Source organism: Schistocerca cancellata, chromosome 4 (genome assembly GCF_023864275.1).
Source record: "Schistocerca cancellata isolate TAMUIC-IGC-003103 chromosome 4, iqSchCanc2.1, whole genome shotgun sequence".
In the NCBI taxonomy this organism is placed as follows: Eukaryota; Metazoa; Arthropoda; class Insecta; order Orthoptera; family Acrididae; genus Schistocerca; species Schistocerca cancellata.
The window spans coordinates 149,521,657-149,665,835 of NC_064629.1; the positions used below are offsets into that span (position 1 = coordinate 149,521,657).

The 144,179-nt window shown below is 40.0% G+C and overlaps 1 protein-coding gene across 1 annotated transcript; it reads right to left on the reverse strand.

The window, feature by feature from the left end:
• Positions 1-608: 608 nt before the first annotated feature.
• LOC126183936 (DNA-binding protein RFX7) lies at positions 609-109,310 on the reverse strand. Its single transcript, XM_049926284.1, has 8 exons — positions 108,876-109,310; positions 90,108-90,233; positions 83,158-83,277; positions 45,106-45,298; positions 29,997-30,204; positions 27,310-27,431; positions 2,072-4,439; positions 609-1,804 (listed from the first exon to the last, which is right to left on the reverse strand). The coding sequence occupies exons 1-8, from the start codon at positions 109,214-109,216 to the stop codon at positions 609-611; spliced, it is 4,674 nt and encodes a 1,557-aa protein (XP_049782241.1). The 5' UTR covers positions 109,217-109,310.
• Between the last annotated feature and the right edge of the window lie 34,869 nt (positions 109,311-144,179).

Consider the following 144,179-nt stretch of genomic DNA (forward strand, 5'->3'; position numbering starts at 1 on the left):
GCTAACAGCTCTTTCATTAATCATGTATACAGAAATAGGTAATAATATTTCTCATTGATTGGCGACTCCATGTTGTCTTGTGCACTACGACCAGATAACAGGTATACTTGAAAAAAGAGACAGCATTGGTCGTATATTTTTTACTATCGCAAAATCGATTTTCTGTCACTGAGTGACCATCTTCAGTGCTATATTGTATAACTTAAATTAGGATGCACTGTTGTCACTAAGCTTACGGCAATCACATAGACTGAGTCTATGTGATTGCCGTAAGCTTAGTGACAACAGTGCATCCTAATTTAAGTTATACAATATAGCACTGAAGATGGTCACTCAGTGACAGAAAATCGATTTTGCGATAGTAAAAAATATACGACCAATGCTGTCTCTTTTTTCAAATATTTCTCAGTTCACTGGGATTCATTATGGCTGCTCTGCTGTGTGTGTGCGCGCGCGCGCGCGCGCTCGCTCGCTCTCTCTCTCTCTCTCTCTCTCTCTCTCCCCCTCCCCTCCCCTCCCCTCCATCCCCCAATAGTACATGATGCTGAAGTCACACAACAAAAAGAAACTAAGTAGTGCTAAACATTAATTATTTAACAAAATTGCCCTTATATATCACATGATGATGATGACGATGCATTAACATTGCTTACATCCTGAACAAGCTGTGTAATTGAGTCACAGTCTGCTAAAACCTCCAGGGTATCCAACTCCAAATCATTTCCTACAGTAAATGTGCTCTGGTCTAACAAAGGACTCATATTCCTTCTTTCTGCAAAACAAGTTGCTGTGCTTTGTTCTTGACACAAGCTTAATGTAAACTGATTGACAGAATCTTCACCACTGTTTACATTTTGGAGACGTGCGTCATCTGAAGTACCAAAGACCGGCATACCTATCAGCGGAGTTGACGGGTATGACCTCGAAGTTAAGTTTGAGTGTGATTCAAAAGCACTGGCAGTGGTACTGAAAGATGTCACAACAGGGTCCCTTATTCCTGCAGTTTTGTAAGGTACTGGTGTATTGGGGTAAGAACGTGATGGTTTTTGCAGAGCTCTCTGACAAGCTGATTCTAGATCACATTCACTTATTTCATTACTGATGGATATTCCCATTGCTGAATGTCTATTTTCATGATCATTTTGAGCATCATCCAACATATTAAAGATGCGGTTCAAATTTTCACTGTTCAAATCTCCTGTAACGGTATCAGAATTGTGCTCATCATCAACTATTAAAAGGCTCGAAGACTGTGCTGAACTTTCTGTAACAGCAAAATCAGTAAACTCACTTGGGACAGGTGTGGGAGTGACGGAACTTGTAGCTGATGATCCAAAATTACTAAAGGAGAATGTATTATGCTGTCCTAGATACAATGGTGAAGGCTGTGCTGATATTGAAGAAATGGCAGTATTGTCAGAATTTGGGCAATGCAGAGGTACAGACTGTGATCTGGACTGAACTTGAGAATTTCCTAGCATCCGAACAAAATGCTGCTCATCTGAAAAGAACTGACTGACTTCATGTGCCAGTGGATCAACCACATTGCCATTTGTCAACAGAGGTGTTCCAGAAGGCCCTTCACCACTAATAGTGCTCAAAGATCTAACATCAGACCTCCTACTAGCTCTTACACTCCGTGTCTTCTCACATTTTAGAGTGTTACTGGGTTCAAAGTCTAGAATATCTTTATTTTTTCTCACAGAATTTGTACCAATATCTATGGTGCTTACTGTGTTCCTGACACCACATTCTACACGTTTTGCAGCTGGAATGTTCAACATCGGTGAATGGGGAGCAGAAACTGAAACAGGAGACAAAGGAAGTACAACATTTGAATGTGCCTCTTTCTGCAATGCTTCCCCTGGCATAGCAAATAATGCAGCAGGGTCATTACAAGTCTTCATTTGTGTATCACAGAAATTATTCAGTTCAAGATCTTCACCACTACGTATTCCACTACTATCAAGTTCACTATTATTATTATTATTATTATTATTATTATTATTATTATTATTACCACTACTACTATTACTACTGCTACAGCTAATACTAGTAATATTGTTACTACAATTCAGAATTATCCTTTCATTTTCACTGGTCCCAGCACTGCTGCCAGCATTGAAATGGCTATTGGTTTCACTGTGCTTATCTCCTGTTGCAGGTGCATCACACTGTACAGTTGCATGAAGGAAAGAAGTAGTTGTGGAAAGGGCTCGTGGTCTTGGAGCTGGGTAATGAACTTGGGTTGAAGGAGAACTGCTATTAACAGAATTCGAACGCACTATTCTTGCAGCGTTTGCTGATTGCTTAGGATGACTAGATGATGATGGATAGAGATTATTTTGATTTGACATGTTCAGAATATTACTGTTCAAACACAACTGTGCACTTACATGGCTAATGTTTTGCCTTGAACGTGGAATAGGGGTGTTTCGTGGGGACACAAATGGGCTAGCATTTGCACTGGATGGCTTTGATGACTTCTGTTGTGTGTTGTTTGGGGAATGGGGACCAGGAGATATTGGTGTGAAACTAAAAATACGTCGCCTTGTATTGGGACTAGGAGGTACAGCAATATGACGTGTGCTTTCATGACTGTCTTCCACTGCTGGTGTTTCAAAACTGACTCTCCTTCTAGCACTGAGACCAGACACGCAGTTATTCAGAAGAGAAGGCAAAAGGGCAGAAGGCTTCTTAGGACTATTTAACTGTTGGCTTCGTTGTGATAAAAGTACAAGACTTTCTGATGCTGAAGAACTGCCTCCAAAAGGGAATGCAGATTTCCTCATAAAACATTCTTCATCACAAGTGTTCCTGCTGCTCGCTATACTATCTGCTGACAGGCGTGATGACTGCATTACAGAGGAATCTGACACACTATCAGATATCTGCACTTGATCTTCTGATTTTAAGAACTTTGACCTACTACAGGAAGTTGCAGGATTTAGATTACGCTCTAGGAGCAGCCGTAGCTGTGAAAGTTTATCCGATTTACTTCCAGCTGATTCAGAAAATAATGTATTGCTCTGAACTTCTGCAGATGAATGCCTTCGAATAGGAGCATGTGTTGTGGCTTCTTCATTGGCAGGTGAGCTGTCTTGGTTTTGGAAATACTTCATTAGTTCTTCCTCCTGCTCTTGTGAATTATTTCCATCATGATAATATTCTCTGAATGCATCTTTCTCTAGATGTTCTATACTTACTTCGCGCACATTTACATTCTCTGACGTGTCACTTTTATTGCTTTCTGAGGCAGCTGGGACATTTTTTATTGTTGTAAAATGAGAGTTTTTCAATGAACTGCAGTCAAACTTGGCCCTTTCACCAGAAATCACACCTAAGCTGACACCAGAATTTATGAATTCTTGATTGTCTTCTTGACTAGATTCAATTTCCGATTTCAATTTGCCAGTGCCTCCTATTTCTGGTTTTGGTTGTATGTGTTTATACCTTTTTGCTGTCTGCCGATATGAAGACACTGATGAGGGAAATATTATCAGATTAGTTGCCTTTTTAACCTTCATGTTATTTATCCTAGGAATTGGAAGCTTTTGCATTTTGCTACTCAATGTATCCTGCTGAGAAGCATCATGACAAACTATTTCAGAAGTTTTAGTTTTGACATCATTAATAATCGTTCCAGGAGTTAAGTCCTGGACAGGAGAGAAGGCAGATAAACATTTATTTGTACTCAAGTTATTTAGATTATTTACATTATGTTTATTAGTACTGTCAAGAGGAGTTCCTAAGTTAAGCTGCATATTTATGTCTAAGCCACACTCACTCACAGGCTTAACTGCCATACCCTCTGCTGTAGACAATGCATCATCTGAAGAGTTGGCAATACTGAAGTCAACACTTCTGGCTCTAGTTTGAAAGTTCGCATTATAGTTTGTCTGGTCAGACTTACCAGCTACAGCAGCAGCATTCTCGCTCTCATACATTACTGTGTCCTTAACTGGAACAGTACTATCACTCATACCTTCAATATCACTTTTTCTGCTTATTACACTCAACAAATGCACCTTTTCACTTGGCACACAGTTTCCAGCATTAGTGGAGTCTTCCTTCAGACTAAGAAAAGCACTGGTAGAGTTGACTTCATTGGAGAGACCCCTACTGTTATCTGTTGTGTCACTTTTGAACACCATGGAAGATGATGTACAATTACCAAGTGAGCTAGGCACGGAAGTAAGAGTTTTATCACAGACAGAATGAACAACTTCCGACGAAATAGGTGTTTCTATTGCCATCGGTGGTGAACGCTTTCCCTGAGTATATGTATTCGTAAGTGTAGTATTTAAATCCTTAATGTGCACAAGGCCTTTCGAACTATGCAGATTGTTCATGCTGTTGTGCTGAGATATTTTAGCTCTTTTCGACTTCAGTCTTTCAGATGAGAGGTTCTTCAGGACAGCTGTTGTCTGCTGATGATCCTGAAAGAGGGATAGCAAGTAAGAAAACATATCTACAAGAAAAGACACTTATAATAAATGCATATGTGCAGTGTTATGAAAATATATGTACAGAACAGGGGCACGATCTTTATGTTGTCACCTCCACAAACTGTCCTCCCACTACGTTTAATTTCATCAAGACGGAGCGTGGGACAAATTTAGGATATCTATTATCTCAAAATGTTGAGTGCACAATGACACCAAAATTCTGCCTTACTATATACACTGATGGGCCTAAACATTATGAAAACTCCCCATCAAGAGACTGAATATCACTCAGTGGCATTGTAGGCATGTGACATGGTAAGGAAAGTATGTATGTGGAGCATAGGCACATAGACAATCAGCAAATCGGGACATAAGCAACTTTGACAAAGGGCACACTTTCAGGCCCAGTAGATAGGAACAAGCATCTCAGAAACAGCAGATCTGGTCAACTGTTCACATGCTACTGTTATAAGCATCCATGAGCAGGCACCAAGTTCTTGGACATCCCATCACAGAACATGGAGGTCATAACCTTATCCACCCTGTAAAGCAGGATAGTTGGTAATCTATGGAAAATTACACTGTTGGTGCCTGCACAGGTGTTTCAGAACATACTGCTGAACACAGGGTTTCACAGCAGATGATTTCTACATATTCCCATTTTGACCAAATGACACTGTTAATTATGACTGCACTGTGCACAGGATCATCAAGGTTGGACCACAAAGCGATGGAATGTGTCACCTAATTTGATGAATCACTTTTCTTGTTACACCAGGTTGATACTCTTGTCTGGGTACAGCATCGTCCATGCAAGCAGATGCTTGAGACTTGCACCGCACCACGTATGCTGGCTGGTGGAGGTGGTATTATACTACAAGGGAATATTGATTTCGGTTTCCATGGGACTTGTATCAGTAACCTAATACACTATGACAGCTATGGACTAAATGAACATAATTGTGGACGACCTGCATCCCTTCATGCTCAATTTCTTTCCTGACGGTGATGGCAACTTCTTGCAGGATAACTGTCCATGTCATAAGTTCACAATTGTGATACAGTGGTTTGAGAAGCACAATAGTGAACTCGCAATGTCTTTGTCACCAAGTTTGCCTGATATGAACTCAATGGAACACATCTGGGATGCTATCAGGCACTAATTACACATCCACAAACCACCAACCCATAATCTACAGGTATTGCATCACGTGGGGTATTTTTTTTTTTTTTTTTCTATTATCTAGTGTCACATTTCAGTTGTTGAATGTATGCCATTCAGAATTGCTGCAGCACTGCTTTCCAAAAGTGGACCAGCATGCTAATGAACAGTTTATTATAATATTTTGGCTCATCAGTATACGTCAACATTATACTACTCACAAATGACACAAACAAAGTAAAATTCAACAGACAAGAAAGATTTAGGAACAAAACAGAAAAAAATGTGACAGTAGTAATGACAGTACTGTAATAGATTACAAAATTTAAAGACAATATAAATAGTTTAAACTTAAACATACCACTGCTGCCCATATTATTAGCATTGCAATGCAGATCTCACAGTTAGTTTGTGGGTGGCTGCTTAATTATGCTTCATCATATACTGTCTATATTTCTTTGGCACATTTTTTTCTCTATAGTAAGTTTTGTATGATAAGTGATAATCAGATTTGAATATTTATTCACTGCACTAATGTGAAAAGGCATTCAATGACCACATACAAAATGTTATAACTGAGGTAAGAATGAAGAGAATGTCAGTCACTACTCACCCATTACTTGACAAACAAGAGATTATATTTACTGCATGCACTTCATATTCACTAAACACACACAAAATACATTTCATGTGTGTGATACTGTCTGCTTTTCCTCCTTCTGTCATCATGCTATATCTGTCAGAGACAATTTTGTTTATATATGTCCATGTTTCCTTACAATAATTTGAGAATTTATTCCCTATACAAATCTTACATAAAATGTCAACTTCAGATTCTTACAGAATGTTCACTGAGCCATAATGAAACAATATTTCCTAATATGAAATTTGGAACAAATTCCTGATGAACTGCCAGAACTTTAACACAGTGCCCTTTCCGAGTTCACTGCCAATGAGTGACAATTCCGTAAACATGCTGTCATACATCCAAGCCTATGTGGATCCCGCAACTCTATCAACCTCCAAGAAAAGGTCATAAAAGCTATGTATAAGCTTCTATTGACCCACACCAGCTTCACATCAGTAGCACCTAGCGCCTACAGACCGGGGACTTGCCTGGCACAGAAGTAATAAATTATATACATAAACCTTCCTTGTGAATTAGTCTATCAATTAATGAAAACCATATCAAAATCCTTACAGTAGTTCTTGATATTAGCCTTCATGTACAGACAGAAAAAATCAGTGGGATGTAGGGCGGGGACTTTAAATTATATAACTGTATAGATCTCTCTTGCACACAAACTGAAGTTTCTCAGTGTGAAAAAATTACCGTATTTACTCGAATCTAAGCCGCACTCGAATCTAAGCCGCACCTGAAAAATGAGACTCAAAATAAAGGAAAAAAAAAATTCCCAAATCTAAGCCGCACCTGAAATTTGAGACTCAACATTCAAGGGGAGAGAAAAGTTTTAGGCTGCACCTCCAAATCGAAACAAAGTTGGTCCATAGTAATATGAGACACAATTTAGGTCGAATGGGAATGACGATACAGCTACAGTAGTTTGGTTCGAGTCATAGGCTTAGCAGTTAAGCTTTACCACGTAGCCATTGCTATGCGTCAGGCACTCCATCCGTATTTATACGGGTACCCTTCCTTTTTCACGTGCTTTGTCTGGTTTGAATCAATTGCTTATTTTCCTTTGATCTGATAAGTGCTGTTTTCTTGTTATAGGTGTTTGCGTCACTCTTAAGCTGAAAATGCATTACTGCACTGTGTCATGCATCGTTTGTCGCATTCTGATAGTGCGTGTCTACGGCCTGCCGCGGCTCGCGGCATGGCTTGCTTTTGTGCACGCTACCGCCGTGTACAATTAAAACAAAAAAAGAGGAATCGTCTCATTAGCGAAACAGTGGCAAGAGACTGCTATTTGTTGTTACTTACACTGCTGCTTTCTTTGATAATGATCAACAAGAATCGAATAATAGACTGCGTATGATAGAACATGTTCTGAACGAGAGTTAGGCGAAAATTTTCTCCGTTTGAAAATCTTTGCGGCCGCTTCTTTATTACATCAAATTCTGCACTGAAATTAGAGTCATCTTAGATTTAAAAATCTAGTCACTTGCCGTGCTTCATTTCTGACTATCACTATTAGGCATAAGAATAATACGAATATAAATATGACACGATACGTATACTCTTCCGCGTTTGCTGTTGTCTCACTCTAGTTTCGTAGTTTATTAGGCAGACAGGATTTAAATGAGACAGCAGCAAACACGAAAGAGTACATGGCAAAATGTTTATATTCGTATTATTCTTATGTTGAAGAGAATACTATATGTGATTCAAATTTCATCAGGTTCCTATTAGCAACCATCTCTTCTCACAGATAGGAAAAAATTCAGAACGTAGAGTTGGCCATATTGACAAACATCCCAAACAGTCTTGCCAGTCAGATTTTCGTAGTACACTGAAATTGTGCTACATTCGAAGATGAACAATACGGAATTTGTATTTACTTTGTTGGATAATGTATGAAAATGCAGTGGTCGCAACTCGCGGCGGAGAAAAAAAGATAGTCTTCCACTTTTTTTTTTTTTTTTAAATTTATTTACTGGCGCAGAGGTTTTGGCGCCAGTATTTATCTTTGTGCCTACACAGCATGCCTGCGTAGCGCTACATATATTCGATGGCAGAAGTTAGTTGTGGCGGCACGTACCAACATTTTTCATAACTTCCGCTTGCTTTGCACTCGATTCTAAGCCACAGGCGGTTTTTTGGATTACGAAAACCGGAAAAAAAGTGCGGCTTAGATCCGAGTAAATACGGTAAATCAAAGCTCAACACATACTTCATCATAATTGAACCTATGTCTTCACTGGCATGTTTCAGGGATTTTTACATGATTAGCTATGACTGAGCCTTGTTGACCCTGTAGCACATGGGTACCATTTTTCCCACACTTTGAAGTACAAAATTTCACATCTCTTTACATTAAGAGGCAGTTGCCAACCCTCACAATAGATCAAAAACTCAGCTACATAACCAATTAAAACAGTTTTTTTTCAAAAAATATCCAGTAACAAGTAAAGTGTAATCACTATTTACATCTTTATCAGCATAAATATTTTTATTAGAGCCTCGCAAGTGGTGATAAATTGTTAAATTTTTCACAGTGCAGTACAAGAGTAACTATGAATGTTGTAAAATTGAAGCAAAACTAGCACTTCCATTGACATACTGATCTAGTCAAGAAAAATAAATTAGATCATTGCAACAGTTTCTGGCTACTTTTTTTTCAGATTTTTAATCTAAAAGAGATGACCAGCTGTAATCAATAACATGTGAATACATCCACATGTGTGTGTGTGTGTGTGTGTGTGTGTGTGTGTGTGTTTCTGGAAGGTTAACCAATAAGTTGAAAGCATATTGGTACACTTGGCACACAAAACTTGATATGGAATCTCACACAAAAACAGTCCTGTACACCTAATTTATTAACCTGATTATGAGAGTAACAATAAGGTTTTAAACTTCAACCATTACTATTGTGATGTAGATTCTGCCTTCTCAACACTGAGCTGATTATGAGTTTAAGTGTTATGATGAAAATGGACAGAGTCTTCTCCATCGGAATTGATCTATTCTGAGATTCAGACTGAAAACCTAACTCTGGATGGATGGAGGGGAATTTGAACTATTGTTCTCCTGAATGCAAGTCCAGTGCACTAACCACTGCGCCACCTTGTTCAGTGAATCTTGAGAGCAATAACAGGCATTGATCATCCTTCAACCTGTCGCAGTTTGAATTCAAATTAAATTAAAGCACATGGTATCATGTGCTAAGATTTCTTTGCATTCCAATCACATACAGACTGGGAGGGAAAATGACTGCTTAAATCCATACTGTGTAATTTTCTTCTTTACAGTCCCTACAGGATGATACAGAGGGATCTGAAGAATATCCCTGGATTCTTCAATTAAAACCAGTCCTTAAAATTTTGGAAGTAAGCTTTCATGGGATAATGTATGTCAGTCCTCAACAGTCTGCCAATTTAGGTTTTCCAACATTTCTGTGGCACTCTCCTATCAGTCAAACAAACCTGTGACCATTCATGCTTTCCTCCGTCATATATGTTCAACATACAGTGTTAGTCCTCTCTGATACAGGTCTGATAAACTTGAGCAATGTTCTAAGATTAGATGCACAAGTGACTTATTTCCTTTGTAGAGCGACTACATCTTTCGAGTATTTGACCAATGAATGTAAGTTTACCACCTGACTTACCTATTCGAACATTCCATTTCATACCTCCACAAATTGTTACACAAAGGTATTTGTATGAGTTGGCTGATTCTAAGTGTTATTAATTGAGATTGTAATCATTGGACACTGTTTTTGAATTTTGAAAAACCCATAATTTAATGTCTGTACATCTGAAGCAAGTTGTCAATCTTTGCACCATTTTCAAATCTTAACAAGATCTGATTTAATGTATTTGCAGCTTTTTTCAGACAGTTCTTTCATCACAGTTAACTGAATTATGTGCAGAAAGTCTGAGGTTTCTGCTAATATTGTCTACCAGGTCACTAATACACAACATGAACAACAAGGGCCTCTATACACTTTCCTGGGGCATACATGAAGTTATTTCAACTTTTACTGATAACTCTCCAGCCAAGATAACATTCTGCATCCTGCTAACCAAAAAAATCTCAATCTAGTCAGAAATTTTGTTTGATAATCCATATAATCACACTTGTGTTATTAAACATTGGTATGGTATGAAGTCAAATACTTTTCAAAGTCAAGAAGTAATGGATCTACACGATTTCCTTGACCCGTGACTTCCAGGACATCATGTGAGAAAACTGCAAGTAGGGTTTTGCATGATCAATGTCTTCAGAATCCATGCTAGTTGGCAAGGAGGAGGTCATTCTGTTTGAGATACCTCATTATGTTTGAGCCCAGAATATGTTCTACGATTCTACACCAGATGGAAGTCAGTGAGATTGGATGCTACATTTGTGGTTCACTTCCATTACCCTTCTTGTAGACTGATGTGATGTGCTTTTTTCCAGTCACTGGACAAAACTTTTTGTTCAATGAATTTATGATGTATTATGATTAATGTAAGAGCTGACTAAGATGTAAATTCTATATAGAATCTGACAGGAATATCATCAGGTCCTGGAGTCTTGCATAATTTTAGCTATTGTAGTTACTTCTCAATGCCACTGACATTATCATCTATATCACTCATCTCTCTAGTGGTGTGAAAAGTAAAGCAGGGCAGAGCATCTGTACATTCCTCAGTAAAGGAATATTTGAAAAAGTTCAGTATGTCTGCTTTCGTTTTGATACCCAGAATTTCAGTTCCTGTACCACCTATGATTGTCCGGATACTAACTTTGGTGCATTTGAAAACTTTTAGTCATGACCATAATTCCTTTGCATTTGTAAAGGATCTTTCCATAAGATTATGCTATGGTGTTCACTGACAGACAAATTAATTTCATTTACAATCTCTCTATTTATGGCCCTACACTTTTACATACATTATGCAAAAGTTGCTGTTTCTTTAGAGGTATCTCTACAATGACTGTACACCATGGAGAGTCCCTTCCATTACAAACTGTTCAACTATGTACATATCTATCTAGTGTATGATCAACTATTCTTTTGAGCTTGGGCCATGTGCTCCTGCCCAGAGGTAAATGTTTTGACTTCCTCTTTGAGATGTGACACTACTACCACTTTATCTAACTTACTAAATGTGTAAATTTTCTAACCACTTTAGCTGGTCTTCGTACTGTAGTAACCAACTGCCTCATTGTCACTAATAACAAATTCCATATGAATACCCCAAATAACTGAGGTCTATTTATTGCCATTAAATTTTATATATTTCCATCATGAGTGGGCTCCTGAACTATCTGTTATGGGTAGTTTTCAGAGAAGGGATTTAGTAATGTATTGCAGGAAGTTTTGTCATGCTCTCCACTTATATAACTATAATTTCCTAACTGATGGTTGGGGAAGATTTGTACTAGTGAACTGTGTTTCCTCTTACGCTTTCAGTTACATCTGGGGGTGAGTTCAGTGGTTGACAGAAGGACTTAATTACAAGTTTATGCTCAACCTTGATATTGAATCTTGTGCAAACATTCTTGCACACAGCTTGAATTTCTATCTTGGTAGATTTAAGTTTCTTGTCTACTACAACAAATGCACCATTTTTATTTCCTGTTTCCATATCCTTTCCATATACATTTAGATTTTCTCTGAAAATCTCAATGCTGTCAATTTCTGTACTTATTGTTGTACACGTTTCACTCCTATTTAGGACTGCTTCAAACTCTCGGACTTTGTTGCAAATGCTTCAGCAGGATTTCACTAGGAATTTTTATCGTTTCACGTGTGGGGACCATTTCTCATACTGATACAGTAGTACTTCTCGGTCTCTTACAGCTATCATTATCTTGAATGGACGGAGCGTCGCCTAACTTAAAATAAACCTTGTGTGCACTTCACACACAGCCAGCCATCTAGGTAGCAGCCTCTGACGTGTAGTACACCCCTCGCACATTTAGGAGGCTCCTTAAAACTCTCCATCCTATTGCGCAAGTCCATGAAGTCACAGCCTAGCTTTTCAGAGAAACTTTTAAGTCTCTGATTCAAGTGTTTCACTCGATCAGCTCTGAGGATAACGCTACACATACACACGGTGATCTCTCCCACCTTTTCCAGCCATTCCTCTAAGGGGTACAATTATTGAATGCACATTTGAACTCCCAATGATTAACTGATCCCTCCACTTTTGTGTTTGCCTCTTCTTGTTGTAAGACACACCAGGTTTCTCAACATGTGATCTCTCTCACTGGCTAAGGTTGGTTTTAGAGGAAGAACAGCACATCAGACTTGTTGGTTGGGGGATGGGTGTAATACTGTGAGTTGCCCTCAGTCCCGGCCTCCCCTGTACAAGGCCTTCTGAATTACTACTTCCACACCACTCACACTCAAGTGGGCAGGCAGCACTGTGCTTCCTGTATAGCAGACAGTATCCATTGAAGAGTACAGTACTCAAGATATACCTTTGGTATCTCTGGTGTGAGTCTCTTGGCATTTCATTGGCACCCAGAATAATTTCCAGGTGCTCGTGAACAACAACTATCACATTAGTAAGAAGATACAGATTATGAAAATTTAATTGTAATAGTAGACCTTAATGCACAGATTTGTTGCCAACACTGGACATGAATTCAAACAATAATCTTCTCATGGGATGTGAAGAAGAGATGCAGAGGAATATATTTAGTAAATCTGCGTATAGGAAACAATCTGATACCAATCATTGGTTCCAGAGTAGGCAAGCCCCTAACACTTTGTACTGCTGGGCTTTTAACAGTGCCTTAGAAATAATTATATAATGACAGATCATAAGATTTATGAAAATGTTAATTACATCAAAATAATTCCAAGCAAATTTCTGGATAGAGATGAAGGAGCAAGAATGATATAGCCCAAAGCCACACTTTTCTCAAAATATGTTTTTTGTGTTAGTTCAACTTCTACTCAACAGAGGAAGCTACTGCGTAAATATTTTAACTTTCCGTCACTAGATGGCAGAGCAGTTCACACTTGTTGTTCTCATACTGTGAGGAAGTAGTCTTTTTTGCGTCTGAAACAACCCAAAGCCACAGTACAATGGTGTTTCCAAAGAAGAGGCTACTTCCATGCATAAGCGAAAAAGAAGATTCAGATACAGAAATGGCTAGTTCTGAAGACGATTTTTCATCCAATGGCAGCAGTTATTGTCCCTCTGATTAATTTTCGTCTGAAAACGACATGGTTAGTCTAACATACTTACTTTTTTAAACATTTAAAACATTGAGGCTTAGGTCTGTATCACAGTGAAATATTATTGCGTGATTATAACTGTTATAAACTCACTAATTAAAATATGTACACGTGAATCATGAACAAATTTTACTTCTCCTACTAATTACTGCATTATTGGTAATAATTTAAATATTATAAGGCTATTTGTATAATATATTAAAGTTTGGTATATGGTTTAAGTGGCTTTGGTCTTTCTCATTCTGAATACTTTATTTGGCTTAGGATGCTGATGAATGTGAAAGGTCTCCTGAAGTATCACCTGCTAAAGAACCTAAAGGCAGAAAAATAGGAGAAATATGAGCAATTGGAAAAGGGAAAAATCTAAACGTCGTAGAAATTATGGCAGAGAGTACATATCTGATAAAACAGGACAAATTGTTGGTGCTAAAATTCTTGGTCCTGGATGTAAATGTAAAAACAAGTGTTGGAGCAAAATTCATGAATTTGTAGAGCAGATATTCAATTCTTTTTGGAATATGGTGATTTCAATTGCCAAAATAATTACCTTCTGAGCAATATTAAGATGCAACAAGTGCAAAGGAGGTAACTATGATTAATGATAATTTGAAATTGATTTTTATGTCACGTACTTTTTATAAATAAAATATTATTATTTTGATTAATATATTTCACTTTTTAAGGTACCCAAAGAAAAGCAAAAGCAAAATTTCATGGCAAATGGTCACTTTTTTGTACCAGGTTAAGGTTAATGCCTGTAATATTTTGGTATGCATTTTTAAGTGTGCATGGGCTTCAGAACAATCAAGGTCATCTTAAAAACTCACAAAAATACTTGTGTGATGGACACTCCACTTCTCCAAAAGACAGAAGAGGTATTTAACGATTAAATTAATGTTGCTTCCAAGAAAAACCATAATTTTGTTCTGTTGTGCTTATTTATCCAGTGTTTTCCTTTACATATCATATTCAGACACAAATTCACTAAATTTGTCTGACCTGGGCATTTACCTTTAAAATCACTTTTTCTTTTTCTTTGTTTCCAGGGAAAAAAGGGAACCCATCAAGGAAAATTTCACAAGAAGCAGTTCAGACAGTTCACAATTTCATAAATAATATACCTAAGTATGCCAGTCATTACAGCCGTTCACAGAGCCCCAATAAAGTGTACTTTGACCATGACATGTCAATTTATTCATGACATCAAGAACATTATTTGAAATGTTGTGAAGAAAATAATGCATCACAAGTAAAAGTTTAAATTTAAAGATATATTTAATGAAGATTTTAATACTGGTTTTAAATTGCCTCGTTCAGACACGTCATGTACGTGACGAATTTCAAATTCAAATAAAAAATGCACAGTTGACCAACTCTGAAGATATTATTAGAAGATTAAAAATTGAAAGGGACGTACATCATGCCAAAGCATCTGCAGGACAAAATATGATTACACAGCTTTCCAAATTAGCTAGGGAAAATCCTGAGGAATATCTTACAATAGCCTTTGATCTACAACAAACCTTTCCAACTCCAAGGCTTACATCTGGGCCTGCATTCTATAAGAGGACTTACAATTTTGGTATTCATGATTGCGGGTCTGAAAAGGAACATATGTTCGTGTGGAATGAAGATGAAGCAAAGCATGGATCTGATGAGATAGGAAGCTGTCTGATAAAATTCTCAGAAATACAAAAGTCTCAGGCAAACATTCTTCACATTATTAGTGATAATTGCAGACGCCAAGGCAAAAACTGGGCAATTGTTGCACTAGAGAGATCACTAGTGTGTTCAGGAAAATGTAAGGCCACTGAACATTGGTTTCCACAAGTTGGACACACACGACTGCCCTGTGACTGAGATTTCAGTTGAATTGAGAAGCACGTTAAGAACAGATACCCCACTGTGTACACCCCTCGTGATTGGGTTACAGTCATTAAAAAATCGTGCAAGAATAAGCCATTTTCAGTCGTTAAAATGAAGCAAGCACTTTATAGATCTGACACCCCTGCAGATATATATTTCAAAAAAGGACAAACATGATGATGGATCTCAATTCCGATTTTCTGAAGCAACAGCTTTTCGTTTTGATGAAGGAATGCCATCACATTTTAAAGTGAAGTATCAGTACACTGAATTTGAAGAATTGAGAACTGTAAATATCACTAAAAAATGATGAGCACATCAGGAGAGTAATCCGTTCCAGCTCTCAAGGAAATACTTAAAAGCCCATTCCAATTTGTGACAAAAAACTCAAAGATGTTACGGTATGTCATTAATGCCATACATACCAGATGTTTCGAAGGGATACTTCAACAGTGAGTGAATCACAGGAACAAAGTGATGAAAATGAAACAGAGGTGATAGATATTGGCTATATTGTGTGAAACACTGTAGTGGCTATCATTGTAAGTTATGTTGTATATTGATGTACAAATTTTTGTAAACCTTATGTAAAGTTAGTATGAGACAGGCCAAAGCCCAATGTTGTGTCACCCAGGAATAAAATATTTTTTTATTAATAATGTTTAACTTTGTTCACAATATTACTATGCAAACATGTATATTAACACATTAGAGAAATAAACTAGTTTTGTTAAAAAACCTGAAAAGTTGAAATACGATTTATGGATTTATTTGAAGTTTTAAAATGCTCCCCTGAAAAATTTACATTTTGTGGCTTTGGATTATGTCATTCTCACCCCTTCAGATCATAAACTATTGGTTCTAGATTTAGATGAGAAAAGACCCCTGAGAATCAGTAACAAATAATCCTAAAAACAAAAATTGGGTGATTGACTGAACTACCCATCACAGAAAAATTTTGAAAGATGCAGCTGAGAGAAGATTTGAAATTGATATGTTGAGAATGAGATGCAATAAAAATGGCTATAGTAGGATATATATAAAACTGTCAGTGATAGAAAACATGCAAAAAGAAACTTGTATCGAGTAAGAATTTACAGAAATAGAACTAAAACTGATGAAAAAATATTTTTTACAGACAGAGGAAATTACTGGTTCAGTAGTTGCAGTTGCAAAGCATAAACATGAATAAGAGCCAACTTTAAGAATAAAGCAAGACAAGAATAAAAAATTAGTATACAGTATCATAAAAATAGAAGGATTGGTAACAAATCTATACCATTAGTTCATTATCCCAATAATGAAGCAAAATGAAACGAAATCCAAGGGTTACAGGAGTTTCAAGGACACTGACACACTATTGAACTAGAGAGGCTAAAACACCACTACAGCACATGAGCCGCATTACTTTGGTAATCTACAGGCAGATAGTTTGACTGGATATTGACACAGCAGTATATAAACTGAAGAAACTATAAAACAACTGCAAACATATACAGTAGAAACAACTTCAATACAATTTGAGGGATTGATCAGCAATGTCCATATAGTGCTCAACAGATCTTGCAAAGAAAAGTGTTGATACACAGAGATTGCAAACAAAATTGTCACTGACTTATTTCAGAAGGGCAGCATGAAGAACAGAAAAAGTACAAGACTGATACTGTCACATGATCTTAAATACACTGTCCCTTTCATGTTAAAACCACAAATTTGCAAAAATGGCAATTTTGACATGTGTGTATTGGTATGTCTAATTTTCTCTTTTCTTTGTTAAGGCAGGATACAGAACATGTCTCTATGATAGTGTGGGAGAAAATTCAAGATATATTATTATGAAAGTTCGAATGATGCACACTGAAATACAGCACAATGATGCTTTTGGGATACTCTTGATTATCTACAGATCATTGTATGAGCATGGATGTGTTACATACATTGATTAAATTTCTGACAAATTTTCTGATGTACAATCACAAGCAATCATGTATTTTTGTATGATTTAAATCACTTCACAAGCACCAGTCATTTGTCTGGTCAGTTAATTATTGATAGCACTATTGCTCGACAACAGTCTAGTCAGAGAAAAGGCTGCATGTTATTTGCTATGCTTCAGTGGTGAGCACTGTCACTGTACATCATGAGTAAAGGCACAAGAAATATTGCATTCAACATGATTTTTAAAAAATGCCTAATGAGAACCAATTAAAAAAAAAACCACATGAATCATAATGAACAAAACGACATACGAGGAAAAAATATTAAGCACTTTGCACAGCTGAAATGAAAAAGCATGAGAAGAATTCCTAGGATGGGTCAGGATGTATGTTTGCAACATTTTAAGAAGAAGAAGCAGCAGCAGCACTAAACTCAAGAAATGGCTCTTTATCTGATGAACCGTATGGTAAGTTTTAATTTATTTTCTCTATTAGGCATAAAAAACAACTTTGATAGCTAAACATTACACCAACATACTTAGCACCCCCCTCCCTCCTTCCCCCCCTCCCCCCCCCCCCCCCTCTCTCTCTCTCTCTCTCTCTCTCTCAGAACAACAATGGAATGCTAACTTCTGTATTAACACACCTGAGCTACATCATTATGATTTTCATCACAAAATCTAAATGTGGTGTTCACAGTTGCAAATTATTTACACACTGTCAAACATATTTCCTGTTTTTTACTGAAAGAATGAAAATAATGGACAAAAACCTTGATGAAACTAAATTCACTATGGAGGACTGTACATTGAGTTTAGAGGAAGACAGCAACTGGTACAAACATATTTCATGTTAGTTGCTATTGGCCACCAAATCAAGATTTCTTATGTTAGTAGTTGTGAGTCAACAAATCAAGAGTGTGGAAAACTCAGACCAGCAACACCAGTTAACTGTATATCACACCTAATGAACAAACTGCCTATTGGCTTCTGTCTCGGGTTCTTCGGCTGACGTTCATCTAATGATTTTTCTGACGTTTCGCCAGCACGAGTGGCTGGCATTGTCAAAGCTTCACCCTCCATTGCCGGTGGTGAAGGTTTGACAATGCCAGCCACTCGTGCTGGCGAAACGTCAGAAAAATCATTAGATGAACGTCGGCCGAAGAACCCGAGACAGAAGCCAATAGGCAGTTTGTCAACAAGTGGCCACGAAAGCCTTAACAATTTTGTATACCCAATGAAGCTGAAAGATGAACTACAAGGAATATACACAACACCTAAAGGCATTTCAATTCTATTTCCTCACAAGAGAAGGAGAAAAAAATATTTCCACATTTTTTTCTAGTCAACTTAAACTGGGGTAGGCTATGGTGAAAAGTGCTCTCTCAGAATGCTGTGACAGCACTGTTGAGCACGGCAAACATACCAAACATTGATCTTAAAATCATACTACATAAAAAAGGTACCTGGATTCAAATCTGAATATTACACTAATGTCTAACGATGCCTAAGCCATATGTGAGCTCAACTGCAAGCTGGCGTCTCTCCCAAAATACAAGTAAATATTACACAAGTTCAATTTATGATCCTTTTACTACTCAGAGGTCTCTGTCATGAATGTTCTGGATTTAATTCACAAACAGGAGGAGGAGAGGCTGATGAGGCATGAAGATAATGGCAGACATTTACAGAGAAGACAAAATGTTAGCATGTATATGGATTCAAGCGCTGTGGCTGGCAATTTTGATCTATAGGCTCTGGGGAACTGAATACTTCTTACTTGTGGAATGAGACAGATGGTAAAAGAGAGTCAATGAAAGGGCAAAATGTGTCTACAAACTATGTCATGGTACTGGAATATATTAAACAAGTGTGGATACTGTCAAATAGATGTGTGTCTAAGCAGAAGCACAACATTTGTTTCTGCAAATATTGCCCAGTGCAAGGATATCCGAGTTGCGCAATACTGATCATGCAGTTTTCGTAAACAGGTCATGCAGAATGCAGTGTGAGTCAGTTAATTCCCAGATAAAGGAAAATACATATATACTGCTGTACTTGCCTAAAGGATGGTCGAAAGTCACTCAATGACTTTGATGATCATTTCATGACACTCAAAACACACAGTTACCAGTGCCTTTTCTGAGTATGAAAGTATGCATTTAGTGAGAGAAAGATTTTCCTTGTAAGCTATCTTCCCGAAACAATGGATCATGGGCACATATCAGAGACTTGAATGACTACGTAACAATGACAACACAGACAAATATTGCATACGAATCTATTAAAATTGGGCGTGACATTCACACGTGTGCGCCCGACTTAACACTTGTAATACACAATGAAGAATCTATCACTTTTGAGAACAAGTGACAGTAAAGTAATAGTTCTGTCCATAGGGACCACAAAGACATGATTAGGTTTAGTCACTTTGAGCACAGATGTATTTAAGCAACAATTCTCCTCAGGCTAAATTCGCAAAAGGAATGGGAAATGAACATAATATGTTGCACTTCACACTGGTTTGCAGAGTATGGATGTAGAGATGATGCAACACAAAACCTTAAGGCCTTTTCCACAATTGCTCTATTGTTATTTAAAATGCCATGTAATTCATTATCAAGAGAAACCGCTGCTCAAAATGGCTCTGAGCACTATGGGACTTAACAGCTGAGGTCATCAGTCCCCTAGAACTTAGAACTACTTAAACCGAAGGACATCACACACATCCATGCCCGAGGCAGGATTCAAACCTGCGACCATAGCAGTTGGGCGGTTCCGGACTGAAGTGACTAGAACCGCTTGGCCACTGCGACCGGCAGAGACTGCTGCCATCTTATCAGAATATAAAATGCAATATAGATTGAAGCACCAAAGAAACTGGTACAGGCATGCATATTCAAATACAGAGATGTGTAAACAGGGAGAATACGGCGCTGCGGCCAACAACGCCTATATAAGACAACAAGTGTCTGGCGCAGTTGTTATAGTGGTTACTGCTGCTACAATGGCAGGGTATCAAGATTTAAGTGAGTTTGAATGTAGTGTTATAGTTGGCGCAAGAGCAATGGGCACTGCATCTCTGATGAAATGGGGATTTTCCCGTACGACCATTTCATTAGTGTACTGTGAATATCAGGAATCCGGTGCAAAACACCAAATCTCTGACGTCGCTGTGGCCGGTAGAAGACCCTCCAAGACAAGGACCAATGACGACTGAAGAGAATCGTTCAATGCGACAGAAGTGCAACCCTTCTGCAAATTGCTGTAGATTTCAATGCTGGGCCAGCAACAAGTGTCAGCATGCGAACCATTCAACAAAACATCATTGGTATGGTCTTTCAGAGCCGAAGGCCCACTTGTGTACCCTCGATGACTGCACGACACACAGCCTTACGCCTCACCTGGGCCTGTCAACACCAACATTGGACTGTTGATGACTGGAAACATGATGCCTGGTTGGAAAAATCTCATTTCAAACTGTACTGAGTAGAGGGACTCGTACGGAAATGGAGGCAACCTCATAAATCCATGGACCCTGCATGTCAGCAGGGGACTGTTCAAGCTGATGGAGGCTGTGTAATGGTGGGGGGTGTGTGCAGCTGAAGTGATCTGGTACCCCTGATACATCTCGACACTACTCTGACAGGTGGCATGTACATAAGCATCCTGTCTGATCACCTGAACCATTTATGTCCATTGTGCATTCCGGTGGACTTGGGCAATTCCAGCAGGACAATATGACACCCCCATACATCAAGAATTGGTACAGAGTGGCTCCAGGAACACTCTTCTGAGTTTAACACTTTCACTGGCCACCGGAATCCCCATACATGAACATTATTGAGCATATCTGTGATGCCTCGAATGTGCTGTTCAGAAGAGATCTCCACCCTGTTGTACTCTTACAGATATATGGACAGTCCTACAGGATTCATGGTATCAATTCCCTCCAGCACTACTTCAGACATTAGTCGTGTCCATACCACGTCGTGTTGTGGCACCTCCACATGCTTGCGAGGGCCCTACATGATATTAGGTTGGTGTACCAGTTTCTTTGGCTCTTCAGTGTAGTAAGATGTGACACATGTACTAGTATGGCACAAGCACTGACCACTAGCAGTTCCTCTCACCTGAGGTGGTGTCTGTGTGTCAGTGCCCTATTATCCATCATGTTGAAGTCAATTCTATCTGTGTGAGTAAAGGAATTTTTGCCATGGCAAGAATGTTGGTTTCACAAGTCTTAATTTTGTTATTTTGTACTTATAGACTCCCACTGCCCCACTGAGAAATACTTCTCCCCCTCAACAATGAAGTAAAGCACCTGAGAGTACAGCATGGAGTAGTAAATTGTTTGTGTTGCAAGTGTCCCCTGCTGCTGTGCCAGCTTGTTCATTTCCTTGGATTCCCAACTGGCTTGACCACTTGCAGAATGATACTTACTTCCTTTGCCACTGAAGCAGGTGAAGGATATCTTCTCCATTTCTAACCACTTTGTAAAATGATTGTTTAAAAATAAAATCTGTTGAACAATATTTCTTGTATTTTCTCAGATTTTAAAAAACAGCTTAGGCCTCATTAATAATAAAGGAGGATATTAGCTCCACAGCTGCATTAAAACATTTGAGCCCACCATAGCAAGCTCTTCAGGTTACTCCTTTGCTCTAATCCCAAATAGTTTTGTTGCTGTTTTGAAATTCATGAGTGCGTGCTCTGCTGATGGTCAAACAAGAAGACTTAAATGCTGGTGACCGCGGGATTGACTGGACCCTATATGCATGTCACACCATGAAGAACTTCCTTCATACTGTTTAAGGCCATTCCCCATCCTAAGCAGAGAGGTTAGGTGTTGGGATTGTACAGTTGTCAGGTGATATTGCATTGCCACATGGTGTAAAGGGCCTTTTCAATATCGAAAAACATTCCTGCAAAACTGCTGTCTCAAAAAAGGCTCTTGTATTGCTGCCTCCAGGAGTATTAGATTGCTGAGTGTAGAGTGGTACCTAAGGAAGGTGAAAGATGTTTTTCAGATTCTAGAGTCCATATTAAACAGCTCCCGATCTTTCAATCCAACCCTATATAACTGGTAAGTGCTAGTTGGATTGGTGTGATCCTTCTCACAATTCATGAGAAGGATGACGATTGGTTGCCTCCAAAAATAATGGTACAGTCCTGCAGATGACATTCTGTTAAATTATACAAGGAAGTAGTTCTTGAACTTAATATTCAAATTTCACTATGCACTTTGGCCATGGTGTCATAATGAGAGTCATAGATAGTTTGTATTTTAACTCCTTCTGTGTGAGCCACTAACATCGATTTTACCACGGCATCAGTATGGAGAAGCAGTATTTAAGAACTGTGTGAACCAGCTCGTGATCATCAAACAGCAGGGCGGCAATGTGACTTCAAGTCTGCACTATTCTGCACCATGCCAATGGTGCAGACCCTTCTGTCTCAACTGCAACACGAACCCCTGCCTGCCACATCTGGACACCAGGGGCAGCCTCATACTTGGCTGCTGTCCCGAGAGTATGACGGGAAGATCCATTGTAACTATCATTGGTCTTTCTTCAGCTGCACAATGTCCATCCTCGATATAGAATCCTAGTCCACACCTAGCCATCAGAGCTGTCACGTCATAACTGGTGTCTTCAGACCTCCTCCAACTACATCTGTGATATATATGCTCTAACTTGCTGTAACTCTGCTTTATAAATTTTATAAAGTAATGTTACTTCCTTACTTTACAAGTTATGATTACTGTGGAACCACTGGGTGGTTAGGAGAGTTTACTACTAACAGACACACAAAAGTGGGCGGTAGGTAAAAAAGGTTGACTATCCATGCTGTAAAGCATCCAGCTGGTTTAGTTAAAAATTTATTTAAATGGCTTGATGCTGATGTATCTGGCAGGTGGATCCATACAGGCAAGTGGTCACTAGTCTGAAAGTCTCCTGTCACTTTTTGAAGGATAGCATCAGCTAGTGTAGGAGAGAAAAGTGACAGTTAAATTATATAAATTACTGAGGAAAACCTGTTTGCAGTAAAGAGGTGTGTCACTTTCCTTGAACGTAGGAGGCACACATCATTCGACAAGAGGAACCTCTCCAATACTTGCCCCTCTCCTGGGACAAGTGTACGTAAAGCCCCACTGAATATGAGGCACACTGAAGTCTCTGAGAAGGAGAAAGGGATCAGACAGTTGATAGATGAGATTTTGTAGGATCTCTTTTCCCATAGGTTTATGGCATGTGAAATCTGGGGAGCACACAGTTATTCCTAAGAGAGCTGAAATCTCAAGCTCTATTGCTTGAAGGTGAGCGGTGAGGGTAACAGGCACAGAACAACATGTATCTTAGACAAACTACACCCTTAGCCCTCTCACCATGTGTATTACGTGGATGGTGTACCCTTCAAACACATAGTTAGAAATGTGTATCTTATATACAGAAGCACAAAGACCTATCCTGTGTTAAAAGCTTTACTTTTTCCACACGTTCTTCGACTGTTCACGTTTCATTACAGTATTAATAAGAAAGGATTTTCTTTCATCCTGTTTTTGGCAATGTGTCTGACAGTGAATGGAAAAATCGGATCTAGTTCTATTTCAGAGCAATCTTCATCAGTTAGTACTGGCCATTCCTATCAGATGGTTTTGTATGTTGATGTGAATTTTGCCTTTCGCTTATGTAATACAAATATTTTGCACTAGATTGTACATTTAGCTTCGTCTCTGGAATGTCTTAACAATCTCTGCTGGAAGTGGTTTAGAAGTCGTCTTAATATTTCAACATTTGGTCACAAGTAACATCATTACCAGGTTTGACTTTCTATGAAGTCATTAACAGATGGTTTGTTAAAAAAGAAAGTGAAGGATGATAGTGAAACACTAGGAAAATAAATTACAGATCAAATTAACCTCTATAAACAACCATATGTACTTGCAGCACACGTGTCACACAAAATCGTCAACTTAAGATGCCTGGAGGTGTGCTTGAAATGTACACACATCTGTACTCCGACTGCTGCAACTGAAGACTACAGTTGACTGTGTAATAACAAAGTTAGTGACACTCAAATATATGATTAAGAAGATTCAAAATGTAAAATTGATTGAGAGGGAAAGCCTTTTCAAGGTGAAAATGAGTAAAATTCTTAACTACCTGGAAGCCTAATACTGAAAGGAGGATGGATGGCACCCACACGCAGACACAAACTGAGAGTAGTAAACTATTATCCGGTGGTCAAAGGTGTATACTGAACAGGCAGTGTGAAAGAAAAAGTGGCAGATATTAAGATAAGTCACCATACAACAGAAAATCAACTAATTCACCTGGAACAGATATGATCCCTGTGAGATTCTACAGAGTTTATGCAAAAAAACTTGCCTCGCTTCAAACAGTGGTTTATTGTATGTCACTAGAGCAATGGAGAGTACATCATGATTGGAAAAAAGTGAATGTCATTCCCCTTTTCAAGAAGAGCTATCAGACAATGCATACAAACACAGGCTGATATCGCTGTCATCAATCTGTCATATAACTGTGGTACACGTTTTATGGCCACGCATTATGAAGTTTTTTATTTTAAGAGTGCAAAAATCTCCCACAAACAGAGAATTCTTGCCATTCAGCTCACTCTGTTTGTCCTTGTGACCTAGAGTACCATAGGCAAAGGCACCCAGGCTGAAGCCATGTTCTTTGAGTTCAGGAAGGTATGTGAAACCATTCCACATTGTCAGTTATTGAACAATATACCAGTTTGTGGAGTATCAGATCACATTTGTGATTGGATTCAGGGCTTCCTTGCAGACAGGAATCAACACATTGCCTGTATGGGAAGGAAATTGATATACGTGAAGGCAATTTCAGGAATACTCCAAGAAAGTGTGACAGTCATTATTGTTTACAATATATAATAATATTAATCATCAAGTGGATAAAGGTGGGACCTCTGTGAAGCTATTCGAGGACAATCCTGTTATCTATAGGAGAGGTTCAATGTTTGCCACATGTACTGGCACTTGAACCTAAATGTAAATAAATGTAATGTATTGAGCATAAATAGGCAAAGCGGTGCACTACTGTTCGACTGGACTACTGGTGAAAAATCAGTGGAAACAGTAAAAACCATAAGTACCTAGGAGTAACCATCCAGATGCCAGACTAAGATACAATGGGTAATTCTTATGGAAATGTAATTCATCCAAAAAAGAAACGGCGTACAAAAGACTTTTTTTGGTCGATTCTCAAGTACTGCTCACCAGTCTGGGAAGTCTACCGTGTTTCATTAATAAAAGAGAGCCAATAAAAAATGATGTATTTTGTCATGACATCGTTGAGTAGGCCCGGAGGCATTATGGAGACGTTTACTATTGAAATTTAGAGTCTGTACATTTAGGAACAGCCTGGCAACATATTACTATCTCCCATATAAAAACTGTGAAATGACCATGGCAAGGAAGACAGAGTAATTACAGCCCATTCTTCCCATGTGCCATTTGCAAATGGAACCGGGAAGACAATGTTATCAAAAGCACCCTTCATCACACACTGTAGGGCTTGAAAAGCAAGTATGTACATATACGAGGGTAAGTCAATTATTATCTGCAAATTAGTTATATTTTTGTTTACTTTGGTAGTACTGTCGTTTTATGTTGATGACACATGCTTTTGTTTATTTGTTGTTATATCTTTGAAATTTTCAAGCTGCTAGGTTAGTTTCGTCATCGCTGCCGTGCTGTTAATCATGGCTGCTCTGCTGTTTATTTACACCAAAGAAGAGCAACATTCAGTGATCCATTTTTTGTGGTTGGAAGGCGTATCAGGGGCCGAAATTCATCGAAGACTTTTGGTACAGTACGGGACCAGTGTTTTGCCACAACAGGGTGTCTAAGAATGGATTGAAAAATTCTGAAATGGTTGCACAAGTGTTACGCACGACGAAGGAGCTGGATGACTGTTTATCGCAACAAATGAAGAAATCATTGCGTGTTCACATGAAATGATTCTCTTAGACAAACGACTAATTATTGATGAAGTGGCACATCATCTGCAAATTGGTCATAATCCACAACAGACTTAGGTTTCATAAAGTTTGTGCAAGATGGGTCCCAAAACAACTTGCACAGTTGCATAAACAAACACGCTTGGACATCTGCAAAAAACATTTGGATCGCTATGGTAACGAAGGGGACAACTTCTTAGACAGTATCATTACTGGTGACAAAACATGGATCCATCATTATGAGCCAGATATTCAATATCCAACTGTCCGCAGGAAAACTGATGCTCATGGTTTTTTGGGAGGCACAAGGTCCAGTACTGGAACATTATCAGGAAAGGGGCACAAAAATAAACAGTGTATGTTGCAGTGAGATGCTTACTGACAGGCTAAGGCCTGCAATTCGAAGCAAACACCAAGGATTGCTATCAAAAGGTGTTGTGTTGTTGCACAACAATGCCTGTCTACATACTGCTGCCCATACTGCTGAAACACTCCAGAAACTCAAATTTAATGTACTGGATCATCCACAATATAGTCCCAATCTTGCCCCTTCTGACTATCACTTGTTTGGACCACTCAAACAGGCATTAAGGGGTCATCGATTTGCCTCGGACAAAGCAGTGAAAGAAGCAGTGCATTCCTGGCTTGCAGCTCAACCAAGAACATTCTTTTATGAGGTCATCAGGAAGCCTGTGCAACGACGGATCAAGTGCATTGAAACGCAAGGAGACTATGTCAAAAAATGATGTTCTTGCAAGTTTCAGGTTCCTATTTGATTACAATATTTTATAACTATTTTGCGGATAATAATTGACTTACCCTCGCATATTCTCTTCTATGGCTTGGTTACTGAATTACATCTTGTAATAAGTAAAATAAAGAAGACACCTGCTGAGGCTTAAGGAAGCTGATCAACAAAATGCAACTTTTATAAGTTACTCAGTCAGATCAACCTGTAAGGTTCACACGCTGACCTGAATGACAGAAAAGAAGAACACGCAAGTAAAACAGTCATTCACTAACCTGTAGTTTCCTTTTCTGTTCTCGGATGACCTCCCGCTCCTGAAGCTTTCTTTGTAGCTGCAGCTGAGCTTCTTTGTGTTTGCTGGTGTACTGTACTGCCAGCCCCAGTGGTGGTGTTGTCTCTGTTCAAGATAAAAAAATTAAAACTTGCTAAAGAGAATCGTATCTGACAATTTAGGAATCACTCATAGTTTCATGCCTCGCATACGTTTAGTTATGGGGAGGGGGATTGCTACACTGAGTCAATAGCTTTAGAACGGATCTTGATATAGCAATTACATGAAGTTTTATAAAAAAACTTAACAAAAATTGAAAAAAGCAGTTCCAGTAAAAAAAGGCTAAACAAAAATAAAAGAATTTATAAATGAGAAGTAATTGACTGTTAGTAGGATAAGTTCATAGAATAATAAAATAGCAATAATGATAGTTATCAGTGGCTACAGAAGTAAAACCATCAATAATGGGGGATGTGAGTCAATAATGGGGAAGTGAACAAAAGTATACATGAATTTTAAAATACACAAATTAATGTATGGAATCTCAAAATCCTATGAGTAAGATTAAGACTACCCCATTGAAACTAAAGATAATGACAGTAAAAGCAGATACAGCTAAGCAACTTCAAACACCTTCAGAGACAGATCACATTACTGGATATTAAAACTGCATTTTATACTGCATTCAGTCTTCTACAGCAGATTGTATTCTGAACCTTAAGTACCTTTGCAATGAAGATACATGACAAACATGTATGCCACTAAATTATTCAAGCAGGGCAGACAAGGACTTTATTCGGAGAAAAGCTGTTAACTCCTGTTTGAAAATCTGCTGTTTGGCTCTAACACTTTGTTGAAGTCTGCTACAAATTTATGCTGTAGAGTGGGTGGTAAGAATGAGTCACATGCCATGGATCATGTTCTTTGTTTGAACAGTATCTAAGGATGGACTAAAAACACAAAGGGGAACACTGTCCTGTGTTCACTGAACACCCTTCCCAAATAAGGAGCTTCAACAATTAACATTGATATTCCCAATAGCTATCTTCAGGGCTGAAAATATGAAAATGCTGTTAGTTAGAAAGAAAAAGGAAGAAAGATTATGATTTAACATTCTGTCAACTATGGTCACTGGAGATGGAGCACAAGCTCGGATTATGAAACGATGGAGAAGGAAACTGGCTGTGCCCTTTTCAAAGGGACCACTGTGGACATTTTCTGGAGCAAATCTAGGGAAATCACAGAAAATCTAAATCTGGATGGCTGGACAGTGATTTGAACTGTCATTGTCCCAAATGCGAGTCCACTGTGCTAACCACTGCGGCACCTTGCCCGATTGTTGGAAAGAAAGGAAGGCTGGAGTTTAGCATGTAGTCAACATAAAGGTCATTATATGACTAAGATTAAGGCAAGTCACTACTAGAAAAGCTGTTAACTCTATTTGAAAACCTGTTGTTCCTAAATGGGAATTATTTTATGGGCATCGACCAATTCTTAGGAAAGGACATCGAGTGTTCATCAGAGACGAGGGATCATCAAAATCTGGGTGTAACGTTGCAAAGAGATACAAAATGGAACAAGCATGTGAGGATTGTGGTAGGGAAGGCGAATGACCAGCTTTGGTTTATTGGGAGGATTTTAGGAAAGTTTATCTCATCTGTAAAGGAGACCGCATATAGGATGCTAGTGCAACTTATTCTTGAGTACTACTGGAGTGTCTGGGATTTGCATCAGGTCAGATTTGTACCAGTAGGTTCGAACATCATGCAAGTTTTACAGAGATGCTTCGGGAACTCAAACAGTAATCCCTGGAGGGAAGGCAACCTTCTTTTTGAGGATCACTATTGAGAAAATTCAGAGAACCAGAATTTGAAGCGGACTGCAGAATGATTCTACTGCTTCCAACATACATGCTGCATAGGGACCAAAATGATAAAATACAAGAAATCAGGGTTCCTACAGAAGCATACAGATAGTTGTTTTTTCCCTTGCTCTATTTGCAAGTGGGACAGGAAAAGAAATTACTAGTGCTGATGCAAGGTCGCCTCCGCCACACACCATACGGTGGCTTGTGGATAATGTATGTAGATGCAATGTAGATTTAGATTCAAAGAGACACCCAGCAGAACACATCAGTACTATCCCTCTGTGTACAAAGATGGAGTCCTATTTTTGGGTTCCCTTCATATTTGTCAGAACTTTACAGTAGTTTTGATGCTGTATCATTATGAAATGCGTGTCTTCAGCAAATCTAGTTTTATTTATTAGGCCAGCTTAGTGTCTTTGTAACTGGCGATTCATGAACTATAATTTATCTTTCTTATAAATCATGGTTAAATAAGAACATAACTACGCAAATAAAGAGTTATAAAATGATAATAAGGAAAGTTTACCATCTTTAGAAAAAATGAGAATTTGTATCCGATGCAAAAAATATACATATACTTTAATATTAAATAGAATATTAAAATAACACATAATATATAATACAGCTACAATAATATACCTTAATATAATTTCAAAATGCAAATATTTTTAATTAGCTAAGTGAGAATCTCTTTTATCTTGTGAGCATATGTATAGAAAACACTAAAATTATACTTTCAGATGACAGGATCTGAATTTTATCATATATTGTTCAGAATTTAAAAGCAATAACTACACACAGGAAGTTCTGGATAAGTATATCACCTTTGTTGTCACGCTTTTGCAGATGACCAGATGTTGAAAGAAGAGTGAATGCAGCTACAGATCGCGAGTCCACACACATCTTTTCCACCAAATGACAGGCAAGATCTCGCAGATTATCAAAACGGACGCCAAGAAGTTTTTCGGCCCACTCACGAATTAAGCATGATGCAGCTGACATAACTTCACCTTCAGAGCAATGGACTGGAGTCTGCAACAGAAGGAAAGTTAACAATTACTAGCTGCTCTAAACTCACATTTCCAATTCCTATCAAACTTGACACTACACTGGTGGAAGTTTGAGGATGTTTGTAAACATTAGTGTCTCTTGACTTACTGTTATTTTCCTGCCTATTTGACTTTCAGTCTTCAGTTGTCTGCTCATTCATGTTGATTTCTATCAGAATTGATTCACATAAAATCTTCAGCATTATAATGAAGTTAAAACATTTTCAATACCTGCAACACAATTCAAACCTCAATTCTTTTAGAATTCACTGTTGCTGTCTTCGAAAAAAGGGATATTTTTCATGTAGATTATTTGTTACTGTATACAGATGTTGACGTATGTAAAAAGGGACATTTCAGAATTTAAAAAAAAAAATAGTTTTTCTTGCAGGCATGATATATAGGGTAAAAACATACTTTTTCAGGTCTCTGGACAGGTAATCATTACACAATAACCACCAACATAAGCATAACAATTATGAGTCTTTATTAAATCACACCATAAATGAAGGAATGTAAAATGTAAGGTTAGTACCTTCTCTATTAAATCAAATGATGCTGTAACTAGTAATTTATAATTTTCCAACAACTGTTCATTGCTGTAAATGTTACATAAACAGTTTTTTTTATATTCTTGGGCCTTGCAACATCCTTTATTGGTAATATGGTCTGGCAGGAGGAGAACATATCATGTCAGTGGAAGTATACATGCTGCCCAGTAGGGGAGTAGGAGTCAGAGTGGGGCTAGGAGATGAAGGCTTGCTATTTAGAAATTGGGGTTGTACAACTGAGTATTCCCTGCAACCAAACATCAGATGTTAAACTTTCTTTGACTGATACAGTCAGAAACCTGTAGTAAATTTCAGTGGATAACTACGAGGCATCAGAGTCTTTAGAAATTAGGCGACGGCGGGGGGGGGGGGGGGAGAGGCGACGGCGGGGGGGGGGGAGAGAGGCGACGGCAATGGGGGGGGGGAGAGAGGCGACGGCAATGGGGGGGGGGAGAGGCGACGGCAATGGGGGGGGGAGTGGCGACGGCAATGGGGGGGGGGAGAGGCGACGGCAATGGGGGGGGGGAGAGGCGACGGTGGGGGGGGAGAGGGAAGGGGGGAGGTTAAAGCACGAACACAGGTGTATTTAATTTACAAAAACCATGTTTGAAATAAATGTGATAGTAAATTTCTGAGAGAAACATTTATTTTATTTATCAGCCATATGCTGTAACACACACACACACACACACACACACACACACACACACACACACACACACATTTGTTGTTGCAGTCACACATCTTCACCAACACAAATCTACAATCATATGGCATATGTTACTGTTCTAAATTCTCTCTCTGTAGAAAGGGGGGAGGGGGAGGGGGAGAGGTGTGGGGAGGGGGGGGAGGTGTGGGGAGGGGGAGGGAGGGAGGTGTGGGGAGGGGGGAGGGGGGGAGAGAGAGAGAGAGACAGAGAGAGAGAGAGAGAGAGAGAGAGAGAGAGAGAGAGACTTGGCATCATATTAGCATATGCTGCACAGTTCTGTATTGGTGAAGATGAATGAATGCAACAAATATATGTTACAACATATGACCGCATCATGTATGATAGAAGTTATGGGGAAAGTTCAGAAACACAAAACTGTGGTAATACTGTGTAAACTCTGACTGTTTAATATTTTTACAAGATATTAACAAAGATAAAATTCGTATATAAACACAAGCTCATACAACAAAATACACTGCTCACTGCTCAAAGGAATTAGAGGAACGTGTGTATCTATGTGCAATACGTTAAATCTATTTCAATATAAGTGATCTATGGGCTTAATGCAAAGCCTGGGATCTTCAGTTTCAATGTACACAACAACTAAAGTCAATTGCCATCTATCAGCTATGTTATGCATTACAGTACCACCTGGGACTTCAGAGGGAAGTGAGCACTGATGTCCCAATATTCTCTAGTGAGGTACATAGATAGCAGCTGTCATTTGTGGATATTGAATTCAACCAAGCACATGCAATGTGACAATCTAATGCAATGCAGGTTGCAAGAGCTGTCTGTCTTATCCAGAAGAATGGACCTTCTGTTCTGTTGCTGCAAATGCCAATCTCTCTCCATATGTCATACACAGATTGTAGACACACTACAGTGAGAAAAGTCAGTACACAAGGAAAGTTTGAGAAGGTCACCAATGCATTGAAACCCCACCTGGAGACGAGATCTGCCCATCTCTGCATTGCGGAATCATGCGGCTAGAGCCAGAGCACTGCAAGATGATCTCATAAGTCAGTGGAGCAACTATATCTGTTCAAACTAAGGAACAGCTTACAAGAAAGGATCTTTGCCCCAGATGTTGTGTTAGAGTATCCCTCTTCACATTACAACATCTCGCAGCTGACCTTAGGTTCAGTTTCCATGTCAACTGGCAACTTCGTCATTAGCAAAATGTGTTATTCACAGACGAGTCTAGATTTCCATGGCACAAGATGATGGCCCTGTTCGCTTGTGCAGAAACTGTGGTGAGCAGTACCTGCCACATGTTGTCCAGGAAAGCTACAGATTCGGTCAAGGTTCTGTGATGGTTTGGAGAGGCATCAGTGGTACCAGCCGTACAGATCTTGTCAATGTCCATGGTTGCCTTACCACCAGGTAGTACAGTGAACAGATCCTGTTGGACCATGTAGTGGCAACTACATACAGTGGTGGCCCTGAATTCCTTTGCACACCCAATAATGCTCGGTCCCATGTGGCGGGCATCACCAGGGATGTATTGCGAAGTCTGGACACTGAAGCAATGGAATGGTCTATGGTGAATCTCAAGTTAAACTCCACTGGGTATGTGTGGGACATGCTTGATAGATGCATTTGTAGTCATCCAGTTCCAGCACAGTCTCTCCAGAACTCCTAAGGACTCTCACTGAAGAATGGGAATAGTTACCACAGGGTGACCTCCTTAGATTTATATAGAGCATGCCACATAGGTGTCATTCAAAACAATGGCGAGCAGAAACCAGTTGTCATTTCCTTCCTAGCTTAAAGCTAGAAAGGAAACAACGATTGATTGCTGCTCGCCATCATTTTCAAAGTCACATCACAGTGGTTGAGCCATTCCACTTTCCTAAGGGAAGGTAATTTGACGTAGATGTCAGACGCTGATAAATGCTCATGGAGGGCATACTCATTAATGAAGCTCTTGAAGTCCAATGAGAAGCATCCCATAAGATGGGATGAAAGATTGTTTGCACTTCTTTTTCAACACCTGTCGGCCATTCCAGTTCTTGTTATGTCCTTAATTTGTGAAAGATAAAGCTATAATTTGATAACATATCTAGACCTCAATTATTACTCAGTGGAGTATGAAAAACACACAATGTGATGTTCTCCCAATTCTTTTGAATAGTATATATTCTCAACTACTGATGCCTCACACAATTATCCGATGCACATATTTCCATTTATTGGCTTTCAGGAGGAGCCATATCAAAAATAGAATGTCAGTTATGACAATATGAACATAAGGACAACACAAAATCCACTCCCCAAGTGAAGAAAATCTTCGACCTGGCCCAATGTAGGTATCTGTAGTATTTATGATGAATTTGCACATAAGTAGTCAGGCAGAGTTATCTTGTAGTCCTGCTGCAAAGAAGAGTGTATAATCCAAATATAAACATAATAATAGTGATGTCTGCAAGGTCCATCCTGTTCAGGTCTTATCTCATGTAAGCCTAGATTAGTTGTCGACTGTTGGTTAGCAGGTTTTAAATTGCCCCAACTTCTAATGTGTCCTTTTAGGGCTATTGCTGCTAGCTATTAATTGGCATATTACTTTTTGACAGTATAGACTGTAAGGTTTCGCTACTTTCCCTGTTGATCAGTAACTGACGACTGGCGCGTTGTTCCATGTTGCCACTTATATATCCCCACTAAATTAAAAACTTGTTTGCCATTCATGTAAAGGAAAGTTTCATTGCACTTTACGGTTTATATAATAATTTTATATTGCAGCTTCTACTCAGTTTCACCACAGTTGTGTATTGACTTGTTCAATATGCTCCTTTACTATGCATAATGCACTTTTAACTTATTTTGTTCATTTTTTGTGTAATTTTGTTTGTTTTTTCTTCATTATAAGTGTAAACCACTAATTCAAATTGTGAACAGCTGGGTTAGTGGCCCCACATTCTTCTCTCTGTCAACAGATGGCAGTACTTTTGCCACTCTGGTTTACCACTTTGCTTCCTCATTCGCATCCACTACTTCCTGTTCTGTGCTCATAGGTAGCACATCACGCCTAGTACACGTCCACCGCGGTGCTCGGGGGCCACACCACCAAATGTAAGTGTCCTGGTATTATTTGTATATTTCCCTACCCAGACAGCTGTCCGTAGTACTGTCTGGCGTCACTTTTGCATTGACATAGGTTTCACAGCACCTAGTTCGACTGGTGGTTTTTAAACGTTTTTGAAAACTTTTTTATGAAAAAAAAACCCATTGCTGTTTTTTGTGTGTGTTGTCACGTGTGAAAATTATCTCCTGTCTTTTGCTATTTCCAGTATGACACCTGAAAATGGGCTTATAACAGCCCGAAACCGGTCGCGTGATAATAAAAGAACTTTACAACTGAATCGGTATTTTCAAGCTCTGATATAATAAATAAGGTAAAAAACAATTAAATTAAGTACATGGTGTGGTCGTTACACTGGAGGTCTCAAGAATGATCAGCTTCTGGGCTGTTGTCACATTTCCAAGACAAATCAGCAGACAGCAACAGCCAATATAATCTTTCAGTGGAAATAGGAACTTTTAGTATGAAACACTTTATCATTTCAAAGTGAACTTGAGTGCTATGAACAACTACAGATGGGATTGAAAGATTCTCCTCCTCCAATGCTTCATGTATTTCATGTTCAGAAATTCATGTATTTCATGTTCAGAAAATGACTGAAGGCACTCATATACATTAGCTCTTCCAGTGTACTACTGCAATTAATAAAGTAGTTTTCTTTAAGTCCTTACATGAGAGTCATCATGTCAGATACAGTTACCCAGCAAGTCAAAACCAATGTTTGCTATTGTAGCGGAGAACAACATGCATTTGTATCAATTTGACAGAAACACAACTCACAAATTACACTTGTCAATCTTACCATGAACTGTTGACAAGCGAATGATGTATCTTTCATTACCACAAGTTTACACAGTGTCACAGACACACTCAGGGTTAGAATGATAGTTACTATGGACAGGTATGTTAAGGTATGCCTTCTCTTTTACCAAAAAATGCGGAAGTGACCAAAAGCTGGACTGCATGAGATCTTGCTCCAGTGACTTTGTTGGTAACAACGTGGCCAGTTCTGTTCAGCAATTCATGTTGTTATGTCGTCATTCCTATCAAGTCCAAATCTAAGAGCAGTGTTATCAGTGAAGTACAGAAATTATTACTCAAAGTCCATTTATTACGGACGTCAATGCAGACATAACAGAACTGCCTCCTAGAAAGAGGGTGCTGCTTTTTATAAAAATATCAAACATTACAAAATATGTAAACTTTACAAACTTAAGACATTTCAAGAATCTTCTAGAAATAATAAATAACAAAGATTTGCCGGTGACTGGATTTGAATTGGCGACCCGAAGCACACCAACCATCAACTATCTGGTACCACACACTGCATGCAGCACAGCTTGCGACATTGCTCCCTCTCCTGGAGAAACAGCGAACATGTGTTTCAGTTCTCATTGGAGCTGACTACATCATTCTCAATCTATAGATCTAGATCTTGACAGTGGTCCTTTGCATGGCTGTATTGGAGGATCCTCGCATTCAGGTTGTCTTGTCACACCCTCTTCACTATGATGATCAATGAAGATAGTGCTTCCCATTGAAGCATGACGATCAATGAAGATAGTGCTTCCCATTGAAGCATGACGATCAATGAAGATAGTGCTTCCCATTGAAGCTTCACAATCACAAAGTGGACCTTTGGTTTCTTTGAATAAAAATTCCCCACCATCGATCTCCATCTCAGGACTGTAGTAGGGCTTCACATACAAGACATGGAAAACATCTTCAGAGCTTTTGTCTTTGTGATGAAGGGGCATAATACTTGAATTTGTATTTGATGTCCAGCAAGCAACAAAGGATACGATATCGCCAAAAGTAGCATTTTAGCAACTCCTCTGATAGTCCTACTTCCTAAACTGGCATAAATATCCATACCAAGTCTACTAGGCTGTATCTCACTTGCTAGTGCTTAGAATTATAGTGCTCTCTCTACTTCTCCTGAGCATCCACGAACCATATGTGACCCAGTTGTCTTCAATCCTGGTGAAAAGGTGCTTCATGCAGTCATCCTGAATATCATCCAATTGAAATGGGAATAGTGTATCCCTTGTTGTTTTGCCCACATGACCGTGGAACAAAAAGAATGGTGTGAAGTATGTAGTGTCTTGCTTCACTGTATTACGTGTGAATGTCATGAAAGACATCAATGTGCATTAAGATAATATCTGCCAGGCATTCTGTGAGGTCACTCATCTGTGAATACAAGGCAATTGTCATCCTGCGAGTAATGTGGCAACATGAAATTACCTCATACTAGTCTCAACTGGAAAACTTTTCCATGACAAGAGGCCATTACACAGGGTGCTCTGTATTTCAGAAGGATCTCTTCTACAAGGGACCTTGCAATTTCCAGAGCTTCAACAGTCAGCACAGCATTGGTGACAATATAGTAAGTGAGACAGTAAATGCCAACTATTATCCACCGAGTCTCATTTGTTGACTTCAATAACCTCTCCAGGATGTCAATTCCAATCTGGTGCAATGGTTCTGCGCCAGGTGGAATGGGTATCAGATGCCCGGAGGTAACTATGGCACATGCTTCCATTGTTGGTGTTTCTTAATGAGGCTCACAAACAGATCGATGTTGAAGCATCATGGAAATATTTCATGACAGTTGGCTGTAGATGAGCTGGGATGATGAGCAGCCATTTCAACCCCACTGGATTACAATTTATCTTCTACAGTGTTCTGTCTAAGTGAAATTCTCCTTTGGTCAGTTTCTCCTACTTTAAGGTCTCTATTGTTCTCAGCAGTGTTGGATCTTCCCTCTGTTGAGCAGAAATATCATTTAATGCAATGCTGCTGGAGATATCATCCACAATGCTGTCTTCCATCAAAGAATTCCTCAAATGACAGTGTCCTTGTGTTTGGATCTGCTTTAGTGTACCACTGTGACATCGCACTCCTGAAATCTCAGCGCCCACCTTGCTAGTCGACTCAATTGATTCTTCGAGTTCATCAACCAGCACAGAGGGTGGTTGTCACAAGGGTGAATGGTTTGTCAACTAAATATGGCCATAAACTGTTAATGGACCAAACAACTTCAAGACATTCTTTTTTTTTTTGTTGTAGACTAGTTCATCTTGGAGTTAGAGAGTACTCTGAACACATAAGCTATCACCTTATCAGCACTTTTCTGAATTTGCACTAGAACTGCATCTATCCTGTAACGACTACCATCAGTGAAGAAGCGGCTTGTGCTCATTTCTGTTGTTGGAACAGAGATAAAAAGTCAATAAACTTCATAATGGAATTGTTCCGAACTGTTTGTTATATACCCTTCATTTATGTCATACTGCTTAAAAAGCACTAGAAACATCGTAAATATAGTAATTATACAATTACAAACATAAATCTAATCCATGAAATACTGTAGCTAATAAAGTACATACAGAAGTGAATCCAACAATTTTTTTTTGAGTTCTGTGTGTAACATTGTAGTTGGTTGCAGTGTGTTTAAGCACTTGATTTATAGTTTCTCTTCCATATTTAATAAATCAAATGGTGGTTTGTAAGAATGCTCAAGTTTCAACAACACTACTGAGACGAAATTTGAAATATATATTAATACCGTCAGCTGCTGACGGGCATTGATATATATCAACGGGGACAGGTGAAAATGTGTGCCCTGACCAGGACTCGAACCCGGGATCTCGTGCTTACATGGCAGATGCTCTATCCATCTGAGCCACCGAGGGCACAGAGGGTAGTTCAACTGCAGGGACTACCTCATGCAAGCCTCCCGCAAGACCCATATTCTCACCTTATATGTCCACACACTACACTCGTAGTGTCCCTACCCAACACACTCATAACATGTCCAAAAGAACAGACACCATATCCATATAAGTATATAGTTCTGGCAATACCGGCCATGACCTTCCTCTTTTGTGCAGATGCACACATAATACCCAAACTCTTACGGGACTTGGTAAGAATGTCTTCCACCAGTAATGAGTGTGTTGGGTAGGGACACTATGAATGTAGTGCATGGACCTGAAAGTTGAGAATGTGGGTCTCGCAGGAGGTGTGGGCAAGGTAGTCCCTGCAGTCGAACTGTCCTCTGTGCCCTCGGTGGCTCAGATGGATAGAGCATCTGCCATGTAAGCACGAGATCCCGGGTTCGAGTCGTAGTCGGGGCACACATTTTCACCTGTCCCTGTTGATATATATCAACGCCTGTCAGCAGCTGAAGGAATTAATATATAATTCTAATTTAGTTCTAGACGGCTGCAGGTCATAAATGGTGTCTGTTCTTTCAGACATGTCCTAAAGAACAGACACCATATCCATATAAGTATACACTACTGAGAGGTGGCCCCATTTGCTATTAGTGACATTTCCCATTGATGAATGGCAGTAAGGGGTGGGGGAGGGGGAGGGGAGGGTCACAGGGGTGGCAGATGCAGTAAGGCACTCAATAATGAAAATCTGAGCTATAGGCATGGCCGTACTGAGGCCACAATGAGTTAGGCCCCAGCCAAGGGCACAGGCACAGACAGGTCACAAAGACAATTAAGACGATGAGAAAGAAAATTTAAGAACCAACCAGTTGGAGCACTCGAGTTCTCCTGCCCCACTTTTTCCTATCCTCTGCTTGTGAGAAGAAGACTTTCCTTTGGCATGCACACTGTTCTCACAGTGCCATTTTGTTCAAGTATCACATAAAGAAATGACTACTACCAAACATGTGTCACTTGGGTTATGTATCAACAGTGCACTTGGTTCATATGGCTGCCACCTCCACAGATAGTTCATAGCTAAGAATGGCATTTTAGTTACAACTTCATTACAGTTTTGTAGGAACTCAAAGATTGGCCGCAAGTCTTGAAGCGATTTACATTCTATTTAACTGAAAGCTTCCAATTTTTGCTGATTTCTGTCAACTGAGGACTGGAGTGAAACTGTTTATGCCAAACTGCTTCAAAATATTCGACAGAAGAATAAGTAAAATGGGAAATAAATCTCACATATAACATATCATTTCATCTCACTTTAATTTCCTGCTAGGAAAGCATTAAATGAGATGTTTGTGCCTTATTTTGAAAACTATGCAGCAGATTATGGTGTTAAATATAACAGATATTGATACAACAGAATAGTTAACAAAATAGTTGCAATCAAATTCCAGTAGAAAGAGCTGATGAAGATCACTGACCGAGATTCCCATTTATATATTCTGAATCTCTTACTTTTTTTTTTTTTCCCTTCTGAAGTAGGGGTTACGAGGTGCTTAGCCAAACATCAAAATAGCTTAGAGCAGTGCTCGATTTGTAAAAAATAAGTTCCAGTACTGTGACCTTCTGAAGAGGGGAGGGGGTTGCTTTTTTAAAATCTAAACATCTTGAAAATTTATTTTAATGCTCTTTTTTGTCAGAGGTGTCAGTATGGCATATCAGAATGTACAGTCACAAATCAAGCACTCGCTTTGAGGATATTTATGACAAAGTACAGATGAAGTAGACTGTTAAATTCAGCTATTTTGTCGACAGAATATCACACGGCTGCTAAATTTGACTTCAATTACGTTATCAATGACCTTGCTGCACTCAAAGCAAGGAAACAGAATGTAAAATTATAATAAGAACACGATTCAATTTCCTATTAATGATTCACATAATGTTGATAATTTAAAAGGAGCAAATAAAATCTTTTCCTCATTATACAACATGATAAAATCAGTTTACAGTAGCTGCCACAAATAAGACAAAGATTTTGTTTTAAATTCCATTTTTTTAGATAACTCTGTACTACTGGTAATTTATTTACAACAAATGATACATTTAATTTGTTGTGTGAAATATTTTTTGTTTAGGTAGCTCAAATAAGTAATATTTTTCAATAATAATTCATCATTATTAAACCTACCTTACAAATTACAAAATTTCCTGTATCTGTATAGAAAAAAATTGCAGAATGGTACTCTTTTCTGGGGGTGTGGGGTGGTGGGAGCGCAGCTTTGGCATTTCTGCCTATGGGCCCCAGGCGTCTTTCACCAAACACTGAGGAGACTCAAAGATAGCCAAGGGAGAGAGACAGCAGAGTCTGCTGCAGTGTACGAAAAGGAGGGAGGGGTAGGCATGAGCTGGTCTGTCCAGTGGGTTCACCCAAGATAGCCCTAAGCAGTGGTATGGTGAGAGATGATGTGTAGAAAGAGAAACAGCTTGGTCATGTCACTGTGACTATCACGCTGGTCCTCAGCATTGGGTGGGGAGAGGAAAAGATGTTTGTCACTGTGGAAGGATGTGCTTGGCGGGGGGAGGAGTGGTAGCAAGATCTTGCCCAGCTACTGGCAGCTCTGAGTGACATCAGGTGTCTGCAATGGAGCAGTGGAAACAGGACCTTATTACTTCTGGTCTCTGTCACTTGTACTACACCAAAATCATATCATACTCAAACTGTTTAACACTGAAAATATACACAGAATAAAATTATATAAAAAAATTTTCGGAGGGCCCTGCTCCCTGTGCTCCTTAACAATGGGTCACCCCTGTCCTGGAGCGAAGTTCTGTCTCAGCATTCCTGTCATATAATGCTAGGGCTGGATATGATATTATTGCCTCTTTAAGGATAAGGAAATATCTTTCTTGCACCTTGTTTCAGGAAAATTTGGCATTTCCCAGTAGTAGCACTTGCAAGGGATGTCCCTTAACGCAGATGTTCTTTATGAATCACTGGTAGTTTGAACACATTCCCAGAAAATTTTTCACATCACGAATGTGCCAAGGAGCCAGAAGATTTGGGACTGCTCTTATTTTCCTTTGATCATGACAGACTCCACCACTACTAACTAGGTGCCCCATCATTTTTATTTCTTGGACGACACACATGCAATTCTTAGGCTTCATGATGAGACCTGCAGGCTGAACATACTTCAACAGGGTTGTCAGGCATCTGAGATGTTCTTCAAATGTCTTTAAAAAATTGCAATGTCACCCATGTAGCAAAAATACGCTGTCCATTTAGTGTGTCTAAGCAGCTTGTACAGCACATGTTTGAATGTGGCTGGAGAGTTACGTAATCCAAACCACATAATTTTGAACTCACACAGACCATCAGGAGTTATGAAGGCAGTCTTAACCTGGTCAGCCTCATCAACCTCTAGTTGCCAGTAGCCCTTCTCCATGTCTATAGTAGAGAAATACTTTGCTTCTTTAAGCAGTGTACGATGTCATCAATACGTGGCAGTGGGAGACCTCTTTTATAATGATTTTGTTGAGTTGTCAGTAGTTAATGCAGAAATAATGTGCATCATCCTCCCCCTTCACAAAGACCACTAACACTCGCTGACACTGTTACTCGATCAGACCAGATCCTATTGGCAGCTACAGCAGCTTCCTCCACTGCATTGTCATAATGGTAATGGAGCATTATTCTTTATCAGTGGCACTGACCTGCCCATTCTGAACTGGTCCAGCTGTTGCTACGCACATACTTTTAGGGATGAGTTATGGCTCACAATTTGTGCTTGCGATAATCACATGTATGTAGATTTCTTTTACAAACCAATTTCTTTTACAAATCTGAGTACTTTTTGTAATTGAGAGGTACATGAGTAAATACACAGTATCTATACCAAAAATGACACGTCATAACCGCAATAAACCCAAATCTGAAAGCGAAGTAATCAATGACATACAACACTTAGCACAGAGAGCTTGTTTTAGATATCAACATAGACTAAACAGAACTGCCTCCTGTATGGAAAATACTGCTTATTATACAAACATTTAATTTTCCAGAATACACAAATATTACAAACAAGAAATTTCAGAAACCTTCTGGAAATGATGACTAATACATAAATATTTGCTGGTAATCAGATTTGAACTGGCAACCCGTAGCATGCCAGCCAGTGACACTAACTGCTATTCCACATTGCATGCAGCACAGTTGGCAGCAGTATGTTATGAAACAGGTTTACAGCTAACTACAAACATCCAGGCTTCATCAAGTACCTATGGAAGTTAGATCTTCCTATGCAGAGACTCTGCCTTTATTTTGGCACCTTCGCTTCACTGTTTGTTGGGTCAACAGATGTCTGGACAGATAATTTTCATCTGTAGACTAACTTTCACACAACAAACACTTTCTGAGATTTCTGACAATTTGGTATAAGCATGCTTCTCTTACAGCTGTCTATTCATCCTTTTTGATTCTTTTCCAGTGTACGGTTGTCAGAAAACTATGGCTTCTTTTAAATCTGCAAACTAGCAGGATCCCCCCCCCCCCCCCATTTTGTTGTTAAGTTACAGTGGATCTTCCCACGTCCCATGGTCCATATCTCACTTGTTTGTCTTGATGTTGAGTGACAGAAGTGTACAGTTTTAGCCCAATAGATGATGATGATGATGATGAAAGACTGCTGCACCCTACATATGAAATTATCAATCAGTTACTTGCTACTGACCTTTGTTTCTCTCAGCTACTGGTAAATATTGATGTTACAACATCTTTAGGTTCACTTATATTATCTGCCCAGCTACATGGGGGCACAAACATGTGGGCTTTTTGATGTCAAAAGATTGAAGTATTGTCCTTGCGAGTGGATTTTCTATCTAAGTAGTAAACATTTTTGGGAGCACATATTAAATTTTTAAATTAAACACGTATTAAGAATTTTTCTTTGCATTAATTATTAAATGCTTACTTCTCTCAGGCAACTATGGGGAACTGAAGTCATCTACTGTAACTATGGTGGGATTGGGAAATTTATGTGCAATGACTCCATATTTTTTATTACATACACTCACATGTTGCTAGATGATTCACATGGGCAATGGTAGCGATGAGTTTCGGATTTTCGGCAATCCTCGATTCTAACTTTCACATACATTTTTTCCCATCTAGCACTGACATTTGCATCAGTAGGTTTATTTAACCTTTCTTGCGTATACTTAATTCAGAGTTCAACATTTTGAAACTACTTTGCAGTTTTAAAAAGTTTCTTTGCCAGTATTAGATGGGCATTGCATACATAATGACACAATTAGTCCAGAACCCTACCCTACATGATCTGGTGACTGACAACTGTAAGTTTCCATTTGATGTATCTAACAATGGAACATATATGCTTGGATAACAAAAATATGGAAGGATAAATTGGTTCTCGTCACAGAGGAGGCACTAAGTCATGTGTTGGCACAATGAAAAACAATTCTCGAAACATTCAGCTATTAGACTAAGTCCTTCAGAATGTGAATAATTTAGGAGTAAAGGAGACCACTCCTTGAACAGCAGAAGGTGCCAGCTGGACATACAATGCTGGAACTGCAGTTCAGCATGTGGACTGGAGCTGGGGTTGTGTGCGAAAGGAGTGGAGGGAGAAAGAGGTGGGGAACAGGAATAGGGTTGGGGATGGGTAGCTAGCAGCTCAGAGGGAGGCAGCATGTGCAGGATAGGAATGTTGGAGGGAGGGGTGGCAAGTGTATGAGCTATGCATGTGGCACATGGGTTTCAGAGCAGGTGAGGTATGGTGCACAATGAATATGATATGGACATATGGACTAGGAGAGGTGACAGAGCAGAGGAATAGGGAATGGATGGGGGACAGTGGGTTCGTGGAAACTGAGACCGGGAGGATTATGGGAGTGAAGGATGTGTTGCAAGGATTACTACCATCTACATAACTCAAAAAAGCTCTCACACAGCTACTCCTTTGACAGGAATCAAACAACCCACAGCACAACCACTGGCACACATATAGCACCCTCCCATGACCATCTCTTTACAGGCCATCTAGAGGAAACCATCCTAGCCTCCCAGAAGCCCAAACCCATTGTCTGGTTCAGATTCACTGATGATGTCTTCATGATCTGGACTCCAAGCCAACACATCCTATCCTTATTCCTCCACAACCTCAATACCAGCTCTGCCCAACTGCTTCATTAGATCATTGTCAACACACTGTGTGAACCTCTTGGGCATTGACCACCACCTCTCAGAAAGCCCCACCCACACCTCTGTCCATATTAATCCCACTAATAACCAACAGTATCTACCCGCCTTTTGACAACTCATCCCTTCCACACCAAAAAATAACTCCCATACAGTCTGGTTACCTGTGGACACTATATCAGCAATGGCGAGAATCCCCTTGCCCAGTATACTGCAGTTCTCACAAAGGCCTTCACATACAGACAGTAGTCCCCAAAGCAATTCTGAAAACAGAGTTCCCGTGCCATATCCTCGTACACCCAGAATGCTCATACCACTGCCAAGAATCAGCTGCAAAGGAGTGTGACCCTTGTCACCCCAACATCTTCCCAGACTGGAAGAACTAAACCAAATCCTTTGTCAGGGCTTTGATTATCTATTATCAGGCCTGGAAATAAGGGATATCCTCTCATTTTCCACCTCTTTCTCCCTCTACCCATTCCACCCAACATAACCCCCACCCCAGTCCACCTGCCAAACTGCAGTCCTGGCACTGTGTGTCTGACCAGCACAACGTAGATGCAGGGAGGGAGGGAGGGAGGGAGGGAGGGAGGGAGGGATGGAGAGTGAGTTTAAAATGATATTTCTTGCACATGGACATACCTTCTTTGGTTCCCCAACATCAGGCAGAAGTGGTGTCTCCAATTTAACCCTTTTCCGCATACCGGCATAACAGTACCGTGAATTGCCTCTTGTTCCCAGTCGTCGTGGTCGTACATGAGGAAATACTTGTTTCATAACTTTTCCAAAATCAGCAGTAGAGAGAGGTTTCATCATATTACTGTTGCAGTAAGCACTGAAAAATTTGAATTCAGATAATTTATTACAGTAACCATCTTTTTTGAGATACAAATAAACACGTTATACCAATGCATAATCAGACATAGGCAACAGTATTCTGATTTTTCTTAATAATGATAGTAATATAATAATAATATTTTTTATTAATTTGTTACATTTTTGGGTAGAATCTTAATGATAAGATTAGAAAATCTCATAAAATTGTATTACCTAGAATGTATTCAATTTCACAACAAATAAATAAATGAATCAAACTCTAGTTTGCGGCATACGCAAAAAATGGTTCCATCAGGCATTTGGAATGAAATAAAACAGTTGCCTATTTATGGTTAGTTGAAGCCACTTTTCTAACACGTACCTGTAGAAGATAGCTACATAGAGAGGAGAAGTATCTTTAAAACCTGTCCTATACTGATACTATCATAAATATAGCTAAAGTGGGAGTTTCTTATTCACTGCTGCTACAGGCGATGTTCTACGGGAAGTAATCTGCCAATTCCTTCCTTCAACTTGTACGAAGTGTTGAGTATGTATCTGTACCAGGGTGAAACTCTGAGGTGAGACATAGCCCAGACTTCTACCATGCTCAAAAAACCTAATGGACTGTTCGTCTTCAACCATGAGAGACTCCACAGAGTTTGAAGATTTAATTCAGGATATTGGTGTAAGGTTTGGGCATCAGGAGCTTCATGCCTTATCTCCTCTCCTTCCCAGCTAAGCAGTGATGATGAAATTTCTTCAACCATCAAGCCTTGTGCTACTAAACATTACTGAACTTGGCTACAAGGCAGCTACATCAATGTTTGAAAAAATCCTGTCTGGAACCAGTAACTAAGTTCATAACACACATGGAGAGGTGGAAGGAAGACAATAGTTAAAGAGTCGCTACATAGAGATTAAGAACTACAGGTAACTGGAACACTGATAGACGATAACTAGAACATTGATAGACGAGGGTGAAGGAAGAGGAGAAGTGTAAGTTACAACACCAAAGAATATGGTGGGCTTACAAAGAAAGAGAAGACTGCATGTGTTGACAGCAAAAACATTATCAATTTTAGCAGTGCATTTGAATCCCATTAATAACACAAAATTCAGTTCAAACAAGACTTCCTAGCTCACTTTTACCTTTTATACAACAAAAAATCCTAACCTTAATACATCAAGAATGTGATATTCCTTCTTTGTTGGTCTTATATCTGCTAACAGTCACAGAATGGCACAATTTAAGGCTATCAGTTACAAATGTTATAAAATTGTGTCTAAAAATTATGCATCGCATCCTTGGAGCACGTAAGTTGCACAGCAATCTTTTAAAATAGTGGAGAAATCATGTGGTTCTTAACAGTTTAACAATTATCTATAGGCAATCTGTGTTCTGCAACCACAAATTACTATTTACTACAGCCACACCCTGCCAAGACCTTTAGCATTGTGAAAAAGAAACAAAAGTACATTTGACTTAAATGTTTCCTTAAAAATCATTACGAAGGCTTCCACTGAAATAGTCTCTATTTCATATGAATGGAAGGGCTCAAGGTGACACTAATTAGTAAAATTTTCTCAGGCATCCACCTGCAATAAGTGGTTAAAATACCACAAGCTTTCAACTTAACTCTCCTCAGCCACTGTCGAGTGGTAAATGACACTGTGGCTCACAGGTGTATAGCCATGCCGCTTCCTGTGACATCACTGGTGCTTGCTTGCTTGCCAAATACTGTAATATTTATGTTTTGTGTCCATCGTGTCCACTTCAACCTTGTAGTGGCTGCATCCCAGGCTGTGCTGGGCTGCAAACCACCATCCTTATTCATGGTATTTTCAGATATTTTTATTTCAAGAGCTTTTTTTATCTCAAAACCTGTTCATTCTCACAATGACAGAAGTTTCATGGAATATAATGCAGTGTTTATTTTCTAAAGTGCATTCTACTATGGCTGATTTTTCAGGATAGCACAAGCGTATCTCCTGCCTCACTCACCAAGAACACCTATGTTCTATAGTGGGCTGCTACTACAGAACAGAGCACAGAAGTGCTTTCCTGTGGAGAAGAATAAGAGGGCGTGTATCCTGTCCCCCCCCCCCCCCACCACCCCTCCACCACCTCCCGCCCCCTGTGTACCTAGTGCAGCATCACAAATGTTACTGCTGTTTTCCCTGTGTGCACTTGTTTACTCACTACCTCATCTACTTTCTTTTGGGTTTGCATTGGACTTGATGGTTTTCAAGTTAATTATAACCTCCTCATTTTACAATTGCCAATGGTAGAAAGCGGAACTAAACTTTGTTTACATACATACACGATGAAAGGTGTCTGACACCACTCAAGAGTACATGACTGACGCACAGTTCGGCATTGTGCAGTCACGTTAAAGTTCATACTTCTGTATATTCTTACAGTCTGCTGAAATGGATAGTCATCACAAAAATGTACATTGTCAAAGAGTGTGCTCAGACAGAAAAGTGTTGATAAATAACATAGTTCAGTTCTGTTGAGAAGAAAAATGGAAAGGTTAGCTTCATTAAAAAAAAAAATTAAAAATAGAACATTTCTTGTTGAGAGGGAAGACACTGAAGAATGGCATGCCCACTTTCTTAGAAGAATGACATAAAACAAGAAAGGTGCGGATAGACCTACAAATGGGATCTGAACCCCAACTCCAGTTATTAGGTTGTAACACACAGATTTATTTTAATTTCATATACATCTCTATAGGAAAAGTATCGATGGCACACATATTACACATTCACTTTAGTTATCAGACAGAACCACAACAATTTTATTTTATTATTTCCTGTGCTTTCCCGTATAAGAATATATTAACAGTACAAGTACCATTGTCTCCTACACTACTTCTGTGTATTCTTTGGTCTGCCGAAATGGATACTCATCGAGTAAATATATGTTATTGAAGAGTGCATTCAGATGGAAAAGTGTTGATAAATAATGTAGTTTAGTTCTGTTGAAAAATCATAAAACACGTTTCATCTTCCCTCTGTTCATTTCAACCGATTTTCTATAGAAGAATGTGTTAACAGAATGTATTTTCTTTTTTTTTTTTTTTTTTTTCTGCTGCACGCTACAAGTACACTTCAGGAACTAAGATACATTTTCACTGAGCATGATTGTATCACTCAGTCATCATTTAAAACAAGCAATAGCAGAACATGTGAATAGGTCATAGCTCACACAGCTAAAATGGCAATTGTAAAGTGAACATGTTATACATAAATCAGTGAATAAATTCAATAACATAGGTAACATTGTGAATAAAATAATATAGGTAACATTATTTCCTGAAACCAGACAGCACAGACTGAAAAAACATGCAGTCAGCATCATGAGATGATGAATCCGGGTGTTTTCATTTCATGAAATCTTTCTTTCATTTCCAGCTTCAGTTTGTATCAGCAGAATACGAAGAAGAGAAACGTGAGGCAACTCTGCACTCCGAATAGCAAGTGGCAATAGCTGTGCATGTGTCGCATAGCTGCCAACCTTGTCAAGGGCAACCTCCAATTTATCTTATTTATTTTCTCAGAAATGGAAAGAGATACGACTCTCCTCCCACCATTAAAACAATTTCAATATGTTAGCTATGTTCTGTACACAGTAATGTAGGGCATAAAATACGCCAAACTTAAACTGGTCAGCAACTACATTTTGCACTGCAAACTTTTCAAAATATGTGGGGTGATGTACTTTACTTTAAACTATCTCCCCGAAATTGAATGCATAGCAGAGATCATGCAGGAATCCCAAAACAGTGTTCTTTTTTTATTATTTTTTATATGAAAATTAAAAGTTTTACTGATAAACTAACTACATAAAACAGTTTTTTTAGGCAAATCAGATTACTTGAAATTTCACTCCCCGTTTATCATACAAAACAAGTTGGCTGTGGATACCCAGAGGGAAAGGAAAGCCTAGCACATCTCCTGCAACCCTAGGCCACTCTGTTTACTGCTATGCTTTGAGTACTAAAGACCCATATAGTGTATTCACCTCTCTGCCCCACTATGAACACCAGTGGGTCACAAACTTACAGACTGACAAAACATGTGGCCAGCCTCCTTAAACTGCATGCAGGTCACTGTAGGAATCATGTAAAGAACACTGACAGTTTCATCAGCTTAATTAAGCATCTATATCTTGGGGAAGCTGACATAATGGTCAGCTTTGATGTGGTCTCCTATTTATGCATGTTTCTGTTAAAGACTGCATAGTCCCCTCTCTCAGTTGTCTGATAGTACAATTATGGAATTTATTAAGCACAGGTTGACATCATCATACTTCCTATATGGCAGCTAGTATGTTCACCGGTGAAATGGCATGGTGATGGGATGCTCATTAACCCAATCTACAGCCAATGTTTTTATGGAGGATTTTGAAGATATTGCCTTGGACATGGTTCCAACTAAGCCAAGTTGCTTTTATTGTTATCTCGATGACAAATTTACTATCTGCCCCATGGATGTGAGAAACTGGGAGATTTCTTGAGACAGCTGTCTGGCATTCACAGCCACATAAGGCTTACTACTGAAGAAGAGAGAGATGTTGCACTACCCTTCTCTGATGTTCTTGTTTGGCAAAAAACCATTGGGCACCTCAACCACAGTGCCTAAAGGAAACCTACAGGCACGGATCAGTATCTGCACACTCTCAGCTGTCATCATCCGGCACAAAACAGATGGCATTGTAAACACCCTCATTCGTCATGCTTAAGCCATCTCAGATGCCGAAAACCTACCACCAGAACTGAGCTGCCTCTGAAGAGTGTTCCAGGAAAATGGTACAATCACCGTCAGGCATCATCACAGGTTACCCCCAGTGAGACGCGCAAGAAAGACACCATTGAAGAAGAGGGCGAGAAACTTGTGTTTTTGCCTTTCTGTGGCACAGTGTTGGGCAGGATTAGCCAACTTCTGAAGGGACACAACATTTCATCAGTGTTCAGTAACTCCAGTGTTTCAAATATCAACACCGCTTAAGAACTCTGAAGCTTGAGGGTAGCATACAATGTGTACATTTCTCCTGTTACATATTATTTTTCCTCCTGACAGACTCATAACCTTACTCCTGACTCTATTCTTTACACAGAAATTCTGGCTGTTATTGTGCTACTTCAGTTAATGCTGTTTTGTCTCATTCCCTTCCATAAAAGGCAATGGCTGCTGCCAGTATCCTTCCATTGTATTCACTTACTTTTAATTTTTCTTCTACTGTCCCCAAATCCCTTATTCTTTGTGAAAAACATCCCATTTTTAATAATTTTTCATTGTCCATCATTTACTCCGTTTGATACTCTTTGTCTTCTGTCCCCCCTGCAATTTTTTTCAGACTCCTGTGACTTAAGAATAAAAAGAAGTTACACTGGTTTCATATAAGTACATTTTCCATCCACATTTTATTATTTGCATTTTTAATTACTTTTCATAATTCTTACTTTCATTTCATATAATGATGTCATAATGATCTTTCTTGGCCCTCAACACATTTCTGGTTTCCTGACATTTAGGGCTACATCACACCTCAGTTAAACCTAATGGGTTATACAAAATTTCCTTTTCTGGTCTTTATTTGGACTCTCTCCTCTTCTGTGTCATTTGAACATAACTGTCCAAGAGTTTCCAGAAATACCCTCCCCTCTCCCCCCAAAAAAGACCCTTTGGGTTTTTGTATTTCTACTGGCTACAAAACCAATTTTCTATGGGACAATTTTGTGATTTACACTAATTTCTAGATTTCTAGTTAAGAGCTGTACACATAGCTATTATGAAATATAGAGCTAATTGCAACAAAAGTAGTTTATAGTATCCTGTTGATATGAATGCAATCAACTATGAAAAATCATATTAATTACTGATATGATACACAAGAACAATAAGAAAATTGTATGTTATCCAAAGCAGCACAGGTTGACTATAATAGTGTGTTACTTTGTGTATTTGGAGATTAAGTAAACTGCAATGTCATTTAAAGTAATAGAACTTACTACCTGAATGGTAAGTTATATGATTTAATAAGACAAAGTCTATGGAATATTTTAAAACAACATACTCAACTGCTCACAGAAATTTACAAAATACACAGTACCTGGTGTAAGCTGCAATGCTATGTCCACAAATTGGTCTACTGACATACAAAGATTTGTTTAGAGGCTCTAAAATATTGCTTTTTTGGGCTAATTTAACAGCTACTGTTCTACGAACAAATATTACAACTACTATAGTCCAATTAAAATCACTTAATACCTGTCACTTGCTGCTACAGTGTTCTCACATTGTCTGCTGGTTACTGCTCAGACATAGTGACACACCAACACGGCAGGTCACTTCACAAACGCTTAACGTGTAATGTGGAGCAATGTTGAAAGTGGCCTCTGCTTTGCTGACAGCTGATTTTAAGTGAGGAATGACTGAACTGCTGGAGATGTCTCATTTTGTAGCCCTGAATTAACTCATGCCCTTGGCTAACCACAACCTTGTGATGTGCAATGTATCCGAGAAAATGACAGCAGATCTAAAATCACGATTGCTTTGTTCACAGTGATTAAAGCTAACCTTGATGAGCAAATTTAGACAGAAAAATTTCAGTTTCAGCACAAAAAACCAACTGTAATTTCTTCCTATCATTCACTGGTTACCTGAAATTATCCTCACACTGGCTACATGAACTGCCACTTTACCAACCAATGAGCAGTCTTGGTTGGCACTTGTTGTAGATTACAGATACTGGCAGATTATAAATGACAAAAGAATGATAGGGAAAAAAATAAGGGCAAATAAAAAAGCCAATACAATAATGAAAATTATATGGCAAAGAATTAGAAATTTAAAAAAATACATTTAAATCAATTAAATGAAAAAACAGTAAAAAAAGTTTTTTGATTAGATTAAAAAAATTAATGACTGTGCTTCATGAGTTTTGATATGACCTTACACATGACAGGTTAATGTGCTAACCACTGCGCTACAACATTACGATACATAATGTTGACACATTTATGATTCAGATATTCCAGTAGCAATGATGAGCTGCAACCTTCAAATATCTGGCTTCACTTAATGTTGTGTGAAACTTTTCTAATGTAAGCCAATCTCTGTGACTATAATAGTACACAGGACGCTGAAACACGTCTGGTGTGAAAGGATCCAGAAGCATTTGGTTGTGCTGTGTATGAAAGGCATATGCACTGATCAACCAGAACATTATGACCGTCTACCTAATAGTCGGTATGTCCACCTTTGGTGTGAATAAAAGTGGTAATGTGTGTTGGCATGGAACCAATGAGGCCTCGGTAGGTCATTAGAGGGAGTCGGCACCACATCTGCGTGCGTGCACAAGCACACGCATACGCACACGTGTACACACACACACACACACACACACACACACACACACACACAAGTTGCCTAATTCCTGTAAATTCCGGGGAATGGGACAATGAGCTCTGATGCCCCATTCAATCACATCCCACATGAGTTCGATCGGTTTCAGATCTTGCGAGTTGGGCAACCAGCACATAAATTGGAACTCACTACTGTCTTCCTCGAACCACTCCATCTCACTCCTGGTCTTGTGACAGGGAGCATTATCTCACTGAAAACTGTCACTGCCATTGGGAAACACAATCGTCAAAGGGGTGTACATGGTCTGCAGTCAGTGTACGATACTCTTCGGCCATCGTGGTACCTTGCACGAGCTCCACTAGACCCATGGATGCCCACATGAATGTTTCCCAGAGCATAATGGAGCTGCCACCAGCTTGTCTCCATACTGCAGTACATTGACATGAATGAGGTACAGTGATTCATTGAACATGCAACACACTGCCACTGCACCAATGTCCAGTGCTGATGGTTATTTGCCCACGTCAATCATAGTGTGGTGTTAATTCTGGCACATGCACGAGACGTCACCAGCAGAGGCCCATCATTAGGTGTATTCGGTGCACTGTGCATTCAGACACACTTGTACTCTGCCCAGCATTAAAGTCTGATGTTACTTCTGCCACAGTTTGCCACCTGTCCTGTTTTACCAGTACGCCCAGCCTACAATGTCCGGCATCTGTAATGAGAGGTGGCTGCCCAACCCCACTATATCTGGATGTGGTTTCACTGTGTGTTGAAGAGAGACACCACAGCACTCCTCGAACACCTAATAAGTCGTGCAGTTTCCAATGCACTGGCATGTATCTGACTAGCAGTCATTCCCTGCCAGTTCACACTGGTATCACTGGGATAGGTTTATATCAATATTAGGTCGGTGGTCATAATGTTCCGGCTTGATCAGGGTATATCGTTAGCATCTGTGTGTGTGTGTGTGTGTGTGTGTGTGTGTGTGTGTGTGTGTGTGTGTGGTTGTTGTTGTTGGCCGAGGGGGGGGGGAGGGGGGAGGGGGGGAGGGGGGGAGGGGAGGGGGCGGACACACGCGCGTGTATTTCTGTTTATCACATGTCATGAAATACGAAATTAAAGGGCCAGGTCCAGGATTTGGGATCCAAACACAAGAAGACAGAAAGCTGGACAAGCTGAACTAACAAATTGTCATGGCCGTTTGGAAACAGCAAATGGTTTGGGCATGACATTGAGCGCTCTGGTTGGAGGAAAGCAGCTTCAGCCTGTGAAGTGTCAATTAACAAGCAATTTTAATCAGACTATAGTGAACATGCCCAAATTTGAAACAATGGAAATTCAACTGAGCACAGCACAGCTTTCCTTTATGTGTGGGTTTTTTTTTTTTTTAACCGTCAGTCATATTAATGTAAGGAACCCTTAAGAATAATTGGAATACTTTTGACTCTAACTTATCATCTTTCTTCTCTTAGAAAGATATCAGTTGCTATTATCACAGATAGTATTACGCCTCTTATTGGCATCCCACTTTTAGTGATGGCATCAAGTGATATTTTAAAAAAAAATTAAGGTATATATGTATCATCACAACATGAATCTGATACTACATTACGTCCAAATAATTTTGAAATAATGGGCAAAGTTATTATTAAGTCTTGTAACTTTGCATTGTGAGAGAAGTACAAATATGAAATATCAACTATCAAAAAAATAACAGTGACATTAACTACTCTCAAGAAATAACTAACAAATCGGCAAATGGTTCAATATGGGAATAGAATGGTTTTATATGTGAGCTTATTGAATAATCTGAACATCATTAATTTAACATTGCTAGTACTAGTTTATTAGCATTCGCAGCAGCAGCGGTGGCAATGGCGGCGGCAGCAGCAGCAGCAGCAGCAGCAGCAGCAGCAACAACAACAACATCAAAACAAGAGATAATTTATATTCACAGCAGGAAAATAGATAATGTTATTTCAATATGTGGCCAGTTCTTAAAAAAGGACAAATCAAAATTGAATTACAGTATTTCATGCAGGAAACACTCTTGAACCTCACTATTTTTGTAAAGAAACTGCAACACCTATATATCAGGCAGTGATTAAACAAATGTACTACATATGGGTTTCATGTCTGATACTGCACCAATGGATAGATGGCCTCACACAAAATTATTTCCATTTTATCACTGATCATTAAACTGTATTGATATTCAAGTTTGGAAGGAATATAGAAGTCAAGGTTTGTTGCAAACCTTGAGGTGAGCTGTGCTGTTAACCCAGCTTTCTGCAGCCATTTACGTGAAAGTGCACACTCATGATAGAGGGTGTACAGAAATGCTCTACATATATATTAAACTCTGCAAGCCAATGTACATATTACAGTAGAGGGTATTTCTTACTAATATCAGTGATATTCTGTCCTATTTCAGTCACGATTTGAGGGATGGAAAAATATCTGTAATTTGGGGATGTGCCCTAATCTTGGTTATGTTATTCTCATGAGAGAATATGGTAAAGGTAATACAGTTGCATACTGCCTTCCTCAAATATCAAATTTATCCACAAAGGTCTCACAGGAAAAATGTCACACTTTCTACAAAGGTTACCAAATAAGTTCCCTGACCATTACAGTTACACTATTGTATGAGCTATATGAAGTTGCTAAAATCCTACAGCACATCATAATACCACACCTACTTCTTCAGGACTAAAAATGTTAGAATAGCAGTATAGTGTGAGTCTTAATGGAGTACTGTGTGCGGTTTCCTTCCCAGATGCATTGCACCTTCCCCCAACCCTTCTAAAAAGCGTAAGTCTTCCATTTGCCTCCCCTACTACTGACTTTGTGTACTTATCACATTTCATGTTGTTTCTTAGCATTGACCTTAAACATTTAAATGCTCTGAGAGGCCCAAGTGTTTACATCAATCTTGTAATAGGATACTATAAGGTCCTTCCACATTGTTGTGGGTATTATTTCGCATTTACCTACATTTACAGAGAGCCGTCATTCATTTGACCAACAAGAAATTCAGTCCAAGTCATTCATTATGATGATCCAGCAATTACACTTAATATAGAAAATAGCATTGTCAGCAAACAGTCTTATACTGCCACTAACCATATTCTCAGCTAAATCATTTATGCCTATTGAGCATATTAGTTGTCCTATTGTGCTTCCTTGGGAAACAGCTAATATTACTTTTGTTTCTGCTGACTACATGCTGCCTGTACAAGAGTTCCAGAAGCCTAACCACCCCAAAAATTTCTTACACTAGTTGCCCATTTTCAAACTACTAAAATCTCAAGTTATTCCTTTATTAGTATAAGTTTAACACTTTTATAAGTACATTATCTATGTGATATTTCCATGTCCACCCAAATGGAATAAATCTCTCCAATACATATCTGACAATCATGGATTTCATTTATCACCTACTTTAAAACACATCATCTGCTTAATAACCTCTTGAATGCCTAAACTTCTTCAAAGTATGTCATATCTCTTCTAATTTCCATGAACTGTGTACACTGCTTCTGATTACTACTACTACTACTACTACTACTACTACTACTACCACCACCACCACCACCACCACTGCCGTCTTTCTCTCTGTGGACCCATTCATGGATAAGGTTTTCCTCTTCTCCTCCCAAAAGTTAATACTTTCTCTTCCATCCTATCCGTATTCTGAATCTTCAATGTCCTGAGCCACTCAATTCATAGCCATCTATCCTGTTCCTAGAGAATTATTTTGTTAATTAGTTTATTGCTAACATAGTTACTAGTTCATAATTATGTACAGTTTTCTCCAGTTGTCCTGCCCTTCCATTTTGATCATCATCTCATTACATTTCTTCCCAAGTTGAACTAACCACTTGGTTTTTGTCTTTCCTGTCACTCTACACACACTCCCCCATTTTACCAATCATTTTATCTCAGCCTATCCTTATTATATGTCCAGCAAATCTTTGACTACTGGGTCTGATTTCTTCTGAATTGTCTTCAAGTCTCAGTACAGTATTTTTGTCCATTTTAGCCCCAATCTCTCACTTACTCTTCCTAAGGATTTTTCTCTTTTTATATTGTTCTGGTTTGATACCATGTCTTTCTAGTGTAATAACATCAGTCTTGAATTATATGTTTTCTCCTTTTTGTCCTGTTTTGCCTGATCTTTCATGTTAGTTGATATGTTCTTTCTATAATAAACTTCTCTGGTCACACAGTGGACTATAATTATCGTTTATGCCCCCTCTTTCATCCACTCACTATTATTTTCTCTTCTTGTTATGTACTATCTCTGATACTTGAATTTGTTCACCTTTTGTACAGAGTTTTCCTGTGTTTTCTTATCTCCAGCAGTGTTCAGTGTTTCTGTCCTGTCATCAGCCATCCTTAGTTTTAACCTTGTGGTTATTTTTCTCAGGTTCCCAAGATGTTCCTTTGACCCTTCTTCCATAACACTAAAATGTCTGCAAAAGTTATGTAATCCAATTTGCCCCTCTTTGTCCTCCCCTCATGACTCTTTACTATTCTCATTCCATCATCTGTAAGAACACTGGTGACAGCTCCCTATTTCACCTCTCTCAGTATCAAATGGTGCTCACAACATCCCCCTACCCTCCATCTCTTAGATTTAAATGACTGCCAATATCTCAGATGACATATTGCTTGGTGGCTTCTGCCTTCAGATCTTTGACCGATTCTGCTTAATGTTATACAAATGTTGGAAGAAGATCCAAAGACAGAAGCTCGCAGGCAGGCAATATGACAACAAGCGGCCATGAAAAACTCAGCAACTTTGTATCTTATTTACTATCTCTCTTACTGTAATCTAGTCTTCTTCTTTCCTCATCTTTATCACCCAATCAACGGAGAATTATGCCTTCCTTAAGGTTACTGCTTTCATCTTACACTTCCAGGACCAGTGTTCTAACAGCTATTTGCAAGTAATGATTAAATGTGTCTTTTTGAAAGGAACAATACCAGCATTTGCCTTATGCAATTAAGGGAGACCACAGAAAAACCTAAATTTGGATGGCTGCGTAGGGGAGGAAACAGGGACTTTTAACGTGAAAACCATTCAAAAACTGACTCACTTATAAACCAATGGACACTTACATTTTCAAAATTACTGAGGCAGATAGCAAAACAAGATACTGCATAATAAACTGGAGAGGAAAATGTACCTGTTATTGGAATGATGATGAAACTGTGGTGGGTGGAACATGTAGCCAGATTAATAAGTGGCAGATGGACAAATGAAGTTCTTTGTTTGGTTCCAACAGGTAAGAAAATAAAGACTGGGGTGGGATGGGGTGGGGTGGGGTGGGGTGGCGAGCATTGGCTATCACTCTAAAACAGAAAGGGGGCTCTGGATTGTAAAAGTTGAGAAGGACTCACTATATTGTACAGGTTGAGTTTGTTTGTTGGTGCTTTAGGGCACAAAACTGCTGCACGTCATAAGTGCCCATTTCATAACTTAAAATGGTCAAATACTGAATGAATCTGAAGTGGATAGTAGTCATAGACTGGAGTAAAGGAGTAGTGAAAAATGATCGCCTCCCATTTGAGGACTTGCTCAAATGTTTCAAAATTAAATTTCCTTTGCCATATTACTACAATGAATAAAAGGTAAAACACAATCTACAGCTCATACTGTAGCTGCTAAAATATTCGATAATTCAAATGGAAAACATAAATTAAAAGGTAAACGGTTATAAAATTGGCACTGGGTCAGAAAATGGTGCATTGTCAATGGTTGGCTGCAGTAAGCATAGTGTGGTGACTGAAACGATAGCACCTAGTAGGCAGCCTAGCTAAAAGTATTTCTTCATGATGAGAGGCGCAAGAGAAAATCTTCCACATGTTGGGAGTTTGTACCCACATAGAGAAGGCAAGTGTACGTGCCAGGGAGACACAATGTTCCTGCATGCAGCAACACAGAGATCATTATAAGGACAGGACTGCTAAAATGCCTAGATAGTTGGACTACAGCCTTGGCAGCAGCATTGGCAGTATCATTCCCTGACAGCCTGACATGACCAGGTGCCCACATGAACACCATGTTGGCTCCATCGTAAGCAAGTGAGTGAACGGAGGCATTCTCAGATTCGTTGTTCTATGGGGTGGTACATGTACAGCACACAGAGGCTCGGAGGGCACTAAGTGAATCAGAAAATAATAAACAATTGAGAAGCCTGTGTCATCAGATATACTGGGCAGCCTGCTAGAGTGTGGAAAGCTCTGCTGTAAAAATTGAGCACTGTTCTAGAAGCCAGTATCTAAAATGTTTGTTGCCAGTGACAAAGGTGCATCAACACTATGGTTGGTCTTAAGAGTCATCAGTATAGATGAGGGTGCTGCCGTGAGCCATGTGCCAAGTTCCAGAAACTTACAGCAATAGGTCAACTGTAGAGTAGTGTCCTTGGGAAACTAAGTAAGTCCAAGATGAACACGGACCTCTGTGTGAAGCCAAGGCAGTAAAGGACTCTCATCTATGGGCAGGGAATGTAAGTTTACCTTTCCAAAGTAGTATATGAAAGCAAACTCTGGGAGGCAGTAAAGAAGTTGTGCTTTCTCTGTATTGGCAGTCCTAGGATTCATCAAAAAAAGGACACAGGATGGATGGCTGGGCATAGAGAACAGGCAGTATGCATATCTGCTGACGAGAATATCATGCTGATGCGACAGCGATTGTTCGGCAGCATCTGCATAGACTTATAACTGGACTAGTTTAGAAAGTTTCAGTAGCCAAACATATGCCTCAATGATAGACGGTGTTCAGAGGCATAAAACAGATGGTCTTGGACATGAATATATGAGAACATTTACAATTGGACAAGTGATCGGTACAAGTGGAGGAGGATTTACCAATCTGCTCCAGATGAAGTACTGTTAAAAACACACAGAATATTTAGAGACTGGGTACAGCATGCTGCCAGATAAGATATGTGGGAGGACCAACAGTTTCCTATTGAGTGCGAGCCCCAAGAACTTTGTGTTTTCGACAAGTGGAAGAGCAACATGACCGAGGTGTGAGGATGGTGGAAGTAACTCCTTATGCCACCAAAGTTCTCACAGATAGTTTTTACATGGAAAAGTGGAATCTGTTGTTGATGCTTCACGAGTAAAGAATGTCAAGACACTGTTGAAGTCGTTGCTCGAGTAAACAAGTCCACAGAGACCTGCAGTAGATAGCAAAGTCATCAACAAAAAGAAAGCACGAGATGCCTTGCGTGAGACAGACCACGATAAGGTTTATTGCTATGACAAATAGGGGTATGCTCAGCACAGAGCCTGAGGCACTGTGTTCCCCTGAATAAAAGTGTTTGACAAAGTCAAACTCGCATGTACCTTGAATAAAATGGGAAGGAAAAGAAACAGCTACAGTATGGCATTTCCTCAGAAAATTGATCAGAATATGGGTTGACAGGGTGACAAGATGATCAGCTGCAGAACCGTGCTTATGAAATCCGTGCTGTGCATTTCTTAGCGGATTCCAAGACTCACTCAAGCCACCATACCAACTGACCACTGAGTCTGCATTCCATCACCTTGCAGACACTTCTGGAGAGGGAAATTGAGCAGCAGCTGGATGGACAACGTTTGTCCTTACCAATCTCCGTAGAACAGTGGCCAACTGTACCGGTTTTTTCAGAGCGGAAGCGAAAGATGTTGTAAACACAGGAGGCTGCATGGCCTTAAAGAGCTTCTTGGCCTCACCATGGGGGATGCGCTTAGATGTTTTAATCTCTTGTATCTTCCGTTCTTCGAGATAGATGGGGCAGACCCGGCTCCAGACAGGGTGAATCCCAGAGCAATTCACGCACTTCACAGGCGATGAACAATTGGCTCCTTCATGGGCAGGCTGACCACATTTACCACAAGTGGCTATCCCATTGCACCCCAACATAGTATGCCCAAAGCGCTGACATTTAAAACAGCACATTGGGTTGGGGAAATATGGCCGTACTGGCAAACGTAAGAAACCTGCTTTAACATGCTCTGGGAGTCTCGGGCAACTGAACATGAGAATAAATGAGTTGGATTTGACTAGGTCCCCACCGACTAGTTTCATAATATGCTGCACGTCAACAATACCTTCGTCAGCCCACTCAGATTTTAACTCGTCTGTGGGGATATCCACCAAGTCCCTACATGTCACAACACCCTTACTACAGTTCAAAGTGGAGTGGAGCTCGGTCTCGATAGCGTACTCTCCGAGACAGGTTGCTTTCCGAAGAGAAGCGACTTGACGAGAACTAGAAGTCTCAACTAACAGAGTCCCATTGCGCAGTCGCTGCACAGATTTCAGTGTTCCTGCAATTCCCTCAAGACCCTTGTGGATGTAAAAGGGAGAAACCTTCTCAAAGCTACCCTCCTTCCGTTTAATAATCAAAAACACATTCTGATTATCAGCATGTGCTCTGTTACGACAGTGTGATAAATCTCTAGCAACACCAGGCACTGGAGGACTCGTAGCACGAAGTCGCTTTTTCGATGGGGTGTGTTTTCCTACCAGTGGCCCACCCAATCCACTGGTAGGGGGAAATGTAGAGGTCGAAGGGTCCATTGCGGTCCCACGAGCAGCTAGGGAACTAAAGGTCCGCTCAGACAGAGCCCCGTGTGCCTGAGTAAGCCTTGTGGTGCGGCAGATGCCCCAGAGGTTGCCCACTTGCGACTGTTCCACCCCAACAGCCATGCATCTTATAGGCGCGGAGCACACCGTAAGATTGAGGGGTTTTTATAGAGGTTGGCCTTCCTCGCAATCCAGGCAGTCAAGCCAAGATTACCATTCCCCGCAGCACACAACATTCCACCACTGCTCCATACGGTGGTCGCTGAAACATGTCCGGGTGTTACGGTGACAGGAGACTGGCGGCGCTGACCAGTCCGCAGCTCAGGACCCCGGGGTCGCCAAGCCTGTACTCAGAAAATGAATGCTGAGCCCCTGGGGGTGCTGCACATGAGGTATGAACTCTGCCGCCGCTACAGATAACTACAAATTTATGACCATGCCCACAGTTTACCATTGTCTTAGCTGCTGGTTATAGTGCTACACATGTACACAGAAGCCAATGTTTCATAACATACTGGTGTCCGAATGAGTTATGCCAATGTACAGGATGATTATAATTAGAGTTAAACGTTCAAAACACTGCAGAAATAGCACCACTGGTCAGAATGATGTCAAATTGCAATGGAATATTATTGGAGAAGGGGAAAAACATACAGAAGAAGAAATAAAAAGTAGTGTGAAAATTGATCAATAGATGGTGCAGTATGTGTTAGAATACGTAAATGAAAACACCTGTCATGCGCATGACCCATTGAAATTTGTATAAACAAGCTGGGTACACGGCTTTTCCTCCCTTCACGTCTGTGACATTCGCTATGACAGTCTCAACGCAGCATTGCGCTCTGCTTGTAATCTGTATTACAAGAATGATGACAGTGCATAAGTCACTTTGCAGAAGTTCCAGACACTGAAGGGTTTGAAAAAAGGCGTTGGCCGATGACTGCCGTGGGTCTGGAGAAAATGATTCGTAAATTCGAAAATATGAGTTCTTTAGGTGTGCAACATGGTAGAGTGAGGAAATGAATTGATTCAATACCAGTGGAAGCAGTGGTCACAGCAATGCAAGAGAGGACGAGTGGTGGTGTGCAAACGTGTAGTGCACGGAGAATTGCTCGAACACTGGACATACCCGTGAGCATGGTGCATAAAATCCTATGAAACACCCTTCCTTGCTATTACTCATGTACACAAGTTGCTTACTGTTGACCTGCCAGCAAGAGAGACCTTTGCTTTAGAATTTCTTGCTCACATGGAAGTGGACAACGATTGGCCATGGAAGATTTTGTGGACAGACAAAGCCCACTTCCATCTAACAGGATATGTCAATACACAGAATTGTCCAATATGGGCAATGGAAAATCCACACGCAAATCAACCAGTACCACTTCATCCTGGAAAGCTCACACTGTGGTGCAGGTTTACGGCATCATATATCATACGGCCATATTTTTTCGAAGAGACGGGTGCTTCCGGTCCTGTTACCTGTACCGTCACTGGTAAACGCTATGAGTGTCTTTTGTACAACCATGTCATTCCAGCTCTCCAACAGTGTGGATGTGTGGTTGGGATCATTTTCATGCAAGATGGCGATCCTCCGCACACTGCAAATTCAGTTAAGCAGCTGCTGAAGTATCATTTCGAAAACGCTAGAATTATCAGCTGCCATTTCCCTACAGCCTGGCCGTCCCAATCACCTGATCTTAATCAGTATGACTTCTGGCTGTGGGGCTATCTGAAAGAAGTTCTGTTCAGTGTTCTGATTGCAAACTTAGCTGAATTGAAGGCACACATTGTGCAACACATTCTGAATGTGACCCCGGAAACACTTCGATCAGTTGTGGAACATGCTGTTTTTCAATTTCATCTTGTTGCAGAAAACAGTGTACAGCATATTGAACATGTTTTGCGCAGAAATTAATAACCCAATTCAATTTTGAGTGATGTGGTTTTTGGCCTCGGGACAATTAAAAAATGATTTTTTACATCCGAAATGACATGACCTTGCCGTGGTGGGTGGACTTACGTAACTAACAATATCACACCTGTACACCCATGCACACTGAGTAGTATAGTTTGTTTAACATCAAACGTACACCTTAGGCATTATTGTATGATCCAGTTGCCATTTGTAGTCGACCTCTATTAAATTATGATGCTTACAGCACCATCTATTGCTACATTTTGTAACTATTTATCTTTCTTCTACCATACTTTTCCCACTTCTCAAACAATATTTCACTGCAATTTGACACCAATCTGACCAGCGGTGTTAGTTTTACAGTGGTTTCAAAGTTTAACTTTAATTATAATCACCTTGTATAATGAATACAGGGCTGAAGCAATGAATTAAAATATTTACCAATGCCAGGGTTTGAACCCAAGTCTCCTGCTCAGTAGGCTGATGCACTACCAGCTCTGCCACCCTGGCACTGCAGCTAACACAGATTACCCTTGTAAAGTTTCTTCTTGCTTTTACTTACATAGCTACGTAAACTAACATGGAAAGTCCAGGTAATAAAGAGGGTGTTTAACTTGTGACATTTAGTTTCAAATAGAATTCATAAGCCTTACTGTAACCACAATCCAACACCTCGTGGGAGCAGGCATAGTGGTCTGCTTCAGGAGTGTACTAAGCAACAACACACAAAAGAAGTCACTGAAAAGATTCGAAGGAACAATCAGTGATATGGATATGGACTCTTTCCATCATTTAGGGATCAAACAAGAATGGAACATTATGAAAGCAATGAACAGGCCTTCTCTGTGCGATAGCAATGGATATACTATTGAAGACAGTGCTGCCAAAGCAGAGCTACTAAACACAGCCTTTCGAAATGCCTTCACAAATAAGATGAAGTAAGTATTCCAGAATTCAAATCAACAACAGCTGCCAACATGAGTAACGTAGACGTAAATATCCTTAGAGTAGTGAAGTAACTTAAATCACTTAATACAAGCAGGTCTTCTGGTCCAGACTGTATACCAATTATGTTCCTTTCAGAGTATGCTGATGCAATAGCTCCATCCTTAACAATCATATACAACTGTTCGCTCGACGAAAGATCCGTACCCAAAGACTGGAAAGTCGTACAGGTCACACCGGTAGTAGGAGTAATCCAACAAATTACAGACCCATATTATTAACGTCGATATGCAGCAGGATTTTGGAACATATATTGTGCTTGAACACTATGAATTACCTCAAAGAAAAAGGTCTATTGACACACAGTCAACATGGATTTAGAAAACATCGTTCTTGTGAAACACGACTAGCTCTTCACTGGCATGAAGTGTTGAGTGCTATTGACAAGGGTTTCAGATTGATTCTGGATTTATGGATTTCCGGAAGCCTTTTGAAACTGTACCATAGAAGCAGATTTTAATGAAATTGCATGCTTATGGTATATCGTCTCAATTATTTGACTGGATTTGTGATTTCCTGTCAGAGAGGTCACAGTTTGTAGTAATTAATGGAAAGTCATCGAATGCAACAGAAGTAATTTCGGGTGTTTCCCAAGGTAGTGTTATAGGCCCTTTGCTGTTCTGTATCTATATAAACGATTTGGGAGACAATATGATCAGCTGTCTTCGGTTGTTTGCAGGTGACACTGTCGTTTTTTCGCGTGCAATACGAGATTGGAATAATAGAGAATTGTGAAGGTGGTTCGATGAACCCTCCGTCAGGCACTTAAATGCAATTTGCAGAGTATCTATGTAGATGGAGTATGCATTGTATTTATAGATCTCAAGGTGGGAAGCATGTGAAGGGGGAGCAATGCATATGACCCACATCTACAGTTTAATCAAATGAAATTGGTTCCAGAGAACTTTTCAAATCTCAAGCATCTATGATGTATATATGCAGACTGAAGCAATGAATGAAAATTTGTACCAAGACCAGGATCTGAACCCAAGTCTCCTACTAACTAGGCATATGTGCCTAGTGAGTATTCCTGTCTTTGTGCAAATTTTCATTCATCGCTTTAGTCTGCATATACGTATATCATTTGCAGATTAGTTTACATGTTAATCAATATAATTTTCAGTTTCTTCTGTTCTGTATCCTCAAATGAATTGATTACTGTGTAGCACCACATAATTAATTAACTGCATTTTTCTCACTTCCATCCAAACCAACATAATTATGCATTCTTACGGTAGTCGTGAAATTCTATTCGTGTGTGGCACAACACTGCACATAAACACAATAAATTTTGAGGTGCAAAGTATCTGATATCTTACTGTTTCAAGATGTGTGGGGCAAGGTTGATTTCCAATTATGTTTTATTCCATTGAAATATTATGTCTATAGCTCTGCATCTGCTGTTTTGCAATAGACAGCAGTTGTAGCAAGTTGTGGTGCATATGGTAGGTCATACATCTCGTACAATAAGCTTATAACGATGGAAATAATCAATCTTTTACAATATAATGTAATTGGATATATAAAAAATCTACTCACTAATTGGTGGCAGGAGAACACACATATAAAATGCTAAGTGCATTGTACGCAATAGAGATGAGAGGGGGCAGCAAAAAATAGACAGGTCAGAAATTGAAAGATGTCGAAAGCGAAAATGGAGTGAAGAAAGGAGTAGTTACTGTGAAGAAATGCTGAGATGGAAGAAATTAACATAAATTAAGGTCAGGTGGGTGGTGAGAAACAAGAATATGTTGCAGCACTAGTCCCCACATGTGGAGTTCTGAGAAACTGGTGTCTGGGGTAAGAATCCAGATGGCACGCATGGTGAAACAGTCATTGAGGTCATGACCGTCATGTTGTAGAGCGTGATCTGCATCAGGATGTTGTGTGTTACCAGTAGACACCCGCTGCCTATGCCCATTCATCCTAACTGATAACTTGGTGGTAGTCATGCTGATGTAAAAGGCTGAAAAGTAGGGAGATGGTTGCAGGAGGAGCATAAGGTCTGAAAGGATATTGCATAGATTGGGAGGGTGATGAAAGGCTATTCTAGGTGTGGTGTGCAAAATCTCAGACAGAATGGATCTCATTTTAGGGCTTGAAATGAGATCAATTCTAAGATTTTGCCCACCACATGTAGAATTGCTTTTTGTCATCCTCCAAATCAGCCAATATCCTTGTCAGATCCTATGTTCATTCTGCACCCATATCCCTACCCTTTGGCTCCTACCCTTGTGACTGCCTCCACTGCAAGACTTGCCCTATGCACCGTCCTACCACTACCTACACCAGTACAGTAACTGACGAAACATATAATATCAAAGGGTCAGCCACCTGTGAAACAACACGTCATATATCCGCTGTTACGTAAACACTTTTCGGTCTTTTACATCAGCATGACTACCACCAAGTTATCAGTTAGGATGAATGGGCATAGGCAGAGGGTGTCTACTGGCAAAACACACAACATCCTGATGCAGATCACGCTCTACAACATGACAGTCATGATCTCAGTGAATGTTTCACCACGCGTGCCATCTGGATTCTTCCCCCAGACACCAGATTTTCAGGACTTCACATGTGGGAACTAGTGATGCACCACGTCCTTGTTTCTTGCCACCCACCTGGCCTTAATTTATATTAATTTCTTCCGTCTCAGCATTTCTTCACAGTAACTACTCCTTTCTTCACTCCATTTTAGCTTTCTACATCTTTCATTTTCTGACTTGTCTATTGTTTGCTGACCCCTTCCAACTCTATTATGTACAATGCACTTAGCATTTCACTCATATTAACTCATTCATGATGTTTACCAGTCATCTCTGTCTTGTATATTACCCTGTCTTCCACATTTAAGCTCTCAGATTTTCAAATCTTGTCTAGTGCAGTCCCCAACAATAATTATTTCTTCTCATCCATCTAGTAAGTCTCCACTGACCCGGGGTTCTGGGCGACTTTTCTGAACTCTATCCCTTTTCCTTCACCCTCTTCCTTCCCCTTCAACTCTTCTGTCAGAAGAAGGAGCCACTGGGTCCAAAATCTTGTATACCTTAAACTTTTTTCACCTAATAAGTTTACGTATTTGTACATATAACACTCTCAAAATATTAGTCTATCTGTGATTACATCACAAAATTATTGTCAACTGAATATGTCAACTTATGAGCCCAATTCTCATCATTTGTAGGAAGTTCTAATTTTCTGCTTTAACATGAAGAACTATGTGGCTAAGGCTCATAAAATGCTGGGTAAGACCAAGGGTGAGGAACTTATTAGTGAAAGAATGTGCAGAGAATGGTTTCAACATTCCAAGAATGGTGATTTTGAAGTCTAAGGCAAACGTGGCAGTGGAAGAGAAAGTTTTTGAAGCTACTAAACCAGATGGAAACAATCACAGGAGATTGTTATTGAAAGCAACTGACATGTTTGAGCTGAACACTGAAAGACAAATAGCCACCATACAGCGATAGACAGGAAAAAATGATTTTGCAGCATGACAATGATTGAACCCATGTTGCAAAACTCATCAAAACATACTTGGAAACATTGAAATTGGAAGTCCTATTCCACCTGCGGTGTTCTCCAGCCATTGATCCCTCTGACTACCACCTTTTTTGGTCAATGACATAACTCTGAATCATAAATTTTTTATAATTTTCTGACAATGAAGCCTCGAACTTTTTTTTTTTGTTTTTGTTTAAGTGTGAAAAAACATTGTAGACCTAATGTTTTCACTGTAAACTATCAAAGTCTGTGTTTTATTTATTTGTATTTTCAGAAAATTGTAATTGAGATGGAAAATTACGTACCTCAATATTTCACATGCTGATGCTGCATTATCAGAAACTGATATCACTAGCTTTGCTATCCCTGCACTGAAATTATATAATACTGGTGTTAACAGCCCTGGCCATGCTGGAATGCTTCAAAAATGAGAAATTCTACATTAAATATAATTGAACGCCTTAAACAGAGATAGTTGCAAGGCCATTTTGTTGTGCTACATTAACTTGGCATTCCCTTTCTACCTTAAGGACTTATGCTACATAATCCTCATGTACAGTGACACTCTGATTTATTGATTGATTTCTTTACTAATCTGTAAAATAATTTACACTGTATAAATTTCATCATTAAAATGCTGAAAAATCAACAGCTTGAAATTAATTTCTTACAAAGTGCAGTTGTCAATCAAATTTTTTTGATCTAATTACTTTTGTTTTTTAGTCTTAATTAATTACCATTTATGTACACACACACACACACACACACACACACACACACACACACACACACACACACACACACAGTACTTATTAAATTAGGTAATCCATTTTAATTCAGTTTCTCCATTACTGTATAAAACTTTTATTTTGTACATAATCTTTGAGTTTGGTTTTGAAAGAGCAAATAGTATCTATGTCCTTTACACATTGTGGTAATTTATTATTTAACTTGATGGCATTTTACAATAAACTCTGCTGACTTTTAACTTTATTTTTTCAGACAAGATGCCAATTACTGCTGTTTCTAGTTTTGTAACCATTTATTAAGCAATTTTTAACACTGTAGTCGATATTTTTTTTACATACATAACACACTGAAAAATATATTTGCTAGTGACAGTTAATATTTCCAGCATTTTAAAAAGTTTGAGGCAGTGAACAGTGTTGTCACACCTGGTCATCATACACACTGCTCTTTTCTGCAGCCTGAATATAGCTTGAATATTTTTCCTATTCAATACCCAAAAATTTATGCATTAACTAATAACAAAATAAATATAAGCAAAATATACTGATCTGAAACATGAAATACAGCATTTGAGCACATGGCATGATGTAGAGATTCTGTTACTAAGTATTTTTAACACACTTCCCACTTTATATGACAGTCAACATGCATTCCTAGAAATTTTGTGCTTTCCACACATTGTGTAAATTCATTCGTCTACACGATTTCTCTGTAGATTCCACAATTAAGTGCCAGACAGAGGGCTCATCCTACCATCTTCAAGTTATTTCTCTACCGTTCCCCTCTCAAACACCACACAGGAAAAACTAGCACTTAAATCTTTCTGTGCAAGCTCTGTTTTCTCTTATTATATCATGATCATCATTTCTCCCTATGAAGGCAGGCACCAACAGAATATTTTCGCAATCGGATAAGAAAGTGGGTGACTGAAATTTCACGAGAATATCCTGCCTCAATGAAAAACATATTTGTTTTAATGATTGCATCCCAATTCACGTATCATGTCCATGGCACACTCTCCCCTATTTTGTGATAATACAAAACAAGCTGACATTCTTTGAACTTTACCGATGTCCTCTGTCAATCCCAATTGATACGGATTCCACATTGCAAATCAATACTTCAGAAAAGGATGCACACAGTTTCTTTAGCAAAATTGTTGGACTTTCGACATGTTTTGTGAATAAATTGCAGTCTTTGGTTTGCTTTATCCATGGCATTACCCACGTGATTATCCCAACTTACATTATTCATAATTTCAATCCCTAAGTATTTAGTAAAATTTACAACCATTAGATTTGTTTAATTTACCATGTAACTGAAATTTGGAGGGTTTCTTTTAGTACTTGTGGATGACTTCATACTTCTCATTATTTAGAGTCAACTGCCACTTTTTGCACCATACAAATATCTTTTCTAAAGCATTTGCAATCAGCTGATGACTTTGCTAGATGAAAAATGACTGCATCATATGCAAATAATCTAAGAGGGCTGCTCAGATTGTCTCCTATGTTGTTTATGTAGATAACGAACAGCAGAGGGCCTATAACACTTCCTTGGTGAAAGCCAGATATTACTTCTATTTTATTTGATGGCTTTCTGTCAGTTACTACGAACTGTGACCTTTCTGACAGGAAATCATGAATCTAGTCACATAACTGAGATGATAGTCCACAGGCATGCAATTTAATTAGAAGATGCTTTGGAGGAACGCTGTTGAAAGCGTTCTGGAAATCTAAAAATATGGACGCAATTTGACATCCCCAGTTGATTGTACTCATTACTTTGTGGGAATAAAGAGCTAACTGTGTTTTACAAGAACAATATTTTCTGAATCTGTGCTGACTATCTGTCAATAAATCATTTTCTTCGAGATAATTGACAATGTTTAAACACAGTAAATGTTCCAAAATCCTACTGCAAATTGACATCAGTGATATGTGTATTTAATTCAGGGGATTACTCCTATTTCCTTTCTTTGGTATTGGTGTGACTTGTGCAACTTTCCAGTCTTTAGGTACGGATATTTCAAAGAGCGAGCAGAAGTATATGATTGCCAAGGGTGGAGCTATTTTATCGGCGTACTCTGAAAGGAACCCGACTGGTATACAATCTGGACTGGAGGCCTTTCCTTCGCTACACTGAGGATATATACTTTTAAGTTACCCACATTGGCAGTAGTTCTAGATTCAATTCTGGAATACTTACTTTGTCATCTTTCATGAAGCAGTTTCAGAAAATTGTGTTTAGTAACTCTGCTTTAGTGGCACAGTCATCTGTTACATCACCATTGTTATTGCACAGCGAAAGCATTTATTGTGTCTTTCTGCTGGTATACGAGCTGCATTCAAGTTCTAAGGCCTCCGATTTTTTTTCTAATTAACTACTCATCCGAAATTGATGAAACTGGCGTTACTTCTCGACGTAATCGCCCTGCAGACGTACACATTTTTCACAACGCTGACGCCATGATTCCATGGCAGCGGCGAAGGCTTCTTTAGGAGTCTGTTTTGACCACTGGAAAATCGCTGAGGCAATAGCAGCACGGCTGGTGAATGTGCGGCCACGGAGAGTGTCTTTCATTGTTGGAAAAAGCCAAAAGTCACTAGGAGCCAGGTCAGGTGAGTAGGGAGCACGAGGAATCACTTCAAAGTTGTTATCACGAAGAAACTGTTGCGTAACGTTAGCTCGATGTGCAAGTGCGTTGTCTTGGTGAAACAGCACGCGCGCAGCCCTTCCCAGATGTTTTTGTCGCAGTGCAGGAAGGAATTTGTTCTTCAAAACGTTTTCGTAGGATGCACCTGTTACCGTAGTGCCCTTTGGAACGCAATGGGTAAGGATTACACCCTCGCTGTCCCAGAACATGGACACCATCATTTTTTCAGCACTGGCGGTTACCCGAAATTTTTTTGGTGGCGGTGAATCTGTGTGCTTCCATTGAGCTGACTAGCGCTTTGTTTCTGGATTGAAAAATGGCATCCACGTCTCATCCGTTGTCACAACCGACAGTTTTTCACTGTGGAAACTGTTAAATGCAATTTTCTTTTAAGTTCATGCTAAATTTCAAGCTTCTGTAAAACTTTACCAATCTTGGAGATTCTGGATTGTTTTAAATTTTTCATGCTTTTTTTGTTGCTTCGGCAATAACGTCTGACCTGTTATTGTGTACCGTGGGGGATCAGTACCATGTCTTAATAAATTATTTGGTATATATCTCTCAATTGCCATCGATACTATTTCTTTGAATTTAAACCCCATCTTGTTTATGCCTACATATTTAGATTGGAAGGAGTGGAAACTGTCTCTTAGAAAGGCATCAAGGGAATTTTTATCTGCTTTTTTACCGAGATGTAATTTTTGTTGATTTTTGGTGGGTTTGGATGTTATGGTATTCAGTCTCGCTATTTTCAGTTTACTGGAACCTGGTTTCTAAAACATCAATATGTTACAGAAGAGTATCTAAAAGACGTTGACAAGACACCGGAGTCACCAGGTAGAAATCAAATCTCTTTTGCCATATTACTGCTTTTAAAAAAACTTAAAACACGAGCCACAGCTCGCATGTCATCCACTAAAATGTCCAGCAAAGCAGGCAGCAGCCCGACCCTGAGACGTAAGTGGCTAAAATAGGAGCAGAGGATCAGGAAGAAATGTCTGACCATTAATAGCTGGCTACAGATAGGACAGCTGGGTGCAGGGTCGCCACTCAACATATGGCAGTGACTAAAGTGGCAGTGCCCTATTTGCAACTGAGCTAACATTACTTCCTCATGGCGAGATGGCCTGGAGGAAGTCGACCAGGCTGTTGGGAGAGGTCTGACTTTTCTGAGTTTGTTCCCATGAAGGGAGCATCAATGGTCATGCCAAAGTGACACGATATGCCGATAGAGAAAAGTACAAATATCTTGCGAGGGAACAGAGTAAGCTGACTAAGATGGACTGCGGCCTTGGCTGCAGCCTCAGCAGTGTCATTCCCAGGCACACCAACATGGCCAGGAACCCACATGAACATCATTACGGCTCCCCCATCTGGGGACAAATGGATGCAGTACTGGATCCGTCGAACGATGGGATGGACTGGATTGGGATCATCTAGACTCTGAAGGGCACTGAGGGAGTTGGAGCACATCACACAGTGAGTGAGCTGGTGCCTCCAAACGTAGTGAACAGTCTGATAGAGGGCAAAAAGCTCTGCTGTAAAAATTGTGCGCTGATCGAGAAGCCGGTATTGAAACTTATCAGCCCTGATGACAAAAGCACAGCCAACACCGTGGGTGGACTTGGAACCATCAGTGTACAAAAATATGCTATTGGCAAATTGTGAGCGAAGTTTGATAAAGTTGCAGTGATAGGTCAGCTCGGGAGTCAAATCCTTCGGGAACAAGCTGAGGTCAAAACGAACACAAACCTGTGTCTGAAGCCAAGGTGGTGAAGGGCTCCCCCCCATTTGAAAAGTGGCAGGAAGTGTGAACTGCAGCTGCTCAAGCAGGTGACGAAAGCGGACGCCAGGAGGCCGCAGAGAAGAAACGTACATCTCATACTGGTGGTCAAGAATGTCATTAGAAAAAAAAAAGAGTCAAAGGTTGGGTGGCCTGGCATGAAAGAAAGCCAACACGCATACCTACTGAGTAGTTTGTCGCACCAGTATGACAGTGGTAGTTCACCGGCTTCTGCGTAGATACTTTCAACAGGGCTATTACAGAAGGCACCAGTGGTGAGACGGATCCCCATATGGTGTATTGTATTTAGACGGTGTAAGATAGACGGCCATGCAGAGGAGTAGACTAATCCAACTTGGAGCGGACAAGAGATCGATAGATGCAGAGGAGGACAGTCTGGTCAGCTCCCCAAGAGGTACCACTCAATACATGAAGGACATTTAGGGAGCGGGTGCAGCGTGCAGCCAGGTAGGACACGTGGGGAGATCAACTGAGTTTCCTATTGAACGTAAGCCCTAAGGACTTCATTGCATCCACGAACGGGAGAGCATCTTGGCCCAGTCACAAGGACGGTGGAAGAAACGCCTTGTACCGCCAGAAGTTGATGCCAATGGATTTGGTAGCAGAAAAGCGGAAGCCATTTGTGACACTCCATGAATAGAGATGGTGCAGACAATGCTGAAGGAAGCGTTGCAGGAGACATGTCCACTGAGAGCTGCAATAAATAGCAAAGTCGTCAACGAAAAGAGAACTGGAAACGCCAGCTGGAAGGCAGTCCATAATGGGGTTGATGGCTATGACGAAGAGGACAACACTCAGTATGGAGCCCTGAGGCACCCCGTTCTCCTGTAAAAGGTGTTGGATAAGGAGGAACCCACACATACCTGGAGAACTCTATCTGTTAAAAATTCCTGGATGAAAGTGGGAAGATGACCATGAAGGCCCCATGCGTGCATAGTACGTACAATGCCTGTCTGTCAACAGGTATCATAGGCTTTCTCCAAATCAAAGAAAATGGCCACTGTTTGTCACTTCTCCAGAAAATTATTCATGATGAACGTCGACAGGGTGACGAGATGATCAACCGCCAAGCGGCGCTTTTGGAACCCACACTGAACATTAGTGAGAAGATGGTGTGACTCCAGCCACCACACCAATCAACCATTGATCATGCGCTCCATCACCTTACAAACGCTGCTGGTAAGGGAAATTGGACGACAGCTGGAAGGAAGGGATTTATCTTTACCAGGCTTAGGTAGAGGAACAATAATAGCTTCACGCCAAAGTGTGGGAAATACACCGCCAGTCCAAATACGGTTGTAGGTATCGCGGAGAAAGTGTTTTCCTGCAGGAGGAAGATTCTGCAACATGAGGACGTGGACTGTATCGGGTCCAGGAGCAGAAGACTTGGATGAGGAGAGAGCACATCCGAGCTCCCTCACAGTAAAAGGAGTATTGTAGCATTCGCAATTCAAAGAGAGAAAAGAGATTGCATGAGCCTCCTCTGCCTGTTTCCGAGGAAGGAAGGCAGGACGCTAGTGGGTGGAGCTTGAAACCTCCACAAAGTACTGGCTCAAACAGTACAGGGTCGACTATGACATTTCCCGCCACAGTCAGACCTGGGATTGGGGAGTGGGCAGTAGTCCCCAAAATGAGAGAGGATGGAGTAAAACTGTTGAACAAGCTGATGAAGGAGACCCAGCATGCTTTCTTGCTTTCCTTAATAGTGCAGCAGCATTGCGCACGTAGTTGCTTGTAGCAGATGCAGTTCGGTAACATAGAATGAGGGTGAAAGACATGAAGCGCACGTCGTCAGGCATGAATCGCATTGCCGCACTCGACAGTCCACCAAGGGACCAGGACCCGACAGGGAGAAGTAGTAGTACGACGGATAGAGGATTCGGCAGCCGAGAGAACAATGTCCATGAGGTGCTCGATCTGATCATCACAGCAGGGAAGCGGCCGTTCATCGAAGACTGCCAAGGAGGAATGTAGCCTCCAGTCAGCAAGAGAGGATTTCCAATCAGTAGGTCGCTGTGGCGGGGTATGATTGTACAGGCGAGTCACACAAGGGAAGTGGTCGCTTGAGTAAGTATCGGAAAGACCACACCACTCGAGATGTCGAGTGAGCTGGGCAGAGCAGATCGAGAGGTCTAAGTAGGAATAAGTGTGCATGGAATCAGAGAGAAACGTGGCTTCGCCGGTGTTAAGGCACACAAGATTAAGATGATTAAGATGATCTGCCAAAAGAGAACCTCTTGGGCAGGCGACAGACGAGCCCCAAAGAGGATTATGAACACTGGTGTCACTGAGGATCAGAAAGGGTGGAGGAAACTGAGCAACAAGCTGCATCAGGCCTGCCCTAGTGACAGCAGAAGATGAAGGGATATAAATGGTGCAGAGGGAAAAGGTAAATTCGGGAAGGAAATCACGGGCAGCAACTGCTTGCAGGTGGGTGTGCAAGGGGATAGGATGATGACAAACATCTCGCAGAAGCAGTATGACCCCACCATGAGCAGGAATCCCCACCCTAAGTGGAAGGTCCATCCGGAGCAAAGTAAAATGGGAGAGACCAAAATGGTCTTGAGGACGCAGCTTGGTTTCTTGGAGACAGACAACGAGCGGACATTGCGATTGATTGTAAAAGGGCCATAAAATTTAGGAACACCAGAGAATGAAGAAGAAACTCACCTCGACGACCGCTTAGGGCGAGCTGTCGAGGGAAGACGACCACTGGAATCCACAGGTGGATGATCTTCGTCCATCAACTCAGCGGGATCAACGGAGCTCCCCCAGTGTTGGTCAGTTGAGAGGGACCGACGAGTCGAAGTGGGCCCACGAGTTGGAGAGGCGGAAGACTGTATGCCTTTGGATGATTGTTTTGGCTTTTCGCGACTGGCAGAAGAGCCAGACAGTTGCGAACTCGAGGTACACAAGAAATCTTCCCGGGAATAATCCTTTTTGAATTGATGGTTCACTGGCTGTGTTGCAACTGTCTTCGCCGGTGAGCGCGAGGAGAATGGGTAGCAGAATCTACTGCCCGGGAAGTGGGAGAAGCAGTGTCAGCTTGAAGGCAAGGCAACTTTGCCACCATAAAACTGAACAGTAAGTCACAAGTTTCTATAGCCAATCGGCAGAGGAGGAAGGTAACAGCTCAGGCAATCACCCCTCCCTAGGCCTAGCCGGTACCAGGGGGGTACGTGTGGGTCCTACAAGCCAACCTGGGGCTGGGAATTACCCGTTACCCAGTCTCCTGCTACGCGTCAAACCCGTGGTTGGCTGTCAGGCACACACAGGGAGGAGAAGAAAAGATAAGAAGGAAAGGAAGAAAAGGAAGGATGCCCTCAAATGCCACAGCGGAGGAAAAGGGGAGCAGAACAGGGAAAGTGCAAACAGGGAAAGTGCAAACAGGGAAAGTGGAAAGAGCAAAATGAGGAAGGGAGCAGCGCAGGGAGGGAGCAGTGCAGGGAGGGAGTAGCGCAGGGATGCTCCCGCAGGGAAGGAGCAGCACAGGAAAAGAGCGATACAGGAAAAGAGCAGTGAAGGGAGAGAGCAGTGAAGGGAGAGAGCAGTGAAGGGAGAGAGCAGTGAAGGGAGAGAGCAGTGAAGGGAGAGAGCAGTGAAGGGAGAGAGCAGTGAAGGGAGAGAGCAGTGAAGGGAGAGAGCAGTGAAGGGAGAGAGCAGTGAAGGGAGAGAGCAGTGAAGGGAGAGAGCAGTGAAGGGAGAGAGCAGTGAAGGGAGAGAGCAGTGAAGGGAGAGAGCAGTGAAGGGAGAGAGCAGTGAAGGGAGAGAGCAGTGAAGGGAGAGAGCAGTGAAGGGAGAGAGCAGTGAAGGGAGAGAGCAGTGAAGGGAGAGAGCAGTGAAGGGAGAGAGCAGTGAAGGGAGAGAGCAGTGAAGGGAGAGAGCAGTGAAGGGAGAGAGCAGTGTAGGGAAAGAGTGACACAGGGAAAGAACAGTATAGGGAAAGAGCAGTGCAAGAGAGAAGAGACCTACAAGTAAGCCAACGCAAATGAGCTTCAAGAGCCCATGGAAGTATGAGACATCTCCCCAAGATAGGGGAAAAGGGCAGAAGAAGAGGAGACAAGCAGCACTGAAATAGAAGCGGTGCTGTGAGGGCTGGGGCCCCATGGTCGCCAAGCATGTACTCACCCAAGAGCGGTGAGCCCCCTGGGGGTTTGTTTGTGCAGAAGTGCACAGTGTGTGTTTTCTTTATATGAAATGTGACTTCATAATTTATTGCCCACTTATATACACTGCTAAGTCTTTCTTCAGCTTTCTCTCTTAGTGTTTCTGGTGACCTGTGAGTAACCAGTGCATTGGTATCATCTGCAAGCATTATTGTTTACCCATGCTCGATAGTTTGTTGGAAATCATTAATTTAAGTTAGGAACAGTACTGGACCTAGCACACTACCCTGTGTTACACCCTATATTTATGTATTTGTGGTCAAATGCATGTTTCTCAGTCTATTTAGAGCTACCTGATGTATGCATAATTGAAGTTCACTAGCTCAGTGGTTCCAAGGATGTCTTGTGATGCAAGGGGGGCCCAAGTTCCCAGTTCTAATGGTGGTGTACCAGTGCACTCTAGGATCTTACACTATGTGACCAAAAGTATCCGGACACCTGGCTGAAAAGGATTACAATGTCGTGGCAACCTCCATCGGTAATGCTGGAATTCAATATGGTGTTGGCCCACCCTTAGCCTTGATGACAGCTTCCACTCTCACAGGCATACGTTCAATGTTTACACTCCTTACACCAAGCGAGGCATCGTTTGGCATTTACCAACATGATGTGTGGCTTATGAGCAGCTGCTCGACCATGAAACCCAAGTTTTCTCACCTCCCGCCTAACTGTCATGGTACTTGCAGTGGAACCTGATGCAGTTTGGAATTCCTGTCTAACGGTCAGGATATCTGTCTGTCTATTACAAATTACAACTCTCTTCAACTGTTGGCAATCTCTGTCAGTCAACATACGAGGTCGGCCCATATGCTTTTGTGCTGTATGTGTCCCTTCACGTTTCCACTTCACTATCACATCAGAAACGGCGAACCTAGGGATGTTTAGGAGTGTGGAAATCTCGCTTATAGACGTATGACACAAGTAACACCCAATCAACTGACCACATTTGAAGTCCGTGAGTTCCATGGAGTGCCCCATTCTGCTCACTCATGATGTCCAATGACTACTGAGGTTGCTGATATGGAGTACCTGGCAGTATGCGGCAGCACAATGCACCTAATATGAAAAACTTATGTTTTTGTTCACTGCCACTATAGTTATTGCACTGATGTTGCTTGTACAGCAGGAACAGTTGGTGTAATGACTTTTGAGTGAGCACTTGTGCCCACTGTAGTAAATTTTGTAGCGATTTATTCACTAATGGGGGACACACGGTGAAATCACTGGACTTTGAGACTGTGGTAGATGCAGTGTTGATACATAAATGCTATAAGCATACTGACGTCATATTAGAGCATGTACTTGTACATCAGTCTACAATTTTTGCTGACAATCAGTAAATATTTAATTTATTGTACAGGTTTGTCTTCCATTGGCAGCAATAGTTGCCCAAATATTGGCCTAACAAGAACCTGAGCTGCATTGGAGGTGTAGTGAATACTGTCAGGATCAGGAAGTGGCTAGTGTAAATGCAACCCCATGAAACGCGAGCCATAAACATTTAAAAAGTGGTTGCACAACTGATCCACCGATTGCAGTGTGAATGGTCTCTCTGATCTACGTAACCCCACTTCAATCTGAGTAGAAGGGGTTAGCTTGCAAGGTTTGCATCTAACACAAACCCAGACATTGCTCACCAAGTTATCCAAGTTCCTTCACATGTACACCATTTAGTATTACCAAGGAGAACATGTAGCCATGCCTGCACTATTACAACAATTCTAAGTAACTGAAAGAGGATATTATGACAATGGAAAATCTGGAATCCTATCACTTACAGATGAATTATAGTTGGTACATAAGTGTGCTGAAGAGATCACAGAAGCACACTGTTCTTCCCCCCACAACCACCTACCTCCTCAATCCTGCAGCCTTACTGGGTTATATAATGATCTTGTGTCTTTGGCTGGACTGGGTGGTGGGGACACGAAAGACGTGTGGGGTAAGGAAAGGAAGGAATGACACGAAGTGGAAGAGGGGGTGGAGGGGGGGAGAGAATTAATGAGGGCAAATCCTGCCAGTTTGGTATATTTAGGTAAATGCAGGTTGTTTCAAAGGAAGGCATGGGGCAGGGGAGGGGGGGTGGTGGTGGTGGTGGTGGTGGTGGTGGTGGTGGTGGTGGTGGTGGGGGATAGAAGCCAGTACTAAAAACAGTCCAATGGAAATATGAAAGATACACAGCATGAGAAAAAGATAACGAAAGGAAGAAATATGAAAGCTAAGCTTGAGTGGAAAAGAACAAGGGATGATACTAGACTGACTGAAGAAGAATCTAAGGATTCAATTCAGAAAAGTTGATGGTCGAGGTCGACTGAGATGGCAGGAGTTGTGAAGCAGGTATACAGTTGTGGAAACAAAGAAAATTGGTAACTTTGCTATCTGTTTAATTTCTCACACCTAGAGTAAAAATTTGCAAATGAGACCATGGTCATCTTTTGATTGTAAAATTTTCCAGTCAAAAGGCGATCATCATGTCATTTACAAAATTTGATATCTGTGAGGTAAGTTTGATTCTGCAATACAGCACATCCATCTTTAAGGACTTGGGCACAAGGAGTTGGCCATGGTCCATCACTGAAAGAAACACTGCGAATTGGTCTTGATATCTAAATGAAATACTCAATGAATAATGTCTGTTATATAATATCAATAAATTTGAGGTATGTTGGGTAAAAATTTGTAAGTTCTTTTTTGATTTTGCAGTTCTATATCCAGTTGACTGCAGACAATAGTATTCAAATGAGAGTGTTCACATATTTCATAACAACAATTTCATTTACATACATGCGAATTTTTATACTTATACTCCTATTTAACTACACAGAAATTTCATGCATTAAATCAGGCACACATGCAACAGTAGGAAGAAGAAAAAAAATCTTTAAAAGAAACATTGAAAAATTAGAAAAATTTGTATACTATTCAATTCATTTGATGCTACTGATTAAATGAATAATTCAGGCAACCAAATTTGTCAGTTGTTACTGTTACTGAGAATAATGGTTACACCTCACATTTTGACCCAATAAAAATATTATCTATATAAACACAGAGTATATTTGTCAGAAAGATAACTAGTCATTCATCATAACACCCTTCCAGTCTGGTTTCATGAAAAACAACGTTATTCCACCAATAACCTTATATAATTAAAATAGACACAGTAACCATTGTTTGGCAAATGTACACAAGAAAGTCAAGAGCAAGTGTGTGTGTGTGTGTGTGTGTGTGTGTGTGTGTGTGTGTGTGTGTGTGTGTGTGTAAGTAACATTAAATGAAAATATGTGGTCCAATTAATATACAATTATCTATGGATAAAGTGTTTTTAACATCTTTTCCTTACTGTGGACATAAAAGACTATCTTTGTAGCTTTCTTATGAGCCTGCACTTTATTTTCAAGAATATATATTGATTATAGCTACTTCAAAACTATCAAAAGAAAATACAAAGGACATTTTTTTCTTATGTGTGTGTAACAAAAATTTCTCCCCTGAACCCAATGAATGACTTTTATGTTCTGATATCTTGACTTCAGATTTTATTTTCTTTATGTATTTTTAAACATTTCTTTTCCTACCACAACTTTTCTGGTAGGTGTACATTTTACTATTTATATTCTGCCAATTGCATATGATAATTAGAGACTGTGTATTACAACAAAAAGTCTGGGCAGCATGATAAATCTAAGCATGCAGCAAACTGCACTAAAAACATAAAATTCTTGTTCTAGACAATAAAAAGAGGATTTTACTTTAAATTACTGGCCTTGCAGTTTATGGCATCACGAGTGCCTACTACAAATGACAGCGTGATGTACGCCTTTCCAAAGATCCATGCGCATGTGGGAAGTGCAAAGTAAAAGGTTAGGTATGGAAAGCACTATATTTTAAAATTTACATATTACTAAATTTCATTTGCGGCATGTTACACAGGGATGCCTTATGTAACTTTACATCTGCCACTAACTTGACTCTAAAAATTCATAATTTGGCGTATTTTACTGCTCATACACGGCACAACATAACTTTTAATACGTATTGATGCTCATATTTGCAATAAATCACAACTGTTATCTTACTAATGAGCTCAGCTTAGTAACTTCAAAAAGTGGGTTGCCTTGTTACCTCACCAAACCAGATGTAGATACATTATAACCTTTAAAAGAAAATTAACTCCATAAAGTAGAACAGTAAAGTTACAGTAACATCAAATATGCAACAGGAAGATTACTTTGAATAGCTCTAACTTCACCTCACAGACAAATTTTTTATTCCATTTACATTATCAGTTCATGAAGTAAAAGATACCTGTTCCGTAACTGAAATTTTCTACTCATCATATAAAAAATTATAAAAAATCTGGTGATGTATTATTAATAAACTATCTTCAAATCTGCACCCTAAATGAACCAAGAAACCTTTCTTACAATAATGAAGTAAATGTTAAAAACTAATATCCATCATTGTACACCTATATTATTCTATCTTCCTTGTGCCTCAGTACTTCAATTATGAAGTAACATTAAATGAAAATGATACATGATTAAACTGTGATATAAATGCTGACACACTCTAAAAACAGATCAAAATATTTTGAAAAATTTTAACTTCATAAGGCATCCTGCTAACATGCACTGGTTGTATTTATCTCTTGTCACTACAGTCCTCAGAAAAGGCCAAGCAGACTTCAGCTCACACTTATTTGTCGAGTTCAAATGGGGAATTAAAAAATGTAACTGCCATACTTATATGACTTCAAAAATTATACAATTAGTTGTTATATAATGCAATGTACTGTTAGCATTCAGTTCTGTAAATACTAACTCCAGAGTCAACGGCCCATTTACTACACATGAGAGACAGCTACTCAACTTACCTGTACGATGACTGGCAACATTTTTTAAATATACATTTATGCTGCAAAGTCATTGAAATAAAATTTAAATTGCTAATGTCAGGTGTATTAAGAAATTCAATACCAAACGATGCACTACTTGAGAAATAATGTTTTCACCATTTATTCCACGTTAAAACTGAATGTAGGACCATGGCTCAAAACCCAGATACCTGCAGCTGCCACTTAAGACAAATCTCTTCCAATTTTACCATCCGCATATTCCTTGTACAATATCTAAGTGTCTCACATCATACTACAATTATCAATACAACTCTCCTTCCAGGACAGGTATCCAAATTAAGAGTGTTGCCCTGGCACTCAGTTTTAACCTATCATGAATGTCTGGTATAGAAAATGATCTACCTTGAGAAGTAAACATTACACAACATCTTTAATTGCTCTTTGGGGAAGTTGAATAATTAGTTACAGTTACAATGGTGCATGTTGTTGTACCCTAACAGTTTCCTTCAGAAATACCTTCCCAGAATTTGGTATTTCACATTTACTTGCATTCTAAAATTTTAACATACAGGTAATGTTTTAAGTGAGACAATTTCATAAAACATTCCATAATTATCTCTGTTCCAACCACTGAAGGAATACTTTTGATAAGTCACTAAATAAATACTTCAGAGTATTAGCCTTCCTCACTTTTTGAGAGAATTTTTCTTAAGATGCAGTGGCTGATTGTTTATTACAATAATGAAAATTCCAGTATGGAAACAATAAACAAAACTTAGGGCATGTAAGCACTTAACTGTTGCTGATTAGTGGTGATGTAAATGCCCCCCCTCCCACCTCACACACATAATGGCATTGAAAGATGCACTATCTTTTGAGCTCCCACTCTTTTTCCAGTTTAAGTACAGACATACATCACTAAAAGTTAGCTTAACCTTAGTGTTTGCATTTCGCAGTCTGCATTTACACTTAAACAGAAAAAAAGCAGCAGCTTGAAAGCTAGGTGAAATTTTTTGTGCTGTTACATAAATGTACCACATATTAATCAGCTGCAGGTGAGTGGTTGACTACTCTCACTGTTTTAGTCTTTTATTTATTTTGGCAAGGAAAGCATGAATGTTTTGCTGCCTACAAATTACCAGATGCATAAAGCAAAATTATAAATCATGATTTTCTTTACTACTTCGAGTGAAACAATATTTTTAAATATACTAAAGGAAATTGGATGCACTAACTAAAATACTTACATGTACTCATCATAGACATCTTGCTTTGGTAAGGAAACATCTTGATCCTCTTCTAAATGAGTTTTAATCCATGTTATTGTCTGATGGATTTCAAAACGGCTCCCAAGAGGATTTAAAGGTCTGAAAATGGAATTACAAATCTATTAATATGTTACACTTTAGCTGTATACTAACTGCATGCAAGACAACAGCTGTGCCTTAATATCTCCACCAGTTGGAACATACCCTAACAAAGAACAGCAACCAGTATTAACATATTTTCATCATAGTCAATGTTCTGTCCTCTGTGTCTCCATGCCAAAACACTCACTCTACTATATATAGTGAACAGTGAATTTTTCATCTCATAACATACATTTATTAGTCATAATATCATGTGCAAGGAAAAAGAAAATGTTTGAAATGGTTAAAGCAAACAGAGAAGTAGAACTGATTACATACTGCAAGAAATACTGTACTTTATTAAGAAAAGTGATTAAAAATAAAAAGTCCAAATAATATGTGAAATAAATAATTCAGATAATAAAATCAAATTTATATGGACAATAGTTAAGAGAGAAACTGGGAAATCAGTTAAGGAATGTGACAACATTTGTTATTAAAGAAAACAGCCAAATAATAAATGATAGCAATCAGGTAGTCAATGTATTTAATAATTACTTCTTTGAAATAGCTCAGAAGATTGATATGGACAGTTCAAGGGATAAAGCCATAGAATATATGCAAGAACCAATGCCTTGTACACAGTGTGTCCCAAGAGGAACGGTCAGTATTCAGCGATATGACAGGAACGATCATTCGAAGCAAAAAATGTTTATAGATCTTATAATCAAAGTTTTCCCTGAGACATTTAAGTCTCATCTTTACCTGCAATAATGATGGAAGGTTCCATCATTACTGCAAAAATGTTTAATAAACATGGACTATACAATTCATACCTTCAGAGCTATGAACATTTCTTCATCTTTGATGCTCTGAAACAAATCTCACATACAGCTGGCTCTTTGCTTTCTATATTTTTGGAGGTGGTAGAACAGACCAAAAACACGAAAAAATTGAATAGTAAACATGGGCCCAAAAGAGCATACCTTAAGAGCTATGAGTAGTTCAGTAGAAGAGATGTGTTTCACAGTACCAAAGATGACAAAATGCACATAGAGCTTAATATATGCACTTTAATTGCCCATTGTTACTGGACTTTTTGTTCTTGTTTTTGTCCATATTTCAAGCTCTCAAAATATGGAAAACAAAGAGCATACAGTAGAAGATATTTGTTTCACAGTATCAAAGACAAAACTCTTAAGGGATGCATTTTAGAGCCTGTCTTTATGGGACTTCTTCACTTCAAATTATCGTTCCTGTCATATCCCTGAATATTGACTGTTCCTCCTGGAACACCTTGTACACAAGCAAATTTATCTGCCAAAGAAATAAAGAACATAATTAACTAACTCCCTCAAAACCAAAAACCCACAGTTATGAATATCTCAAGTAAAATCCTCTTTTCACATACACTATGTGATCAAAAGTATCCGGACATCCCGAAAAACATATATTTTTCATATTAGGTGCATTGTGCTGCCACCTACTGCCAGGTACTCCATATCAGCAACCTCAGTAGTCATTAGACATTGTGAGAGAGCAGAATGGGGTGCTCCGCGGAACTCACAGACTTCGAACGTGGTCAAGTGATTGGGTGTCACTTGTGTCATACGTCTGTATGCGAGATTTCCACACTCGCAAACATCCCTAGGTCCACTGTTTTCGATGTGACAGTGAAGTGGAAACGTGAAGGGACACGTACAGCACAAAAGTGCACAGGCCGACCTCATCTGTTGACTGACAGAAACCGCCGACAGTATGGCGAATGCCCGGTGAACGTCATCTGCCAGCGTGTATAGTGCCAACAGTAAAATTCGGAGGCGGTGGTGTTATTGTGTGGTGGTGTTTTTCATGGAGGGGGATTGCACCCCTTGTTGTTTTGCATTGCACTATCATAGCACAGGTCTACATTGATGTTTTAAGCACTTTCTTGTTTCCCAATGTTGAAGAGCAATTCGGGAATGGTGATTGCACCTTTCAACATGATTGAGCACCTGTTCATAATGCATGGCCTGTGGTGGAGTGGTTACATGACAATAACATCCCTGTAATGGAATGGCCTGCACAGAGTCCTGACCTGAATCCTATAGGACACCTTTGGGATGTTTTGGAATGCTGACTTCACGCCAGGTCTCACGGACCGAAATCGATACCTCTCCTTAGTGCAGTACTCCATGAAGAATGGGCTGCCATTCCTCAAGAAACCTTCCACCACCTGACTGAACTACCCTCCTCAATGATTGAGTGTTTCTGCCTGTCAGAACATGAGGTCTGCCTGGTCCTGGTTTAACTGTGGTTGTTCCTTCATATTTACATTTTATAATGACATCACCAACAGTCCACATGGGCAGCTTCAGAAGGATTGATATGTCCCTCATGAATCTGTTACTCAGTTAAATCCACTGATAGGTCCATGTAGAAGTCTCTGAGCTCTCCTGGCTGACCCACTTTACTATTACTGCTTCTCTACTAACAACACAATACTTCCCACATCTTGTGATATCTACTGCCCAATTCTGCATTTTCTACCCATCACTCAGCCTTAGTGTGGTACAGAAATGACTGAGGTATTCAGAAACTTTGACCACCTACTGTGTGATGTAAGGAATTTAACAGATAACAAAATCAACTTCAGACACAAACTGCAATCGTGTCGATTTGACAACTTTTCTACTTCACAGAAGCAATTTTGAAAGTGTAATAGTTGGTGTTTATGGTAAGGAGTGTGTGTGTGTGTGTGTGTGTGTGTGTGTGTGTGTGTGTGTGTGTGTGAGGGAGAGAGAGGGAGGGACTGAGAGAGAGAGAGGGGGAGGCAGAGGGGGAGGGAGAGGGGGAGGGAGAGGGGGAGGTAGAGGGGGATGGGGAGGGTGATGGGGAGGGGGAGGGGGGTGTGGGAGGGAGAGAGGTAGGGAGAGGGGGAGGGAGAGGGGGAGGGAGAGGGAGAGGGAGAGGGGGAGGGGGAGGGGGAGGGAGAGGGGGAGGGAGAGGGGGAGGGAGAGGGGGAGGGAGAGGGGGAGGGAGAGGGGGAGGGAGAGGGGGAGGGAGAGGGGGAGGGAGAGGGGGAGGGAGAGGGGGAGGGAGAGGGGGAGGGAGAGGGGGAGGGAGAGGGGGGGGAGAGGGGGGGAGAGGGGGAGGGAGAGGGGGAGGGAGAGGGGGAGGGAGAGGGGGAGGGAGAGGGGGAGGGAGAGGGGGAGGGAGAGGGGGAGGGAGAGGGGGAGGGAGAGGGGGAGGGAGAGGGGGAGGGAGAGGGGGAGGGAGAGGGGGAGGGAGAGGGGGAGGGAGAGGGGGAGGGAGAGGGGGAGGGAGAGGGGGAGGGAGAGGGGGAGGGAGAGGGGGAGGGAGAGGGGGAGGGAGAGGGGGAGGGAGAGGGGGAGGGAGAGGGGGAGGGAGAGGGGGAGGGAGAGGGGGAGGGAGAGGGGGAGGGAGAGGGGGAGGGAGAGGGGGAGGGAGAGGGGGAGGGAGAGGGGGAGGAGGATAGGGAGGGGAGGAGGGGGAGGGGAGAGGTAGAGGGGGGAGCAGAGGGAGGGGAGGAGGAGAGGGAGGGGAGGAGGAGAGGTAGAGGAGGAGAGGGAGGGGAGGAGGGGGGAGAGAGAGGGATGGAGGGGGGGAGGAATGTGGGGGGAGGGGAGGGAGGGAGAGGGGGATAGGGAGAGAGGGAGAGCGGGAGAGGGGGAGAGGGGGAGGGGCAGAGGGGCGGAGGGGGAGGGCGAGGGGGATGGGGATGGGGGGGAGGGGAGGGGTAGGGTGAGGGTGAGGGGTTGGGTGAGGGTGAGGGGGAGGGGGGAGGGAGAGTGGGAGGGAGATAGGGAGGGGGAGGGGGGTCACAATAGTGATCTGCCAAACATGCCAGAGACTAAGGAACACCTCATTCGGCTACTGAAGAAATGTCAGTACTTTGTAACATAACTCCCTAATACATAGAGCTGTACCCTAAAATTAACATTCTTTTTTCATGAGCAATAACAGTTATTTTACATAATATGAATAATAATCAATGAAATCTTGGAAAAATTATCATTTCATCCCTCATGAACCTTTCCATCATTTTTTTTTATAATTTGTGATTAAAAATTGGTATTTTGTGTGGAGAGACCATTTTGAAATCCAAATTAATACTACATATGTATCTTATTTTAGAACAGGTGTGTTATTGTTCTTGCACGCATAATATTTTCCAGTACATTCACGGAGGTGGTAAGCATTGAGACCAGTCAGTAATTATTAACATCTCATTACCTTTTTTGTTAAGGAATCTCAGCTTGTTGAAAAAGATGCACTGTGATAATGATGTACTGCATAAATAACTGAATATACTGTATAGATGGGAAGAAGAGGACTTCAGTAATTTACCTGATGTATTATTAACCCCTATGACACATTATGTTTAAAGAGAGGTAATTACATTCATAATTTCCTTGTCAGAGCTCGAGTAACTGTGACCAGGTTGTATGAATGTCACACTGGTATTGTTTCTTACACGTATTCTATTGCTTTATCCCTTGAACTGTCCACACCAGTCATCTGAGCTACTTCCAGGAAGTGATTATTACAGTTAATTACTCAGTGATAAGCCACACAAATACCCGTTTACCATCTGCATGTAGAAACATATCACATTCTATATGGTCAATCAAAAGGAGATGAGATATTTGTGAATTGCATCTGTGTCGCATTCCACTTTCATCGACAAGTGAAAGACTTAACCATGAAACACCAAAACCTAAAAAAGAAATTACAGTCATGTCTTATGCAGGCTCAGAATGTTATTGAAATAATCTTATTTCTAGTCACTGCCTGTACCTCAAAATTATTATATGGTGTTTTATAATGAGGATTTCCACAGGACTAAGTTACTAGGGATACTACAAGGCCTTGCACTTATGTTCAAAATACTGCTGACCTTACACTCATTACCCAATTAGGATTTGCAATTAAACAGCATTTCGTTTTCAAGAAAGAAAATACAGTAATTTTTTCCTCTTCTAAACCTTACACTCTGTTCAATCATACTCCACACTAAGTAATCTGACTGCAGACTCTCATCTATTCTCCAAAGTCATTTGTATGTATTTGTCTGGTTTCCGAACCACTAAAGTAAATGGAACTACTCAGACCCCTGTTACGTCACTCATAGCCACTCCAGGATTCTCTCTTTTATTTCATCGCTACCAAATATCAAACTTATTCTTAATGCTATAATTATAATTCGTTACTTTAAATAGCTAACTTTTTCCACACTATGGCCATTTAACAGCGAAAAAGCCAGATGGTGTAAGTTTACGCAGTTCTCATGTATTAATTAGTTTTTACACAATTATTACTTACTTTTACAAATCAAATTCATTTTAAACTTGCTGCAGGTTACTTAACAACAAGTATGTATCTAACTTTCGGGAGACTGCTCAAGGGACCACCATCCAGTCAGCATAAATTTCATAAGATATGTGGTTAAACAAAGAAATAAGTATCTAATTGGTGTAGATCTAGTTTAAATAAGCACTCCAGCATTTGCTTTAAGAGTTTTGTGGCAATCACGGAAAATCTAAATACCAACATCCAGATAGTGATTGAACCCAACTCCTCATGAGAGTCTTCATCTTAACAACTGTGCCACCTCACTTGGTAAACACATTATGTGGCACACCAGTATACACCACTATGGGCAAAATGACTGAAGTATACATCAATATCACTCATAAATACAATATAGAGTTTAATATTTTATGATAAGTTCCTTTGAGCTCTATTTAATTATTTCCCATCAGTTTACAGGCACTTAAATCAAATAGAGAATTCCATCAAATATGAGCTGTTAGAATGATGAAATGAAATAGATAAGCACACATCTTGCACAGACCTCTTCAAAAGTCTTGAAAATTTTGCACCGAATTTCTTAATACATTCACTCCTTAATTATATATTTGCTACTGATACTATATTTCCAAGTTGACTTGGCCTTCCTATCTGTTCTTCAAATAGCACACTCCTATCTGACAAAAAGCAATAAAGAGGAGAAACCTCATGAATGTAAAAGAAATTTCCAAAAATACTTTATTAGCACAAACTCTTTCTTCACTCATCTAAATTCGTGGACTGAGGAGTCTTTACAGCTAAACATGGAGTAATGATAATTAATGCACATTTGTCACTGGTTTTACAGTTTATAGATAACTGCTGTTCAATGATGAATATTAATCTGACAAAGTTGATAATAACCTATAAATATGAGATTAACAGCAATGGTTCAATATACCAGAGGATGTGGCAGTTTTACTCAAAGTAATTTCTTCTCTGTTCAGTTCATGTTGTTAAACTTGGTTGGAGTAAGCAGTTTCACAAAAGTTTATTAACACAATTTCTAACATTTATTTCATTGACATCTGACAGTTCACTTTACAATGAATGAATGAGTGAGTGAGTGACAGTCAATAATAAAAACGTGATGGTGAAAATCTGAGTGTATGTCGGGTCAGAAGTCACATTACAAATGACTTTCAACACTCAAGCTTCTCAAATATTACTCTATCTTGTTTATAGCAACTACAACTTCAAAATTTTGCATTGGAGAAGCACACAAATATACAGCCATGCTGTTGATGTCTAGAGCAGAATAACACATTATTATTTTCTACAAATACTAGAAAATGTGTTGTATCTGGTCTCAGCTGACAACTTCCGGATACTGAACAGAAACAGTGAATAAATTACGTGAAATGTAAGAAATCCAAATACATGTCATGTGGTTTGTGGAGTACTGAATATTTTGTAATTTAAACACAACCCTTCACTATCAATCGCATAAATATTAATATAACTAAGTTACTGACAGCAAAAAATCACAAACTTACTGTCTTAATGGGTCCACATTTTCATTCTTCCCCGTAGGCAGTTTAAGGTATAGAAAAAGCTTTTCAGCAGTAGAAAGTTGGTTAACTTGGTCCAAAATTTTCATCACAGTCTGTTTTGAGCTAGAACTGCAAGAAGATAAAGTTCTTTCAGGATATTCAGTACATGTTTAATCAGGTGAACAGTAATATAATAAATATTATTGTTCTCTTATTGATAGGTGCATGGTAAATTGAAAACTATGCTTGAAAACAATATTATACAGCAATGCTATATGTTCATCTCCTGATTATCAAGCTGGTTTCAATATGTAAACTCATTGTGTGAAAGCTGGTTATGTTAACCAATGTAACATTTCAAAAATGACAATCAATAAAATAAATAAAAGCTTATACAACCATTGTAACATGCATTTAGTAAATGGGAATCTAATACAATAGAATTTGATAATAGCCACTCTGCAGAAACACACAATGGCATTAGTACTCCAAGTAAGTGCACTATGACTGCTATTACACTCTATACATGTAAATGATCTGATGGACAGGATTAGCAGCAATCTGTGGGTTGTTTGCTGATTATGCTGTGGTATAATGGAAGGTGTTGTTGCTGAATGACTGTAGGAGGACACAAGATGACTCGGATAAAATTTCTAGCTGATGTGACAAAAGGCAGATTGCTCTAAATGTAGAAAAATGTAAATTAATGCAGATTACCAGGAGGAACAATCCCATAATGTTCGAATGCAGGATTGGTAGTGAGCTGCTTGACACAGATGTGGATTAAATATGCAGGTGTAACATTGCAAAGCAATTTGAAATGAAACTAGCATGTAAGGGAGGTAAGGGAAGGCAAATGGCTGACTTCAGTTTATTAGAAAACTTTTTGGAGAGTGTAGCACATTTGTAAAGAAAATCACATATAGAAGACTAGTGGGACCCATTCTTTGAGTGCTGTTCATGTGGTTAGGATCGCCACCAGATCGTATTAAAGGGAGACTTTGAAGCAACTCTGAGAGGAACTGCTGGATTTGTTACTGGTAGGTTCAATCAACATGGGAGGGTTACATGACATTCTTTTTGTGAGACATTATTGAGAAATTATGTAATAAAATGTAGATTGCTGTTACATAAGTTTGATGATGTATTATTGTGATGGATCCATTTCAGACAGGTTGTCGTCTTCAGACCACCTGCATAAGTTACATAGCATTTTTATTTTATTATAATTTTGGTTAATCATATTTAGTACTTACTTCCATATACTATCAGTCATCACTGTTGTTCTGTATTAAGTTTAGGACTTCAAGCTACGAGCTGTTTTGTGGTTTGCTCTTGTTGTTAGTAGTCCTTTCTTATAATTTTTGTAATTTGACATTTTATCATTAGATTGGTGTACATATTGTATACAGATGGTGTCTGTTCCTTCAAACATCAATATCTGAAATAACAGACACCATTCGCACGCTGATGAGCACATTATGATCACCTGCCTAATAACTTGTTGGTAGGTTTTGAGGAGACATGTGGCATTATACGTCTATGCAAAGGTCATGTAACTTGCATAAATAATGGGCCACTGATATGCGTATGCACAGATGGGTTCCATAGGATTTACATCAGGCAAATTTGATCACTGAGACATCAACATTAGTTCACTATGATGCTCCTCAAACCCCTGTAGCATGGTTCTGGCTCCGAGACATGGGCAATTATACTGCCGAATGATGACATCGCCATTGGGGACAACATTAATCATAAAGGGATGCAGGTAGTTTGCATCTGTCAGCGTGTCTTCGATTGCTACCACAGATCCCATGGAAATGCAGGAGAATGTTTCCCAGAGCATAATACTGCTCCCAACAGCCTGAGTCCGTGGCACTTCATGTTTTGAGCTGTCGTTCACCTCAATGATGCCATCTGTGGATATGACCAGTAACCTAGTATAGCAAAAATGTGATTCACTCGAAGAGCTGACATGTTCCCATTGATCAATGATCGAATCCCAATGGTCAACTGCCCATTACAATTATGATTGACAATGTCGTTTGGTCAACATGTGAACACATACGGATGGTCTCCTGCAGAGCTCTGAGTTCAACAATGTACGATGAACGGTGTGCTCCTAAACACTTGTGCATGCACCAGCACTGGGCTCATTCAGCACAGACATTGCAGATCACCATCTATCCTACTTTGCAGAACAGATAATCCTCTGAACCCCACTTTCTGTGAAGACTCCTGGACATCCAATAATTTAGTGCCTAGTGGTAGTTTCACTGTCCTCCTGTCTCTTTCTGTAGATGCTCATGACAGTACCACGTGAACATTCAACCAGGTTCGTCATTTTTGAGATACTCCTTCACAGGCTCTGCGTATAATAATCTGCCTTTTTCAAAGCTGCTTATCTCAGAGGATTTCCCAATTTGAAGCCCATATCTTCACTAGGGTGATCCCCTGGCTCTGTCTACTCCACTTACATGCTTTTCTTACTACGTCATGTGCCTGCAACAATACCAGGTGGCTTTCAACATTGTGGTGGGCAGTGGTCATCATGTTTTGGCATGTCAGTGTATATAATAATATTTGAACTGACAGCAACTGAGGCAGTGTAATTGCAGAAGGTTGGTTGGTTTAAAAGAGGAGGAAAGGGACCAAACTGCTAGGACATTCGTCCCTTGTTCCAAATAAAACAATGTCGTGTGTGTGTGTGTGAGAGAGAGAGAGAGAGAGAGAGAGAGAGAGAGAGAGAGAGAGAGAGAGAGAGAGAGAGAGGGGGGGGGGGGGGGGGAGACGAGGCCGACAACACAAAATGGAGAGAAAGGAAAAACCACAAGAATGACGGAAGGGCAACAAACACTTAAATCGACAAAAGGGGAGAAGAAAACCACAGAAACACAAGAAACAGGTAAAAGAGATTAAAATGACAAAACAGATTACCATGGTTGGCTGACTACGAGAATAAAAAGTCGAAGGTAGCCACTCTGCAACACGTTAAAACTTCCACCCTAAAAGCACTGTAGTGGAGGGGACAGAGGAACAAAGGACATGTGCTAAAACTTAGATCAAACAATAAAACCCACCCTCAAGAATAAAACGTAAAACTAAATCGGCCGATGAGATGTTGTCAGATAAAATTAGCAGTAACAAGTCCGGTAACCAAAGATTTCATCACAGGGCAGTCAAAGTGGGACAGTGCACCAGAATATGGGCCACTGTCAACCGGGTGCCACATCAACACTGAGGTGGGTCTTCACGGCGCAAGAGGTAGCCGTGGGTTGTGTGGGCAATGCAGAGCCAGCAGAGAACCACAGAGTCCCTGCGAGAGGCCTGCATGGAGGGCTGCCACACATTCGTAGTGTCCTTAATGGCATGCAGTTTTTTGTGCGTACTGAGACTATGCCATTCCGTCTCCCAAAGCCGAAAATCCTGGCGGCATAAAAACAAACACAGGTCAGTTATTGGAATGTCGATCGCCGTAAGCGGTTTCCGTGTAGCCTGTTTGGACAGCCTGTCAGCAAGTTCATTGCCTGGGATTCTGATGTGTATACACAAACACCACTCAACGACCAGACCGTTCCAGGGCATAGATGGACTCCTGGATGGTCGCTGTCAAAGGATGACAAGGGTAGCACTGGTTGATAGCTTGTAGGCTGCTCAAGGAGTCAGTACACAGAAGAAACGACTCCCCGGGGCATGAACAGATGTGCTCAAGAGCGCGAGATCTAGCACCCAGCTCTGCAGTGAAAACATTGCAGCCATCGAGCAAGGAATGCTGTTCAGTATGTCCCCCATGGACATATGCGAAGCTGACGGGACCATCAGTCATCAAGCTGTCAGTGTAACCACTTCATTGCCTCGGTACATGTCAAGAATTGAGAGGAAGTGACACCAGAGGGCCGCGGGGTGAACCGAGTCCTTTGGGCTATGTGAAAGGTCTAGGCAAAGCCGTGGCCTTGGTGTACACCATGGAGGTGTATGCGAATGGACCTTGAGTATAGGTGGTAAAGGCAAGGACTCTGGTTTAGATAGAAGGGACCGGACATGAACTGCAATTGTAGGCCCTGACCTGAACCACCAATGTAGGAGATGAACCATTGTGGGTGGGAAAAGGAGACGGTAATCTGGATGCACACGAGAACTATGAACGTGTGCAACGTAACTGGCGAGCAGTTGAATACGCCTGACCTGCAATGGAGGGACTCCAGCCTCTGCCACGACGCTGGTCACCGGACTCGTCCTAAAAGCACTGGGCTGAGTAAATGCAACACTGAGGGCACAGCCGAACCATAAACCAGACTCCAATAGTCAAGGCGGGATTGAACAAGGGCTCTGTAGAGCTGCAACAGCGTAGAGCGATCTGCACCCCAGTTGGTGTTGCTCAGGCAGTGAAGAGGATTGAGGTGCTGCCAGCACTTCCGCTTAAGCTGACGAAGGTGAGGAAGCCAAGTCAATTGAGTGTCAAAAACCAGTCCTAAGAATCAATACGTCTCCACTACAGTGAGGGGCTCATCAATAAGGCAAAGTTCTGGTTCCGGATGATCGGTACGACACCTACAGAAGTGCTTAACCACATGACTTTGCGACTGAAAACTGGAAGCCGTGGGCTAGAGCCCATGACTGCGCATTGTGGATCGCTCCCTGTAGGTGCCACTCAGCAACACCAGTACTGGTGGAGCAGTACTAAATGCAGAAGTCATCTGCATACAGAGAGGGTGAGACAGATGGCTGTACAGCTGTTGCTAGACCATTAATGGCCACTAAAAATAGAGATACACTTAATACAGAACCCTGTGGGACCCCATTCTCCTGGATATGCGATTGGGGGGCCCGGGGGGGGGGGGGGGGGGGGGGGGGCATTATGGGAGGCACCAACTTGGACACAGAAAGTATGAAGCAACAGGAAATTCTGGATAAAAATCGGGAGCAGGCCTCGGAGACCGCATTCGTATAATGTGGCAAGGATATGATGTCACCAGGTGGTGTCACATGCTTTTCATACATCTAAAAAGATGGCAACAAGGTGTTGGTGTATGGAAAAAGATTGTTCGGATGGCAGACACGAGTGGCACAAGATTATCAGCAGTAGAGCGAACCAGGTGGAAACCGCCCCGGAACAGAGCCAGTAGGTCATGTGACTCCAGGACTCAACCCAACCGCCGACACACCATATGTTGCAGCAGCTTACAAAGAACATTTGTGAGGCTGATGGGCCGATAGCTATCCACATCAAGTGGCTTTTTGCCAAGTTTGCGCACTGGTATGATGGTGCTCTCCCTCCAGTGCAATGGAAAGATGCCATAGCACCAGATCCAGTTGAAGACCACGAGGAGATGCCGCTTGTAGTCAGACGAGAGATGTTTAATCATCTGACTGTGGATCCGATCTGGCCCAGGAGCTGTGTCGGGGCAATGTGCAAGGGCACTGAGAAGCTCCCACTCTGTAAATGGGGCGTTATAAGGTTCACTGTGGTGTGTAGTGAATGAGAGGACTGTCCCTTCCATCTGCTGTTTGAGAGTGCGAAAGGGTAATTCTCCGATGCAGAGGCACGAAAATAGTGCTCAGCAAAGTGCTCAGCAACCGCGTTTGCGTCAGTAGATAACAAGCCATTTATGTAAACACCAGGAACACCTGTTGGGATCTGGTACCCAAAAACTTGTTTGATCTTTGCCAAGACTTGGGAAGGTGATGTATGACACCAAATGGTTGAGACGTATCGCTCCCAACACTCCTGTTTCTGTCTTTTGATAAGCTGGCAAACATGGGCACAGAGCTGTTTAAAGGCTATGAGGTGCTCCACGGAAGGGTACCGCTTATGCCACTGTAGAGTTCGCTGACACTCCTTAATTCCCTCAGTGGCTTCTGGCAACCACCAAGGAACTATCTTTCACCAGGGGAACCCTAAAGAATGAGGGACTGTGTTTTCTGCCGCAGAAATGATCGTTGTAGTTACCTGCTCAACCACCACATTGATGTTACAATGTGGGGGAGATTCAATGGTGACAGCAGAGGTGAAAGCTCCCAGTCTGCCTTGTTTAAAGCCCATCTGGGCAGGCGTCCATGGGCCTGATGCCGGGAAGTGCTGACTATTACACAGGTCATCATGTGCTCTCCAGTGGATACATGGGAGAAGGCCAGGACTGCAAATCGAGAGATCAATGGCCGAATATGTGCTGCATGCCACACTGAAATGTGTGGGGGCACCTTTATTTAAGGTGCAGAGGTTGAACTAAGAAAGTAAAGTTTCGACATCTCTGCCTCAGCTAATAAACACGGTGCCACCCCACAAGGGGTTTTGAGCATTAAAATCTCCTGAAAGTAGGAGAGGTTTAGGGAGTTGATCAATCAGTGCAGCCAATGCGTTCAGGGTACTTCACCATCTGGAGGAAGATATATGTTGTAGACAGTTATTTCCTGCATCGTCTTTATCCTGACAGCCACAGCTTCAGGAGGGGTTTGGAAGGGCAGGCTCACTGCATACTGAGTTCAGGACATAGACACAAACTCCACCTGACACTCTATTATAGTCACTATGGTTCTTATAATATCCCCTATAGCTGTGGAGGGCAGGGGTCCGCATTTCCAGGAACCAGGTTTCCTGAAGGGCAATGCAGAAAGCAGGTGTAAAGTTTAAGAGTTGCCATAGCTCAGCCAGGTGGTGGAAAAAACCGCTGCAATTCTGCTGGAGGATGACGTTATCATGAGGCTGGGAAGGCATGAAGTGCACAAGGAGGCAAGTTATGCCTCAGGGTCACCTGCTGCCACCAACTGAGTATTTGTAGCCATTTCTATGGTGGATGAGGCATCAGTGTGATCCAGGTGGGCAGGAGATGCTAAGGTCTCCACTGCATCCTCAGATGCAGAATTGATAGGGAATGGTGGTGTTGGGGCCACTGGAGAGTCCTATTTCTTAGCAGACTTCTTCTTAGTTTGCTTGCTCTCTCGCTTCTCTTTAGGGGCTTGCTGGGAAGATTTCTCCGAAGCAGCTTCAGGCATGGAGGAAGACCGTGAAGCTGTTTGTCCAGCAGTTTTTGGCTCCTTGAGCAATGTGAGTGTCCTCCGTGGCATTAGTAGAGACCTTGGAAGAGAGGGCCCCAAGGGACCCCTTCTGCACTAGAGCAGCCGAAGGAGGCTTTTGCTTCTCCTGCAGGGGGGAGGGGACCGATGTCCCCTGCGTTTGGGGGGGGGGGGGTCCTTGCTCCCAAAGTAACTGCTTTGGGGCGCAACAAAGGAAGATTTGCCACCTACCACCAAGGAGGTGAATGTATTCTGGTTGCCCGGAGGGCTCACTGTTTGTGGCACGGAGTGAAGAACCACTGGCACTTGGGATGGCAATGGTGACGTAGCTGCAGCATATGTCAACGTCTACTGAATGGGGTGTAATATTTCAAATTTACGTTTAGCCTCTCTGTAAGTCAACTGGTCCAGGGCCTTGTACTCATGATTTTTCACTCCTTTTGGACTACTGGGCAGTTTGGAGAGCAGCGGGAGTGGTGCTATCCACAGCACATGGAGTATCTGGGAGCAGTGGACGTCCGCAGTCTCGATATGTGGTGCTGGAAGTGCAGCGGAATGACATGTGCCCGAACTTCCAGCACTTAAAGCACTGCATAGGGGGAGGGACGTATGGTTTAACATCACAGTGGTAAACCATCACCTTGACCTTTTCAGGCAATGAACCACCATCAAAGGCCAAGATGAAGGCACCGGTAGCAACCCTGTTGTCTTTGGGTTCCCTGTAAATGTGTCGGAAGAAATGAACACCCCGCCATTCTAAATTGGTGCGGAGGTCGTCGTCAGACTGCAAGAGGAGATCGCGATGGAAAATGATCCCCTGGACCATGTTGAGGCTTTTATGAGGAGTGATGGAAACAGGAATATCACCCAGCTTGTCACAGGTGAGTAACACTTGGGATTGGGCTGGGGATGCTGTCTGAATCAAGACTACATTCCTCCCATGGTGTAGCGAGAGAGGGAAATGATGTAGGGTCATACCTGTCGGCATTGTATTTGATCTTGCCCTTCTTAGAGACTGCTGGTGCCGTACGGTCACCAGCAAGAGATGACTTAGTCTGCTTCATTGCGGGTCACCCATCCTGATGTCACCCACTCCAATCAGGGGCTCTCCCCATGGGCGCCACCCAGCCACACCAAAGGCCAACTGGCATGATGGCTATTACCGGGAGTGCTGATGCCCCAGGAAGCCAGGACTCTACTTCTTGGCATATGTGGGGAGTTTACAGCTCAAGCATCAGCAGTGCAATCCCTCTGTTCTCAGGGGGCTACCACCACATGGGTACATGATGGCCCCACCACAGCAGGCTGGCTACCGTGCTGGATACTGGGTGCAGAGAAGTCTAATATTGTCACGGGGACGGAAGAGGACAGGAGACAATGGAAGAAGATGGCATACCCCAGAAAGTGTCCTCGCCCAAATAGTTGAATCACAGGTGGAGATGCAAAGCCATGACAAGAGATTCAGGAGATCGAATCTGAGGGCACAATGGATAACTCATGCACCACGTAAGGCATCCTTCCCCATATGGCCTGCATTTCTGTAGAACTTTGAAAGTGGCAGGTCAAACCATAGAATAGGACCTGAACTCCTAGGGCCGAAAAGCATGAGACTCCTTTTAGTCGCCTCTTACGACAGGCAGGAATACCTTGGGCCTATTCCAAATCCCAGACCCATAAGGGGGTGAAATTACAGAAAGACATTTTTATATATACCACCAAAATGGTGCTAAAATCTTTATTATGCTGAAACTAGTTTCAACAATTTAAATCATCATCTGACAGATCTCATAGATGTTGATGAGAAGCTAGTTTCAACCTAATACCACATAGATAAAATACCTTACTACAGCTACGGAGTACAATCTAAGGAAGATTTTATGACTGTTTATGAAATTTTACTATGTGGATACCTGCTTCACTATAATGGTGATTTTTGAAATATTTGAACAACATATCTCCCAGTAAAAGATATAATGCAATGTTTGTATCACCTTTTCATTCTACTATCCAACTTAGCTACTATAAAAGTGATAAAAAACAGTGCATTGCCAGTGTGACATTTGCAGTAACTGAAGAAAAAAAAAAAATACCCAAACTGCAAACAAACTACACAAATAGTAAACATTTTCACAACTGCATATCACAATATTTTTGTCATATCTTTCAGCTCATCCATTAGGAAAAAAGTAATCGAAATCTTCTTCACAAAATTAGTATGAACTGTCATGCCTGAAATTCCATTTAATTTATAAATGCACAACGAAAAGCAAACAAATGCATTTTTACATACAGTAGTTCCACGCACTTTCTGCAATGACAGAAAAACAAAGAGTAACTGTAACCTGAGATAATTTATTATTTAAAGTTGATCTGCATATGCCCATCATACAGTTTCTATGGCATTGAACAAACAATTATTCACAAAGTCACTCTCATTTAAGGTTTCCGATGATTTTGCAGCACTCAAAAACTCTTATAGCCAATGAGGAAGAGTAATCTTGAGTTTCTGTCAAGCTCACAGAGTTCAGTAGTGTGTGCACTTCTGGCAAAAATCCTTAATGTCTCCTTATATAAACCAATGAATACTTTCTGAAATTACCAATTCCAAGAGCCCACATTCTAATATGAGTTATGATGTATATTACACCCTGCAATGAGATTCTCATGTAATGACCAGGAGTGTGAAATTAGACAAATTAGTGTATATACAGAGGGGTACAAACAATCTTTCTTCTGCAACATCGCCTATAAATGGAACAGCAAATGCAGAAAATGATTCTGGTATGTTATGTATGCTCCATGAGATACCACATGAGTGTTAACAAAGTACAGATGTACATGAAGATACAAAACTAATTATATAATGCAATGATGAGCTGAAGTGCAGTAAGCTAAAAGGGCCTAGTATACTTAAACGGCATGGTAACAGTGTGCCTTTTACCACGCCACTATCATATCATCACACAGACAGAACTACAATGGCAGCTCTGGTAAATATGTTGGTAAGGTAAATACAGTTAATTAAAATATATCAAAACACACACTGAAAAATTTAGCAGAAATAACCTGTCAGATTCTCCCATACACCGGCTTTGGCACTTCAAAGTGTTCACCTTGCTCCTAGGTGTCTCAGGTGTGGTAACGATCTTAATTTTTCAGTAAAAATTAGGCCTGTAAGTAACAGTTTTTTAAATGAGGGGCTTTCGTAGCTCAAGCATGTTAAAACAATTATATGAACATTTAAAATCTGTACTAACTGGTTTCTTGAAAATACATAAAACTGGGACCAATGTTTCCTGTTCATTTTTTAAATCTTTAAATAGTTAGCTGCAAGACTGGGTCAAGTTCAGAAACCTGGAAACTCATCCACAACCAGAGAATACTTAACACAAAATGACTACTGTTCAGTAGGTAACATTTAAAAATATTTATTTGAATGGCAAAAGGCTCTTGAGGAAGATTGACTGATTTCTAAATACAATCTAAAATAAATAAATAAATAAATATGCACCACAAAATAATTATCTAAACAGGATGAATATTGATATATGTGATGTACACAATTGACACGATGTGACCAACTCGAAAGCAGAACTACTGTTATCCAACAAATATAAGACGAACAGGTGTACTTCTTACCCTGTAAAAGGATATAAGCTGTTGAAGGATACTATTAACAAGTATTCCAGGCCCTCTTCAGACAAAAATAATTAAAGTGGTAAGATATTGTTCATAAGACTCCTGTACACATACCACCAGCAGGATCAGGTAGTCAAAAGTCAAATTGCATCAATTCCACCCTTACTGAAAGTGAATCAAGGTTTTTCAGACTAGAAAAATCATAAAATGTGGTAGTTCATCATCTGTTTAACAGACTTTCCTACATGGCTGGTTAAGCTGACATCATGCTAACTACACGGAATGGTGAACTCCTTTTCTGGATTTGAAATTGTGTAATTATCATGTAATTATTGATTTCTTTTCCCACTATAAAGAGAATGCCATTTTATTTAACAATCAAGATGGAAATCTTTCACTTCAGGACAAGAGTCTCTGCATAGGAGCTACACCAGGCTCCCTGATTAGCCACTCATCTGGTCTATCAAGCAAAACTTCTCACTCACTCAAGAACTGCAACACCTTTATATGGATGCAAAAGTGGCTTGATAAATAAAAATGATGGCAACTATTATATAGTGAATACTGCCTTGAAAATAAAACACAGTATTTGGGTGTATCAAATCTAGTTTGCCTTTTTGAGCAACCATTCCTCCAGTTTCAGTTCAGTTTCTTGTCTAGCACAGAATGCCATTGCTGCTGTGCAGTTTGTGTAATCTGGCTTGAATTTAGAAGACATATCTCTAAATACAATATCAGATTAAGAGCAGGCACTGAGAGGCACATAATCTATATCATCATTTAATTCTAAGTATACAGAGTATGTTTGATCTTCACGAGTGCAGAAATTGCAACCTTAACTACATATGTTCATGTAATATAGGAAGACATGGTGTGATATGTACCAGTTTTCCATTATAGCCACACCACCTGTAGCTCCGCCCCTTAGCACAGGATAATTGGGTGCTTCAAAATATGGAAATAAATGCTGGAACACTTTCCTACTACTTTCAGTCCAAATGGGACAGAAAGTGGTAGATGTCACGTACGTGTACAGGCAAATAAATGATTACAATTTCAGAAAAAAATTGATGATTTATTCAGGAGAGAGAGCTTCACAATTTCTGTCCACTTTCGTAGTTCATGTCTTCAGTTAGTCTTGCTAGCATTGGTAGGATATGTGCACACAGTGTGCAGATGCAGGGGGGAACTGGCCACAGTACCCAAACAGCAGAATGCTCTTTTGTCTATGGTCAGCCACCTTCAGGCTGCTGGCTCAGGGTGTAGTGGTGGCAGAGAACCTGGAGCATTGCGTGGGAAATCCCAGGAGTCACTTATCTTGCCGGTGGGCTCTGCTGCCAAGGCACCTCCTAGTGTGCCTGATATGGTGGATCCACCCTCTCTGTGGGGCAAGTGATACGTGGTAACATGTTCACATTGCTCAAGGCAGAGAGCCAATGTGGAGGTTGGCCGTGTGGCCTCATCTATCTATCCTGTGAGTGAACAGGTAGCTGTTTCTTCAGCATGCTCCGAGCAGGCACACATGGGTAGGGGTTTGTTAGTTATCAAGAGCTCCAACATTATTTGCATTATGGAGCCCCTTAGGAAAACAGCATTCACGGCTGGAAAGATAGGCAATGTTCACTCAGAACGTCTGCCATGGGGACCTCATCCAAGATGGGGGCCATAAACTCCTTCATCCAAGACATGGAGGTGTCCTTGCCTGTGGCTATCAAGCATGTAGGATGCGGTTGTCTGCAAGTTGTGGCTCACGTTGGCACCAATGACACCTGTCACATGGGTTCTGAGGCCGTTGTCAGTTCATACAGGCAGCAGGCAGAGATGGTGAAAGCTGCTCACCTCAAACATGGAATGCAAGCAGAGCTCGCAATTTGCAACACTGTTCCCAAAGTTTATTGGGGTTCTTTGTTTCTCTAGTGCGACCTATTCTTGAGTGCCATTTGACTGTTTGGGATCCGTACCAGTTCAGATTAAAGGAAGAGATTAAAGCAACTCAAGAGGCAAGCTGGTAGATTTTTTACCAGTAGATCTAAACTACACGCAAGTGTCACGGAGGCGTTTCAGGAACTCAAACGTGAATCCCTGGAGGTAAGGCAATGTTCTATTCAAGGAACACTACTGAGAAAATTCAGAGAACCAGCATTTGAATCTGACTGCAGAATGATTCTACTGCCGCCAACATACATTTCACACACGCACCATGAAGTTATGATACAAGAAATTAGGGCTCATGCGGAGGCATATAGACGGTTGTTTCCTCCTCTCACTATTTGCGAGTGGAACAGACACAGAAATGACTAGTAGAGGTACAGGGTACCCTCCTCCACACACCATATGGTGGCTTGTGGAGTACATATGTAAATGTAGATTTATTTACATCCAATATCAACTGTCAGACGCTACACCATTCATTAATTCTCTGCAGGCCTTCCTGCAGTTCATTACAATATTCTGACAGTGCTTATTTCTTAAGCTCACTTTGCTGATTGCCTTTTAGGGGCAGTTTTCCACCTGAAGAGCGAGAAGCTGTTCTGAAACTTTACACGCTCCTCCACCCTCACATTCTCAGAACAAGGGTGACTCATTGTACAGGGAGTGTTTCACTGCCACTGGTGATGATTTTTATTCTAATTTTAAGCAGTGGCTGAGATTGAACCCAGGACACTTTGATTACTGTACAAATAGATACTCTGAGCTTGCAAATATGGTATCATACAAAAACTCATGTGCAACACAAGAAGTTAAGACAATGCATATTCTTCTAAAGGTGTCAAATCTAGAGAAACTCTAACTTCGTGAATGACTCTGCTACCAACAAAAGAAACTATTCAATACCAGTAATCCAGTCAGGACAACTCACTGAACAGGTGGTTCAAAAGTGAAGTGCTGTACAATTTTTATTGCCATGCCAACACGAATGTAATGAATAAACAACAGACGATGACGACAACAACAACAACAACAACAACAACATCAGAAAACATAGACACTGCAAAAAGAGTATGAAAGTATGTCTTTAGCTCAGTAAATGAATGGGGTACATGGAGGAAAAGAGCAACATATCAAACACAAATACTATCAACAGTTCACAAATCAATCAGTACATTAACTTTGAGAATGAAATCAAGAATGAAAGGTGTGAAAAACAAACTTTTCCTCTTCATTTACTGAAACTGCCATTTCATGGGAGAACTAATTTTCTTAGGTCATATTCTAAATATCTAACAATATGGACAACCAACCCAAAAAAATAGAGTGAAATAACTAGCAGTTAATACACACTAAATCTTGCTATAAATTACCTGGTACCTCCCTAGCCATATGTGCCAGACTACTGATTTGCACGTGTGGTTGAATAAGTCTAGGATACATTAATATCCCATTCACTTAGGGACCCAGTTTTCTCAGTTTATTCTATCTCCACATGTCTCACGATTTTCCGTCAGAAATTACATCATAACACAATTGACGCCATTTGTGTGAGTAGGCTGTAATTAAAAGTTAGTGCACTACTAATCTGATTTGAAAATATAGATCCTGCTCAGAAATTGCCTACATGAATGGTAAAAGGCATCTACAATCCACATGCACAGTGGCCGGCATGCCAGACCCCATTAGTTTTTAATCCGGCTAACAGCCCTGTTCTACTTTGGGTAAATCATCATTGTATTTATAGTAGAGCTTATTTGCACCATAATTTTTCAAATTTGACAACTACATTTTCTTCACATCTCTTCTGATCTTTCTTGGCCTTATGTACAGTTAAATGTTGTTCTGATAACAGTCTTTACCAATGCACCAACAGTATACCCATTCAGCATCCACTTCTGACAAGCTGTGTTAATGTCTGAATCCATCAGGCTTACTTATGTTTTGTTGGCTCACACTGGTACTTGATGTCCAGAATTTCATAATATTCTCTTTATGGGCATCTCAGATTTTGCCAACTGATTTTTCTTTATTTGACAAAAACATCAGCTACAGCAGAGAACAGCAATAGTATCTAATTTCAGCACAATATTATGTACAGTAAATCATTGAGTCAAACTATGCTCAGCAACTAATCAAGTTTAACTGTAAGTGTATGTATTGCATGTACTCCAAAGCATTTTTTACATGCTATAAATATACTTTTATATACTACAGTGTGTAAACACAAAATAAAACAAGAAAATTTGTCAGATACAGAGAGACAGAAATAGAAAGTAATTGAATTCAATAAAATTTAAATGTACTTTGATAGTGTTAAATGCAACTTTCCAAATAGTGCCAACATGATTTTAAGAAGTTGCCAATACATATGCAGAGAGTAAGTGAACAACAAATTACATATAAAAGTGTGCAAAAGATAATTAACACTGGATATTTATAAAGACCTATCTCTCTGAGTTCACTGATTACAGCTACATACTGAATTTTCCCTCCCAACTGCAGCAACATCATCTTAAATCTTCCTCTTTGTTGAGTTTTGATGGTGATAGTATTTTGCAATTATCAGTTATAAGCAACATGTGGGCCACTTATAGTACTCAGAATTTCCTCAATTCTGAAAAGTAAAGTCTTACATTCCCAATTTTAAACTATTCTTATACTTGTAACAATCCAACACATACCTTGTTTTAAAACTTCAGAGACGTGTTTAACAACTAGATCCCACACAGCTAACCTTATCCAACTCCCACGATAATTTCCTGAAATTATTTTCAACCACAATGGTCACATGTTTTACTGACAGTGCTGTTATTAGGCAAATTACCAAAGGTTTCAAGTTCAGCCTACACATGATTATAAGATATTTTGCCACTTTATGTGGTTTTTACCTCTATTTGAGTCTCATAAGCAGTGAAACGAATGGATGGCTTCACATTTCAATGTCAATATTTTATACATTTGAAAAATTTCATGTTTTTGTAGGTCGAGTAATAACATGTCTGGTCATCTCAAAAGTTAAATGCAGACAAGGATATTTTGGTGTTTAATAACTGCAAGTCTAGTAAAGGACTACGGCATTCAGACCAACCTCGCAGCTGACTGCTTAATATACATCATCCGATTAGACTGATTTAGGAATCAACTTTAAGATACTGAAATCAATTTGCCAACTCACAACCACATTGTCACCTTACCACCTACCCTAGACCTCAGGCTATGCTACAAATCAGTATGTCATCACAGCTAAGACTTCATATTCACATTCACTGCCTTCACCAGCTCACCATCAAACTGTCATTTTCCATACTAATCCATTCCTCAAGCTATGCTAGAGATCAGATAGTCAACAAAACATACAAAAAGTAATAGGCCTACAGAAGCAAAGGGAATATTGTCAATATTCTGCTTTCTTTCTGTTTGTGAATGTATGACTTCATAAGCCACACCATCATTATGTTACGGGATGAAGCAAACACCCTGTATCAGTAGGTTCAGTTGATCCTGACTTAGTGTCCCATACAAAACAGAATTAATACTTTTTTCATATCTTGCAGTTGCCTTCTTTTACTATTCCACCTGCATCTTTCTTGGTTACATGTAAAACCAAACTGTTTTGTTCAGTCTAAAGGCTTTTATTAGTTCACCAATATTCTCCCCATTCTGTATGTACTTTTAGTGCCTGCACAGGACAGACTTAGTACACGTTATGTTAGCTCTCTTACTTGATACTCAGAATTTCACAATATTATCCTACCCGGCATTTAACACACATCACATCATAAACTGATGTGTATCTTTTTATTGCCTGCAATTTTCTACGAATTGTTACAAATCACTTAAAACTGTTATGAATCACTCAAGTGTACGAAAATAATTTATAACATTGGTATTTCATCCATACTAAAAGCAATTAAAAGATTAACAACAAGAGCAGAATAGTTTACTATATAAAATTACACATATTTTGGAGATCTGGCAACTTTGTAAGTTGTTCGCACTATCAAGTCAACTGGATTACATAATCAGTTTTCATACTTCCCTATTGTCTTACTAAACATAAACAGGATAAGAGTTACATAGTGCCTTGTTCTACACAGACAATTTTATGTGAAATACATGAAAATTATAGCTGTCAGATTTGTCTATCATTTAACACAGCTTTTCTGAATTTATCTTTTCATATTTTAATTATTCATAATGAATAAGTGAGTTGTATAGATCTTCGGCTACACTACAGATCAATCTGTTACTACTGACCCTATTTCTTTTTCATTCTCTATCACTTTGTCAACCATCAGACAGATTGTCATCTTTCACCTTACCCTAGACACTGGGCAACACCACGCTTGAAAGGGGGAACACTATCAAACATTAACTGAAAACCGCATGTGTGTATATTACAAGGCACCATACTGTACCCCAGTTAGTCATTTTTATACCTTCAAATTTTGTTTCTGCATAAAACAATAACAGTATATTTTGAATATAACTAACATTAGAATTAAAATTGTGAAACAAAAAATAATAAAAATAGGCTTATTAATACCTAATTCAATTCCTTCTTATCTGAGATAACTGCTGCTGCTCACTGCTCTGTCCCTTCTCACTAATCCACAATGACCAAAACTACAATACTATTATTCTTCTTATTTTTTGTAAGAAATGGTGCAAGGTGTTTTCAGGTTACCTGATGCCATTCAGTGACATTTTATACTCAATTACAAAACAATCCAAGGAAAGTTTAAAAAAAAGAAAAAAGAAGAGGAGGAATAATATCTAGGTTTAAAGTTCAGACAATGACGTCATGAGAGACGAGACACGAGTTTAGCTTGGTGAGGGAAATCTGCACTATCCAAAACCATCTTGGTGCACATTGTACGCAACTTGGGGACACAACAGGCAACCTAAATCTGTGTGCTCAGATGATTTGAACCACCATGCACACAAATTTGAGTCCAACGTCTCTGCCTTGTACCACTATCCCCTTCACTAGAAAATTTAAACTTCAATTTCCTGTCCACAGCACAGAACAGATAGAGTACTTTCACAATTACACAATGATGGGAAATAAAATAAGATGCAATTTATTGAGCAGAATCATTCCAGTATTCAACATACAAGTCCAGTGCTATACAGCTACAGTGTTACTCCTTAGGACCCAAAATCTTTCATTTCCAATAAATGACGTAACACAAGAGCTTTCATTAACACTGTATAACAACAATATTATTCAGGAATGGCATGAAGTCATAAAGAAACAACATAATGCATTGCAGGCCTGTTCTGAATATGTAAAAAATGACATATTAGAACCAAGATATAGAACATAAATGCTTGAAAACTGCTACCTACTGGAAGGTAAGCAGCCTACAGTATCATCCTCACAGATACATCCGAATTTCACACACAGATCTTTGTGGAAAAGTAATTCACTGGACGATAAAAGGAACCCGAAGAACCAACTGTCAGAAAACAAATGGCTAGGATTAGGATGAGGCACTAAAGAATCTAAAAGAAGAGTGGGTCCAAAATCACTATCGGAAATATTACAATTATTCACGCTTATTTTGTTACTTTTAACAAATAATGTACTAACACCACAGACAATACAATCACCATCAAGGTTTCTCTCGTGTTCTGGTGTAAAATATTTAATCTCAAGGGGGAGAAAAGGATGTGGAGAACAGAAACCAATTACAAAATTCAAATTTTTTAAACCCTACACTAAGCACCTGCATCATATAAAGCAATTACTGCACTGTACATACATTACAATACAAATTACGTTCCTAAAGAAACAAACCAGGGATTATAAAGTTAAGAAAGAGTTTGCCAACACGTTCACATACTAAAAGTTAATAGAGAAATACTTAGTGGAGTCATAAATTGCTCTTAATGTGAATGTATTACAGGGGATTATTTAGCTTTGTGATTTTTCACAAGACTGAGATTGTTTACAAACATAAATAATAAACAAATACCGATAATATTTACTAAATAAATAATATGTCACAAACAAATATATCTGCAGTAAAAGTGCATTGGACTAATAAATTATGGATTCTTCATTTCTGTTTCAATCCACACTTTAAACAAACATGCAAAAATTAAAAAGTAAACGAAAGGGATTAGCTTGCTAATAATCAACATCGCCAAACCAAACAATGTCACTGAAAGTCATACCTGATTGTGTCTTCTATGATTTCTTTTAACTTGAGAGTAGTACTGTCAAGGCCACTTGTGTTTAACGTATCACCAAAAGAGTTTGAACTATCTGGATGACTGTGTGAGATACCGTCACTACCATGATTATTACCATGGACACTGTTAGATATTCTGGCACAACTGTCATTTGACGTATCCCCGTTAGCTTCTGAATATCTGGCACTAGATCCACCGCTGCCTCCGATGACATATTGCGACCCAACTTCTTTTTGCTCCAGTTCGTTGTCAAGCTCACATTTGATGTCTCTAACGGCGTCATGATTTTCTGTGGCCATTATTTGTGTAGTTGGGCCATCCATTTTTCCAGTCAAGGTTTTTGATGACAAACTTTTCCAACACCCCACCGAGGCCAGCCAACCATTTTGTCATATCAATCAGCTGTGCAACTTGTTAGTGTTTGACTGCCATGAAGCTACGCGGAAGATATTCCACAGTGTTAATCGCACTGTAGCATGGATTTACTTTGAGGATGTTTTACCGTGGTTTCTGCCAAAAGTCTCGCAATTGGGAGTGAAAGAGCAATCAAAATCTAAAAGTTTTGACAATCTGAAATTATCCGTTCGAAACATCTAGTGATGGACTATTGTGCTATCATTCACTGACTAGAGACTTCAAATGCTGTGACGTTTACTTGCTTTGGGAAATTAGAAAAAAACTATTATTTGTCCCAAATTTAAAACATAAATAATTGTCTTTAGTGTGGATCTCAAAATGATAACCAATTACAAAACCTTTTCGGTCACTGCTTTCGTTATGTCCAAATGATGACTAGAAATCAAGGGAGTAACCGAGCTCAATGTTGAACTTAGTAGACGGGAAATCATTCAACCCGGTTACATGGGGTCCCAAAACCGGATTTCGTAAACCGATTTCGCAATACCACGTCTGAGTGGTAATGCACCTTGTTTACGTGGGGCTACATAAACCGCAGTTCATAGACTGATTCCCCAATACTTCTTCTCGGTGGACATGTAAACACTTCAAAATCGGTTCTGGAAACCCGCTTCTGGTTGCCGGTTTTCCAATTCTGCAATAGATTGTTGCTCCCATGTAAACGCAACCGGTTTTGAAACGTGCTTTGGCTGTCAGGTTTCATCTTATTTTTAGAAATTTTCGTCTGTTTACACCTCGTCTAGTTGAAGAGAAACAGCGATTGTGCTGACGACATCAGAAACTGTAACAGCTGTTTTTCAGGCGCCATATTTAAATGGGCAAGCAAATCCGCTTTGGACTTGAACATATAAACACGACAGCGAAAAACAGTTAGGGAATTCGTTTTCGTCTTTCGGAAGATGTGTCTCATGTAAGTGTAGTGAGTCAGTCAGTGAAAAGGTACCCAATAAATTCCTTAACATTGTCGTATGTTATCGAGAGTCTATTTAAATACGCAGATACGAAGTAATAAAGTGGTCTCAAGTAGTAACTCGCTGACCGCTGGACACGGTCGCTGTAACTTGTAAGATCTGTAAATGTCACGTGCAGTTACGTATACGAGTCGGAGTGACTCGGACAACGGTCGTCAGAGGCCGTCACCAGAGGTAACACGATAACATCGGCCGACAGTTTGGTGCAATGCGTCCGATCTCCTTCGACAGTTTTTGAGGGGATGGCTCGCACAACGCTTCTGTGTTTGGAGACGAATCCTGCATTCTGGGTTTTGTTCTTGGATCGACACAGAATGGATGTAAATGAGTTAAATCAGTCTTGGGAAGAACATGGCAAATACCATAAACTCTTTCTTCAGTTGCTAGAACAATCGAGAAAATTTTATGAGTATATGAGAATGAAGAGTGAAATATTCTCTTATGTACTAAAGATAATTCACGGGGATATTGAAAAGCAGTCCAATTTCAGGAAATGCATTTCAGCATAAGAGAGGTGAGCTTTAACCACACATTAACTCTTTTGACTCATACTATTTAATACTAAGTTCAACGAATTGAAGTTGCTTGTATCTGAGAGCATCTAACACTAAGCCTGGTAAAATACTAATATGACCAGAATAGAATTATTCAACTGAAATTATTCAACTGAATCTGCTCGCAAATCATCGGCAGCCTTAGATTTATGCAATCACTCAATTGATATTCCTCACTGGGCCACATCCAAGAAATGTGTGACATCGTATGAGCCAGAATTTTCAAGTTGATATAATGCAAGAACTGTTCCTGAATTTTGATGGTCCTCAGCATCACAAATACTGATGTATGTCAAGTGTTCTGAGCCTGACAGACTTTATGAGGAGGTGGTAGTGTGTGATGAACCATGAAATGAGTGTGGGTATAGTTGACATGTAGTCAGATTTTCAATTAAGACCTGCTGGAATATAACTCTGGTGATTAATTTCGTGAGCTGTGGTATGGCATGTAAATGAAGCAATAAACTTATGGGAAGGAAATAGTCTTCATCACACTCTTCAACTTTTTATTCTTGGAACTCATAGCTTCTTAGCTTTCTCCAGTTCTATTAGATCATAAATTGGACCTGTTTTCTTTCGACACCTTTTCTCTACCCATTTTCATAGCTTTTCGGAAGTATTACCTTCATCCTGAGTTAAAGAGTGTGTTCCTTCGTGATCAGCTTGTTCTAAAAATGAATCCTGAAGTTGTGTTTCTTCATCGTATGATGCTATTTGTACATCTGTATCGCCAAACACTAAGTCTGATGTGTCGAATTTGTGGGGTTTTGGAACGTTAAGACGTTCCCGTCAATATGTATCTCTTAAATTCTGCCATTTTGCTTTCATGTTCTATCGCACCGCTCACACAAATATTCGTAGAATGATAACACAACAAAACGAGACAGATAAAGTGCAAATGGTTTACAAAAGCGTTGTGGCTTTACTGAGTTTGTAAGCAGATGTTGGTAAAGAATCAGTAAAGTTTGAGACAGCCAATGGGAGCACAGTACAACTGTATACTTTGCCAGCATAACATTCACTGTATGCCTGCCTCTTCACCCATCTGCACTTTCACCTAAGATACATAGTCAAATAAATAAAATGTTGTTTCAGGTTTCTTTTTACAGGAATAGCTTTCAAATCATTGGCACACTCATTCAGAGTGGGATGTAACACCATCGCCAGAATTGTTTATGAAATGTGTGAAGCCATCTGGGTAAAATTGCAAATTATGGAAGATTTTCACAAAATTGCGAATGATTATGAGTTTTTGTGGAATTTTCCCAATTGTATAGCACTGATGGCAAACACATTCGCATAAAAAGTCCTCCTAAATCGGTATCTATGTACTTTAATTACGAAAAGCACCTCTCTATTCACCCTCAAGGTACTGCAGACGCCAGGTACAGATTTATCACAACAGATGTAGGTACATATGGGAGACAGAGTGACAGTCGTGTCTTTGTAGATACTGCGTCTATCATTGCGTGGAAAGTAATTCATTATATGTACCACCCAGTAAACTACTACCAGGAACAGAAGTTACTGTACCTCATGTACTGCTGGGTGATCAAGGACACTCTCTGAAGGAATATTTGATTAGACCATACCCCACTGGACACAATATGGATCACCAAAAGAAGATATTCAATTACCACCTGTTTAGGGCCAGACAAGAAGCTGAATGTGCGTTTGGTATCCTGACAAGCAAATGGAGGTGCCTTTAGATGGAGCTTCAATTACATCCTTTTAATGTTTATATTCTTGTAAAATGTGTTTGGCTACTACACAATATTGTCATTGATATGGAAGGTATAAGTGAGAGTGAGTTTCTGTCAGTGGACACCAACTCTAACATGTACAAGAAAGATAATGACTCTGACACATGCACAAGGCATTTAATTGGTCTTCGCAGAGAGCATGAAAAGTATGTGAATCATTTAAGCAATATTTCCTCAGTAGGGTTGTAGCTCAACACAATAATTCAGTTTAAATGGTTGTTACACATTTCTGAACTACATTGTGTAAAATGTTTGTATATGCATGTATCTAACAAATTTTTAAGTGTTATCATAATATATTCAATTTCTGTTATTGCAGAAAATAATGAGGTTTAATGGAGTCTATCTTCTAGCGAGAAGACAATTTACTTTGTTTTCATGTAAATAGATTTAACCTCTGTTGTGGCATCATCAGTGGGCCTTTATTTATAAGTCATGACAAAATATTGATGTATATAATTAACCAAGGACTCACAAACCGAATGTGCTACTCACAACAATGATGAATTTTAGAACTGCACTAGCATAACATTTAGCCAGACACATGCACACTTTTTGGCAGACAAATATCGCACTAGATCCTGAAAATCACCAATACCAGCTCTCCAAATATCTCCTTGACAGACTAAACAGAGCTAATACAGCTACTTACAGGAACTAAACCAGCAGAAAGTCCCCACAGAAAATGTCTACAACTGAGACATGTAATATAAACGAACAGAAAGAAAACACACAAGAAAAATGCAACAGTAACAAGCACACAGCAGAAAACATCACATAAAGTATACTAAGATTGGGATGCCTCATACAACAGGAACACATGACACATACTGATATTTGATAACAAACTAATCCACTGGGTGTGAAACATCCTGAGAAAACAAGGAATACAAGTGGCATGCAGAATAGACGACATATTACAAAGCAGAAGGCTAGGGTGTGCTATTGGATCTCCCCCCCCCTTTAAATATCTTGGTTATGGTGATACACTGATCTCTAGCATAGCCCAATGTCTATGTTAGGTTGGTAGGTGAAATCTGGTTACATTTGGCAAAGAAAACGAACATGAATGTCGAATAAAAGGCTTTGGTGACAGATTGACCTGTAGTGCAGCCTGTGTAAGTTCATACCATGTTAAAGAAACACTTTGTCATATTTAAAACACTTTTCGTCATCAAACTTAAAACTACAAGATATATTCAGAATGTATACACCTTTGTTAGATAATGATATTTTGATGTGTATTATATTGTACAAAAACGACGAAAAATGTAAAAAGGTGTCCACTACATAACTTTTATGAGAAAATCGCGAACAGTTGGTATAACTTCAAAAAAATTCAACAAAGCAGCCATATGTCAGTTTAACAGCCCTGATACGCTGAAGAACATGAGCCACGTTTGCAAACCACTTCATGTAACAGAATCACCAGCCTACTTCAATAGAAACACAGGTGAGTAACAATAAAAATTCGTATACAGCTAAAATGGCCACGAAACACCTCCAAAATAGATCCATGACGGTAACTGTAAACATACATTACGCCACCATTCTCACTTGAACATTTAACTTCTTACGCTTATAATTTAGGTCTTCAATTTTCGATAGTAGCATTAACAATACGTACACAGATAAACTGGCCACCTACCACAGCCCAAAAGATTGTTCATTTACTTGAAACAACTTGTATTAATTATTTTTTGAGGCTATAATTTACGCCTAAAATTTCCGATAAAGATTTTTCTTACTTGTTGTTTCAAATAAAACTGCAATTTCAGTCCATAGATTCCTGGATAAAACCCGATTATGATATTTTTCATCCTCAGGGTTCCACAAACTCCTTCTTTCTTCAACCATACTTATTAGTTTCCCATAGTCTATGATTTGTGTGCGTGAACGTCGGCCAGTTCTACCGATGAAAAAAAAACTGATTTGAATTTCACTGATTGTCGTCCGAAATCGGTAAGTTTGGGCGTTGAGATCGGCTGCATTGTGACTGTTCACTTACTGGGATACTAATTTGAAACCATCGGCCGTCTTCGGTCGATGTCGATCATCGTGGGAATCCACCGAAGTCGGAGCCACTCTGACCTCACCCTTCTTAGTCATGTCGTGGCCATGGGAGCGTGCGTTCTGTTGTCTATCTATGTGGTTATGTTAGTCAGTTGTATCATGTTCTATATTTTGTTTTGTACAATCCTTTTTCAGTTTGTTTTCAGATCTTACTGTGGTGTGTCTCAGACATTTTATGTCCCTCGGTAAGTTATCAAAAATTTTAGTTGCAGCCTTGTGCACCCTATTTTGTGCTAGAGGCAACCATAATATGGAGTAATGAATGTCGTTCATCCTTCTGATATCGTAGTTACGTATATCACTGTTCCTTTTGAAAGACAGTGGATTATTTAGAACAAACTTAATGATGGAATGACTATGCTGTGAAACAGTAGTCATAATGCCCAACTCTTTGAACAGGTATCTACAAGATGATCATACACCACAGAAGCACCATATATAATCCTTACAGCACATTTCTTAGCAATGAAGACTTGCTTTTTAAAGATTAGTTAGCCCAGAACATTATTCCATATGGCATTATTGAATGAAAATAAGCAAAATATGTCATCTTACTGATTTGTCTCTTCCCAAGACTTGCAATGCATCTGAGTGATAAGTTTAAATTCTCATCAATATGGGCACCTAAAAATTTTGAAGTTTTCACCCTATTTATTATTTTGTGACCACTTGTTACACTTATCATTGGTGTACTGCCCTTAGGTGTGCAGAACTGAATTTGCTGTCTTTTTAAAATTGTAAGTGGAACCATTCACAGAAAACACGTCGATGAAATTTTTAAGAAAATTTTTTATCAATACTTTTATTTCTATATGAATACTAATGTTGTCTGCAAAAAGAACTAATTTTGCTTGTTGTACATTAGACAGAAGATTGTTTACATATATAGGGAACAATAGTGGATCTAAGACTAGGTCTGGGTGAACCCCATATGCGATTTCTCCTCAGTCAGAACAACATCTCTGCACTATATTGTTTGAATTACTGAGAACAACTTTCTGTATTTTTTTGATTAGATATGAAATTTTCCATTGGTTGGCTGTACCATCAATTCCATAAAACTTAAATTTATCTATGAGAAAAAGTTATTCACCCAGTCAAATGCGTTAGATAGCTCACAGAAAATAGCAACCAGCGCTGTTTTATTACTCAGTGCTTGTAAAATTTCATAATTGAACATGTAAATGGCATTCTCAGTAGAGTAACCCTTCTGAAGTCCAAACTTTCATTTGCTGCGGATATTATTGTTGCTAAGGTGAGATTCTATTCTAGTATTCTAGAATACACAACTTTCTCACAGATATTGGAAAATGACGTCAGCAGTGAAACAGGCTAGTAGTTACTGACTTTTTTTTATCACCTTCCTTAAGAGGGGTTTAACATCGGCATATTTCAGTCTCTCTGGCAAAATGCCTTCAGTTAGTGACGCATTACACATTTTTGATAAGTTTGGACTTATTATAAGGGAACTAATCTTCAGTACTCTATCAGAAACACCATTAAACCAGATGAGTTTTTATTTTTGAGGAAATGTAAAATTTTCTTAACATCAGGAGAAGTTGTTGATACATTCATATGACTGAATTTTATGAGAGTTACTTTTTCGACCTACTGCTATGATTTTTCTCTTGAACTGTTTGTCCCTATGCTTTCTACTATATTTAAGAAATGATTATTAAATACATTTGCTTCCTATGACTCATCATTCATAGCCCTTCCATTCAGTTCAGTGATGATGTTATCCTCTTCTGTGCCTGGTTGTCCTATCTCTTGTTTCACTACATTTCATATACCTTTAAGTCTATTGTCAAAAGTACTGATATCTGGCATTATGACTATGTTCCTTGATTTTTTTAATAACCTTTTATAATAATTTTGAGTAGTTTTTGTAGTGTGCAGCTACTGCAGGATCTCTACCTTTTCCCTTCACAAGATACTTTAATCCCCTTAGTGATCCATGGTTTTTTATTTAGCTGTTTAGTGTCCTTTCTAATTGAATTATATGGAAAGCTATTTTCGAATAATAATATGAATTTATCATGGAATAGATTAAATTTTATGTTAGCATTTGGTTCATTACAAATTTCATTGAGGTCATCACTCTTAAAGACATTTATCATGGAGTCATTAACTGCTCTAACTGACTTCCACTGAAGAGTATCCATACTGTAAGATACCATGTTATTCATCCTTACCTACTGTCCACCGTGATCAGTGAGAGCATTTATTACTGGGTAAAAAGTTATTTTCTTGCTTTGAGTTTTACGAAGAAAACGTTATCAGTTAGAGTCCTACTGTCTTTAATCACTAGCATTCGGAAGTTAATTTGAAAATTTTCTGATGGGGATCTATACATAGTTACAATTAAAAGTGAACTATTTTTCAGTATTAGTGCACAAGTGCAAACTTCTATGTGCTCATCACTACAAAATCTACTTGACTCGATGTTTTAAACTTGTGTCTGGTCTTAACATATGCGAGGTAACTCCATTTCTCATATTAGTTCTGCATGAGTAAGCTGCCAGAGTGTAAACATGTACAATGTGTTATTTATGTAACCCTGTGATTATGTGGTGCTCCAAAAGGCACAGGATGTTCACGTTTCCAGGCCTCTCTAAATTTTCCAAACAGACAAGAATTTTTTTCTACCTTATTACTCGATCTGCATCTGTAAAAGGCAATGTCCCAACTGACTGACTCACAGACTCATTATTACCCAGACCAAACCAGTAAGTATAAGAATTTGAGATTTGTAGAGGGTATTGCTCTTATACTGTGGGCACCGTTTAAGAAGGAATTTTTCGAAATTGCACACATAAGAGGGTGAAACAGGGATTGAAAGGTTTTTGAAAAATGTCCCTATTAATGCAATTTTGAAGCTAGAGGTACGAAAGTTGATATTTGGTTTCTACGTCAGAAATAAAGAAATATGTGTTTCAGTGTTTTTGAAAATTCAACCCCCAAGGGGGTGAAATAGGGGATGATAGTTTTTATAGAAATATTTCACTATGAAAACATTTTCGAAGCTAAATTATGGAAGTTTGTATTTAGCCTCTCAGTTATAAATAAAATATAATGTGATTCAGTGTTTTGGAAAATTCAGCCTCTAAGGAGGTGAAATAGGGCCTCTCTGATTCATTAACTCAACATTGCCAAGGCCTAACCACTAAGGACACAAAGCTGAAATTGGGAAAGGGTGTTGATTTTATATCGTCTTTATCCCTCAGTAAGGAATTGTTCAAAATTCCACCCCTAAGGTGATGAAATAGGGGATGAAAGGTTTCCTGAAAAATATGTTGCTATTAAGGCAATTTTGAAGCTAGAACTACAAAAATTGGTATTTGGATTCTCTGTCAGCAATTAAAGTATGTGCTTCAGCATTTTTAGAAATTCATCCACTGAGGTGTACAATTGTGAGTTATAGTGTTTCTGGAAAATAAATCATTACTGAAGTCCTAATAAGGCATTTTAAAGTTACATCTATAGAATTTGATATTTGACTTCTTGCTTACAAATAAAAAAGATGTGTTTGAGTGTTTTTGGAAATTCAAATCCTAAGGGAATGAAAATTTTTATGAAAATATTTCATTTTATGAAAATATTTCACTTTTCTTTATATGTCTGCTTGTGCCTGTATATGTGTGGATGGATATGTATGTGTGTGTGAGTGTATACCCGTCCTTTTTCCCCCCTAAGGTAAGTCTTTCTGCTCCTGGGATTGGAATGACTCCTTACCCTCTCCCTTAAAACCCAAATCCTTTCGTCTTTTCCTCTCCTTCCCTCTTTCCTGACGAGGCAACCGTTGGTTGCGAAAGCTAGAATTTTGTGTGTATGTTTGTGTTTGTTTGTGTGTCTATCGACGTGCCAGCGCTTTCGTTTGGTAAGTCAAATCATCTTTGTTTTTAGATATATCATTATATAAAAACATTTTTAAAGCTAAATATATGCAAATATTATTTGACTTCTAAATAATTATGTGTTAGTGGATGAAAGTGTCTATGGAAATATCACCATAAGAAGTCAAAATGTAAGAATAACTAAGACTCGAACTCTAGCTGCCATAATTGCATTCGTCAGAAGTAAATTAGGAAAACACCATGTTTCTATGGCCTCAGTTAGCATGCAAAATTTAGAAGATGTTGCAATTTATGGACAACATAAAAATTTGATTAAATAAAAATAAAAAAGTCTGTGCAGATCATACAGTCAATGCAAGGAAACAGTGGGCACTAAACTAGTCCTCTAATATTTTGATGAAACAAGCTAACCTTACTCTCCTGTACTTTCTTAAGCATTTTGTGGGCCTCTTTTGTTATTTTGCCTTCTTTTAAAATAAGGTGCCTGAATCCTTATTCTTACATAAAAAAGGTACCTCTCTGACACCAAGAACCACAGGGATCTCACTTTGTGTGGTGCCCCTCCCCCATATGTTATCTGCAAGAAGCTCAACCAACTTACCATTCCCTCTCCTATTCAGGTGTAGGCCATGTCTAGTATATCTTCCAATTGCAGCAACAGGCACTACATTCACATGAGAGTTCATTTCAGTCAGCAGCAGCCTGCTCAACTCGGTATTCAAACAGCTCACAGCGGCGTTAGCCCAGGGCTGGTTATGGCGTTGCAGGACCTCCACAAAATTCACATTTGCGTGTGTAGTTGCCACTCCTATTTCATTTAGGTCACTCCTAATGCTTTTCTCTGCCCTACCTACTACAATAACCTGATCCTCTTTGCCAAAATTCTTTGCACAAATTCCCTGTGTCATCTGTCACATGGCTAACTCTAGCACTTCTCTTCACAATACTTGTGATCTGGTACTCTACAACCCTGTCCCTAACTCGTCCTGTACCATCTGGCCTATACTGCTATGACATAGCAGAAACATTCTTTGTGTATGTAAAACTTCCAGGCCCATTGAAAGTGAGAAATAAGTAACCTGTGTAAATATTAATCATTGTCGACCTGAGTTAAAGATCTCATTATATTAAAATAATATTGTGTTTGCATGTGACAACAATAAAATATTTATCTGATCAGGAATGTAAGGTATTTTGATGTTTTTTAGTGCAAGTTTTAACAAAAAATTATTATGATCTATGTAGCTGCAGCATAAACCAATTATTTTAACTCATATCTGCTATATAGAAATAACGTTTACGAAAGTTTCCACAAAATGTCGATTTATTTGAACTTCTAATTTGTGTCCCATATTTTGATATTGGAACCCTGGTTATACTGAAATAAGGGTACAAACCAACTAAAAGACTCCTACTAAGGAAATAATTTATTAATATCTACACAAAGACACTGTCCATAAACTTCAGTTTTTAGGGTTAATAAGCAACATGTGTTTGCTGACAAAATTTCGTAGAATTTTACTGTACTCAGAACAAAATTTTTTATCATTTGGTTTCATATCTATTTCAAATGGCAGACAAATGTATGTAAAACAAACACAGTACTGAAAAAGGTTACAGATTATGTTAATTTTCTTATAAATTATGCTTTCACTTTGTTAGAGTTGCTTGCAATGTCCAACTTCATAGCTTTCGTTAGTATGCCATTCTATTATGGGGTAACACACCAGTTAGTGCAGGGCTGTAAGTGCGCTGTGTTATGCTCTATGGATCTATTCCTCCTTTCAAAAGTCTTTGATACAACCACTCTTCTGCATTTAAAGTCTAGAAAATTGTAAATTAATGAGAAGACTGGAATGGCAAAAATGTGGGTTTGGCAGTAGGAATGGGAGAGGAGAAAGACTAATTAAGTTCTGCAATAAATTTCAGCTAGTAATAGCGAATTCCATATTCAAGAGTCACAAGAGGAGGGGTTAGTCTTGGGAAATGCCGGGAGATAAAGGAAGATTTCAGTTATATTACATCATGGTCAGGCAGAGTCCGTAATCAGATATTGCATTGTAAGGTGTACCCAGAAGCAGATATATCTCAGATCACAAGATGAAGAGCAGGCTGAAGTTTAAGAGGTTAGTCAGGAAGAAACAAGGTGGAAAGGAGTAGGATATGGAAATATTAATGGATGTAGAGATATACTTGAAGTTCTCTGGGGCTATAGATTCGCCAACAATAAAGCGCCTAGTAGGCAGTTCAGCTGAAGAGGAAGGGACATCTCTAAAAAGGGCAGTCACAGAAGCTGGAAAGAAAAATAAAAAAATAAAGTAACTACGAGGAAACTATGGGTAACAGAAGAAATACTTCAGCTGATTGACGAAAGAAGGAAGTACAAAAATGTTCAAGGAAATTTATGAATACAGAGATACAGGACACTCAGGAATGAAGTAAATAGGAAGTGCAGGAAAGAGAAAGCGAAATGGCTGAATGCAAACTGTGAAGAAATCGAAAGAGAAACGATTGCCTGAAGAATTGACGCAGCGTATAGGAAAGTCAAAACAATATTCGGTGAAATTAAAAGCAAGTGCCCTAACGTTAAGAGTAGAAAGTTAATTCTACTGTGAATTGCAGAAGAGAGAGTAAATAAGTGGTAAAAAAAAACTATTGAATGTTTCTATGAGGGGTGGACTTGTCCGATGACGAGATAGGAGAAGAAACAGGAATCAATAGGGAAGCGATAAGGGATTCAGTATTAGAGTCAGAATTTAAAAGAGCTTTGGAAGACTTAAAATCAAATAAGGCAATAGAATAGAAAACATTCCATCAGAATTTCTAAAATCATTAGGGGAAGTGGAAACAAAACGAGTATTCACGTTGGTGTGTAGAATGTATGAGACTGGCGATATACCATTAGAATTTCGGAAAAATATCCTCCACACAATTCATAAGATAGCAAGAGCTGACAAGTGCGAGAATTATCGCACAGTCAGCTTAGCAGTTCATGCCTCCAAGTTGCTGACAGGAATAATATATAGAAGAGTGGAAAAGAAAATTCAGGCTATATTAGATTACTCTCAGTTTGGCTTTAGAAAAGGTAAAGGCACCAGACACACAGTTTGAAAGCTGCGGTTCACAATGGAAGCAAAACTGGAAAAAAAAAATTGACTCGTTCATACGATTTGTTGACCTGGCAAAAGTTTCCAAGAATGTGAAATGGTGCAAGATGTTTGAAATTCTGAGAAAAATAGGTTTAAGCTATAGGGATGGATGGGTAAAATATAATATGTACAAGAACCAAGAAGGAACAATAAGAGAGACCAAGAAAAAAGTGCTAGGATTATAAATTGTGTAAGACTTGTATGTAATCTTTCGCCCCTACTGTTCAGTTTATATATTGAAGAAGGAATGACAGAAATAAAAGAAAACTTCAAGTTTGGGCTTACAATTCTGGGTAAAAGGATATCAACGATAAGATTCGCTGCTGACATTGCTATCTTTAGTGAAAGTGAAGAAGAATTACAGGATCTGTTGAATGGAATGAACAGTCTAATGGGTGCAGAATATGTACTGAGACTAAATCGAAGAAAGACAGAAGGAATGAGAAGTACCAGAAATGAGAATATCGAGAACCTGAACATCAGAATTGGAGATCACGAAGTAGAAAAGGTGAAGGAATTCTGCTATTTAGGTAGCAAAAGAACATATGATGGATGGAGCAAGGAGGACGTAAGAGAAGATTGGCACTAGTAAAAAGGGCATTCCTGGCCAAAAAAAGTCTACTAGCGTCAAACATAGGCCTTAATTTGAGGAAGAAATTTCTGAGAGTGTACGTTTGGAGCACAGCATCATGTGGCAGTGAAACACAGACTGTGGGAACACCGGAATAGAAGAGAATCGAAGCATTTGAAACCTGATGGAGCAGAAGAATGTTGAAAATTAGGTGGACTGATAAGGTAAGGAATGAGGAGGTTCTCAGCAGAATTGTCGAGGAAAGGAAAACATGGAAAACATTGACAAGAACAAGGGACAGGATGATAGGACACCTGTTAAGACATCAGAGAATAGCTTCCACGGTACTAGACGGAGTTGCAGAGGGTAAAAAGTATAGGAGAAGACACAGATTGGAATACATGCAGCAAGTAATTGAGGAGATAGGTTGCAAGTGCTACTCCAATATGAAAAGGTTGGCACGGGAGAGGAATTCGTGGCAGGCCAAGCCAAACCCGTAAAAAGGTTGATGAATAAAAAAAAGAGAGGGGGGCTGAGGCGTGAATGGGAATTTAGACTGAAAAGGGAGGTGTGCTAATATAGTCCAAGCAGTTATGCAAAGCCACTGTGACTGGGTGGCGTACTGGTTAGCTTATCTGTCCCAGCCTTGGTACAAATTTTCATTCATCACTTCAGTTTGCACACACACACACACACACACACACACACACACACACACACACACACACACACGAGTTGATAAGGTTTCTGGAATCATATAGTATCATTTGACATTTATCTATAGTGTATAGTGTTTCATATTAGTTAATGTGATTGCTATTTTTTCCAGTAATATAACTTACTTACTTACCCTCACGCAAAGAAGACCTACGATACCGAGCATCTCTAGGAGGGAAATGGCAGCCATAATCGAACTAAGAGAAAATCCAGTTATCGTCATCTCATCAGAAGACAGAGATGGGATAACTGTGGTACTATCTGACCAGGATTACACTGAGATAATGCGGGTTCTGATACAAGACAGAGGAAAGCAGTAGCCATGATGAGTCCACTTTCAACAATTGTTGCCAACATGTCCTGTATGTGGAACATTTCGAGGAAGAAGCACTGGAATCAGTCCAGTGGAGGCATACTTGTTTCTTTCCGTATGCAGACCACAACTTCGTCATATGGCCACATGGAAGACACAAGCTAAATGACCTCTTTATACGTCTCAGTTCTATACAGCAGAACTTTAGTTTTACAGTGGAAGTCCAAGTGGATGGATTGCTCCTTTTTCCGGATATCCTCGTAAAAAGAAGAACAGACGGCACATAGCGACACAGCGTATATTGGAGAAGATGCACACCGACTGACAGGGTGTCCCAATAATGTTGCGACAAACTCTGAGGGGTTGTAGATGTTGTCTTGAGGAAAAAATGAAGGATAGGAACCCGTGTCCAGAAATGTCATCCAACGACACTATCCAACACCGAGATTGTAGGTGACGGAGCCTGCCACTAGGCAACCGCTTTTGTAGAAAACGTGACTTTGTATACCCTAAAACACTGGATTTTCTACAGGGTTCTAGGAGAAAAATAAACTGCAGGAGGAAACCTGTGTTTGAAACTGTTATCCACCAAGGCAAGACTGCATCACATTCATAGGAGACAAGGCCTTTCTATGCAGCAGATTTCTCCATCTTCTCCACAGGCGATGGTGGCAATCAGTCGCGATCACTGAATAACAAACAACATTGGGAGACGTTCCGTACGGACCGTCAGCGAGCAAAGTCGCGACTGGTGCTGAAGTGGTAGCATAATAGTAGGCGCCGGCGTTTATAGCTTCGATGCTCTGTAGATTCGTTGGATGACGTTTGACGACACGGATTCCTATCCTAAATTTATTCTTCAAGACACCCTCCACAAACCTTCAAAGTACACCGTAATATTTCTGGGATACCCTGTGTAAAGAAGAAGAAAGAAAAGATTAGGGCTCTTGTGCTTGCAACACATACTAATAATTGATCGATACTACTGTACAAAGATTTTACAGTACACTTTCAGTACTTCTACGAGACCGTTCAATGAGAGGAGGACTAAATTTCTGAGTGCTAAAAATTCAGCTTCCAGATGTGCAAGTTACTGTAGCAGTGACAGTGTCTGTCGCTCATCACGTGAAGTATGATTAGAAACATCTCAGAAAGGACACTCAGTTGCGAGAGCTTGAAGCATCCCCAACTCTTGTGTGGTTCCCCTTTTAGGTACTCCACGTCGACGTCTGCTCGTAGATACGTATCGTCGGTAGGTTTTCCAGTTTTACTTCCCGACGTGACAGTGACGACTCTCCAATGAGATGCGGGCCTTATGTTTTGCTATTACTGCGAGTCTTGTAAATATCGCTTTTATTTAGTAATTTGCCCGGATAAAACTCCCCCCTTTCATGATTAAGACAGCCTGCGCCACCTTTCGGAGGGACATCAAAGAGTCACAAAGTTCATATTAAGCAGTCCGTAAAGCACGTAAACTTCACTTCAGTTACCGTGTTAGTTAATGCCTACGCTTTCCGCTAGATGGTGCTGACTTACTGCTGAATAGCTTTGTTTCCGTAAACCCTTCACTGATTAGTACTAGGTAAATGAAATAAGTACAACACTGTTGTATTTCACTTTAACTCTATATTCAAGGATTAAGATGGTGATGGATGATGGTCTATTTAAAAGGTTCCTAGCCTGGAGGAATCTAAATAGTCCGCAAATGCCGATATGCACGCGCTCTACGTCCAGATTCGCAACTAAAGGCACACGACACTTTCAAAAGTCCACACGTTAATATCTGAATACCGGTACCTCTGAACTCACTCGTATCAGCAAATACTTTGAGTTTCTGCCGTCTATATGTCCGTCAAGTTCCAATCTAGCGCTAAAGTCCTAAAATCCCCTTAATACTCCATTTCCGGTAACAGTCAGAGATCGTACACTACATCACTTTTAATCTCCGTAATATTCTGACAGTTTATCGTGAATCTTAACACGATAAAGTTCAATCTAATTATTGTCTCGCTGACTGACACGGGTTCCCCGCACTTTAACGACACAATCAAGGAAAAAAGGCGGCAGTAATGACGATCAGGCCTTTTTATAGGTTTTTCATCACAAGGGTTTAACATCACTGCCTTCTCCATGACGAAACTTCCGTGGCTTTGCTGTACTTAGACGTTAAACTATTTGCTGATATACTATAATTTTGATCTACAATTACCGAACTCTGATTCTACACTATTTTCCCCTCTAAAAATTCTATTCTTAATTTTAAATTATTCTTTCTATAGCTTTTATCACTGTAAACTGAACCGAGGTGTTAAAAGCTGCCGCACATACTTTACTGGACTAAGTAATATCACTGCACTCAGCCTTTACAATGATAGATCTTGAAACACATCCAACAATACAAGATTGTTGCGGGCTGGAAGGCCCCTTGTATTTTACAAGTATACATCGATCAATGAATGGTGCTTGTTTTTTCGTTGTTCTGTCAATGACGGAGCAGAGGAAGCATGGAGAACTATATTAAGCGTCTTATTTTCGAAGACTCCATCCTGACATTTCATTTTATCCATACTAGATAACCACGTAGACTCTAAATCTATACAGCTGGACGGGGATTTATCAGGTGTACAAGCATGAAATGCAGATTTTTTTGTCCAGAAACATGTTAAATTCAGAAGAATGATAAATAGTGCTTTATTCAAAGTATGCTCCATCATTTGTTATACATTTTTCCCATCTTTTGGGCCATTTGTGAATAGCACGCCAGTAAAAATTATCCCTTTTGCTCCGAACCATTCATCGAGCCGTCTTCGTATGAATCACACCGCTGCTAAGCAAATGTGTGACCCATCAGTCTTAATCAGAAGGAACCAAGTCTGGTGAGTAAGACGCGTAGGGTAGAACTTCCCAGCCTAGTGCTTCCAACTTGCCGCGAACCGGTTTTGCCATAAGTGAAGGAGCACTGTCATGAAGAAAAATGACTTTGTTTTGTCTCTTTCGTTATTGTGGCATTTTTTCAATCAGCGAATGGTTAAAATCGGTCAATTGTTGTTGACAAGATTTAGTATTAACCATTTCTTCTGGCTCTAACAGCTCATAATGGACCGAGACCCACCAAACACAGAGCATCATCTTTCTGCCAAAGCGATTCGATCTTTCGGTCGATGTGGATGGTGTGCCTTGGTCTAACCATGATTTTTTGAGCTCGGGATTCTCAAAATAAATCCACTTTTTATCCCCTGTAACTATATGATGCAAAAATGACTTCCTTTTGTACCGAGCGAGCAAATTCTCACATGTGTTTTTGTGCGTTTCCATTTGCCTGTCGTTCAACTCATGTGGTATCCATCAACCGGTCTTCTGAATCTTTCCCATCTCTTGTAGCCAATTGGAAACAGCTTTTCGACTGACGGCCAATTGCTCAGCGAGTTGTTTTTGGGTTTGTGAATCATCTTCGTTCAACAATGTTTCCAGTTCCACATCTTAGTTTTTTTGGGTAGTTTATTAGTTCCTTATCTTCAACATCGAAGTCACCATTTTTGAAAAGCCGAAACCATCGTTCATACATATCTTGCGATGGAGCGTATTCACCATAAACTTCTCGAAGTAATCGGTATGATTCAGCAGTAATTTTCTTCAAATGAAAAAAATTAATGCTGTCCCCGATGCTCTTTGTTCGATATAAATTTCGACATATGGAACACAACAGCACAACACTATGCAAAGCTTTTCCAATTTATCACTCATGTGCATCTGACACATATTGATGACACAACAAAATGGCACAGTGTCAAATCTTTATAGCACAAACTGCATACTTTACACTTGGTAATCTCTAGCTCTGTAGCCTGTGAGTCTGCTGGCGCCAAGCCACCACCTCGTTTGATTATCGAGATAAGTGAGCAGATATGGGAACTGCAGTCATGACCAAATAGTATTAATTTGTTGTAAGGCTACAGAATAAGCCTTGTAATTTGATATTAAGGCTATGTTTAAACAGTAAATATTTAACTGTAAAATCCAAAATGGATATGTACTAGATCACTCATGTAAAAACTAACATATTATCATCTTTAATGAAATAATATAAGTATTAAGTTACCAAGGGTGGCTGGACATAAGGCCTTCCATCTCTAGAGGCTTCTCCTGTTGTCCATCGTTATCTTGTAAAATATCGTTTTAGAAACTTGCCAGGATACACAAGCAATCAAACGTCAGTGCATTATTCCAGGAAGGACCTGTTCACCAGATGGCCAGGTAACCAGCTTTGATGCAGTTTGGACTGATGAGAGATTTTATACTCACAGATTGTCTAAACGATCTGTGATACAGAGTGAGCAGTAGCTAAAACGTTTGACAACGATGCTGTTTGTGAATATGTATTATCGTAGGAGAAATGTAAGCACGGAAGATAAGTTGCAAAGTGTCTTTGTCATTATAGGGAGTAAGTGCAAGTGATGACTAAACACGACAAAAATTATGGGAGCAATAGTTTATAGGGTCGATGGTATCCTACGAGAGGCAATAAAACCTATAAAAAAACACTGTAATAGCTATCTCCTTACCTGAGGACATCCAAGAACGTTGCCAGGATTTTGTCAAAGTAGGGATCCAATTTATTGAAGAGGAACTTAAAAAGGCTCATGTTTCTCATGTATTCTATGAACACTTTTATTTATTTTTGATTTTATGTACATTATTTGCTTTTAGGAGGCTTTCATGCAAATAGTATTTGGTCTATAAAATTAAAGAAAAAGTTTTTCTTATCCACCTAAATGCGCAATGAAATATTTCGTTATTTGGCAATATGATAACTTCACAGCATCACCAAACGAATAAAAATTCTAATATAATGTACTGTCTGTTTGCTAACAAAACACAGCTCAGTCTTCTATTATAAGGTTCACTATCACAGAGCAGAAGACTCTTAACGTTGCGTTGGATATCTTATAAAGTTACACGGGCTCAAATTTGTTTTGACAATCGCTATCTTTCTTCTACTAAAATCTTGTATTTAAACCTGAAAGCAAGTCAGAATACTTTCAGCGTATCAAAGCATCCCAAGTTCCTCTATTCAGTTTTAAATTTGATTAAATTATCTTTCATTTAATCAAAATTCTTCAGTTTCCTAAAGTGATAGAGAAATTTTTTTAAGTTATCATTTCAACAGTTACGTTGAAACTATAGCAAATAAATTTATTTGTAAAACAAAAAGGAATACACAAATACTATGAGCTACAGTTTTGGGATCTTAACATTGGTTCACGCATTGATTTCTACTAGACTTCTAATGTATGCAACCTCATAAATGAGTTTGTGCTTATCCATGATAATAAGATTGTACAGTCTTTGATGTTAATAAACTCCGATATACAACATGTGTTGTCAGTTATACGACGTTTATTTACAAATGAGTCAGAGTTGCGACGATTGCACTCACTGTCTAAGGATATTACGAATAAGACTTTTCCCAGCAGAACTTTGTTCTTATAGTAAAACTTGAAGACATAATACACTGAGGTGACAAAAATCATGGGATACCTCCTAATATCGTGTCGGATCTCCTTTTGCCCGATGTGGTGCAGCAGTTCCACGTGACATGGATTCAACAAGTCGTTGAAATTCCTCTTCAGAAATATTAATCGATGCTGCCTCTATAGCCGCCTATAATTGCGGTAAGTGTTGTCGTTGTAGGAGATTTTGCACCAACTGACCTCTCGATTACGACTCAGCAGTGTTCGATAGGATTCATGTCGGGCGATCTGGGTGGGCAGATCATTCGCTCGAAATGCCTAGAATGTTCTTCAAACCGAACACGAACAATTGTGTCCCATGACATAACCATTTCCAGTCAATGATCGGGTCAGGTGGACCAGAGGACCCAGTCCATTCAATCTAAACACAACTTAAGTCCATGGCTTCGTTGGATCTACACTACACTCGAAACCTAGCACCAGCTCTTACCAACTGTAATAGGAGCTCATCTGACCAGGCCACAGTTTTCCAATCGCCTAGGGTCCAATCGATATGGTCAGAAGCCCAGGAGAGGCGCCGAAAGAGATTTCGTGCTGTTAGCTAAAGCCCTCGCCTCGTCGTCTGTTGCCATAGCCTTTTAACGACAAATTTCACCCACTGTCCTAACGGATACGTTCGTCATAGGTCCCACATTGATTTCTGCTATCGTTTCATGCAGTGTTGATTATCTGTTAGCACTAACAACTCTACGCAAACGCCGGTGCTCTCAGTAGTTAAGTGTAGGCCATCATACACTGCGATGTCCTTGGTGAGAGGTAATGCCTGATATATCGTATTGTCGGCACACTCTTGACGCCGTGGATCTCTGAATACTGAATTCCTTAACGAATTCCGAAATGGAATGTCCCATGCGTCTAGCTCCAGCTATCATTCCTAACTAAAAGTCTTACTTCCCATCGTGAAATGGATACCCTTTCACATGACTCACCTGAGTGTACCTGACAGCTCAGCAATGCACTGCCTTTTGTACGTTATACTACCGCTGCTTGTATATGTGCGAATTACTATCCCATAACGTATGTCACCACAGTGTATATCACCGTTCCACAAGTGAGCCATCTACACCCATGCTAATAAATTAAGGATAATGCTGATACATGGTGAAACAACACTCTGGTGGGCGGTTTGCGGGTTTAAATCACATCGGGGTATGACCATGCGGTGCATCTGACCTGCGATCGTCGCGCAGTGGCGCTGGCAGTAGTCCACATACGCAGAGGTGTGTTGGTGCATGTCAGAGTACGGTGTAGCAAGTATGTGTGCAGACGTTTCCAGACGTGCTAATGGTGACTGTGTGTTGAAAATGGCTCAAAGAACGCATATTGATGACGTTATGAGGGGCAGAATACTAGGGTGACTGGAGGCTGGTCAAATACAGCATGTCGTACCACGGGCCCTCTGTGTAGCACAAAGTGCGATCTCAAGATTATGGCAACGATTCCAGCAGACAGGAAACGTGTCCAGGAGCTACAGTACGGGACGTCCACAGTGTACAACACCACAAGAAGACCTATATCTCACCATCAGTGCCTGCAGACGGCCACGGAGTACTGCAGGTAGCCTTGCTCGGGACCTTACTGCAGCCACTGAAACGGTTGTCTCCAGACACACAGTCTAAAGACGACAGAACAGACATGGTTTATTCGCCCGGAGACCTGCAAGGTGCATTCCACTGACCTCTGATCACAGGAGAGTCCGTAAAGCCCGGTGTCAATAACACAGTACATGGTCATTGGAACAGTGGTCCCAGGTTATGTTCACAGATGAGTCCAGATATAATCTGAGCAGTGGTTCTCGCCGGTTTTCATCTGGCGTGAACTGGGAAACAGATACAAATCCCTTAATGTCCTTGAAAGGGACCTGTATGGAGGTCGTGGTTTGATGGTGTGGGGTGAGGTTATGATTGGTGCATGTACACCCCTGCATGTCTTTGACAGAGGAACTGTAACAGGTCAGTTGTATCGGGACGTCATTTTACAAAAGTATGTTCGCCTTCTCAGGGATGCAGTGGGTCCCACCTTCCTCCAGATGGATGATAACGCACGGTGCCACCGAGCTGCCATCGTGGAGGAGTGCGTTGAAACAGATATCAGTCGAATGCGGTGGCCTGCCTGTTCTCCAGACCTAAACCCCATCGAGCACGTCTGGGATGTTCTCGGTTGACGTATCGCTGCACGTCTTCAAACCCCTAGGACACTTCAGGAGCTCCGACAGGCACTGGTGCAAGAATGGAAGGCTATACCCCAGCAACTGCTTGGCCATCTGATCCAGAGTATGCTAACCCATTGTGCGGCCTGTATACGTGTGCATGGTGTTCATATCCCATATTGATGTCGGGGAACATGCGCAGGAAACAGTGTCGTTTTGTAGCACATGTGTTTCGGGACGGTTTTCTCAACTTACCACCAATACGGTGGACGTACAGATCTGTGTCGTGTGTGTTCCCTATGTGCCTATGCTATTAGCGCCAGTTTTGTATAGTGCCACGTTGTGTGGCACCACATTCTGCAATTATCCTTAATTTATGAGTATGAGTGTATATGCACAGATACGTAGTAGATAATGAGAATAGCCAGTCGTCTTCCTGTGTAAGTACCGCTGAAAATCTTACACAAACCAGCATTACAATTAAATACTGTCTGCCTGAGAAATAAATAACTATTGCCCAAATCAAGATAAATACTATTTGGACATTTGATAGTCCATGAATGCAAGCACATTTCAAGATTAATTGTGCACCGAATTTCTGGCTGCAGTTATTATATACTACAAGAGTGTACATAGATTTTGGACGAAAGGGAGGGGGGGGTGGGGGGATAAGATGCATGGTGCAGTCGGATCGGGCGATTTGGAACAGCACGCTGAAAAAATCTTTTAGAAACTAAAGAACTACGGAATACGCTGTCACCACATACCCCTTCCACTCTCCACAAACCCGTCCCCACCGTTCCGCATCGGAAATGGTTTTCATATCTGAGTACCGCTCGAGTGACTTTATTGGGGGATATTTTTCCATTTGGGCTACTAATGATAGAATTTTGACCAATTTTTTTTAAAGAAATGCAACCATCGCCGTTTGGGCAATATTTTTGTTGATCAACGCGGTTTCTGTGCGAGGTAGGCAAATCCAAATATATATTTAAGCACTCATTTTAATTTAATGTTATTTGTAATGATGTTTACCATTCCACTGCCTTGTGAAATGCTGAAATATTGTAACACAATGTTCTACCAGTCTCCAAAAAATGATTCCCGTTCTAACACCAAATACACTCCTGGAAATTGAAATAAGAACACCGTGAATTCATTGTCCCAGGAAGGGGAAACTTTATTGACACATTCCTGGGGTCAGATACATCACATGATCACACTGACAGAACCACAGGCACATAGACACAGGCAACAGAGCATGCACAATGTCGGCACTAATACAGTGTATATCCACCTTTCGCAGCAATGCAGGCTGCTATTCTCCCATGGAGACGATCGTAGAGATGCTGGATGTAGTCCTGTGGAACGGCTTGCCATGCCATTTCCACCTGGCGCCTCAGTTGGACCAGCGTTCGTGCTGGACGTGCAGACCGCGTGAGACGACGCTTCATCCAGTCCCAAACATGCTCAATGGGGGACAGATCCGGAGATCTTGCTGGCCAGGGTAGTTGACTTACACCTTCTAGAGCACGTTGGGTGGCACGGGATACATGCGGACGTGCATTGTCCTGTTGGAACAGCAAGTTCCCTTGCCGGTCTAGGAATGGTAGAACGATGGGTTCGATGACGGTTTGGATGTACCGTGCACTATTCAGTGTCCCCTCGACGATCACCAGTGGTGTACGGCCAGTGTAGGAGATCGCTCCCCACACCATGATGCCGGGTGTTGGCCCTGTGTGCCTCGGTCGTATGCAGTCCTGATTGTGGCGCTCACCTGCACGGCGCCAAACACGCATACGACCATCATTGGCACCAAGGCAGAAGCGACTCTCATCGCTGAAGACGACACGTCTCCATTCGTCCCTCCATTCACGCCTGTCGCGACACCACTGGAGGCGGGCTGCACGATGTTGGGGCGTGAGCGGAAGACGGCCTAACGGTGTGCGGGACCGTAGCCCAGCTTCATGGAGACGGTTGCGAATGGTCCTCGCCGATACCCCAGGAGCAACAGTGTCCCTAATTTGCTGGGAAGTGGCGGTGCGGTCCCCTACGGCACTGCGTAGGATCCTACGGTCTTGGCGTGCATCCGTGCGTCGCTGCGGTCCGGTCCCAGGCCGACGGGCACGTGCACCTTCCGCCGACCACTGGCGACAACATCGATGTACTGTGGAGACCTCACGCCCCACGTGTTGAGCAATTCGGCGGTACGTCCACCCGGCCTCCCGCATGCCCACTATACGCCCTCGCTCAAAGTCCGTCAACTGCACATACGGTTCACGTCCACGCTGTCGCGGCATGCTACCAGTGTTAAAGACTGCGATGGAGCTCCGTATGCCACGGCAAACTGGCTGACGCTGACGGCGGCGGTGCACAAATGCTGCGCAGCTAGCGCCATTCGACGGCCAACACCGCGGTTCCTGGTGTGTCCGCTGTGCCGTGCGTGTGATCATTGCTTGTACAGCCCTCTCGCAGTGTCCGGAGCAAGTATGGTGGGTCTGACACACCGGTGTCAATGTGTTCTTTTTTCCATTTCCAGGAGTGTAGCTAAACGTGGCAATCAGAGATAGTCCCAAAAACTTGTAAGGGTGTAGCAGGGTAGGTTGTACTTAGAAATAAATGTTCAGACAAAATTCGATACGTCGTGTCGTTTCAGAATTAATTAGCATTGAAGTTAGCCAATCAGGCCGCTGCGAGCGCAAATTCAAGCGGTCTGCCAGATACAATTACCGTCAGTTGTTCTCTTAATGAAGATGATAGCGCACGAGATGGCTGAGCCTCTGCCTTGAGTTCGATCCTTACAGCCGTCCAAGGTCCAGTTTTTGTACCGCTCTCTTGTCCGGTTTTAGGAAACAAAATGAAGAAGACGTTTCGCGACACTGTCTCTGGCGGGCCGCTTGAATTTGTGCGCCCAGCGTCCTGATTGACTAACTTCAATGCTAATTGAATCGGAAACGGCTCAACGTTTCGATTTTTTTCTTAACAATTATGTCTCAGACAACCTACCCTAGAATACCCTCACAAGATTTTGAGACTTTTCTGACCACACTGTAGATAGGTAATTAGTCTATTATAGTAGTGCCTACATATTTTAACTTTGTATAACTCAAGTTACCAAATCAGACTCGGTTTTGCTCTTTTTTCCTTTTTAAAAACTTTTCCATAATTAGAAAATATCGCAACAGCACACAACACAAAATCAGCAAGTGGGAGCACTTACATAAAATTCAATTGCAAGAGAGAACTGATTAGTTTAGCAAATAACTGACAAAAGTAAGCTCAACAGTGTGCAGTAGTTGGTCTTAGCTAAATGAGGAATGGTGATAGCAGATAGTGTTATCGAGATGTTGATAGTTTAAATCTATCGATGGCCGTTTGACTGTCGATAGTGTGTATCCCTTTTCGTCATATGAGTGAAAATTAAAAAAAAAATCTTTCAAGTTCACTACACGGTAACTAGGTCGTATGTAAATAAATTCATTTGGGTGATAGGGGGAGTCCGGACCGCCGAACCCGACCTTTGACTACGTCCTTTGGTCATCAACGCACACTAGTACTTTTAAGCTGGAACTTGTAGTACCCAGTTACAATCTAGCTACTGGATGAAATGTTAAGAGTCATAATGGAGGCTTCGAAGTTCCTAATAGTTGACAATACATCAAAGACCTTGATTAAATAACGAACTTGTTCATTGCGTCTTGAAAAAGGACCTATATGAGAGAAGAGGACAAGTGCCGACCTCGGGTCTGCCTTTTTCTTTCTCTAGAGCATCATCACCAACAACAGAAACAGGCCTATCACGTTCATCTCGCATTTTAAGTAAGGATGACCTACAAAAATGTCTTGGACGATATAAATAGCAATGATTGTAGTACATGAGACATGATTCAGACCAGATATCATTGTGAAGTTTTGAAAATATCTGGTCGACTGAAATGATAGTTGTCGTTGTTGTTGCTGTTGTTGTGGTGGTGGTGTTGGTCTTCAGTACGAAGCAGTATTTCTGCATGACGAACGGCATTTACTTGACCCTGTTAACTGCATTCAAACCTTGGCTTCCAAACCTTGGCTTCCATCTGCAATATTGGTCCCTCGCACTCATCTTAATTACCAAATTAACTATCCCATGATAACTCAGAATGCGTTACATCTATTACTTGTTTTATGCAAATTGTACAATAAATTTATTTACTGCCCTATACGATTGAGGACTTTTCCATTACTTCTGAGACGTACTTATCTAATTTTAAACGTTATTCTGTAGCACCACAGTACAAAAGATTTTTTTCCTTCCAGTCTGTACTGATTATCATCCACGTTTGGTTTCCATCTAAGGCTAAACTCTAGACCAGTGGTTCTCAAACTTTCTGAACTTCAGGCGCATTTAAAAGGCCGCAGAAAAAATTGTGGGCGCACTATAAACACATTTCTGAGGAATATTTTACAGCTATCAATACAGGAAGTAAATACTGTGATAAAATAACAATTAAATCACTTTATTTTGAATTTCGTGTCCAGACTACAGAAAATACAACTTATATTAATAAAACACATACATTATCACAATATGAACAAGTCCTTTTTGAATAAAAAATGTGAGAGATTCATGAAGCACGATTTTCATCCAAATGCGACGGCCGAGCGCCGTGTTGCCTTCTACCCTGCCAAGACGAAAGACAAGAGAAACTATTAAGTGAAACGTATCGAAATGAAATAATGCAATAAAACTAACGATTAATTCAAATTATAGTGTTTATGAGAAACATGAGCTGATGTGTCCTCGCGATTTCTTCAATGTTTGGAGATATATTTGAAAGACAAACTCTCATTTTCTCGTCAATATATTGAAGATTTCCTCTCTTTTTACATGTAATTGTGCTGAGGGCAGAAAATCCTAATTCACTTAAATACGACGTCTAAAATTGAAGTAAAATGTTCAAAGCCTTTTTATATATCGACTCATATTCTTCTTTTATAGAAATTATAAAAGCTTCAAGAGACAATTCCTTATGCTTAATCACCAATCCACGATCAGTAGATATAGCTGCCAGTTCTTCTTCTTCTGTTAATGTTAAGCCAAAATCACCAGAAGTCTCCATGAATGGGTTTCGAATCCAATCGTACTGTTCAGTGTTGAGGGATGGAAAATATGAACTCAGTTTTTCTTCTAAACTGATTAAATAATCTACTACTATTGTAAGTATTTTATATATTCACGTGCTCCTTACCAACGGGAACATTTCCAAGTTACCTTGAACAGCTTTTCTTTTTCATATTTGTAGTTTTCTGTGAAACGCTTTGATTTTGTCAGTGGATGTGAGGATATTTTCTTCTATCCCTTGCATGCTAGTGCTCAAAATACTGAAATGCTGAAATATATAGGCCAAATACTACAATCTGGCAGTCCAAAATTCACTCTGAAGGAAGCTGCGAAAATGTAAATGTTTCATTTCTTCGAAAAACAGGAGAAATTCTTGTTTTAGCTCATGCACACGGGTATGTACTTTCCCCCTCGACAACCATCTGACTTCTGTGTGTAAAAGCAACCGTCTGTGTTCTGACTCCATATCGATACAAAGTTTTTCGAATGAACAGGTTTTGACAGGTCTTGTTTTAATATAATTTACCATCTGAACAACTGGCACTAACACTTTTGTCAATTTTTCTCCCAATGTTTTTGCTATTTAGGCCTCCCAATGAAGAAAGCAGTGATTTACGATAGCATCTACATTTTTTTTACAAAATAAATAAGGCCCTTAACACAGCCTACATTGACGGATCGCCATCTATACAAATGCCTACACACGACTTCCATGTTAACTGCCACTTATTAAGATAATCATTTAAAATGTTGAAAACGTCCTCACCTTTAGTAGATACACTTAATTATTGTAAAAAAGAAACTGATTTACTTTTTGATCTTGTTTAATGAAACGGACAAATGCTAAGAGTTGCGATTGGTTGGTAATGTCTGTTGATTCATCAACTACCAATGCAAAGTTTGAGTGCTTGAGTTTATTACTGCATACATTTTTCTCAATATCAGTAGACATTTCTATAATACGCCTGTGAACTGTTTCATTCGACAAAGGAATTTTGCTTATTTTCATAACTGCTTCATTTCCTAGCATCATCATGATCATTTATTTGCAAGTAGGAAAAATAAGTGACTTACCTATAGTATGAGCTTTCATACTCTTTGCTGTTAGTTCAGAGACTCGGTAGGAAGCGATCGGAACTTTATCAGAAACAGGCATTACACTTTTAAAAGAATTTGCTGCCCTTGTTTGCTGTTCAGAACATCTCTTGAAATAGCTTACTTATTTATCTTGCAATTGTGAATGCATTGTTTTAAAAGTTAACTAGGAAGCGGAGATTCATTTGCCATTTTATACCCACATACTAAGCATAGTGGGAAAGGATAATCTTCACTCCCAGTCCAGGTGAAACCACAGCTTAAGTAGCTTTTATTGTACTTACGAGTAGGCCGCTGTTTTGCTTTTTTACTTGCACTTTGTCATTTGTTCAGTTCCAGAACCGGATTCTTCGACGGCATGCTTATTTTTCAGAAATCCGTCCATTTTATTCGATTGTATTTTGCATATAACATTCACTTCTATCGCTTTGAAAATAAGCAGTACACTGTATACTAAACACGAGCCCCACTTACGCTAACAACACCTCACTGACATCGTATCTGCAAGCTCTGCGATAACGTCAAGCGCACAACAATGGAAAAGTGTTTTCCTTCTGGGCCTAATGACGATCATGTTCACATATGCTATTCACCTGTATCAAAGATCATGAAATGAAATTCTTTTAGTCATGGACAGCTCAAGGTCAAATAATAAGCAGTTCTCGTAGATAATTTCCTCTTTCAGTTTCTCTTTTCAATAATATTTTATTGACAACAGTAAGGTGTACATTTTCAATAAAATATTATTAAAAAGTGACTGGCTGCGGATGTTATTTATAATTTTTGGTACACTGTCGCGGTACCTAAATAGGTCATAATGCCCAATAATAATGATATGCAATTCATTTCCGACGTGCTGTTACAGGGCCGCTTGGCGTTAGGTGGAATAGGTTGGCAATCATGGGCAACGACACGAAACCTTCCGAATTCTATGGACAAGTTGTGATCTCATGCATAGCGCACAAGGCTAAATTTCAGCATGGCTACCATCATAAAAGAAAAGCATCCATAGGCAAATCAACTACGGAACTAAAGCACGACACGATCGGATAACATCCGTAAGAGTTTCCTTCGGCAAAATCCGTCAGTCGTCAAATATTTTTTCACCGTTTTCTCCTGATTCTGAACGTTTAGATCTGACCAGAGATCCATTAACGCTTGAGAACACTGTGGATTAACTCAATGTTTATTTTCAAACTAAGAGCGACACAAGTGTCGTACCGTTAGGTTACGGAAAGAAGTCACGGGACGAGGCGTGCGAAAATAATTTGCACGGTGCCTACAGGGCGAAGGGTGCTAAGAGGGGGGAAGGTTAGGAAAATTTCAGGACCACTGCTGGTCGGTCATCCATGGATGCCTGTGCGCCTGCTACCTGCCAGTGGCTAAGATAGTTACATTTTACACACAAAAGTAAGAAGGGTTCGCTAAAACTGCATTATTTCTATCAAAAATTGTGAAATTAAGATAAGGCTGTTGTAATGCAGTTCTAGTGCAAGGAGTTGAAGAAAATGTCATTTGAGGCATTTATTAGTTATGTATGACCATGAAGCATTATGTTGTAAGAAACTTGCAGTCCATGGTTGCAGCCTTGGGCTGCAAGTTTTTTACAACATATGAAATAAGTTACTGTGTTGGCCACACCAAACTTTACCATGGATGAAGTGTTACATTTATAAATAGAGTTACATTCATTATTGAATGAATTAATCACTCCTACCACTGCATATTGTTATGATTGAAGTAGTGTGACAATTATCTGACCGTTCTGTTTCTCCAGACCTCAGGATTCTGTCATCTGAATAATTACTTTTCTCGTCCTACTGCGAATTACACTTTCCCTAGAATTCCTTACACTTCTCGGTGGTGTAAGGGATGACCTTGATGGATCAACAATGGCTTTATCATCACGCATTGTTTTGAAATACCTTTGCCCAATTCCTAAACAGCCGCTACTGTTTGATAGCTAAGATTAGCAGCAATGGAAGAGAGAAGACAGTCAGCATGAAACGTTCCGAATACTGTCAACACTACAAGGTGAATAAGCCATCTTATTTCCTTAACCAAACTGAACTATTCGTCAAAACTTAAGGACTCGTTGCGTATTGTACCTGTGGTGAAATGGATAAAATTGAGTAGCTATATTTTCTTTTATATTTGGTTACATGTTTTCCTAAAATATTACAGGGTGCACCCGTAAATGTTCTAGGGCGCACCAGTGCACTTTGAGAACCACTGTCGTAGTTATAGAGAAAAGGGGTATTTCTTTTAATAAATATCAAGTATTTGCTCACCTTTAATATCTCTGATACATTTGTCAGTGCGTTATTCTGATGCATTTATATCGTTTCTATTTCTCTTAATGCTTTCCTCTTGCGCATTTACATCCCACAAAATTTTGCAAGTATCTTCAAGATGGAATATTTTTATATCTTCTTTCAGTGCCATGGTCTTTGCAGCTTGCCTTCTGATGGACTCCCACAGGCCCTCGAATCTTACGTTTAACAGCTGTTCAATCTTTGCATAATTTGATTTAGTATGCTGATCAGCATTGTCAGAATTTGTATTAACCGTTCTACTAGAGGTTTCAGTTTTCGTAGTACAGCTTTTAAGAGTCTCATTATTTCTTTCAATTTTTCTGCTATGATGTTTAAGAATTTTGTTGATAGACTCAGTTCTTGCATCGATGAGCAAACATGTGTTTGGACTGTCCAACATCCTCTCAAAATGAGGGAACGGCATTTCTGCAAATTTGTGCATAGTGCAGTGAACAATGGTGTAATTACCGCATATCTTTATCTTTGTACATAGATTCAAGTTGAATTTCAAGGTCCACCACCTATCTATTAATATATTACCTTATATCTTAATGTCTGTATATACAATGAAGAACCAAAGAAATTGGTACACCTGCCAAATATCGTGTAGGACCCCAGCGAGCACCCAGAAGTGCCGCAGCATGACATGGCATGGAGTCGACTAATGTCTGAAGTACTGCAGGAGGGGGTTGACACCATTAATCCTCCAGAGGTGTCCCTAAATCCGTAAGAGCATGAGGGAGTGGAGATGTCTTCTGGACAGCACGTTGCAAGGCATCCCAGATATGCTCAACAATGTTCACGTCTGGGGAGTCTCGTGGCGAGAGGAAGTGTTTAAACTCAGAAAAAGGGTCCCTGGAGCTACTCTGTAGAAATTCTGGATTTGTGGGGTGTCGCATTGTTCTGCTGGCATTGTCCTCGTCCGCGGGAATGCACAGTGGACATGAATGGATGTAGGTGATCAGGCAGAATGCTTACGTAGGTGTCACCTGTCAGAGTCGTACCTAGACGTATCAGGGGTAACATATCACTCCAACTGCACACGCCCCACACCACAACCATTACAGAGCCTCCGCCAGCTTGAACAGTGCCCTTCTGAAATGCAAGGCCGGCCGGTGTGGCCGAGCGGTTCTAGGCGCTTCAGTCTGGAACCGCGCGACCGCTACGGTCGCAATTTCGAATCCTACCTAGGGCATGAGTGTGTGTGATGTCCTTAGGTTAGTTAGGTTTAAGTAGTTCTAAGTTCTAGGGGACTGATGACCTCCGATGTTAAGTCCCACAGTGCTCAGAGCCATTTGAACCTTTTTTTTTTTTTAATGCAGGGTCCATGGATTCATGAGGTTGCCTCTATACCCGTACACGCCCTGATGGCCCAGCATTGAAATCTACAGTAATTTGCGGAAAAGTTGCACTTCTGTCACGTTGAACGATTCTCTTCAGTCGCGTTGATCCCTTGCTTGCAAGGTCATCTTCCGGCCGCAGCGATGTCACAGATTTGATGTTTTACCGGATTCCTGATATTCACGGTACACTTGTGAAATGGTCGAACGAGAAAATCCCCACTTCATCGCTACCTCAGAGATGCTGTGTCCCATTGCTCATGCGCCGACTGTAACACCACGACACTTGTTGCCTTATATAGGCGTTGCCGATGGCAGCGCCGTATTCTGCCTGTTGATATATCTCTGTATTTGAATACGAATGCCTATACCAGTTTCTCTGGCGCTTCAGTGTAGATGCAAGCTTAGTTTCAAAGTCCATCAGCCTGTCTATTAATATATTTTCTTCTGCATCGTTTCCTAATGCTCGATTCATGTTTTGTATCAACATATTGAATAGTTTTGTATTCATCTGTAAGAATAGTCAGTAAATGAGCTCTCAAGCCAGTGTACATTTGCTTGTGAGAATGCGCTAAATGACTGTATTTTTCATGGTATGCAATATACTGGCACAGTTATGTATTGGTACATTACCTTTTAAAAGAAACTGCTGGAAATTACGTCTAGATCGCCCATCATTCAATTTTCTTGCTTTATCACCAACCAAAAACCCACAGTGCATCTGATTCCAACAGTGTCCACATATGGTTATAAATTCATTGAATATCCTGTCTGTTCCTACAGGTGTTTGATAATGTGTTTTAGATTCATATTGCCTTGTTTGAAAGTGGTAATAGGGTTAGTGTTATCCCTTATCAACTGCATTAGAATCCTAGAATCCATATTTGACTTAAATAAAAGACGACTACCCCCTTAAATGACAACTCAAACGGAAATATTTCTGTAGCTGATCCTGTTTCTGCACAGCAACATCATCACATTGAAACATAGTGTACAGCTTTTACTCCACTTAGTGGTGGGATATCGCTAAGTTTTGTGTATCCTACACCATCAGCGCCAAGCAATATATCCTGTAGTAGCTGGTATTCGCATTGAAAGAAAATTCGATGTGGGTGTGTTAGCAACGGCATAATAACGTTGCTCTTTCCTCATTCTGATGGAACTGCAATGATTGACTAAATGTTGCTGGGAAGAAGTGCACCAGTCTTCTTCTTCTTGTTCCTCAGCTTCTTGTCCTGCTTTTCAGTAGTATTGCAGGAGTAGTCAGTTACTATGAACTCCTTGTGATAAGGGTGCCTCGTCTACTCAGGTTTTGTGACCACCATGTGTTTACATTAGCGTAGAAGGGATATTATAGAGAAAAAACACAAACATGTGGCTCTTACACTTTTTCATCTATAAACTACTACATAAGTAGGATATATGCACATACTTAAATAGAAATGTAGTTCAGGGCCTACACCTCTCATTGTGGGGTCATACATATTACCATGTAATAATGCACCACATTCGTCATAATGCTGAGGAACAATTTCTCCCGTTGTCCTGCTTTTCAGTAGTATTGCAGGAGTAGTCAGTTACTATGAACTCCTTGTGATAAGGGTGCCTCGTCTACTCAGGTTTTGTGACCACCATGTGTTTACATTAGCGTAGAAGGGATATTATAGAGAAAAAACACAAACATGTGGCTCTTACACTTTTTCATCTATAAACTACTACATAAGTAGGATATATGCACATACTTAAATAGAAATGTAGTTCAGTGCCTACACCTCTCATTGTGGGGTCATACATATTACCATGTAATAATGCACCACATTCGTCATAATGCTGAGGAACAATTTCTCCCGTTGTCCTGCTTTTCAGTAGTATTGCAGGAGTAGTCAGTTACTATGAACTGCTTGTGATAAGGGTGCCTCGTCTACTCAGGTTTTGTGACCACCATGTGTTTACATTAGCGTAGAAGGGATATTATAGAGAAAAAACACAAACATGTGGCTCTTACACTTTTTCATCTATAAACTACTACATAAGTAGGATATATGCACATACTTAAATAGAAATGTAGTTCACTGCCTACACCTCTCATTGTGGGGTCATACATATTACCATGTAATAATGCACCACATTCGTCATAATGCTGAGGAACAATTTCTCCCGTTGTCCTGCTTTTCAGTAGTATTGCAGGAGTAGTCAGTTACTATGAACTCCTTGTGATAAGGGTGCCTCGTCTACTCAGGTTTTATGACCACCATGTGTTTACATTAGCGTAGAAGGGATATTATAGAGAAAAAACACAAACATGTGGCTCTTACACTTTTTCATCTATAAACTACTACATAAGTAGGATATATGCACATACTTAAATAGGAATGTAGTTCAGTGCCTACACCTCTCATTGTGGGGTCATACATATTACCATGTAATAATGCACCACATTCGTCATAATGCTGAGGAACAATTTCTCCCGTTGTCCTGCTTTTCAGTAGTATTGCAGGAGTAGTCAGTTACTATGAACTCCTTGTGATAAGGGTGCCTCGTCTACTCAGGTTTTATGACCACCATGTGTTTACATTAGCGTAGAAGGGATATTATAGAGAAAAAACACAAACATGTGGCTCTTACACTTTTTCATCTATAAACTACTACATAAGTAGGATATATGCACATACTTAAATAGAAATGTAGTTCAGTGCCTACACCTCTCATTGTGGGGTCATACATATTACCATGTAATAATGCACCACATTCGTCATAATGCTGAGGAACAATTTCTCCCGTTGTCCTGCTTTTCAGTAGTATTGCAGGAGTAGTCAGTTACTATGAACTGCTTGTGATAAGGGTGCCTCGTCTACTCAGGTTTTGTGACCACCATGTGTTTACATTAGCGTAGAAGGGATATTATAGAGAAAAAACACAAACATGTGGCTCTTACACTTTTTCATCTATAAACTACTACATAAGTAGGATATATGCACATACTTAAATAGAAATGTAGTTCACTGCCTACACCTCTCATTGTGGGGTCATACATATTACCATGTAATAATGCACCACATTCGTCATAATGCTGAGGAACAATTTCTCCCGTTGTCCTGCTTTTCAGTAGTATTGCAGGAGTAGTCAGTTACTATGAACTCCTTGTGATAAGGGTGCCTCGTCTACTCAGGTTTTGTGACCACCATGTGTTTACATTAGCGTAGAAGGGATATTATAGAGAAAAAACACAAACATGTGGCTCTTACACTTTTTCATCTATAAACTACTACATAAGTAGGATATATGCACATACTTAAATAGAAATGTAGTTCACTGCCTACACCTCTCATTGTGGGGTCATACATGTTACCATGTAATAATGCACCACATT

Excerpts from the sequence above, each read along its gene's own strand:
- LOC126183936 (XM_049926284.1), bottom strand. The coding sequence starts at position 109,216 with ATGGATGGCCCAACTACACAAATAATGGCCACAGAAAATCATGACGCC. Across the intron at positions 45,299-83,157 it reads GATGTCTATGATGAGTACAT|TGCTTACTGCAACAGTAATA; the intron begins GTAAGTATTTTA and ends CAAATTTTTCAG. Across the intron at positions 1,805-2,071 it reads TGAAAGGATAATTCTGAATT|TTTCTGCTCCCCATTCACCG; the intron begins GTAGTAACAATA and ends CTCCTGTTTCAG.